This window comes from Tachyglossus aculeatus, chromosome 2 (genome assembly GCF_015852505.1).
Source record: "Tachyglossus aculeatus isolate mTacAcu1 chromosome 2, mTacAcu1.pri, whole genome shotgun sequence".
Classification (NCBI taxonomy): Eukaryota; Metazoa; Chordata; class Mammalia; order Monotremata; family Tachyglossidae; genus Tachyglossus; species Tachyglossus aculeatus.
The window spans coordinates 114,026,803-114,170,981 of NC_052067.1; positions in this window are offsets into that span (position 1 = coordinate 114,026,803).

The window sequence follows — 144,179 nt, forward strand, 5'->3', positions numbered from 1 at the left end:
GCTGTCCCTCTCCTACCTAACCTCGCTGATTTCCTACTACAATCCAGCCCAAACATTTGACTCCTCTAATACCACTGTACTAAATGATCCCTGATCTTGTTTGTGTCACCACTAACCCCTTGCTCATATCCTCCCTCTGACCTGGAACTTCCTTCCCATCCATATCTGACAGACCAACTCTCTACCCACTTTCAAATCCTTACTAAAATCACACCTCATTTTCCTTATTCACCTATGAGATTTGATTTTCATCACTACCCCCAGTCCTACAGCATATTAAGAGAAGCAGTGTGGCACAGTGGAAAGAGCACGGGCTTTGGAGTCAGAGGTTATGGGTTCAAATCCCAGCTCTGCCAATTGTCAGCTATGTGACTTGGGGCAAATTACTTAACTTCTCTGTGCCTCAGTTACCTCATCTGTAAAATGGGGATTAAGACTGTGAGCCCATGGGACAACCTGATCACCTTGTAACCTCCCCAGTGCTTAGAACAGTGCTTTGCACATAGTAAGTGCTTAATAAATGCCATCATCATTATTACTATTATATGCAGTTTCCATATCTGTTTTCTTCAAGCAGTGTTTGGTGCATAGAAAATTTATAACCACCTTCACCTCTCTGTGGTGATGATGAGGCCTAAAAAATATATCTCTAATGCTTCACTGCTGATTTTTTCCCAGAACGAAGACTGTGTCCCACCTGATTAACTTGTATCTACCCCAGCACTTAGAATAGTACTTGGCACATTAGTAAGTACTTAATATAATAAACATTTGAACAATTCCCCCTACAAGATTTTTAAATAGCATATTTGGCCTTGCATCAAATTATACTTAATTAGTATTTTTTCCTGATTATTGCTGGTGAAGTTCATTTTCAGTTGAATCAAGGTTGGACAAAGCAGACCCTTTGTAACACTCCCTAATAACTTAAATGAATATGTCTCATGGGTGGGCTAGACCACAAAATTAGTGCAGTATATTAAAAACCACTAATAACCCAACCTAAAAGGAAAGCATGCCAGAATGAATCATAATATTCTTTAAATAATCCCTACATTTATAGGCTACAAAAAGGTCTCTATCTATAGAGCTGCATATCGGTCTCTATAGGTGGAAGAAATAAGCTTACGCTGCTATTTTTACTATGCAATATTTAAACTTTAGAGAATTCTGATATCCTAAGAGTATGCAGTGTCTAACGATGTAGCTTCGCATGATTTGTACTTCCCAAGCGCTTAGTACAGTGTCCTGCACACAGTAAGCGCTCAATAAATACGATTGAGTGAATGAATGAAAGAAGTAAGTGCTCAATAAGTATGATTGAATGAATGAATGAATTTACTCATGTTTTTATTATAATACCTTACAGCATTTTACAAACATATCATAATATTAAGAACAATAAAATTCTACCAGCAGCATTATTCACTGTGGGCAGGGAATGGGCCTACTAAACCCTTGTTGCTTTTTAAATGGTATTTGTTCAGTACTTACTACACGCCAGGCACTGTTCTAAGCACTGTGATAGATACAAGATAGGTTGGACACAGTCCCTGTCTCACATAGGGCTCACCCTCTTAATCCCCATTTTACAGATGAGGTAACTGAGGCCCAAGGAAGTGAAGTGACTTGTCTAAGATCACACAGCAGACATGTGGCAGAGCCAGGATTAAAATGCATGACCTTCTGATGCCCAGGCCCATGTTCTATCCACTAAGCCACACTGCTTCTCTTATACTCTCCAAGCACTTAATACAGTGCTTTCCACACAGTAAGCACTCAGTAAATATGACTGATTGTTAACTGATTCGACATTAGCTGGGATACAGATTTTTCCTATTTTCTGAATTTTGGAAAATATTCATCTTCCATACTCAGAGTGAAATGCTAACAAATCTCCTGAAACAATATATAACAAAGAAAAATTAAATCAGTTAGCATAGTAAAATAATGAAATTGTCAATTGCCTAGGGCTCTGAAAGGCTTCAGGAAACTATCTCCAGGGGTGTGGGTCTACAGCCTGACAAACCAGAAATGTAGAAATTTTGCAATAGTGCTATAAACAAAAAGTACATTTATTTTATTATAGCAACCAATTACTAGTTATCATGCTTACTTTCTCTGGACCAAGGCAAGCCCCGGTACTATCATAAAGCAGGGTTTACGTAGCATCCCCCAAGATCAAAATAGATCTCTTTCTCAAATTCCTTCAGGCTTTCTCCATTCCTACATTTGTCCTTGGGGGCTTCAATATCCATGTGGATGTTCCCAACAACCCTGTTTGTTCTTACTCTTCAACTCCACTGATTTCTTGCTCCACCCTAAATCACTCACACCAACTCGGACACACACTCGATTTCATCTTCTCCAGTCATTCTAGAACCTCTAAGCAGCGTGGCTTAGTGGAAAGAGCACGGGCTTTGGAGTCAGAGGTCAGGTGTTCAAATCCCAGCTCCGCCAATTGTCAGCTGTGTGACTTTGGGCAAGTCACTTAACTTCTCTGTGCCTCAGTTACCCCATCTGTAAAATGGGGATTAAGACTGTGAGCCCCCCGTGGGACAACCTGATCACCTTGTAACCTCCCCAGCACTTAGAACAGTGCTTTGCACATAGTAAGCGCTTAATAAATGCCATCATCATTCACCTGACTTTTTTTAAATCGCTTACTGTGTGCAGAGCACTGTACTAAGTGCTTGGAGAGTGCAATAAAACAGAGAGAGTGCATGTAAAGTGAAAGGAGAACAGTGTCTTGGGAATTCCAAGGAGATGATAGACTGAAAAGCCAGTTAACAGCAGAGAACAGCAAGAACAGTCAGAGAGGTAGCTGAAGAACCTGGATAGTACTGTGTCAGCGAAACCTAGTCCTGACAGGTTTTCAAGAGGGAGCCGTTGGTGATATCAAAAACAGCGGGGGGGTTCAAGGACGATCAGAAAGAAGAATAGCTCTTCGGATTTGGCCCTAAGGCAGTCATTAGTGACTTCTGGGAGGACAATGGTGAGGTTAGAGATGAGCCATTATTTGGATATGATTGAATCAAGGACATGTTCACAAGAATAATTTTGGTATCAAGTACTTATTTGATGCCAAGAACTGTACTAGTAAGCACTAGGAGAGGTAATCAGGTTGGTCTGTATTAAGCACTAAGGGAGGTAATTAGGTCGTCACTGTTCTGTCGCATTAGAGGATTGGAACCAAAGGGAGAGAAAGGACAGGTATTTAATCCCCATTTTACAAATCAGGAAACTGAGATACAGCAGTTATGTACCTCTGACCTCACTATGACCCCTCAATCCCCATCCTCCAGTCAGCCCATCCCACTCACAGTACCACCTCCCCACCCTTTGCGACATCCCCCTCCCTCATCCCCTCCCTAATCCCCTCCCTATTATCCAGTCCCAGAACCATCCTTCATCCCCCTCCACCGGTGTTGGCCCCCAACAGCTCACTTCCATCTAACCCCTCAGGCTGTTCCCTCCCCCAGAACCTCCCACAGCCTTAGCCAAGGCAGCCTGTGGAACTCCCATTACATTAAGGGAAACATTCCTTTCATCCTTGACCTGCTGCTGATCCAGTCACTGCTCCTCCTCACCATCACTGAAACTAGCTCTCCCCAAATGACCATTTCCCAGTCTCCCCTGCCGCTCTCTCTAAAGGGACCCTCAACTTCACCCACTTCCAGAGATTCAATGGGAAAGGGGGAGGGATCAGTTTCCTTCTTGCTCCCCAATGTTGCTTTCAGTTCCCCAATGCTGCTTTTGCACCATTCCACCTCCCCCCTCCCTCTCTTTCTCTTCCTTCGAAGGCCATATCAATCACCTCTACCACTCACTCTAGATTCTAGTGGCAGTCATCTTCAAAAGGGCCCATCTTCAAAAATCATTTTGATCCCTCTCTCACATTCCTTCTCTCTTTCTCCAAAACCGTTCAGTACATGTTTTTCTACTCCTCAAGAACTTCCAGTGGTTGCCCATCCACTTCTGCATCAAATAGAAACTTCTTATCATTGGCCTCAAAGCACTCAATCACCTTGTGCCCTCCTTCCTCACCTCACTGCTCTCCTACTGCAACCCAGCCCACACACATTACTTCTCTATTGCTAACTTACTCATTGTATCTCGATCTCATCTACCTCATCTTCAACTTCTCACCCAAATCCTGTTACCCATAGCCTCTCCCTCTTCATATCTAAAAATATCTCCCCACCTTCAAAGGCTACATCTTAGAGGCACATCTTCTTCAAGAGGCCTTCCCTGACTAATGACCTTCTGATTTCCAGGCCCATCACCTATCCACTAAGACATACTCTGTGCCAAGCACTGTTCTAAGCACTGGTGTAGATGCAAGTAGTCATGTTGGACACCGTCACTGTCCCACATAGGATTCACACTCTTGATCCCCATTTTACAGATGAGATAACTGAGGCCCAGAGAAGTGAAGTCACTTGCCCAAAGTCACACAGCAGATGCGTGGTGGAGCTGGGATTAGAACCATGACCTTCTGACCCCTAGGCCTTCATTTCATCTTCTCCCTCTCCCTTTTGCATCACCCAGATTTACTCTATTCACCTGCCCCTCAGCCCCACAGAACTTATGCACATACCTGTGATTCATTTATTTATATTACTGTCTGTCTCTCCCTCTAAACTGTGACCTCATTGTGGAAGGGAATGTGTCTACCAACTCTGTTGTACTATACTCTCCCAAGCACTTAGTATGGTGCTCTGCACACAATACATGCTCAATTACTCCATCTACTTCATCCTAATCTTCCTCTACCTCTCAGCTGTCTTTGACATTGTGGACCACCCCCTTTTCTGGAAACGTCATCCAACCTTGGCTTCACTGACTCTGTCCTCTCCTGGTTCCTCTTATCTCTCTGGCCATTCACTCTCAGTCTCCTTCATGGGCCCTTCCTCTTCCTTCCTCTGACCTTCCTCTGTCTCCCACCCCCTCCTCAAAAATCTCCCGTGGTTGCCTGTCCACCTCCATATCAAACAAAAACTCCTCACCATTGGTTTTAAAGCACTCCATCACCTTACTCCCTCCTACCTCACCTAGCTTCTCTCCTTCTACAACCCAGCACACTTACTTCACTCCTCTGGTGCTAACCTTCTCACATGCCTCGATCTCACCTGTCTCGCCACTGACCACTGGTCGATGTACTACCTCTGGCCTGGAACACCCTCCCGCCTCAAATCTTCCAAACACTTATTCTCCCCCACTTCAAAGCCTTACTGAAAATGTATCTACTCCAGGGGCCTTTCAAGACTAAGCCCCACTTTCCTCATCTCCCACTCCCTTTGCATCATCCTGACTTGCTCCCTTTGCTCTTCCCCCCTTTCCCAGCCCCACAGCACATACATATCTGTAATTTTAGTTATTTGTATTGATGTCTGTCTCACCCCTCTAGACTGTGAGCTCATTGTGGACAGAGATTGTTACTCTTCATTCTTGTATTGTACTTTCCCAAGAGCTTAGTTCAGTGCTCTGCACACAGTCAGCACTTAAATATGATTGAATGAATGAAAATGAATTAATAAGATTAATTGATTGATTGATGTGACTTTCCTCAGGTCTCACAACAGAAAAGTGGCCAATCTGGCATTAGAACCCAGGCCCCTTGTCTCCCAGACCCAAGCATTTTCTAATATGGTGCACCTGTTTCTCTGTAAATCAGCAATATCACAACGTATGTGCATCTGAGTCTAACATCACTTTCAAATTAACATTTCCATATTCAGTCAATCTGCCCAAATATTCAGATGCTTTTTAGATCCTTCCTTAGTGATATAATAAATTACAAGAATGATTTGGGTCATATATTGCTGGCACGTTTGAGGGTGGCTGGAATCAATTGTGTAAATGGGTTTACAAGCACAAATACATAGATAAAGAGATTGATTTAGATATAAGTATAGATAGATAGATGATAGATGATATAAAATTAATTCTCCTGACTGAGATTTAGCAGTGTGGCTAATAAGACTTGTCAGTGTTTGAATGGCTACATAAAGATTATTCCTAATTACTACTGCTAATGTTTATTAACTGTTTAAAACATATAAAGCACTATACTAAGTCCAGGAATAATAATTATGATCATTATGCATGTATAATTTCCAGGTTCTATACTAGCTCTAATTCCCAAACTCCATCCACTACACCATCCACTCTGAATGAGTAGGTTTTAAGCAAAAACTCTTAACTTGCCAATTTAGCCACGTTACTCTCCCTGTACCTTTTCTTTCAGTTCTTAGTTCCCCTAACACTCCTCTCCATCTTAGAAGCAAAAGCCTACATCTTCAGCATTGGTCTCTCCACTAAAGTAAATCCCCTTGCTACTCGTCCTTCCATAGCTCTTTCACTACCACCCCTAAGCCATGCATCTTCTGTTCTTGTCCTGAACTGCAATTCAGCTGTGTTAATGGAAATCCCAAGAAGTCATTCAGTCATACCTATTGAGCACTTAATGTGTGCAGAGCACTTGACTAATCTGTGCCACTTTAAATTTAGCTTCACCTACTGGAATTCTGCCATTTCATCTGCTCAACAACACTACTGTACTCCACACACGCATAACCTGGTCTTCAAAAGGTTCTAGAAATTCCTATGTCCCTCTTTTACTTGGTAATTTCAATGGGGAAGCAGCATGGTGTAGTGGATAGAGAACAGGCCTCGGAGTCAGAAGGTCATGGGATTTAATCCAGCCTCTGCCACTTGTCTGCTGTGTTTGGGTAAGTCATTTCACTTCTCTATGTCTGTTACCTCATCTGTAAAATGGAGATTAAGACTGGAGCCCCATGCAGGACAGGGACTGTGTCCAACCTGATTTGCTGGTATCCATTCCAGCACTTAGTACAATGCTTGGCACACAATAAGCACTTAATAAATACCACAATTGCTATTACTAAGTCAAGTAAGAGTCTGCCATCCTAAAACATGGATTGGACCAGACAGAGCCAGGCCCGTCAGTTTCAAATTAACCTCTACAGGTCTCTAAAGTAATTGTCCAAGGAAAGCTTCAAGTGGCTAAAGTGTTTTCTTTGAGATTTTATTGGATTAATATATAGCATGCTTTGAGATCCATAGCTGCCACTTTCTGACAAAAAGAAATACATTTCAGTTAGGAAATGACAGGATATAATGAAATATAAGTTATAGGGTAAATTTGAGCTTTAGGAGGAAAGTAGCATTTTACTGTACTCTGAGTAGAGTACAGTACTGTACAGTACTCTGAGTTTAATGGTAAAATTTGGCAGTTTCTTTACATATGCTAATAATGATTTTTAAAGAGTTTCTTTAACCAGGATAACTGTTTCATTAAACTATATTCTACATTTCAGTTAGTGTCCAGCTCCGTTGATTTGGGATGAAGTGCATATTACAATCTTCTTGGTAAGCGTTATTAGGTCCTTCAGCACCGAATCTTCCATCCAAAGTTTTGGGATCATATACATATTGATAAAAAAAAAACGATGAATGTCACTTATCCAGATCAGGTCAGAACCCTGTAGAGGCAGCATGTTGAGCATACAGGCTGAACCTTTGAAATTATTATATACTGTAGGATCACTTAAGCAGCTTCACAGAGAGAAATTTCATATGCTCATCACACTAGTCTGAGCTGCATTTAGGACAAGGCAGGGCAAGTAATAAAAATGTCTGTTGAATGTCATGAATCTTGCTAAATTAATTAGTGGCTAAGATGTCACAAGATTGTCTGTGCCCTTGTCCCCACTTTCACTCCTCCATGGGCCTCAGGGTTATCTAGAAGCAGCCCTTTTTCAGCATTCCCCCTCTCTATAGGAGGCCTTTAAATGGAAGAGTACTCTGATTGTGACAGTGCAGTTTCAGATAGTGAGCCATTATCAAGGACATCAAACTACTCAGCTGCAGAGAACAAGAGAGTCTGAAGTTTCACTCAATCCAAAATCCTCAACTGATTTTCTGATCCATGCCCATTAAAAAAATCTGTATCAAAAAAATACCACTCAGAAACAGTAGGTCAAGAATGGGGATCCTGATTCTGATCTCTATCTTACCTTTCTTTCCCTTGGCTGTCTTTTTGATGGGCAGCATTTTAATTGCCCCTTCTCTGCCAAACATGAAAATCTGTTTTTAATGTTTACCTTCTGTTTTTGTGCCCTCACAGATTCCATTCTTATTTCATTTAGAAAACACAAATCTCTACAAGTATATGTAGAGGTACATAGTTAAGGTGGCAGCCAGATATTCTCCATTGTGACTAATGGCTGGTGGCATCGATATTCATTTAATTGTATTTTTTGAGTGCTTACTGTGTGCACAGCAGTGTACTAAGCACTTAACAAGTGGCAGAGCTGGAATTAGAACCCACGACCTCAACTTCCAAGCCTGTGCTCTTTGTATTAAGCCACACTACAAGAAAGAGACATGCAAGATATGAGTTTAATCTGATGCGTGAGGGATTTAGGTTTTATATGAGAGAATTTCTTCACAGCAAGAACTGTAAAACTGGAATACATTAATAATAATGGCATTTAAGCTCTTACTATGTGCAAAGCACTGTTCTAAGCACTGGGGAGGTTACAGTGTGATCAGATCAACCCCCGGGGGGCTCACAGTCTTCATCCCCATTTTACAGATGAAGTCACTGAGGCACAGAGAAGTTAAGTGACTTGCTTAAGTGACATCATACAGCTGACAAGTGGTGGACCGGGATTTGAACCCATGACCTCTGATTTCACTGCCCATGCTCATTCCACTGAGCCACGCTGCTTCTCTACTTTTGAGGGTTATAAAACATTCTTCTGTGTGTGTTTTATAACAGAAGAGGTCCTCATTTCTCTGTGATATCTCAGGCACAGATTTACTTGATCAAAATGATCACAGAAGTCCCTTCTGTGATTTATGTATAGACACAATTGGAATTAACAGATTGAGTAAAAGCACTCCTGCTAGGAAAATTCATATTCAATTACATATTTTATTTTCTTCCCTAACTGCTGAATAGTGATGTACTCTGAAACAGAGGCTGCTGTTCGAGCAATAGGTGACTGGAAAATAGGATGTGAAGAGTTAGATTAGATTTGTAAAGCTTTTGGTGATTCTTAATATCAGAATGAAAGATGCTATAAGACTACCCGGATATTGTCCCGTAGCTGTGATGTTACCAGATAACTGGATTTCATGTCTTTGTGGTTGTTTATCATGAAAAATGACAATTTGAGAATGAAACTGTAGTCACTTGTCTCATCATGGTAATCTGAAAATTCCACAGGTGAAAAGGGATTATCTGGAGAAATAAACTGGGAAATGAAGCAATTCTTTCAAAAATATATTCATAATGAAAATTGGCATCTCTGCATTTATTGTTGGAGAAAGAGATGCTCCTTAAAGGAATTGTTTATTTTGTAAATTTTTTCTCTCTAAAAGTAGAATTCCGAATAATCCAAAATCTGGTTATGAACCTCGTCTGGTTTAATGAATTTTCTCCCAGAACCCAAATCCTGGATATCCAGCCAAATTTCTGTCTGGAAACTGGCCTACAATATGTTTATGGTTTGCTAATTGCTTATCTAGGACTCCAACCACAAATGAAAGGGTTATGAGCTACCTTTCCTTCCCCGTCTTCTGATTAGTTCCCTCAAGGCCATATCTGATTAAAAACCCTATGCAATCCCCTCTGAACATGGGAGGATGAAAAGATAGGCACTCCATACCCAATGTATCTTATCACTGATGACACCAGCACTCTATTTCCCATATCTCCTGACTGTAAGCTCTCCTCTACACTGTAAATTCATTATGGGCAGGGAATATGTCTCTTTATTGCCATATTGTACTCTCAATACAGTCTTCTGCACTCATTAAGTGCTCAATAAATATGACTGACTGGGAAAAGATAACAGACACTGAGGAAGTGGGGTGGGGTTGTTGGGGTTTGCTCTTGGGAAAGCAATCTGGATGAGCTCATTGGTGTTTGAGGTGGAAGAGAGAGAGTTGTTTTTACCTCCTTCAAGCATGGTGGTGCTTCAATACCTTTTGAAGACAATCAAGTGCAAACAAGTGTGAGAGAAGGTAGAAAATAATATTTTCTCCTGCAGTTTTCTCCCATTTCTCAGCAAATGCCCACCAAAAACTTGTGGCTTTTTTCCTTGTTGGGAGTAAGGTTGGGAAGGAGATGGGAGTGGTGAGTCATCATGAACCAGACTTCCTGCTCCAGGAAAACTAGGGATAAATAGGTGAACTCTTTTCCCACAAAAGCTGGGTATGACTGAGTGGTCTCTTAGAATAATAATAATAATGACATTTATTAAGCACTTACTATGTGCAAAGCACTGTTCTAAGCACTGGGGAAGTTACAAGGTGATCAGGTTGTCCCATGGGGGGCTCACAGTTTTAATCCCCATTTTACAGATGAGGTACTGAGGTGCAGAGAAGTTAAGGGACTTGCCCAAAATCACACAGCTGACAATTGGCAGAGCCGGGTTTGAACCTATGACCTCTGACTCCAAAGCCTGTGCTCTTTCCACTGAACCACGCTGCTTCTCCAGTTGCTTCTCCAGCAGCGTGGATGGAAGAAGGAGTTCCATCCTGCCTTCTCCTCCGACCACACTCTCTTTGCTAGAAATGCCAAAATAAAAAAATAACGGCTTTGTATACCTGCCTCTAAAACCATGAATCTTGAGGAATTCACCAAACTGTTGGATTAACTTCTGGAAAGTTCATGAACCTAGCTAGTGTAGGTTCCTGCTACAAAAGTTTCCCACAGTGATAACCATAAACATGCAGCCACTGTTGATTTTTCCTCTGATCATATCAAGCATGAGAAGAAAAAATAACAGGGAAAATGAACACTCTGCCTTGAACAAACAGAAAAATAAAAGAACCAGTAAAAAAAAAACCCAGAAACAAAAAAAGCAGAAACAGTATTTCAGATATCATCCATTTAAGAAATGAAATAATTCAGACTTCTGGGAAGAAATGTCACAGGATGCTAAAAATCTCAATGAAAATAATATAATTAGGGAGAAAGAGAAGCGTAAAATTTTAACACAAATCTTCACCATTCCATACAAATGAAATAAACCTATTCAGTAGCCAGGAGCAATCGCCACTCTAGATATCCAGAATTACAAATTCAGTAAATGCATAATGGTTGACAATATTTTGATTTAAAATCCCGTACAAATCCCAGCTCTTAATGTAGCCAATTCAAGATTTTCTCTAGCTGATGTATAAGAACGGGGAAAGAAATGAGTCTAACAAGAACACTCATTTTTCCATCCTTATCTAACTTCTTTTTAAAGAAGCTAAAGAAGACTTAAAGCATTTGCTTTTAATCTTAGAGTTGAAGCACCAACACAAAAACAGTAGATACCCTACTGGGTAAGAGTCACAGTCCCCAATATAGTATTAGGACTCCATAGCGAAAAGAAAGGAATATTGAAGAACCGTGTGATTGCTGTTTGCCTTACATAAGTGCTAAATACAGTGCTCTGCACACAACTAGCTTTCAATAAATACCATTAATTGGTAAATTCTTCCTAGTAATAACAATAACAATTATAGTATTTGTTAAGCACTTACTATGTGCCAAGCATTGTTCTAAGTGCTGGGGGAAAATCAAGGTAATCAGGTTGTCCCACATGGGGCTCACAGTCTTAATCCCCATTTTACAGATGAGATAACTGAGGCACAGAGAAGTTAAGTGGTTTGCCCAAGGTCACCCAGCGGACAAGTAGGGGAGCTGGGATTAGAACCCACGTCCTGTGACTCTCAAATCTGTGCTTTTTCCACTAAGCCACAATGCTCCTCTTGAATCAATCGTCATGTTAAATAATGTTTTAGACACCAGTGATCTATCACTGAAGAGAAATTGGAGTGCTTTGTTGTACATGTGAACCAAAATTAGCCATTTTATATTTAGTTCTACTAACAGAAGGTATGTAATTAGGAACTTATTTCAGGATCCAACGGAAATTTCTGGAGTAGGCCCTAGTGACCAAGACTGAACCCAAGCTACCAAACAGGACAATATCAAAGTCATAACTGAGACTACTAAAGACAAAGTTTGCAGAGGGATGTTTGCAGCGACTAGAGCTTGCAGCCAATGAGATTTAAGACTGTGAATCTATCAGTTATATTTATTGAGTGCTGTGTTCAGTGCACTGGATTCAGCATTTGGGACAGTACACTGCAGACAGAGTTGGTAGACATGTTTCAATCAATCGTATTTATTGAGCGCTAACTGTGTGCAGAGCACTGTACTAAGCGCTTGGGAAGTACAAGTTGGCAACATATAGAGACGGTCCCTACCCAACAGTGGGCTCACAGTCTAGAAGGGGGAGACAGAGAACAAAACAAAACAAAACATATTAACAAAATAAAATAGCATAGATATGTACAAGTAAAATAGAGTAATAAATATACATACAAACATAATAAATACGTACAAACATATACATATATATAGGGGCTGTGGGGAAGGGAAGGAGGTAAGGCGGGGTGGGGGGAGGATGGAGAGGGGGAGGAGGGGGAGAGGAAGGAGGGGGCTCAATCTGGGAAGGCCTTCCTGTGGGTTTCCTGCCCACAAAGATCTTACAGTCTATAAAGGGAGAGAGACATTACAATAAATTACAGATATTCACATAACAGCACGGGGCTGTGGGTGGGATGAATAAGGATACAAATCCAAGTGCAAGGGCAATGCAGAAGGGAGAGAGAGTAGGGAAAATGAGGGATTAGTCAAGAAGGCTTCTTGGAGGAGTTGTGATTTTAATAAGACTTTGAATGTGGTGAAAGTGATCATCTGTCAAATATGAAGGGGAAGGCAGTTCAAGGCCGGAGGCAGGATTTGGGCAAAGGGTCAGCAGGGGCTGAGGAATAGTGAATATGTTGGAATTAGAGCCAAACTGAGGATCTAATTAACAAGCCATGTGCTGCCTAAGAGCTTTGCTTTGGGAAAAGCTGGGAAATATGGTTCAGTCTAAAACATCCCTCAAATTAGGATAATTAGGATAATTAACCCACTCTATGTTCCTTTCTACCCCAGGTCAAAATTAGTCAAAGTGAAGTATTTAGATTACTTCTGATTGGTTTCAGAGTAGCGGACAATCCACGATTCACAGCCAACAGCCAGCTTCAACAATCTCACTTCCCCTTACTCTGTTCCCAGGAGAGCTCGTCTCTGCCCTCAGGGGCTGGAACTTCCCTCCTATTGGCAGAGAAGCCAATTTCCTCCCAGAATTTTCCAAACAACCCTAGGGGAGGGACATGGGAGTTGTCCCTGTGACCTTGCTAACAGACTATATCTTCAAAAAACTCAAATTCCCCTTCTAATTAAACTTCTGGAACCTGTCATCAACAAACAGATTTAATATATCTAATTGTTCTCTCATACATGTTCAAATTTACCTGTTATGGACTGCTCAACAATGAGTTTATCCACAGACTACTGGAACCCATTGATATTTCCTGCCTGCATAATGTCTTATGGCGAAAAACTTTTATTTTTTCCTTTTTCAAAAAAAAAAAACCCTTGCAGAATCAATTGCTACTCCCTAGTACACATAAAGAACAGAGGTGCTAATTGCCTAAAGCATGTTGGATTGGATTACAGACATGCCTAGGTGTACCTATTTGACTATCCACCATCCCATTGAAGAGGTTGATTTATAACCTGCTAATGCATTGCATCCTCTGTTTTGTTCAAAATGGGGCTACTCTTTCATGGTAAAATGATGCTCTCTAAAGATTGGGTCGTAATAATAATAATAATGGCATTTGTTAAGCACTTACTATGTCCAAAGCACTGTTCTAAGCACTTGGGGGGATACAAGGTGATCAGGTTGTCCCACGTGGGGCTCACAGTCTTAATCCCCATGAGGTAAGTGAGGCACAGAGAAGTTAAATGACTTGCCACACAGCTGAAAAGCGGCGGAGTCAGGATTAGAACCCATGACCTCTGATTCCCAAGCCCGTGCTCTTTCCACTCAGCCACACTGCTTCTCTAAGTGAAAATATGTCCTATGGCTGATTGATTTTTGAGCTCTTGGAATATGTTCTTGTGCTGGTTTTTATGGCAGTCATAAGGATAAATTAAATATATGAGATTAGTTCAACTCAGAAAACAGATGACTGATGTTACTTGAAACACAATAATATTATTTTTTTACTCTACAGAGAATTAAGCGTAGGTCTAGCAAAGTTCTCATCTAGGTATTAAAATTATTCTATTTTTTGAGTTTGAGATAATCCCAATCAGACCCCTCATTAAATTTACACTGAAGGGAGGTGTTTATGGGTTAATTAGGAAAAGCTTCACTAAATAATGCTTATTTACAATCACAGAAGGAGGAAACAAGGAGGAATTCTGAATTCTTCAAAAAACAAAACATTATCATCTGAAACATTAGGCTTAGATGGTATTAATAAAATCCTTAGTCATTGTAAGGAATAGCAGGCAAGTAGGTTCTTGGCTGTGTCTTCTTAGCAAAGCTATTTCAATCAAGGCCAGCAGCGAGTCTTCAGGGAGGAACTTGTATGGGAGAAAAAACTCGAAGATTAAAATTCCTATGTTTGGCATGATATTGAAAGTCTAGCAGATCAATGTAGTATAATTATTATCTGTACACTTCTACATGGGTGGTCTCAGCTCCGCAACATTGCCAAGATCTGCCCTTTCCTCTCCATCCAAACCGCTACCCTGCTCGTTCAAGCTCTCATCCTATCGCGTCTGGACTACTGTATCAGCCTCCTCTCTCATGTCCCATCCTCTTGTCTCTCCCCACTTCAATCCATACTTCATGCCGCCGCCCGGATTGTCTTTGTCCAGAAACGCTCTGGGCACGTTACTCCCCTCCTCAAAAATCTCCAGTGGCTACCAATCAACCTACGCATCAGGCAGAAACTCCTCACCCTCGGCTTCAATCAATCAATCATATTTATTGAGCGCTTACTGTGTGCAGAGCACTGTACTAAGCGCTTGGGAAGTACAAGTTGGCTACATATAGAGACAGTCCCTACCCAACAGTGGGCTAAGGCTGTCCATCACCTTGCCCCCTCCTACCTCACCTCCCTTTTCTCCTTCTACAGCACAGCCCACTAATCTCCTCACCGTGCCTCATTCTCACCTGTCCCGCCATTGACCCCCGGCCCACGTCATCCCCCTGGCCTGGAATGCCCTCCCTCTGCCCATCCACCAAGCTAGCTCTCTTCCTCCCTTCAAAGCCCTACTGAGAGCTCACCTCCTCCAGGAGGCCTTCCCAGACTGAGCCTCCTCCTTCCTCTCCCCCTCCTCCCCCTATCCCCCCCGCCTTACCTCCTTCCCTTCCCCACAGCACCTGTATACATGTACATATGTTTGTACGGATTTATTACTCTATTTATTTATTTATTTTACTTGTACATATCTATTCTATTTATTTTATTTTGTTAATATCTTTTGTTTTGTTGTCTGTCTCCCCCTTCTAGACTGTAAGCCCACTGTTGGGTAGGGACCATCGCTATGTGTTGCCAACTTGTACTTCCCAAGCGCTTAGTACAGTGCTCTGCACACAGTAAGTGCTCAATAAATATGATTGACTGATTGATTGGTAGGCAAAAAAGGCAAAAAAAAATAGAACCACAAGGAAAACAAGCCCTTAGGAGGGAGCAGGTGGTGGGGTTCCTAAAGTCAATGTATTTAATGGGAAAATTCCCCAAAGATTTCACTGTTTATAAGGTAGTTTATCAAAGTGGGTATTCCCTTTCTCAAGTCTACTATGATTTTGTTTCTCTATTGCTAGACAAGATGGTCTTGGGATGGGAGAGGTGGTCCTTTTGGGGTTTTTGCAGAGATTCACTGCAAAGTGGGAGAAAATGTGCAGGAGAAAATAGTATTTTCTGCTTCCTTTCCACTTGTTGGCAGTTTATTATAAGACCTAAAGTGTGCCACGTTTGTAAAAGGAGAAAAACAGTGGGTGCTGAGTTCCCACCTTAGCCACTCTCCCACATTGAAATTCAGAGTGGATTGTGTCACTGTTGTGGATTATTCAACAGGCAGATTTGTCCCCCAGTCAACTCCTGCCTGGGGGAGGCAGTCAGAAAAGGGAGCAGAAGGGATAAATCGTAAAACTATGTTTTAAGTGGAAGAATCCAAACAAAGGTATCCAGAAAGCCTGTCATTTGTCTTGGGAATTGTATCAGTTATATTCTCAGTGGTGGCCTATTAGTAACGTTTTAGCCCAATCTTCCTGAAAGTTTTTATCCCAATATGCATGACATTTAAACACCCAGAAAATTTTAGCGTACCCTGAAAACTTGGAGATACTTCCTCTTCTGGATCACTTTATGAAGATGTTAAAGAAAGCCTGCACTTTCTCCTTCCCCAAAAGTGACCGATTATTTTTGCCCTTTCTTTTCTATCTTTAAAACAGTTTTCCAACCATGATTATTTTTCTCTGTCAGGGATTTATGACAGTAGGAAAGTGAAGGGGCACTTCAGATGAAATCTTTCGACCGCAGTGGTATAGTTTCTTTTAAAAAGGTTGAAAACCCTATGACAAATAAATTATCTACCTGATAAAATTCTGACTTTAGGGGAAGAACAGTCCTGTACTTTTACCTGAAAAATTCCAGTGTCGGCAACCTACGAACTAACATTTAAAACCACATTTGTATTATACCTCTAACAGAACGGTCTCAAGTAACAGCCCCAGTTCAAGGTTTTAGTCTCATTAATAAGGCCAAATAAAGGTAATATAAACTGAAGTTTAAACATTGGCAAGCAATCGTCCAATGTCTTGGAGCAATGGAAATCGAATCTAAATCATGTAATGAAGACAAATTATACTTTGAAGCTTAACTGTTCCAGATTGCTGTCTACACAGCCCACACTGACCAGATAATTATTAAATGGCCCTTTTTGGATGACCTGACCTTATTCATATCCTAAGAAAGAGTTCTTGAACTCCATTTTATTCAGTCAACGTCTAGGTTTTGAATCTGGGTTTTCAGGGTGTCTACTCTGGTGTCTACAGACACTTGTAATGCCCCAATTAGTATTTTTAATTGGTTCCATTTAAAAGAAGAAAACTAGTGTTAAGCAAAGTATTGTTTCCCATAGGAAAAATGTATAGAATATAATTGCATTCCTAAGTTTTAAAAAAATTAGCAAAACAATGGAATATTAAAATCACAGTGAATATAGTTACATGATCAAACAGCAAAGTAGCTACCAAAAATAAAAGATATTTTGAATCAGATAGCTTTTATGCATACACATGTACGTACTTAATTTCCAAAGTATCATTTTTCACATGTTGTTCGGTGTCTTGTGTTAACCAACAAGCATCTGTCCTTATGCTAAATAGACCTAATGCTAATAGACCTAATGATAATAGACCATTATCTAATGCTAAACTAAAATAATAATAATGATAGTTTTTAAGTACTTATTATGTACCTAGCACTGTACTAAGTGCTGAGGCAGATAAAAGATAATCAGATCAGCTATAGTCCCTCTTGTGTATCAGGTTCACTATCTAAAGGGAAAGAAGAAGACCATTGTTGGGTAGGGACTGTCTCTATATGTTGCCAACTTGTACTTCCCAAGCACTTAGTACAGTGCTCTGCACACAGTAAGCACTCAATAAATATGATTGAATGAATGAATTTAATCCCCTTCTATAGATTAGGAAATTGAGACCCAGAGAAGTTAAGTGATTTGACAAGGTAACACAGCAGGCAAGTGGTAGAGGCAGGTCTAAAACCCAGCTCCTCTAACTCCCAGTCCCATACTCTGATCATTAGATTGTACTGATTTAATCACTCTATTTGAATCAGTCAAAAAATCTTCAATATTTGGAGGAAGGAAAGGCCCTAAAACCAACTGAACTAGTAGTAGTAGTAGTTATATTATTTATTAAATGCTTCGAAGCCCTGTAGTAAGTGCTGGCAGAGACAAATGGGAATTAGACATTGTCCCTGTCCTTTGTTGGGGGGTGGGGGGTAACAATCCAAAAGACTTTAAAACTTTGTACTAGGAGAGTACAATGAATCTGGTAAACATGATCCTTGCTAAAAGTAGTTTATAATCTAGTGGTGGAGATGGACACCAAATAAATTACAAATAAGAGGGAAACTAGAGTACATAAATATGTACTCTCCAGTGGTTGCCTATCAACCTTCGAATCAAGCAAAAACTTCTCACTCTCGACTTCAAGGCTCTCCATCACCTCCCTCCTCTCCTTCTAAAGCCCAGCCCGCACACTCCGTTCCTCTCCCACTAACCTCCTCACTGTGCCTCATTCTTGCCTGTCCCACCGTCAACCCCTGACCCATGTCCTACCTCTGGCCTGGAATGCCCTCCCTCCACATATTGGCCAAACTAGCTCTCTTCCTCCCTTCAAAGCCCTTCTGAGAGCTCACCTCTTCCAGGAGCCCTTCCCAGACTGAGCTCCCCTTTTTCCTCTCCTCCTTCTCCTCCCCTCCCCTTCACGCCCCCTCCCTCTGCCCTACCCCCTTCCCCTTTCCCACAGTACTTGTATATATTTGTACATATTTATTACTCTATTTTATTATTATTTTTGTACATATTTATTATTCTATTTTATTAATGATGTGCATATAGCTATAATTCTATTTATTCTGATGGTATTGATGCCTGTCTACCTGTTTTATTTTGTTGTCTGTCTCCCCCTTCTAGACTGTGTGCCCATTTCTGGGTACGGACCATCTCTATATGTTGCCAATTTGTACTTCCCAAGTGCTTAGTACAGTGCTACAGTACTAAGCTACAGTAGTTGCTCAATAAATACGACTGAATGAATGAGTGAATATACCTTATGCAGTGAGGGGGAGGGTTGAATACTATAGTGCTTAGCTGACACAGACTGCTGAAGTGGCAGTTGGTGGAACATTGGATTTGGAGATGAAAGACTAGTCAGGGAAGACCTCCTGGAGGGGATTGGCTTTCACAAAGACTTTGAAGATTAGAAGATAAGTGACATACCAGATTTGAAGAAACCAGGAGGGATCCAGGTAGGAGGGAGGCATGAGAAAGAGGTCAGCATCAGGAGTGATGAGAAGGTAGAGTAGGTTGGCTTGAGAGGATCCAAGAGTAAGAAGTGGGGTAAGAAGTAAGAGCTGGGAGAAAACAGTGGGTAAGGGGATATGAGAGGGCTGGTTTATAGCCCAATGTCAAGAGTTTCTATTTCAGGCAGAAGGCAGTAGATAGCCACTTGAGGTCTTTGATGAGTAGGAGATACAGGTGTAGACATTTTAGAAAAACGATCTGGGCCACAGAGTGAAGTAAGGATTGGACAATGAAGAGAAAGGAGGGAGGGAGATAAGCGAGAAGGTTGATGCAGTGCCCAAACCAGTATATAACAAGAGCTAGGACCAGCATGGTGTCCCTCTACAAAATAATAATAATAATTGGCATTTGTTAAGCGCTTACTATGTGCAAAGCACTGTTCTAAGGGCTGGGGAGGATACAGGGTGATCAGGTTGTCCCATGTGGGGCTCACAGTCTTAATCCCCATTTTACAGATGAGGTAACTGAGGCCCAGAGAAGTTAAGTGATTTGCCCAAGATCACACAGCAGACATGTGGTGGAGCAGGATTCGAACCCATGACCTCTGACTCCAAAGCCCATGCTCTTTCCACTGAGCCAAAGGAGTAAATTATGGAAATGCTGTGAAAGAAAAACTGGCAGGATTTGATGACAGATCAGATATGAAGGTGAGTGATAAATCAAAGAAAACACCACAAAGTTATGGGCTTAAAAGATACAAAAAATGGCAGTGCTAACTGTAATGGGCAAGTCAGTGTTTCAAGTCCCATCCTTAGACATGCTTATGATCACCCTTATAGGTATATATTTTGGTGCACTAAGATTCTATAACCAAAGACCACTTCAATTTAGGTTAGGTTAAAGTATATCCCTGATATTGGAAGCCTAATTTCTAATTTTTTAATTAGATAATTCCCTTTACCAAACACTAAATACTAAATGCTCTCACTTTACCTTTTCTGTTAATCAGCTCTGAAATATAGATTTTTTCAATGGTCATATATTTCACCTTTTCTATACCCAAAATTAGAACATTTAGAGTATCTGTCCAAAATTATTTTTCTCAAGATTGTTCTCAGTGCTTCTGAATATAAACTTCCTTTTAATTTGAAAATCAATGGTAGCTATTGAGCGCTTATTGTGTGCAGAGCACTGTACTAAGTGCTTGGAAGAGTTCAATACAACAGAATTGCTAGGCAATTTCCCTGCCCACAAGGAGTTTAAGTTTAGAGGGGAATAATATGCACATAAGTGCTATAGGGCTCAGGATGCATAGATATCAAGTGTTTAAAGGATACAGATGTTACTAGTGGAGAAATCCTATCCAGATCTGCAGGAGTGGTTAAAAAAATTTGAAATTGCAAAACAACTTCACATCCAAAGAACAAGAAGTACTTTTTCAGGAAGTGAAAAGCTTTTAAAGAACTACAATAAGGTTCAGGCTTAGGGAGAAGGAAGTGCATCTTCTTTTTCACTCTTCATTCCCAACCTAAGCTTTTCAATTGCTGGTGTCAAAAAGGTAAAGCAATAAAACATAGTTTAAACTTCAAATCCCTCAAACCTAGGCATTGGAGACAAAGAGGTCATAAGATGACATACCACATCAAAGAAAGATGATATTGATAGAGGAAAGGGCAATTTGTCCCTGAATGACTATGAGCTTGGCAGGGATGGTAGAAAGCCACAATAAGGTCATTCCCGTACTATTGTTACCAAAGTGAGAGATGGATGATCTCTGGGAGATGAGTCTTTTATAGAAGCAGCCTGACCAAGTGAGCTGAGTATTAACCTGGGTGTCAGGAGCTATGTCACGTTACAATGTCTCATTTTCTTGACTCTTAAATTCCTCCCAAATGGGACTATAGTTTGGTGCAAAACTAGCCTGGCATTCTTCCACGTCCTTAGTAGGTAAGTGATTGCTTGCTTACTGTATGGATATCCCTAACGACTCCTCTGCCGCCCGCCTTCTATCTCTCCTTGACGCTGCCAACCTCTTCCTCCACCCCACCTCACCCACTCACCAACTTGGTCATACCCTCGACCTCATCATCTCCTACCGCTGCACTGTGTCCACCCTCACCAACTCTGTGATCCCTCTCTCTGATCATAATCTTCTCACCTGCCTCCTCACTCACACTCCTTTCCCCTGTAAATCCGTATTACTCCCTCACAGAGATCCCCGCTCTCTGGACCCCACCCATCTTTCGGAACGCCTCACACCCCACCTCGCCGCCCTCTCCTCTCTACCCAGTCTTGATGATCAGATTACTGCTCTCAACTCTACCCTTTCTACTCAGCTAGACTCGCTCGCTCCCCTTTCCCTTCGCCGCTCTCGCACCACTAACCCACAGCCCTGGATCACTGCCACTGTCCGCTTCCTTCGCTCTTATGCTCGAGCTGCCGAACGCTGCTGGCGAAAGTCTAAACACCATGCCAACCTCATTCACTTCAAGTTTATCCTTTCCTGCCTTAACTCAGCCCTCTCTTCTGCCAGACAAAACTATTTCTCCTCCCTTATTGACACCCATGCCCATCACCCCCGCCAGCTCTTCCGTACATTCAACTCCCTTCTCAGGCCCCCGGTTCCTCCCGCTCCTCCTTCCCTCACCCCCAACGATCTGGCCTCCTACTTCATTAACAAAATTAAATCCATCAGGTCCGACCTCCCCAAAGTCTCTTCCCCCCTTTCTCCAACCCCCCGGCTATCAACATTCTCTGCTACTCTCCCATCCTTCCCAGTGGTATCCTCAGAGGAACTCTCCTCCCTCCTCTCAAGTGCTACTCCGGCCACCTGTGCTTCTGACCCCATTCCCTCTCATCTTATGAAATCTCTCGCTCCATCCCTTCTCCCCTCCTTAACTTCCATCTTCAACCGCTCACTCTCCACTGGTTCCTTCCCCTCTGCCTTCAAACATGCCCATGTCTCTCCCATCCTAAAAAAACCCTCTCTTGACCCCACCTCACCTTCTAGTTATCGTCCCATATCCCTCCTACCATTCCTTTCCAAACTCCTTGAACGAGTTGTCTACACGCGCTGCCTAGAATTCCTCAACAACAACTCTCTCCTCGACCCCCTCCAGTCTGGCTTCCGTCCCCTTCATTCCACGGAAACTGCGCTCTCAAAGGTCACCAATGACCTCCTGCTTGCCAAATCCAACGGCTCATACTCTGTCCTAATCCTCCTCGACCTCTCAGCTGCCTTTGACACTGTGGACCACCCCCTTCTCCTCAACACGTTATCTGACCTTGGCTTCACAGACTCCGTCCTCTCCTGGTTCTCCTCTTATCTCTCCGGTCGTTCTTTCTCAGTCTCTTTTGCAGGCTCCTCCTCCCCCTCCCATCCTCTTACTGTGGGAGTTCCCCAAGGTTCAGTGCTTGGTCCCCTTCTGTTCTCAATCTACACTCACTCCCTTGGTGACCTCATTCGCTCCCACGGCTTCAACTATCACCTCTACGCTGATGACACCCAGATCTACATCTCTGCCCCTGCTCTCTCCCCCTCCCTCCAGGCTCGCATCTCCTCCTGCCTTCAGGACATCTCCATCTGGATGTCCGCCCGCCACCTAAAGCTCAACATGTCGAAGACTGAGCTCCTTGTCTTCCCTCCCAAACCTTGTCCTCTCCCTGACTTTCCCATCTCTGTTGACGGCACTACCATCCTTCCCGTCTCACAAGCCCGCAACCTTGGTGTCATCCTCGACTCCGCTCTCTCATTCACCCCTCACATCCAAGCCGTCACCAAAACCTGCCGGTCTCAGCTCCGCAACATTGCCAAGATCCGCCCTTTCCTCTCCATCCAAACCGCTACCCTGCTCATTCAAGCTCTCATCCTATCCCGTCTGGACTACTGCACTAGCCTTCTCTCTGATCTCCCATCCTCGTGTCTCTCTCCACTTCAATCCATACTTCATGCTGCTGCCCGGATTATCTTTGTCCAGAAACGCTCTGGACATATCACTCCCCTCCTCAAAAACCTCCAATGGCTACCGATCAATCTGCGCATCAGGCAGAAACTCCTCACCCTGGGCTTCAAGGCTCTCCATCACCTCGCCCCCTCCTACCTCACCTCCCTTCTCTCCTTCTACTGCCCAGCCCGCACCCTCCGCTCCTCCACCACTAATCTCCTCACTGTACCTCGCTCTCGCCTGTCCCGCCATCGACCCCCGGCCCACGTCATCCCCCGGGCCTGGAATGCCCTCCCTCTGCCCATCCGCCAAGCTAGCTCTCTTCCTCCCTTCAAGGCCCTGCTGAGAGCTCACCTCCTCCAGGAGGCCTTCCCAGATTGAGCCCCTTCTTTCCTCTCCCCCTCGTCCCCCCTCCATCCCCCCGCCTTACCGCCTTCCCCTCCCCACAGCACCTGTATATATGTATATATGGTTGTACATATTTATTACTCTGTTTATTTATTTATTTATTTATTTTACTTGTACTTTTCTATCCTACTTATTTTATTTTGTTGGTATGTTTGGTTCTGTTCTCTGTCTCCCCCTTTTAGACTGTGAGCCCACTATCGGGTAGGGACTGTCTCTATGTGATGCCAATTTGTACTTTCCAAGCGCTTAGTACAGTGCTCTGCACATAGTAAGCGCTCAATAAATACGATTGATTGATTGATTGATTGTTTGCTTGTGGAACTCCATCTTAGTACAGGACTACCTCAGCACACTGGCCTACAAATGAGGAACAACACAAATCAGTCTATTCAAAAATTTTGGATAAGAACACAATTGGGCAAGCAGAAGAAACTGAGGAGAGAAAGGGATGGTGGGCCCAAGGGAAGATCTTCTTCAGTACAAGACAGCCTTGGGCACATGTGAAGCCCAAAAAAGGGGACAGAAGAGAAGGATATATTTGAGATTGAGAGACCAGTGAGAGGGTGAAGGAGGGAGGGAATGGAGATTTTCAAACAGCGGGATGGAACATACAAATAAAGAGATTAATTTTCTAAGGGCAGAATGGTTCAGAGAGTAGCTGGGAAGGAGGACAAAGTAGATGCAAGTAGATTAGGAAATTGAATTGGGGAAGATGATGAACTCTATCATACTCATGAAATTATTTGTTAAATCATCATGAGGTGGGAGGAAATAGAAGCATTGGAGGCTTGAGGAGGAAATTGAAGAGCTTAGGACAGTGCTTGGCACATAGAGCTTAAAAATACCATTATTATTATTAATAAATCCTGTAACCAGTAGTGAGAACTAAAGAGGGAGGAAAAGCGGCTTTGTTTTGCAGGTGAATGGATGGAGTTAAGAAAGTTCAAAAATTTGTAGTGTCAAAGGCTAACCTGTTTGCAGAAAGCATTATTAAGCATGAGTAAAGGGGGATGGTCATATCCAGCTAGTCTTAAAATAAGGTTAATTTGTGTTAAGCTGTCAAAGAGCCTGTCACATCTAGTTACTCTTCCCATAACAAGTGATTTTTTTTCAAGAGTAAAGTAAATGAATAAACGGAGGAAAATCTTGAGGTTTGTGTGATAGCTGATCTTATGAGGCGATTTTGTGACTAAATTATTTAAAGGAGAAAAATATTGCTGCATCAAAGGGTTTATTTTCTCTCTGAAGCCACTACAGAGCAATACCTACAATATAAATTCAAGGGCAAATGTTTTGTACCTTTATAAATTTGTAAGCTGATCTTCTTCACCCAGCATGTTTTTAATGAACTCAGAGATAAAATTTGATAAGTTCAGGAAACAATTATATTAGCACAATGAGCAAAAGGTGTTAATATACTCAAGCTTCTAAAATGTATGCAATAAATGAAAACACAATGAAATTGTTTAAGAAAGCCTCTATTGTAGTATGTTAACCACCTTAATATGGTTATTGATATTATATTTTCAAATTTGAAGACTTTTCATCTATTAGTAGAATAGATCCTACTGATAAACATGATAATAAGAAAATACTTTCTGAAAATAATCTGGCTAAATAACCTTATTCCTAAGAAATTGAAGTCAGGGGTCAGTTACCTGTAATGATAACAGGTTTGAGAGTAGAAAATAAGTTTTTAAAAAATAAATTAAATCCCATTGGGGGGACATCGACTCAATATTTTACATATAGACACATTCTGGATTGAAATGCCATACTGTCAAAGCTGAAATGAACTAATGGGTGCTTTTATTTAAAATTTATACAGCACTCCATCCTTTAAAAGTTTCTAATAGTCATTAGCTTCTCAAAAGTGTCTTTGAATTATCTGACTTTGAGGGATTAAATGAATCCCTATCCCAGATTAGAAAACAGAGGTCAAGTAACTTGCTCAAACTCAAACAAAAATTTGAGATTGGAAAAGGATGAATGATGGGGCTCTGAAGTAGTTGGGCCATGCCATGTTCTAACGAGCACTTGTTGCGATAAATACTTTCATCGTTCACATTTGGAGATGTACAAAACATACAGAGGGGAGAAACAAGAATGAACTGAGCATTGACTCAATGCTGGTGAAGAAAGCACATTCCAGGACCTCAATAATGGTGGGCCCATCTTGCCATTTAATGATGATGGAAATGTACTCTTCCACTGAGAATAACAGATGGGCCTCAGACCAGGAACATGAGGGAAGCTGGTGGATAGATTTGCACCAGTGGCATTTCTCTGTGTAGGTACAAGAATATAGGAAGCAGTACATGGGGGTTGACCCATTGTTGTGTGGTGGTATCATGACAGCAATGAAGATAAAGGGAAGTAAGGGAGTTGGAATAGGGGGAGAGTGCAGAGAGGTCATGAGAGGTCACGAGAAGTTGTGAGGAGTGAATTTGAAGGGCAAGGAGTATGGGTGAGGTGACAGGTTAGAAGCTGTGTTAGTAAGTGGTAAGAGTTGGTAAAGCTAGTGTGGTGCAGTATTTGAGATGAGTTTCTACATCACGTGACTGAGGTAGAATGAAATGTGAGGTGATTTTTCCCCTGCTGGACTGTAAGTTCCTAGAGAGCAGAGATTGTATCTACTAATCTACTGTACTCTCCCAATTGCTTAGTACAGTGCTATGCACAGAATAAGCATTCAATAATTAGGATTGATGGATTGATTAAGGTGAGCAGAATTAAGAGGTGAAGGTAAATGGATGGCTGGAAAGTTGGAGGGATAATCAACATGGAGGTTGAAATCCCATAGGATCAGAGTGGCAGAAGGGAGTGAGAGTAGAAAGGGTAGAAGGGATTAAAATCAGTCAGAAAAGCAGTTGTGGGATCTGGATGATGGGAGATAACAATGACTAGCAGTTACAGAGGAAATTAAATAGTAATTATATGGGATTCAAAGGAAGAATAAGAAAAAAAAAGAATGACGAGGTGAGTGAAAGTGCCACTGAAAGCCCTGAAGCAGGCCAACACTTCTCCCATTCTGGAAGAGTGGAAGAAGATGAGGTTCCCACAAAAGAGAGCAGTAAATTAGACAGTTATCAGATGAGAGTCAATGGTGAAAAAGAGTGAGCCAGAGACAGGTCAAGGATGAAGAAAATTTGTCCTTAATGGAGTAAGAGTTCCACAGACCTCGGGAAAATGTATTTAAGACAGGGCAGGGTGGCAGGGGAGGAATATGGGGATACAAGGTGTGAGGTGCCAGATGGTGTTTTTTGAGGTGAGAGTTTTAGCAGGGATAGTGGGGGAGTGAAGCGCAGGCAGGTGGAGAAAGGAGGGAGAGGACGGTGAATAGACCATCCAGTACACGATGATCTTTCACTGCCACCTCCTGCAGCCACCTCAATGCTAGCTTCCTACTGCTTCTGTTCCTTTAGGGGAGGGAGGGTCAGGAGTGACAATCTCCAAATGGTGCTGAGTAGTGAGCTCAGAACACTATTACAGCTTTACAGACCTTCAGGTTGTTGGTTCATTGGATTTGCACTTGACTCTGTGCCCTTTGGACACTCGGTATTTACATTACCCTCAGCCCTAGAGCATATATATCCGTAATATATTTGTGTATATTAAACATCTGTCTCCCCCTCTAGACTGTGCATTTGCTGTGGTCAGGTAAAGGGCTTACTGTGTTAAACTGTACTGTCCCAAGCACTTAGTAAAATACTCTGCACGCAGTGCTTAATAGATACTGATTGATTCATTCATTTATTCCTTCACTTGAGCACTGTGGTAATCTATTTAGCTCTCACATGGAGATGACAGGCAGGAAACACTGCAGCTTTTGGGTACCACAGGGGCAGGCTATATGACACACCAAGGCATATGGAAAAGCCAGGTGCATGACCTATCAGTCACCTTCAGAGGTGCCTAATCACCTGGGGTCCGGGCAATGCAAAAGCCAATGCTTAAATACCATTGATTAATTGATTGATTAGCCAATTCCAAGCAAGCACTGAAATGATAGGAGGAAGAAGAGTATTTAAAGGAAGAGGCAGTGGACACAGTTGTTCCTCTTGTCCTCTGCTTGTCCTTGAAGCTGAAGGGACTGCTGTGACCTTACAGGAGCCATGCTGAAATGCCTCCATCAGGATAAGATAAATGGATTCTACTAAACTTTTGGAGAACTCAGGTCAAGTTCTAGACCATATGCTCACTGTGGGCAGAGAACATGTCTACCATGTTGTATTGTGCTCTCCCAAGTGCTTAGTATAGTGCTCTGCACACATTAAGCAATCAGTACCATTGACTAAGTTGAAATCTATTACTAGGCTAAGATTGGAATGTGGTTAAATCTGCAATGTATTTCTATAGTGCTTTATACTTAATTTTTGTTTCTGCTGGGTTTACAGACTCCGAGCTGAGGGAGCCCTATGATTGTGTCTTCAATATTTCTGTACCTAAAGTAAATATTTCTATGTCTTTTTCTAAAAAGCAAAGAGCCTATACTCCAGATAATCCACATAACTCCACTGAGGAGGGAGTGGAGGCTTTTGGCTTTCTTTTCTAGCTGAATTCCACAGGACTCAAACCTCCCAAAGTAACTGGTGCCCCTTCAAGATTCAATTTCACTAAGAAGTGGGTTTCTTCTTCTTCAAATTCCATCAAATCATTTCCAACCCATAGCAACTCCATGGACACATCCACTTCAGAAAGTCCCATCTTCTGTCATAAATTTGTTCTGGTATGCAAATCCATAATGTTTTCTTCATAAAGATACGGAAGTGGTTTACCATTGCCTGCTTCCATATAGTAAAAACTTGAGTCTGCTGTTGTCTTTGATCAACATTTTGATCGCTTGATCACCTGGCTTTGATCTTCCCCCATGCTGCTGCTACCCAGCACAGGTGATGTGGGCTACTGACTGCTAATTTCATAGAGAATTTCAGCTATTGAAAACTAGGGAAGGTGAGACAGCTCTTCTCTGGTATGGATCTGATCAGGGAGGGTGCTTCTGATCAGGGAGGGTGCTTCAGCTAAGGGCTGTAGCAGAGCCCAGTATTTTTGGAATGTTAAGCCTCTGCTATTCTCCTGATCAAGCCTCACAGAGCTAGGAGCATCTTTGCTTCAACTCCCTCCCCACTGCCCCGGTAGCAGCTGTAAAACACTGCTAAAGGGCCTCAGAGCTAGACCGGGAGCAAATTAATCATTTAAAATGATAGGATTAATCATTTAATGGATTTATTGAGTACTTACTGTGTGCAGAGCCCTGTGTTAAGTACATGGTACAGTACAGTACAACTGAGTTGGAATACTTCACGAATACCAAATATCTCAGGTGCAGCGCTCTGTAGTAGGCAACTGGTGGAGTACAAGGTTCTGCTCTCAAGAACCTTACAATCCAACGGAGGAAATGGGCAAGCAAAATCATATTTATGGGAACAGGAGAAAAGATATAGAAATGATTCATAGTAGAAAAAGAACAGGCATATTAAATTGTTATGTAACATGAATTAATATGTATATGTGTTAAGTGTTACTGTTGGGGTATTATGATGAGGATTGACGGGATTAATCAGGGAATGCCTGCTAGATAAGAAGGGATTTGAGCAGGGCTTTGAAGATGGGAAGAACTATGATCTGGTTAATTTCAAAGAGGGGGTTCCAGGGAAAAGCAAGAAAGATCAGAGGGAGGAGAGTTAAGAAGGAGTTATAGGAAGAAGGTTACCTCGTGGTGACTGAAGAGTCGGGGCTGGGATGTAGCAGGTGAAGAGACTGGAATGATAGAGTTGGTAGAGGACTTTTATTAAAGCTGAACAATCCACCAATTCATCAGTAACTACAATTTATTTATTGGGTGTTTTCAGTGTGCAAGCACTGTACTAAGCACTTGAGAAAGTACAATATTGATGTTGGACATGATCCCTGCCCACAAGGACCTTACAGTCTATAGAGGAGACAGACATTAAAATAAGTTGCAGGTAGGAGAAATAGTAGAGCCCTCTAGACTGTAAGCTCCTTGTGTGCAGAGAACATCTCTACCAACTTTGTTATACTGTAGCTTCCCAAATGGTTATTACAGTGCTCCACACACAGTAAGCACTCAATGAGTATGAATTGATTGATTGATAGGTACATAAGTGCTGTGGGGCTGGGGTATCAAAATACTTAAGGAGCATCCAGTCAGGCACATAGGCAACACAGGGGGAGAGCAAAGGGGAGGGAAGAGTCAGGGCTGAAGAAGTAGATTTGGAATTATTTTCAATGTAGAGGTGATAGTTGAAGCCATAGGTGTGAATAAGTCCAAGGACACACAGCAAACAAGAGGAGGGGTGGGGTTTAGAACTCAGGTCTGAACTCTTTCCATTAGATCACACTGCTTCTATAATCTCCCTACTGTCCTTCTTGAATCAAATCCACCCTCTTCTTCTGCGCACTAATGGAGAGTCCTCTTCCCTGGCATGCCGTTCAGTAAGTTATACAGTTCATATGTCAGTCAAGTAACTAAAAAAATAGCTAACGGAGAGTAGAAGTGTGGCCTGCCAAGCTTCTCTGCCCCACCTATTACTACTAGAGAGTAAAAATAGGATCCATCATCATCATCATCATCAATCGTATTTATTGAGCGCTTACTGTGTGCAGAGCACTGTACTAAGCGCTTGAGAAGTACAAGTTGGCAACATATAGAGACAGTCCCTACCCAACAGTGGGCTCACAGTCTAAAAGTAGTTGTAGCCATCATCCTTGTGGATGATCTTCAGATAATGGTTAAGGCTGTTCAGTGAAAAATTTAAATGAGACACAGTCTTTCCTTGTTCCTCCCACTGCTCTATGGCCCCAGCAGCTCAGCAGCAATGTCACACTTATTGAGCGCCTACTATGTGCAGAGCACTCTACTAAGCGCTTGGGAGAGTACAACAAAATTAGTAGATATGGTTCCTGCCCATAATGAATTTACAGTCTAGAGGGGGAAACGGACATTAATATGAATAAATAGGTAATTTGTAATTATAACAGCAATTACAAGACAACAGGCTGCCAGACTCCCTTAGTTTGCATACAACAATATTGTCTAAGGGAGCCAAACATCTCACCTAGGCAAGAAAGTCCCAATGTTTCAGGGTTTGTCCAATCTTCCACTGCACTAGCTTCATGTAATAATATAGTACTTGTTAAACACTTACTGTGTTCCAAGCACTATTCGAAGCATTGGGGTAGATCCAAGTCAATCAGGTTGAACAAAGTCCTTGTCCCACTTGGGGCTCACACTTTTAACCCCCACTTTACAGATGAGGTAACTAAGGCCCAGAGAAGTGAAGTCACTTGCCCAAGGTCACATAGAAGACATGTGGTGGAGTTGAGATTAGAACCCAAGTCCTTTGGACTCCCAGGCCTGTGCTCTATCCATTAATAATAATGATGATATTCGTTAAGTGCTTACTATGTGCCAAGCACTGTTCTAACCACTGGAGTAGATACAAGGTAATCAAGTTGTCCCAAGTGGGGCTCACAGTCTCAATCCCCCTTTTACAGATGAGGTAATGAGGCACAGAGAAGTGAAGTGACTTGGCCAAGGTCACACAGCAGACAAGTGGCAGAATAGGGATTAGAACCCACGACCTCTGACTCCCAAGCTCAGGCTCTTTCCAGTTAGCCACACTGCTGCTTCATTGCTGCTTCTCTGGTATTGCCTTGACTATGGGCCATGGCTACCCCAGCCACGCCTGCCCAAGCAAGGATGCCTCGCTCAACCCCAGGCCTCCTCTGGATCCGACCCTGGAGCTTGGATGGTGGGTGCCTCAGGGAGTCCCTCCCCCACCAGCGCATGGTGAGATGGGGAGTCCTCCTGGAAGCCCCTCCCTCATATTCTAAAGCATGTCTTAAGGAACCTAAAGAAAAATAAGTTGTTCATTGAAATGTACACACATCTCAGCTGGGGAAAGTCAGATAGGGGAGCGAGAAGCTTGCCCACATCAGCACATTCCTCCTTCTCTTTTCAGTGGAGAAGGAAGTTGGTCAAGGGATTGTAGGAAGGCCTCTACTCATCTGTCTAGGTACAAGGGTGTATTTCAGGCACTTGTAACCAGAGCTCTGGCCACTTAGCCCACTTCATCTTCACCCCTTTGTAATTGGTAGATGTTAAAAATGATTTCCCTATTTTAAAACTAGGGAAACTGAGTCCCTGAAAGTCTTGACACAAAAGAGTAGGATTGAGGAATAACTTCCAGTTATCCTCAGGCTCAATCAGGGCTTGCTTTAGTAAATCTCATGGGCTTCAATTTTCATACAAAAGCTGTGTTACAGTGGAAAAACTGTCCCATAATTCCCAAACTCCACAGACAGTAGTGGAATGCTGGTTAGTCAATGTGCAGATTGTCATTCAGCCGATGCTTACAATCTCAATAAGGGGGTATGTTTCCTCCAAAGCAGCTGTGATTTTGCTTCACACTACTTAATTTCCAAATAACACCAGGCACTTCACTAAATATTTTGCTGTGATACTTAATCATAACTATTTCCTTAATGCAATTGCAGCTGTTCTCTGTGTTCATTTGAATAAATCCTATAGAAATAAATCCTACTGTAGCCTTGTTTGGTGCATTAATTAAAAACATATTCGAAATCAACTCTTTCCTTCTCCTAATAACTTGGAGTGCCACTGTGAACACCAATTCAGACAGCCTTTACCAGACCTCCTGCTCGATTATGCATACATTTGAGTCTTCTCTCAAATAAAATTAGCATTGTGACAGGTAGATGTGTGAATTCTCCACACCTGGAGAATGCAGTCTGTATATGTAAGAAAGCTCTGTGTACCTGGAGTCAGAGCAGTATATCTCAAAAGTGGTTACATTTATATTCGACAGGTGGTCATCAAATAAAACCAGAATGTTGGGTAGTTTGAATATCCCCTTTAAAGGATGAGTTTCTCTGATAATGTTTCTAATAATAATAATAATAACCCTTGTATTTGTTAGGTGCTTACTGTGTGCCAGGAACTGTACAAAGCACCGGGGTGGATACAAGTGAATCAGATTGGACATAGTCCCTGCTCCATGTGGGGCTCACAGTCTCAATCCCCATTTTACAGATAAAGAAACAGGCACAGAGAAGTGAAGTGACTTACTCATGGTCACAGCAGATAAGTGGCAGAGCTGGGATTAGAATTTACAAACTTCTGATTTTCTGTTCCCATCACCAAGAACAGCACGCACAAATGCACTTCCTACTCATCAAAAATGAGTGTTTATTGAGTGCTTACTATGTACAGAGCATTGTACTAAGTGCTTGGGAGAGTGTAATACAGAGTTCATTCATTCATTCAATCGTATTTATTGAGTGCTTACTGTGTGCAGAGCACCGTACTAAGCACTTGGGAAGCACAAGTTGTCAACATATAGAGACGGTACCTACCCAACAGTGGGCTCACAGTCTAGAAGGGGGAGACAGAGAACAAAACAAAACATATTAACAAAATAAAATGAATAGAATAAATATGTACAAATAAAATAGAGTAATAAATGCATACAAACATATGCACATATATACAGGTGCTGTGGGGAGGGGAAGGAGGTAAGGCGGCGGGGATGGAGAGGGGGAGGAGAGGGAGAGGAAGGAGGGGACTCAGTCTGGGAAGGCCTCCTGGAGGAGGTGAGCTCTCAGTAGGGCCTTGAAGGGAGGAAGAGAGCTAGCTTGGTGGATGTGCGGAAGGAGGGCATTCCAGGCCAGGGGGATGACTTGGGCTGGTGGTCGACGGCAGGACAGGCGAGAACGAGGCATAGTGAGGAGATTAGTGGCAGAGGAGCGGAGGGTGTGGGCTGGGCTGTAGAAGGGGAGAAGGGAGGTGAGGTAGGAGGGGGCGAAATGATGGACAGCCTTGCAGCCCAGGGTGAGGAATTTCTGCCTGATGCGTAGGTTGATTGGTAGCCACTGGAGATTTTTGAGGAGGGGAGTAACATGCCCAGAGCGTTTCTGGACAAATACAATCCGCGCAGCGGCGTGAAGTATGGATTGAAGAGCGGAGAGACAGGAGGGTGGGAGATCGGAGAGGAGGCTGATACAGACGGGATAGGATGAGAGCTTGAACAAGCAGGGTAGCAGTTTGGATGGAGAGGAAAGGGCAGATCTTGGCAATGTTGCGGAGCTGAGACCGGCAGGTTTTGGTGACGGCTTGGATGTGAGGGGTGAACGAGAGAGTGGAGTCGAGGATGACACCAAGGTTGTGGGCTTGTGAGACGGGAAGGATGGTAGAGCTGTCAACAGTGATGGGAAAGTCAGGGAGAGGGCAGGGTTTGGGAGGGCAAGGAGTTCAGTCTTGGACATGTTGAGTTTAAGGTGGCGGGGAGACATCCAGAGTTGGCAGATATCTTCCCTGTCTACAATGAGCTTGTAGGCAATAATGTCCTGCCTTTTCCTTGGAAATTAATTATTTCTAGCTATGTCTGGAACATGAATGCAATATCCTGTCCCAACCTCTCTCTTAAAGGCACCAAAGATTGTAGCTCTTTCACCTTCAACACATTATATATCATTGAAGCCTGTCATTTCATCATTAAAATCTAGGTAGAAATTTCAAATCTTGTTTTTCTTCATTAGTGAATCCTAAACTGCTAATTAGAAAATGTTTTTCCCTTGCCAAATGATCAATTCTTTCATCTGTTTTAACACTTGAAAGGTTACAGCTACTGGAAAAGAGGAAGGAAACTTAATTAAAGAATGAATTATTGAATACTCAGTTTTAACTGGGGTTGACGTGCTATTATTTTGCATGTTTATAGGATATTTTATGTAAGTCTATAATCAAGAAAATCAAAAAAGGACATCTACTACTCAAGCTAAAACAAGGAAGACTGAATCTGATCAAATTCAGCCATTTAAGTTCAAGAATCATGTGAAGTGTGGTTTCCATGACAACAAGTCACTAATTGCTAACATAAAATAAAGTAAAAATCAACCTTGACTGAATCTGGCAGCTACATTGCAACAATAAGAACAAAAATGCCTGAAGAAAATGTAATTTAATGGCATTTTCCTGCAAAATGGAGAAATCACTACGGGGAACTCTCCAGTCACTTTCCAAGGAATGGAAAAAGTGCCCCGATTCAAGGTTAATTCAGACCTTGCAGAAATGTAAATCTAAAGCTGTCAGTATTTGTAAGACTTCGACTGTAAACACCTACCCTTTACAAAAGATAAGGTAAAAGATTGTGGTGTGGTGCTAAAGGATTTTTGCATCCTTTGACTGCAGAACAGCAAAAGGAACTTCTAAAGCAAATGAAGGAGCTACAGGGAAACTACTGATACAGGATTAAAACCTGAATTCATCAGAGAAGAAAAGGAAGACAAATTAAGGGAGAGAGGTGAGTTTAAACCACCCACTTTCATGGGGTTGGTCTTCAGTGATAGCTCACCCACAAAGGGTTTTTGGGTCCTTGGCTGGGCAGGGTTAAAAAAAAAAGAAGAAGAAAAACCAGATAACAAAAAAAGACCTTTGTGACTAGGGGAACCTGTTCAAGACACAATGGTACCATTCAAAATTCACTGATTTATGAATTGCAGCATATCATTTGTAAAAATTGCTTCAGCCTGAGTTACCTTTCACAAGCTCTGTAACTCTACTCACTGGGTCACTAGGAGCGAATGAGAACATTTTGATAAATTCAGTTTCCATGACAATGAATTAACCAGTGAGAAGGGGGAGGTGTTGAAAGATCTCTGTTCTGTAGAATACTCTTCAAATGTTTGCCTGTTTTCATTTTTAGCCATTTAGTTCTCATGGCTCCATTCCAGGACTCTTTAATTTGCCAGTAGCTGTTTTTTCCTGCACAGACTACAGGAGTAATTCATCAGTGAATGTTTCACTCAGTGGTACCATCTAAAATAAGAGAACATAAAAACAAATTTTTCCAATTATGCTTTTTTGTTTTTTTAGAAAGAATGTAGTGAGCTTTTTTCTTTTGTTCCTCTATAGCCCAGCTTCAGTGTTCTTAATCTCCCTTATTTATCATCCATTCCATTATTCTAAATACAACTGCAACTTCAAGATGCTAGGATTTGCTTTTAAATACCAATATCTCTCAAAAGGCAATGTTTTTCAAACTGAGTGGACCGAAATACCAGAGGGACAAGTAGAAGGGAAAAGAACCACATTAAGTTGTATATCATGTAAATTGTTTAGAAAAAAATTCGTGAGGAGGAAACTCCTTCAGAACTGCTTAGCATCTGCTAATTTGTACACATCAAAACTTGTTTATATCATTTCCACCTTGTACTCAGTTCCTGAGTTTTAATGCTTGGTTTTTCACACTCTCTCCAGGTCTAGGGACCCACACTACTTCCCTCTTAGCTACGAGTCAAAGCCTAATCAGGCAGTCCCTGGGATACGGCAGAAATCAACATGAACTTGGAAGAATAATGATAATTATCATTATATTAATAACTACAACAAAATGTATCAGGTTCCTACTATGTGCCAAGCACTAGGAGTAGATACAGGGTAACCAGAATGGACACAGGCTCTGTTCCACATGGAGCTGGGCTCACAGCCTAGCAGGGAGGGAGAACAAGTATTTAATCCCCATTTTACAGAAGAGGAAAATGAGGCACAAAAAAATTCAAGTGATTTTTGCCCAAGATCATAAAGCCAGTAAATAGCAGAGCCAGGGTTAGAACCTAGGGTTCCTGACTCCCAGGCTAGTGTCCTGGGTTTTTCACGTGGTTAGTTGCTGCAGTTTTTTTCAAAGCAGATTTTGAACATGGACTTATTTTCTCTGTATATCATTCCACTGTCCTTCAATCAATCAATCATTGGTATTCATTGAACACTTTGTGTATGAAGAGCACTGTACTAAGTGCTTAGGAAAGTTCAATGAAATAGAATTGATATAATCCCTGCCCACCAGAGTTTACAGTCTATTTGAAGAGAGAGACATCAAAATAAATGAGAAGGGAAATAGTAGAGCACAAGATTCATACCTAAGAGCTTTAGGGCTGGGGTTAATGAATATCAAAGTGCTTAAGGGATACAGATCCAGGTGCATAGATGTCAGAGGGGAGGGATTAAGACTGTGAGCCCCACATGGGACAATCTGGTTACCTTGTATCTACCCCAGTGCTTAGAACAGTGCTTGGCACTTAATAAGCACTTAACAAAAGCCATTATTATTATTATTATTATTATTATAAAAAATGAGGGCTTAGGGAAGATCTCTTGGAGATGTAACTTTAGTAAGGTTTTGAAAGTGGGGATAAAGGTGGTCTGTCAGATATGATGGGAGGTGGAAGAAACGAGATCAAGGTACAGAGAGTAAAATGGCATTAGAGGAGTGGAATCTGCAGGCTGGGTAAGAGCTCGGAGAAGGCCTGCTGCTATTACAAGGGCTAGGTCACTTTTATGTGCATGAGAAGACATGGCTTCTAATTGAGGTTCTGCCTACTGGGGCTATGCCATCATTGGCAAAGGTTTCTGACCACCTAGAGTAGTTCCAATGAAGTGGACAGACCCAGCGGGAATCATGAAAGTAGATGGTCGATATGACCACAGCAGCTACCAAGCCATCTTCCTTCTGCCTTAGAGTGGCATGGCTTTGGCACTATAGCACAGCATTGGCACAGTGAAATGGGTTTTTCACATAAAAAGCTTTGTCTTGAACTTGCCAATGTGGTTTCCTCTTGCTTCCCTACTCAGTTGTTCTGTGTGCCAGAAAACCACAACTGGCAGGGATCAGAGCGTGAAAGTGATGCTGTACATGCCACTAGCACTAAAATCAGATACTAAAGTATCCTGTCATTCTGGATAGGAATTAACATCAAACTCTGTGCTTAGTACAAGGTTCTTTATGTGATGATACTTTAATAAGTCCTGGTTGGCGGTGATGAGGGTGATATTTTCTGTTGCCCTGAAGAATACAAACATTTTCTATTCACTACTTTGAAAATGACAGAAGTAGTAAACAAATTAATCTGAACAAGAAATTATCATTACCCATGATTGTGGTAGTAGTAATAGTAGTAATAGTATTTATTAATCATTTTACTGTGAGAAAAGTACTGTACTAAACACTGGGAAAGAATACACTGAGTGAGAATTTGACAGGGTCCCTGGCCCTCCTGTGGCTTGCAGTTTAAGAAAAAGGGACGAAAGGGGGCTGATGACTGAAACATAAAGAAAAAATAAAACAAGCAGAACACAAAACAACATAAAAGACCAGGATAGGGATAAATACAGTAATAAAATAGAAGCCATTGAGTCCTGTGGCTTTAAGAGCAGAGTTTGGGGCTTCTCTCAGCTCAGCTGGATAGTCACAGTAACTGCCACAGCTGTAGCTGACCAATTATTCTTTATTTTGTGGAGGCAGCATGCTCAATCCCTCTGCAGAAATGGAGAAAGACAAGTCAGGATGTAGGCACTGGGATAATGCAGTAGGGGTGACACAAAGCACTGGCAAAATGGCCTGGCCCTCTGATTGATTGGGAGGTCACTGCTTCCACAAGTCCAACAAGGCCAGTAGTGAGGGAGACCTGTAGAGGCAGTCTAAATTGGTATAGGCTGCAGATTGCCACTGATTATAATAATAATAATAATGATGGCATTTAACCTCCGCAGCCCCTCATGGAAGCCCTTAATGTCACAATGGGAAGACAGCAAGGTTCCCAATAGTTTTCCTTAGCAGAATGATGGGAAGAGAGATTGAGAAGGGCAATCAGTTAGTCAATCAATCGTATTCATTAAGCACTTACTGTGTGCAGAACACTGTACTAAGCACTTGGGAAAGTACAATACAGCAATAATGAGTGACAACCCCTGCCCACAATGAGCTCACAGTCTATGGGGGGAGGAGGAGACAGACATCAACACAAATAGACAATATAAACAAATAAAATTGCAGATTTGTACGTAAGTGCTGTGGGGTGAGGAGAGGGAGGAAGAACAAAAGGAGCAAGTCAGAGTGATGCAGAAGGGAATGGGAGATGAGGAAAAGTGGGGCTTAGTCTGCGAAGGCCTCTTGGAGGAAATGTGCCTTAAGAAAGGCTTTGAAGGCAGGGAGAGTAATTGGCAGATTCGAGGAGCGAGGGCGTTTCAGATATTGAGCGCTTACTGTGAGCAGAGCACTGTATTAAGTGCTTGGGAGAGTACAATATTTTAATAAAAACAGACACATTCCCTGCCCTATTCTATTTCACTGGGTGAAGAGAAGGAGGTTCAGTGGGCAGGCTGCACAACCTACCTGAAGTATGGAAACATTGTTATACCAAAGAGAATGGGAGGCCTGGGAAGAGAGGAAAAGTGGCAACAGTTCACAACTTCTGAAAATTCTTTGGAATTTTCTTTTTGTCCTCAATTTCATCTAGGGGACAGGAGATGAGTTTCTTTTGGGTAGTTCTGTCCCCAAGAAGACTCACAGCTAAGTGGCACTACAGTGCTCTGTTCACACAGGTAGAAGACTGACTGGAGGTTTTCCTGATTTAAAGGAAAAATATTACAAGAGAATACCCCTCGGTTCATGGAATATGATAAGGATTAAAACAAAAGAAAAGTTTTAGATCTATTCTTTTCAAGCAGCCAGGCTGAACTATACTTTCTGAATTTCAATAAATAATAATGAAAGGGGTATTTTTCTGATAAATGCTAAGATTACACTTTCTCTGAGAGCTTAATTTCCCTTTCAAGCACCTAGAAAATGTTCAGTTTGAAAAGAATATGGTAATCTGCTTTTTATCCCTCAATCACACACACACATGCACACACATATGCAAGATATTATTAATATTGGTAGATTCCAGAGAATGCAAATGATTGAAAATCAAAGTAATTGTTTTAATGAATAAGACCCAGTTCTTTCTGAAACAGAATCTCACAAAAGAGGAAGAAAGAAAATAAAGGAAAGCCACGTTGTTCCATACTCAGTAAATCTGAGCCTTGAGTCTTTCCATCTCAATTTAAAATAGCAGGACAGGGCTGTCATGGATGTATATAAGCAGACACCTAATGCCTTCTTTTGTTCATCTGCCTGATGAAACTACTTCAACATCTTATCTTGAGACATGAATGAGGTAGGTGGGCTAATGGCAGCAAGTTTCCAACTCCTGCACCTGAGATTCTAGCAGATAGTGGGCACTCAGATCCCATCGATAAAAATCAACCTGCTGCTGTCAATAAAATGGGAGTTTGCATTTGTCACAACCTTGAGGCCTGGACACTACCAGAAACCTTTGTTCAGTTAGCACTACCCATTGCTGCTTTGTTATCGCTTGTTATTTCCACAGGTGATCCGTTCAACAGTTTGCTCAGACCTGTAGATTGTCAATAAGTGTCAGAAAATACATAGAGGAGCTCAGGTGCAGATCATTAAATAGGGGCAAGAATGAGAGTAATAATGGCATGTAAAGTCAAGCTTGACATCCTCAAGATCCAAGTTAGCACTAAGCAGAGGGAGCTTGTTCTCTGCACAATTACAATGTGATTAGGACTACAACTCTGAAACTTCCTTACTAGTATCCTGGTTAATCATGAATGGACATTACATTAAAGAAAAGACAAAAATTCAAACAGTTTTTCTGTTAATACAGCTAAAATGATCTAATCAACCACTATGAATGTAAGCTAAGAGTTCATGTTATGGTAATTATACTTACTACTTGAGTTGATTTTCTGCCTTGACAGCATAAGATGTGCGTATACAGGCCTCTGACATTTTAATGACTTGTGATTTGGAAAGTACTCTACACACTATTTTATGTGGCTTAAAAATACATAGCATAGATGTGTATACAGAAGCATTACACATTTATAAATAGCGTACTTATTCAGTGATGTACTGAATATGCATCCTTACACAACTCAACTACTTATCTATGTATGTCTCAACAAGGGATTAAAGGAGTGAGACAAGTTTGATTAAATGTTTACAAGCACTTTCTCCTCCTATTGAGGCTTCCCATCAAACAGTGCTATAACAGTGTTACTCTCCCCACCTTCAAAGCCTCAGTGAAAGCAAATCTCCTTCAAGTGCCCTTATTTCCTCTTCTCTCACTCCCTTCTGCGTCTCCCTGACTTGCTGCCCTTATTCACCCCATCGTCAGCCCCACAGTACTTAAGTACATAACCAGAATTTATTCCTCTTTATATCTGTCTAGACTGTAAGCTCGCTGTGGTCACGAAATGTGTCTACCAAAACATTTGTTGTTATAGTGTTATAATGTAATAATAATAATGGCATTTGTTAAGTGCTTACTATGTGCAGAGCACTGTTCTAAGCGCTGGGGGGGGGGATACAAGGTGATCAAGTTGTCCCACATGGGGCTCACAATCTTAATCCCCATTTTACAAATGTGGAAACTGAGGCTCAGAGAAGTTAAGTGACATGCCCAAGGTCACACAACAGACATATGGTGGAGTCAGGATTCAAACCCATGACCTCTGACTCCAAAGCCCATGCTCTTTCCACTGAGCCACGCTGCTTTTCAATGTACTTTCCCACATGCTTAGTACAGTGCTCTGCACACAGTAAGTGCTCTATAAATACATTGATTACAAGTTACGCTTGCTTAGACCACTTCATTATTGTATTGTACTCTCCCAGGCACTTAGTCCAGTCCTCTGCACACAGCAAGCACTCATTGAACACTACTGATTGCATGCAAAACTTGAACAACAGAACAACCAGTAGTATTTAGTTGAACACCTGTGAGCCCTAAAATATGACCTCCTCCAAGAGCCTATCCTCAATTAATTTTTCTTCTCTCTAGTCGTGTCCACCCAACGTAGTACTTTTGCACCTGCTCAGAACTTATACACTTCATAAACACCCACACTACTTTTGCTTATATTAAAAATGTACTGTAAGCTCATTATGGTCAGGGAACGTGTATGCTGATTCTGTTGTACTGTACTCTTCCAAATTCTTAGTACAGTGCTCTGCTCATAGTTAGTGCTCAATTCAATTGATAGACTGATTGTGGACAGGCAACATGCCTGTTAATTCTGTTGTACTGCACACTCCCTTGCACTTAGTACAGAGCTCTGCACACAGTAAGCACTCCATAAATACCATTAATTGATCAACTTAAAGCACTTCTATAAACATTAGCTGTGTCTGCCCAGACCAAGACTTTTCTAAGTCCCTGTATAGATTCTAGGCTCCTTTTGGTCAGGGAACAGATCTACCAACTCTTTTATATTGTATTCCCCCAAGTGCTTAGAACAGTGGTTTGCACAAAATTAGCAGTCACTGAATATGATTGGTTGATTGATTTTTCTGAAAGGGTTTATTTTTACCACTCCTAATGAGAATTGGCCAGACTAAATTGAATTGGAATTGTCCTATTTGGCAATACAGCATAGGTTGTCATGAAAGATTTATTCCCTCCTTCCAACCTGTCTGAGGAACTCTAATATCATGTTTGTGTCATTGACCGGTTACCTTTCAACTCTTTCTTTTCACTGATGCTGTTTCTAACTCTATGGTTACCCCACCACACTTCAGATCAAGCCTGAGAATGCAGGTAGCCTGATGGCAGCATCATGGGTAGAGCTCAACCAACACAGAATAGCACTTATAGATGGACGCATATCCAAGTCTACTGGAAAGCAAATGTAAGTTCTGCTTGGAAGAAAAACAACCCTGCTGGCAATGCCTCAACCTAATGGATTATATGCTGAATTATACCAAAATGTTCGTAGGAGGGCAAGAAATATTTTAAGGACATGATTCACAAAGTATCAGTGAGGTAACCCAGCTGAAAACTGACACACAACTGATGACCAGTAAGATACACTGCTAGCAAGAAAGGGGCTGTTTTCTTTGAATGAAACTTACATAAGGAATGAGGGACAAGGAGGCAAAAGAGAAAATAATCAATCATCATAATTATTGATCACTTACTGTGTGCAGAACACTAAGAACTTCATTGGTAAAGGGTTCTTGGAGGAGATGTGATTTTAATAAAGCTTTGAAGGTGGGGAGAGTGGTGGTCTGTCAGATATGAAGGAGAAGGGAGTTCCAGGCCCAAGGCAGTGACACTGTGTTACCGTGAGAAGATTGGCATTAGAGGAGCAAATTTAGTAAGCTGGGTTGCAGTAGGAGTGAGATATAGATAGGAGGCAAGGTGACTAAGTGCTTTGAAGACAATGGTAAGGAATTTCTTTTTGATGCACAGGTGGATGGGCAACCACTGGATGTTCTTGTGGAGGGAGATACATAGACTGACTTTTTTTAGAAAATGATCTGATCTGAAGTATGGATTGCAGGCAGGGATATCAGCAAGGAGACTGATGCAGTAGTCAAGGCAGAATAGGATAATAACAATAATAATAATAATTATGGCATTTGTTAAGCACTTACTAGCAATCAATCAATCAATTGCATTTATTGAGCACTTACTGTGTGCAGAGCATTGTACTAAGCGCTTGGGAAGTACAAGTCGGCAACACATAGAGACAGTCCCTACCCAACAGCGGGCTCACAGTCTAGAAGAGAGTGAGTACTCTCACTCTACTATGTACATAGAGAGTACTATGTGCCAAGCACTGTTCTAAGCACTGGGGTAGATACAAGGTAATCAGGTTGGATATATTCCCTATCCCACAAGGGGCTCAAAGTCTTAATCCCAATTTTACAGATGAGGTAACTGAGGAACAGAGAAGTTGAGTGACTTGCCCAAGGTCACAGAGCAGACAAGTGGCAGAGCTGGCATTAGAGCCCATGCCCTTCTGACTCCCAGCCCTGTGTTCTATCCACTACACCATGCTGCTTTTCTATTGTTTGGAAAAGTGCTTGGGATCTGCATGGTAGCAGCTGGGATGGAGAGGAAAGGATATATTTTAGTGATGTTATGAAGGTAGAACCGACAGGATTTAGTGACAAATTGAATATGTGGTTTAATGATAGAGATGTTTCGAGGACAATGCCAAGGTTGTGAGCTTTGCAAATATCAAGGGTAACACAACAAAGTACAGCTTTTTTGTGAGAACAATGTGGCCAGAAGTATGGATCCCACTTTGGCCTTTGCAGCCACATTTGCACTCACAGAGGAATTTCATCAACAGTAGTATCTTCTTTGAATATGAAGGGCAACTATGATAAATCCAAGAAAAAATAGTATTAGCAAGTTTGCCCGTCAGCAGGGCCAGGCAAATTAGGTTCAGTAAATATTTTTCACTCTGACATTCCACATTTCCCTTCAATTATGTTTGCATTAGTGGGGTTATGAGCAATTGCTGTTAAGCTGCCAAGGGGAGGGAGAGGTGACATGGTCCAGCAAAAATACTTGTAAAGAAGACAACTGCAGGGCTGGTTTTACAGAAATCTTATCTGTTGTAAAAATCAGTAAAACCTAGCTTCGACAACTGGCATTTGGTCTACCATAATGCCGAAGTCAATATCTCCTCTTGTAATGGAGTTACAGTTTAAGCACTGCTTGGGGCCTATGCTAAACCTGGACATGGTATCAAAGTGATAAAAGCAATGTGGCTGTATTGTTTTCATTCTCTTTTCTGACACCTTGAGGATTTCTGCACACATTTGATTCCAGGGATTGTTTTTAATGAACCGTCTCCACCAATATGCTCTGCTATTTTTCCTTTCAGGATGTCTGTCAAGGAAATTGGCATGTAAATTGATTAAGCGTGTGCATTTGCTTGTGTGTGTGTGTGTGTGTGTGTGTGTGTGTGTGTGTGTGTGTGTGTAAAAATATTAATACGTTTGGCACTTAGGAGAACTTACTACTGGCACCTTCATTTATAATTCATCCTCAACAGTCACAACAAAGTACCACTCACAATCAGCAATGCACAGTATATTTCGCTGGCTGGCAGCAAACTGGCATGTGGAGACCAGGATTACTTGGTCATTTTCTAAATTCAAAGTGAATTGTTTTAGATTTCCCCGGCTCTAACAGGGTACCTTTTTTTTCTTGATAATGACTTTGTGAGTGAGCAGGAACTGACCAAAACCCAGGAGTGTTGAAGGTTCATCACTGCCCCTCTCACCTATCTTCCAACCTGTGTGTAGAGACTGCAACCCCCAAATTCCCAAAACCAACAGCCTCTACTCCATCTTAATTGTCCTTGACCTCTCAGCTGCCTTCAACACTGTGGGTCACCTCTTCTGCTGGAAACATTATATAACCTTAGTTTCACTGACACTGTTCTCCCTGGTTCTCCTCCCATCTCTCTGGCCCCTCATTCTCAGTTTCTTTCATGATAAAATTAATTGTGGTATTCACAGACTCTTCCTCTGCCTCCCACCCTCTAACTATGGGAGTCCTACAGGGCTCAGTTCTATTCTTCACCTACACTCATTCTCTCAAACAATTCATTAATCCCATGGCTTCAAGTAAAATCTCTACATGAATGATTAGCCAATTTACATTTTCAGCCCAGCTCTCTGTCTTCCGCCGTTTTGGATTTCCTCCTGCTTTTCTGACATCTCCACTCATTCACTCAATCGTATTTATTGAGCGCTTACTGTGTATAGAGCACTGTACAAAGCGCTTGGGATCTGAATGTCCCACTGACACCTCGATTCAGTATGTCCAAAACAGGACTCCTCATCTTCCCACCCAAACCCTGTCCACCTGCTGACTTTCCTACCATTGTAGCCAGCACCACTATCTTCCCTATCTCACAAGCCCTATCTTGGCATTTATCCTCAATTCATCTTTCTGGACTCTGTCCAACCTGATTAGCTTGCATCTACCCCAGCAATGAATAGAGTGCCCAGCATATTGTACACACTTAACAGATACCATAAAAATAAAATTAAAAAATAAAAAAACAGTCGCCATTCAATCAATCAATTAATCACATTTATCAAGTGCTTACTGTGTCCACTCTACTAAGTGCTGGGGAAAGTACAATACAGTGATAAATAGTGACAATCCCTGCCCACACTGAGCTCACAGTCTAGAGCGGGGGAGACAGACATCAATACAAATAGACACCAATATAAAGAAATAAAATTGCAGATATACGTAAGTGCTGTGGGATGAGGAGATGGGGAAGGAGCAAAGGGGCAAGTCCGGGTGACATAGAGGGAGTGGGAAATGAGGAAATGTGGGACAGTCTGGGAAGGACTCTTGGAGGAGATATGCCTTCAGTAAGGCTTTGAAGGTGGGGAGAGTAATTGTCTAATCAATTTGATGAAGGGGGGCTTTACAGCCCAGAGGTAGGACATGGACCAGGGGACGGAAACAAGACAGGTGTAATCGAGGCATAGTGAGAAGGTCAGCACCAGAGGAGTGAAGTGTGCAGGCTGGGTAGTAGAAGGAGAAAAGCAGGTGAGGTAGGAGGTGTCAAGGATTGGTTCCACCTTCAGGAAATTACTAAAATCCAACCTTTCTTCTCCATTCCAAACTGCTTATATGCTGATCCAAGCACTTATCAAATCCTGACTTGACTACTGCATCTGCCTTCTCATTGACCTCCCTGGCTGCAGTCTATACTTCACTCTGCTGCACAGATCATTTTTCTACGATATTGTTCAGTCCACAACTACCCACTCCGCAAGAACTGCAGGTGGTTGCCTATTCACCTTCACATCAAATAGAAACTCCTTACCAACCGCTTTAAAGTACACAATCAGATTTTCTCTTCCTACCTCCCTGATTTCCAACTATAGCTCAGCATGCACAAGTCGCTCCTCTAGCACTAGGCTTGCTCACTGTGTCTGAGTCACATCTGTCATCTTTATGCTGACCTCTTCCCCACATCCTCCCAATGGCCTGGAACTTCCTCCCTGCCCATTTTCCTCAGACCACCATACTACCCACCTTCAAAGGCTTATTATAGTCATATCTCAGTAACATCTCCAAGAGGCTTTCCAAATTAAGCCCTTTTCCCCTGTTCCCTTTCTCTTTGCATCACTTGGCTCTATACCCTCTGAGCATTTGAGCTTCACCCCACCCTCAGCCCCACAGCATATGAGTATATATCCATAATTTATTTATTCATATAAATGTCTTTCTCCCACTCTAGACTGTAAGCTTTTTGTGGGTAGGGAATATGTCTACCAACTCTGTGATTACTCTTTCAAGTGATTAGTTCAGTGTTCTGCATTCAGTAAGGGCTCAATAAATACAACTGATTCACACTGATGCTTGGATCACTTTTCTAAAACAAACTTCAATCTATTTTTCCCTACTTCTCAAGAACCTCCAGAGATTACCCACCACATCTGCATCAAACAGAAACTCCTTGCCATTGGCTTTGAAGTACTCAATCACCTAGGCCCTTCCTGCCTTACTTAGCTAATTTCTTTACTACAATCCAACTTGTTCACTGTGCCACTCTAACGCCAACCTACCCACTGTAACTTGCTCTAGCTCATCCCTGACTTTGTGCTCCTATCCTGTTTCTGTCCTGAAACTCCCTTCATATCCAACAGGTCACCACTCTCCCTACCTTCAAAGTTTTATTTAAAGTCACATCTCCTCCAAGAAGCCTTCCCCAAGTAAGTCATCATTTTCCCTACTCCCTCTCCCTTTTGGGTCAGCCTTGCACTTGGATTTGTACCCTTTAAGCACTTGGTAGTCTCTCTACCCACAACCCCACATCACTTGTCTGAAACATTTAAATGTCAGTCTCCCCCCTAGACTATAAACTCCTTGTGGGAAAGGAACATGTCTACCAACACTTGTTATATTATACTCTCCCAAGTGCCTAGAACGATGCTCTGATTAATATGACTAATATTGATTAATCTGATTAATAATTAATATGATTTAATGATTGATGTCTCGACACTATGATTTGCCATAAATGATGGGAAATAACACAAAACTACCTGGCACAGTTGGTGAGAAGAGTAAGGTGAAAAGAATGAGAGAGACTCCATCACAGCCTATTATGGACCTCCAAACCTAGAAGAAAAGATGGATGGGGCTTTCTTTGAACAATTCATCAAAATGGTTTGGGGTCATTATCTGGTGATGATCGGAGTCCTGGGCTATCAAGATATGTGCTGGAAAAGCAATTTGGGAGATCACAAATTGTCAAACTGTTTTTTGATTGCACAGGAGACAACCTCCTAGTACTAAAAGTAGAAAAAAAAAACATATAAGGCCCTTCTTGACTTAAATCTTACTATTACGAAAGTATTATTGACTATATAAAAGTGGAGATGGTCACAGGTTGATTGCATTTTCCAAAAAGGAGAAAGTATGTTAAAAGTTTTTAGACAATCTTTAGTAATACTTGCTTCAACAACCTTAGGCAACGATCTCAGAAACACTTTTCTAAAAGGCAAAGTCCAAGTTTTTTTTTTCCAAAAATGGTTCTGTAAGCCCAGGACAAATCACACCAATTCCTCAACAGGACAAAAATGCTAACTCAGCTAAACCAGAACACCTGAAAAATCAAATGGTAAACTTTAAAAAGTTCAAGTTAAACCTGACCATAGAGTCAAGTTAAATTATCCTAATTCCTGCTATCTTCTTTTTCTTACTCCTGATTTCACTGTTTGTAAATCATTTATGTCTGTCTCCCACATTAATTGTAATCGCCAAGTTCTAGGTACAGTACTTAGCACTCAGGCTTTCAATATAAACCATTTGACTGATTAGCTGACAATATAAAATACCACATTTTCTCACAAAATTGCCTTCACTAGGTCAAGGTAGGGTAGGAGGAGCAGAAGAAAGAGAATGACGATCAGTATGTCCTAGTAGAAAGAGCTTGGACCTGTAAGTCAGAGGACCTGTGTTCTAATCCAGGTTCTGCCACTTGTCTGCTGTGTTACCTTGGGAAAGTTACTTAACTTTTCTGTGCCTCGATTTCACTGTCGATAAAATGGGGATTAAGACTGTGAGCCCCACATGAGACTTGGACTGACTGTATTCAACCTAATTATCTTGTATCTACCCCAGCACTTAGTACAGAGTCTGACAGCTAGTAAATCCTTATTAAATACCATTAAGGAAAACAAACAAACAAAAAAAACCCAACATGGGTGTGGAGGCTATTTCATGAATGCCTATTGTAGTCACCACTCAAGAGGACAATAGGTGTTATGTAAGTATTAACAGGTGTCCTCTTACCTTCCTTTTCCTTCTTCTCTCATTTCTCTTCTCTTTTTTCCCCTGTCACTCTTATGGCTAGACTTTATTTCCTACATAATAGCCCTTCCCTTGTATTGGGTTTCCCAAAACTATGTAAAATAGGAGGGAGTGGTAATTATACAAGTCCTACCAGCTCCACTCCTTGCCTGTGGGACTTAAATCTGATTTGGGGCAGTCACTTAACTTCTTTCGCCTCAGTTTCTAATTGTAAAGTGGGGTTTAAATACTTGTTTTCCCTCCTATGCAAATTGTATACCCTGATTATTTTGTACCTGTCCAGCAATTAAAACACTATTTGGTGCATAGTAAAAGTAGCTTAACAAATACTGCAATTATAATAATTATCATTATCAGTATTAACAATATTATATAATTATGTTATAATTACAAATAATTATTGTTACCATAACTAAATACGGTAATAGCAAAACTGACTAGAAGCATGTTTACAAAAGCTAAAGCGGGAAAGGAGATTCAACTAACATGAGATAATATAGGTATCCCAGTATTTTAAAATTATATTATTTCATAGTTGTCCTTCAAATCAGATTACATAAGGACACCACTGACAGTCAAATTTAACTAAGCATGGGTTTATGTTTGTGTGTGTGGCTGGAAAAGCCAATGAGGAATCCACAATCCCTACTACTCTGGGCCCCCAGAAAGCTGCTCTTTGCTTTTATTTTTTGTGCTGCACACTCTATTCTCTTTTGCTTCATTGCGTCTTCATACTAAGCTTCTGCTGGAAGATAGCAACTGCCTTTTTGAATAGCAGTGTGTCATGCAAGGCTGTCCTCTATAGTTGGCTCTCAGCTTTACTATGTCCTTAAAATGCTTCCTCTGCACTCCTTGCTTTAGGATTCAAAAATTCAGTTATTTAAAGGCAATAGAGGAGGGCCAATCTCTTAAAGGAAGGAAATATCTCATAATTAATCAATAGTATTTATTATCTACTCTGTACAATCAATCAACAGTATTTGATGAGTGCTTACTATGTGCAGAGCACTGTAATAAATGCTTTGGAGAGCACCACAAAGTAGACATAATCTCTGCCCTCCAGGAGCTTACAATCTTATAGAACACTGAATTTACTATGTGCATGGGAAAGCACAACAGAAGATGACATTATCACTGCTCTCAGGGAGCTTAAAATACAGTTTGGAGAGATAAACAAATAGAAGGAAGTGGTCAAACATATTATGTAAAATGATATTTACAGAAGTATAACTAGACATAGTGAGTGCAATAGTGCTAAGGTGATGCAAAAGTGCTGAGACGATAGGAGGGAGGATGTAATTTGGGGAGAAGAAAAATGAGTTAGGGAAAGCCTTCTGGAGGAATTGGCCTTTTAGATATGTTTTGATGAGGAGAAGAGCTGTGATCTGAAGGATTTGAGAGAAGAGGGCACTCCAGACAGCAGTAACAGCACCACCATAATAATAACAATAATAATAATAATGATAGTATTTGTTAAGCACTTACTGTGTGCCAAGCACTCTTCTAAGCACTGGGGTAGATACAAGGTAATCAGGTTGTCCCACATGGGACTCACAGTCTTAATCCCCATTTTACAGATGAGGTAACTGAGGCACAGTAAAGTGACTTGCCCAAAGTCACACAGCTAAGTGGCCGAGCCAGAATTAGAGCCCATGACCTCTGACTCCCAAGCCTGTGCTCTCTCCACTAAGCCACACTGCTTCTTCCACCATGGTGGAAGGGTCAAGAATAGGGCTCAGTTAGAAGATAAGCTTGGGAAGAATGGAGACTGAGTTTAAGTGAACTCCTTCTTCCCATTTCCAATGGCCTCTACTTCATCATAATCCTCCTTGACCTTTTAGCTGCCTTGGACACTTTAGACCACCCTCTTCTCCTGGAAACGTTATCCAACTTTGGCTTCATTGACTCAGTCTTCTCCTGGTTCTCCTCATATATCTGGCCATTCATTCTCAATCTCCTTCACAGGCTCCTCCTCTGCCTCCCACCCCCTAACAATGGGGGTCCCTCAAGGTTCAGTTCTGGGTCCCCTTCTATCTTCATCTATACTCACTCGCTTGGAGAACTCATTCACTCCCATGGCTTCAAATACCATCTCTATGAAGATGATACCCAAACCTACATCTCCTCCCCGATCTCTATCCCTCTCTCCAGGTTTGCAACTCCTCCTGCCTTCAAGACATCTCTACTTGGATATCCTCCAGTTACCTCAAACTTAACATGTGTAAAACAGAGCTTCTTATCTTTCCACTCAAACCCTGTCCTCTACCTAACTTTCCCATGACTGTAGATGGCACTACCATGTTTCCCTTCTCATAAGCCCGTAACCTTGGCATTATCTTTGATTTCTCTCTCTCATTCAATCCACATATTCAATCTGTTACCAAATCCTGTTGGTCCCACATTCACAACATCGCTAAAATCTGTCCTTCCTCTCCATCCAAACTGCTACCACGTTAATACAGTCATGCATCCTATCCCGCCTGGATTACTGCCTCAGTCTCCTTGCTGACTCCCAACCTCCTGTCTCTCCCAACTCCAGTCCATACTTCACTCCACTGCCCAAACCATCTTTCTACAAAAACATTCAGGACATGTCACCCCCCCTCTGCAAAAATCTCCAGTGGTTGCTATTCCCATCCATATCAAACTCCTCACCATTGGCTTTAAAGCACTCCATCACCTTGCCCCCTCCTACCTCATCTCTTCTTTTACAATCCAGCCCACCAACTTCATTCCTCTAGGGCTAGCCTTCTCACTGTGCCCCAATCTTGCCTGTCTCACTGCCGACCCCTGACCCATGTCCTACCTCTGGCCTGGAATGCCCTGCCTCCTCAAATCTGACAGACAATTACTATCCCTCTCTTTAAAGCCTTATTGAAGACCCATCCAAAAGGCATTTCCAGACTAAGCCCCTCTTTTCCTCATCTCCCACTCCCTTCTGCATCATCCTGATTTGCTCCCTTGGCCATTCCCTCCTCTCCCAGCCACAAAGCACTTATGTATATATCTTTAATTTTAGTTATTTGTATTGACGTCTGTCTCCCCCCTCTAGACTGTGAGCTCATTGTAGGCAGGGAATGTAACTGTTTATTGTTGTAGTGCACTTTCCCAACTGCTTAGTACAGTGCTCTACACATAGTAAGCACTTAATAAATATGATTGAATGAATGAATAAAAGGGAGTGGATAAATAGATGAAGATGATGAGAATGTAAATGGGGAAACTTTGTAAATTATGTGGACTAGAAAGGGGAAAGGTTGAAGGGAGGGTGACCAGTGAGGACATTGACAGGGTAGACAAGATACTCTGAAAAGAACATAATAACAACAATAATGGTACTTGTTAAGTGCTTACTATGTGCCAGGCACTGCACTAAGCACTGGGGTGGATACAAGCAAATCAGGTTGGACACAGTCTCTGTCCCACTTTGCAGATTAGATAACTGAGAAGTAAAGTAACATGCCCAAGGTCAAACAGCAGACAAGTGGCAGAGGTGGGATTAAGAATCCATGATTTTATGACTCTCAGGCCCGTGCTCTATCCACTATGCCATGCTGCTTCTCAAGAAATGTCGTTACTGACCCAGAGCAATAATGTACCCAACCAGCCCATTAGCCTTATTATCCACAGTGGCAACAGGATTCTTTCATTCATTCATTCACTTTTATTTATTGAACGCTTACTGAGTGCAGAGCACTGTACTAAGTATTTGAGAAGTACAAGTTGGCAACATACAGAGACAACATATAGAGACATTGTTAGGTCACGACCTAACAATGGGCTCACAGCCTTCCTTGACATTCATTTTAGTGATTAGGGATATACCTTCTAAATTCCCTAATCTAATCCAAAACTCTTCCATTAGCAATCCCATTTTGGGTTACTCATCCATGAATGTATACAAATCCTTCTTGAATCTGCTGATATTTTTAACCTGCACAGCTTCCTACTAATGATAATGATAATTGTGCTATTTGTTAAGTGCTTACTATGTGCCAAGCACTGTACTAAGCACTGAGATAGACACAAGGTAATTAGGTCCCACATGAGGCTCACATCTAAGTTTAATAAATTGATTACATACATTTGAAAAAAAGTGTTTTCTATTTTTGTTTGGAATTTACCATCTGCAAGCTTCCAGGGGTGTCCACTCCCCCTGTTGTCATGGGCTTTTGTGAAAAACAATTCTGTTTGTCCTGTACATAATCTTCATGATTCTGTAGGCTTCAATCATATGGCTTCTCGGTGGTTACATTTCTAGGCCAAAGAGTCCTATCCTTTTCCGTTTCTCATAATAATGATGGCATTTTATTAAGCGCTTACTATGTGCCAAGCACTGTTCTAAGTGCTGGGGAGGTTACAAGGTGATCAGGTTGTCCCACGGAGGGCTCACAGTCTTAATCCCCATTTTACAGATGAGGTAACTGAGGCCCAGAGAAGTTAAGTGACTTCCCAAAGTCACACAGCTGACAGTTGTCAGAGCAGGATTTGAACCCACGACCTCTGACTCCAAAGCTCGGGCTCTTTCCAGTGAGCCATGCTGCTTCCCCAAGAGAACAACACGAGAAGGGTATCTAAAAAGCTACTACATGGTAAAGTGAAATTGGGAAACTAAAAGCAAGGAGGGCAGAGGATATATTTTAAGGATACAGTAAAATAAAAATTCCAACAATATTTCATCTTAGCTGAAAACTGAGTGACAACTACCACAGGCAGACAAGTCGGGTGCACTGCAATTGAGAACAGTAGCTCTTTTGGAACAAGGGATTTAAGAGAATCATGAAACAGAGGAAAAAATGTAAATAGCACTACAAAGGACAGCCTATTTATGCACAGTGTGATCAGAATTGTGGGTCCCCTATTGGTTTTATGCTACAAAAGACCATATGTGAACATTACTATCAGTGGCGTCTTCTTTACAGATGACAAAAATGTCCCATAGACTTTAAAGAATTCAATCACCTTACCTCCTGATTTCCTACTACAATCCAGCCTGCACACTTTACTTCTCTAATGCCAACCTACTCACTGTACCTCAATCTCATCTATCTCACCACTGGCCCCTCACTCACATCCTCCCTCTGGCTTAGGAAACTCTCCCTCTTAATATTCAATGAATGATCACTCTCCCCACCTTCAAAGCCTTATTAAAAGCATATCTCCACCAAGAGGCCTTCCCCAACAAAGTCTTCATTTTCTCTACTCCCACTCCTTTCTTCTTCCCCCTTGTCCCGTTTCTCCTCCTCTCTCCCAGCCCCACAGCACTTATGTACATATACATAATTTATTTATATTCATATCTGTGAGCCCCATGTGGGACAAAGACTGTATCCAACATGATTTGCTTATGTCTACCCCAGTGCTTAGTATTGTGCCTGAAACATAGTAAGCGCTTAACAAAGACCATCTACCAAAATGCTAGTACATTGCTCTCTACACAGTAAGTGCTCAGTATATACAATTGATTGAATGATGTTTGAATTCCTCTTTCGGTCTCTGTATCTCTCCTGCTGTCTCATCAATTTAGCCTAAAACATCCTGTACAGTTTGATTTTCTACGAAAACAATTTGGACAAAAAACAATTTCCCTGTAAAGACAGAGAAAAAGAATTCACTGAACTCCTCAATTACCTCCTTTCCATCCCTATGTGTAACTATTACACCAATATTATCAAATACTATTACTGATTCCCAAATCGGCTTCCGACGTTTGCTCAATTTGGAGATTCCTTTATCAGTTTTTCGGCATCCCTTGCAAAGTGCATTTCAAACCCCTTTTGGGCCTGTTTAATTTCCTGTTTGCACTTGATCTGCCACTCTTTATGGATAGTCCTGTTCTCACTCCAGAGAGCTTTCCATTTTTAAAAAATGTCTTTTCCTCTATATCTCATTTAATTTTGCAAGCTAATTACACAGGGTAAATGCCTGAAAACTTGGGGGTTTTTTTGTTGTTCAATATCAGGCATTTTATTGGGGTTCCCAAGAGGGTTCTTCTAATGATCTTTATGCTTCTAGTAGGGGAAGTCAAAAAAGAATGTTAAGTTGTGGTCACCAGTGCACAATGACTCTTTCATATATAATTCCTGCACCAGGTTCTGTCCACTATCCAAAAATGAATACAGTAAATTATCTTTTCTTGCGTTTTCTAGGACAAGTTGTTCCAGAAAAGAACAACAGTATCTCCATTTCCCCCCCAATCTCTGCAGGGATAATTGAAGAGTACCAATATCACATTCTGAATAGTTTTTCAGCATCCACTCTCATCTTACAGTTTCAGCTTACTTCCTTTATCCTGGTCATTTGGTCTACAGAACAATTCCACTACACTATTTTTGTTGTGTAATTATGGGGTTTCTATCCAAAGAGTTGCCTTAGTGACTTCTTTTCTGGTAAGGTCTTAGGTTATTATTGTTTATTGCCTTTTGCATTCAGAACCATTCCCCTGGCTGTGTACCATCCCTGTTCTTCCTACCAACCTTTAGCCTGGAAACACTTATCTACCTAGTTGCCTTCCCCACACCAAATCTCAGAGATACCAATTATACCTCAGGCCTCACTAGCTGTCAAGCATACAAGTGTGCAAATGTCATTGTTTGGGTATTTAGCAGATGTGTTGAAGCTCTTACATATTTTAGCTTTGGGTTTTTTGGGGGGTTTTTTGCCTACTTCCAAATATGTCAGCTTCCTCAATTGATGGGCACAGGCAGCCACTGGAGATTTTTGAGGAGGAGAGTAACATGCCCAGAGAGTTTCTGCACACAGATGATGAAGTGGTTCATTTGGGTCACTGGAATTATTGTAAGCTACCTGCCTTGCAGATGTGTTTGTTTCCACCATTACAGGATGTCATTTAATTTCTGTGTGCCTCAGCTTCCTCGTCTATGAACAAAGGCTCAAATAAAAACCTGTTCTCCCTCCCACTTAGAATGTGAGCCCGATCTGGGACTGGGACTGTGTCTGAGCTGATTGTCTTGTATCTATCCCAGTGCTTAGTTCAGTGCTTGGCACAAATGAGTGCTTAACAAATAATACAATTATTATTACCATGTACCACAATCATCAACTTCTTCCCCATCCCCTTGAATAGCCTATTGACATGCTGTATGAGGTCTGCCTATGAGTATGGGCCTGGGAATCAGAAGGTCATGGGTTCTAATGTTCCACACACTTGTCCGCTGTGTGGCCTTGGGCAAGTTACTTTACTCTGCGCCTCAGTTACCTCATCTGCAAAATGGGCATTGAGACAGGGACTGTGTCCAACCCCATTTGCTTTTATCTACCTCAGCACTTAGTACACTTAATAGTAAGCAATTAAATACCACAACTATTATTATGATTAGGTCCCCTTAGGTGTGAAAAGCCCAGCTGCCTACCTGTCTAATGATCAAAATACCCTCTTCACCACTTGCTTCTGTCTGTCCTGAGAAAATGCCTCTTTAGATCATATCAGCTGGATGGCGGCTCCCCTTCCAGTTACATAGTCTCCTTTTCCGGTGCTTTTTAAGAGCAATCTGAAGGCCACAATCTGAAGGGATAATGGAACTGCTCTAAAGTGACCTTGAAATCTCATCAATAAACCCCTTTCTTTTCCTCCTCAGGTCCTCTGATTTAGTCCCCTCCCCTGCTGAAAGTATGCTTAGTTAGTCTCTAAAAGCTCCATGCACCTGGACCATATAAAAGAGATGTGTTTCAGAGATAATATTAATGCATGTTGTACTTGATCCAATCAATTCATAACCACAACTACTGCTGGGTTTTTACTCCATCATTTAGTTAGCCCCCTAGACTACTTAGGGGGAAGGCCTAACCACGTTAGGACCCTGGATAATAATAATAATGGCATTTATTAAGTGCTTACTATGCGCAAAGTACTGTTCCAAATGCTGGGGAGGTTACAAGGTGATCAGATGATCCCACATGGGGCTCACAGTCTTAATCCCCATTTTACAGATGAGGTAACAGGTACAGAGAAGTTAAGTGACTTGCCCAAAGTCACACAGCTGACAATTGGTGGAGCCGGAATTTGAACCCAAGACCTATGACTCCAAAGCCCATGCTCTTTCTGCTGAGCCACGTTCCTTCTCTGGATACAAGTCAAGTTTAAGTTTTATGACTTAGTTTCCCTTATGAATAAATTTGATATTTAATTAATCAACCACCCAATCCACAAACACCGTCCCCCTAGCCCCAACTCCTCTCTGCCTGCTACTCTTTGAATGATGGAGTATAAGTTCCTTGTAGCGGGGAGTTGGTCTCATGCCTTTATTGTAATTCCCTGTGCTCAGTACAGTGCACTGCACTCAATCATATATACTGAGTGCTTATTGTGTAAAGCACTGTACTAAGCGCTTGGGAAAGTACAGTACAAAAATAAACATATACATCCTATGCCCACATGGAGCTTACAGTCTATTCATTCATTCAATTGTATTTATTGAGCACTTACTGTGTGCAGAGCACTGTACTAAGTGCTTGGGAAGTACAAGTTGGCAACATATAGAGATGGTCCCTACCCAACAGTGGGCTCACAGTCTAGAAGGGGGAAGACAGAGAACAAAACATATTAACAAAATAAAATGAGTAGAATAAATATGTACAAGTAAAATAGTGTAATAAATACGTACAAACATATACATATATACAGGTGCTGTGGGGAAGGGAAGGAGGTAAGGCTGGGGGGATGGAGAGGGAGAGGAGAGGGAGAGGAAGGAGGGGGAGTCTAGAGGGGAGAAGCAGCGTGGCTCAGTGGAAAGAGCCTGGGCTTTGGAGTCAGAGGTCATGGGTTCAAACCCCGGCTCCGCCAACTGCCAGCTGTGTGACTTTGGGCAAATCACTTAACTTCTCTGGGCCTCAGTTACCTCATCTGTAAAATGGGGATTAAAACTGTGAGCCCCCTGTGGGACAACCTGATCACCTTGTGACCTCCCCAGCGCTTAGAACAGTGCTTTGCACATAGTAAGCGCTTAACAAATACTATCATTATTATTATTATTAGACAGACATTAATATAAATAAATTACAGATAGGTACATAAGTGCTGTGGAGCTGCACTGAATGAGTATCATGGCCTAGTGGCTAGAACATGGACCTGGAAGTCAGAGGACCTGTGTTCTAATCCTGCCTCCCCCACTTGTCTAGCAGTATGGCTCAGTGGCAAGAGCATGGGCTAGGGAGTCAGGGGTCATGGGTTCTAATCCCAGCTCTGCCACTTGTCAGCTGTGGGACTTTGGGCAAGTCACTTCACTTCTCTGGGCCTCAGTTACCTCATCTGTAAAATGGGGATGAAGACTGTGAGCCCCATGTGGGACAACCTGTTTACCTTGTAAAAACCCAGCACTTAGAACAGTGCTAGGCCCATAGTAAGCACTTATGAGTACCAAAATTATTATTATTATTTGTGACCTTGGGCAAGTCACTTAAATTCTCTGTGACTCAGTTCCCTCATCTGCAAAATGGGGATTCAATATCTGTTCTCCCTCCTACTTGCACTGTGATCAAGGTGAAGGGGGAAACTGTGATTAGCAAATTTGAGGAAGAAGGGCATTCCAGGCCAGAGGTAGGACTTGGGCCAGGGGTCGACAGTGGGACAGGCGAGAATGCGGCACAGAGAAGGTAGCACCAGAGAAACGAAGTGTGTAGGCTGGGATGTAGCAGGAGAGAAGGGAGGTGAGGTAAGAGGGGGCAAGGTGATGGAGAGCTTGGAAGCCAATAGTGTGAAGTTTTTGCTTGATACGAAGGTTGATAGGCAAACACTGGAGATTTTTGAGAAGGGGGGGGGGGTGACATGCCCAGAACGTTTCTATAGAAAGATAATTCGAGCACCACAGTGAAGTATGGCAAAAGACTTTTGCTGGTGAAAGTCTAAACACCATGCCAACCTAGTTCACTTCAAGTTTATCCTTTCCTGCCTTAACTCTTCCCTCTCCTCTGCCACACAAAACTATTTCTCCTCCCTTACTGACACCCATGCCCATCATCCCTGTCAGCTCATCCGTACATTTAACTCCCTTCTCAGGCCCCCTGTTCCTCCCCTTCCTCCTTCCCTCACCCCCAAAGATCTGGCCCCCTACTTCATTAATAAAATTAAATTCATCAGGTCTGAGCTCCCCAAAGTCACTACCCAACTTCTCCAACCCCCCGGCTCTCAACCCTCACCGCTACTCTCCCATCCTTCCCAGCAGTATCCCCAGATGAGATCTCCTTCCTCCTCTCAAGCACTACTCCGGCCACCTGACCCCATTCCATCTCATCTTATGAAATCTCTTGCTTCGTCCCTTCTCCCCTCCTTAACTTCCATCTTCAACTGCTCACTCTCCACTGGTTCCTTCCCCTCTGCCTTCAAACATGCCCACGTCTCTCCCATCCTAAAAAAAAAACCCTCTCTTGACCCCACCTCACCTTCTAGTTTTCACCCTATCTCCCTCCTACCATTCCTTTCCAAACTCCTTGAATGGGTCATCCACACGCGCTGCCTCGAATTCCTCAATGCCAACTCTCTCCTTGACACCCTCCAATCTGGCTTCCGTCCCCTACATTCCACTGAAACTGCCCTCTCAAAGGTCACCAATGACCTCCTGCTTGACAAATCCAATGGCTCCTACTCTATCTTAATCCTCCTCAATGTCTCAGCTGCCTTCAACACTGTGGATCACACCCTTCTCCTTAACACACTACCCAACCTTGGCTTCACAGACTCTGTCCTCTCCTGGTTCTCCTCATCTCTCTGGCCTTCATTCTCAGTCTCTTTTGCTGGTTCCTCCTCCCCCTCCCGTCCCCTTACTGTAGGGGTTCTTCAAGGGTCAGTTCTTGGTCCCCTCCTGTTCTCAATCTATACTCACTCCTCACCCTCAGCTTCAAGGCTGTCCATCACCTCGCCCCCTCCTACCTCACCTCCCTTCTCTCCTTATCCAGCCCAGCCCACACCCTCCGCTCCTCTGTCGCTAATCTCCTCACCTTGCCTCATTCTCGCCTGTCCCACCATCGACCCCCATCCCACGTCATCCCCCTGGCCTGGAATGCCCTCCCTCGGCACATCCGTCAAGCTAGCTATCTTCCTCCCTTCAAAGCCCTACTGAGAGCTCACCTCCTCCAGGAGGCCTTCCCAGACTGAGCCCCCTCCTTCCTCTCCCCTTCCTCCCCCTCCCCCCGCCTTACCTCCTTCCCCTCCCCACAGCACCTGTATATATGCATATATGTTTGTACATGTTTATTACTCTATTTTATTTGTACATATTTATTCTATTTATTTTATTTTGTTAATATGTTTTGTTTTGTTCTCTGTCTCCCCCTTCTAGACTGTGAGCCCACTGTTGGGTAGGGACCATCTCTATATGTTGCCAACTTGTACTTCCCAAGCACTTAGTACTTTGCTCTGCACACAGTAAGCGCTCAATAAATACAATTGAATGAATGACTGAAGTGGGGAGAGACAGGAGGTTGGGAGGTAAGAAAGGAGGCTGATGCAGTGATTCAGTTGGGATAGGATGAGTGATTGTACTAACATGGTAGAGGTTTGGATGGAAAAGAAAGGGCAGATCTTGGCAATGTTGTGAAGATGAGCCTGGCAGGCTTTGGTGATGTACTGGATGTGTGGGGTGAATGAGAGAGTGGAGTCAAGGATGACGCCAAGGTTACGGGCTTTTGAGACAGGAAGGATGGTTGTGCTGTCCACAGTGTTGGGAAAGTCAAGGAGAGGTCAGGGTTTGGGAGGGAAAATAAGGAGCTCTGTCTTGGACATGTTGAGTTTTAGATGGCGGAAGGACATCCAAGTAGAGATGTACTGAAGGCAGAAGGAGATGGGAGCCTGGAGGAAGGAAGAGAGAACAGGAGAGGAGAAATAGATTTGAGTGTCATCTGCATAGGGATGATAGTTGAAGCCATGAGAGCAAATGAGTTCACCAAGAGAGTGCCTAGTACAATACTTGGCACACAGTAAGCACTTAACAAATACTACAATAATTATTATTGCTGTTATTATCATTAAGTTCATTCATTTAATCATATTTATTGAGCACTTACTGTGTGCAGAGCACTGTACTAAGCACTTGGAAAGTACAAAGAGAGAAATTGTCCCTGTCCACACTGAGATTACAGTACATTAATATTAACTTGTCTTCCTTACTATTTCTTCTCTATCTTCAAAACCTGTTTGCTTGCTCTTAGACCTATTATTGGTCAATACCCAGAACCTGGAAGGCCCCCTACCTGTAGGCAGTCTATATTAGAGCCTATAAAAAGCTCTTGGCTTCTACCATCCTAGCATCAGGTACAGCCTGCCAAGGTAACCTATGGAGATTAGGCTTTGGCTTTTCCCTGTTTTCCAGTTCTGATTTCTACTTGTTGACCTTCCCATCTCATTCATCACCTGCCCCTAACTCTCCCTGGTAATAACCCTCTTAATCTTTCAGGTGCTCTGACTTTAGTGTGGAACAAGTTCACTTTTATGCAGAATACTCAGACCTCTACCACTTGTCTGCTGTGTGACCCTGGGCAAGTCAATTCAATTCTCTGGTCCTCAGTTTTCTTATCTGTAAAATGGGGATGCAAGATCTGTTCCCCTTTCCATCTTAGATTTTTAGCCCCTTGTGGGACAGGGACTATGTCCAATCTGATTAATTTATATCTAACCCAGTGCTTAGAACAGTGGGTAACACATTGTACATGCTTTACAGATGCCATTATTATTACTGCTGCCTTTCTGACTCTGACTGTGCAGTCCAACCAGGCAGCTTTGCTCCACTTCCTGGACTTGGCCGCTATTTATGTCCCCTGCCTGGGTCAGTTTAAATGTTTTTGTTGCTTATTTCCCTTCTGCCAGTCAAAATAGATTAACGGTGAATTACTGACTGGGATAAATCCCATTTAAGATGAAACAGAATGTCAAAATAGGATGGGGAAGGAAATGGTTAAAGAGGATGAAGGATGTGTTTACTTAGAAGGGCCTGATATTATGCATCCTGAGATCCTTGAGGAATTAGAAGTTGTTATTACAGAGCCACTAGTCATTGTTTTTGAAGTCCCTGAGGATGTAATGGGTAAATGTGGAGACCATCTTAAACAAAGGAAAACAGGAGGACAAGGTCATTACAGACTGGTCATCAATATCTGGAAGGATATTAGATCATCATCAATCAGTTATCCTAAAAGAGCATATGATCCAAAGGAGCAACCATCATGACTTTATGACTATCAAATCATACAAAAGCATTTTAATCTCCATCTGTAAAAAGGGATAGCTCTGCAACACAAGGAGTAAATCAATAGATATAATCTATCAATTAGTACGGCTTTTTATTCCATCTCATGACATTCCATAACTTCTCACTGACAAGTTGGGAAGTTATTGCCTTGTTCGTATTACTGCTACAGTTCTGATGAATTGGCTACTGAAAAACATGAGCTCCCAGAATCAGAGTGGTTTTATATCACAAAGGGTATGAGGACTAGGGAAATAATAAGGATAATAATGATATTTGTTTAGCACTTACTATGTGTCATGCACTGTTCTAAGCCCTGGAATAGACAGAAACTAGTCACGTTGGACACAGTCCCTGCCCCACATAGGCCTCAGAGTCTTAACACCCATTTTATAGATGAGGTAACTGACACACTGAAAAGTAAAGTGACTTGCCCAATGTCACACAGCAGACAAGTCATGGAGTCAGGATTAGAACACAGGTCCTTCTCACTCCCAGGACAGTGCTCTATCCACTAGGCCATGGAAACAAATACAGGACTTCTAGAAGATATTTCACAGACCTTACAAAGTTTCAGCTTCCAGTTAAATCCCTTCCACATTACATCTGCTCTCTCATCCTTTCCCACCATCTTGCAAAAGGGGATTTCCTGCTTGCTTCCAGAATCTACCCTCACTACCCCCATCACTCTGACTCCATACTCTCTCACTTCCTAAACACACTTGCCCGTGCCTTTCTTCCCTCCACTGACCTCCACATTCAACCATTCACTCACTGATGGCTCCATCTCTTCTGCTTTCACATGCTTTTGTCTATCCTAAACTAAAAAAAACAAAAACAAAAAACTACTCTGCATTCCATTGCCCCCTAATACCATATCCCTGGCTTCCATTTCTGTCCAAATTCCTCAAAAGAGTTGTATACACTCTGTACCTCCATTTCCTGTCTTTCAACTTTACATTCCACCTGGGCTCAGTCCTCTTCATTCCATCAATAATGAACCTTACCTCTCTGACCACTCCTCTGTTCATTCATTCAATAGTATTTACTGAGCACTTACTGTGGGTAAAGTACTGTACTAAGTGTTTGGGAACATACAAACAGGCACATTCCCTGCCCACAACAAGCTCACAGTCTAGAGGTGAGACAGACATTAATACATATGAATAAATAAATTACAGATATATACGTAAGTGCTGTTGGTCTGGGAGGGAGGATGAATGAAGGGAGCAAATCAGGCTGATGCAGAAGGGAGTAGGAGAAGAGGAGAGGAGGGTTTAGTCAAGGAAGTCTCCTCCACTAGCTCTTTCTTCACTTCAACTACACGGTGTCACTGCTCTAGGTCCTCTTTATTGTGAGCACCTGGCTCATAGCAACCAGGACTTTCCTGGACCAGGGTAGCTTCAGTGACATATAGTAGAATCAAACCATACTACCAACCACCAAGGTTACTGTGGAAAGGTTTTTTACTTAGTTTGACAAACATGCAAGGGAATGACATACACACTCACTCACGCCACTCACCAAGGGTCCACTACCAATATGCTGACCAATATGCTGCTCAAGGGAGCCTGTTCTGCCAAATGCTTCTTCTTTCTTGAATCCTGCTCTTGCTGCTCCTGTGTGCTTCTGCTCCAGGTGCTTGCTCCTGCTTCCTAAATGCTTGCTTCTGTGTGCTTCTTCCTCAGTGCTTGCTTCTCCTATGCATGCTTCTGTTCCATGTTCTTCTTCGTGATTCAAATTGACGGCCTTTTATCTGACATAGGCATCACAGATGTAGCTCTACGTGGCAGTCACTGATCGTTCCAGACCCATTACCAGGTAGAGTAAGGAGAGAAGGCCATGCTTTCCTCCATGCTCCACCCCCACAGGCTCACAACCACCTGTCCTCATGTAGATCCCATTGCCACTCTCTTCCGTGTTTTTGTTTGCGGGATCACAGTCACCAGTAAGGCATGTTGCTGTGGGCTCACAACACCCTTCCTTTCTCACTTTGCAGTCACTCCCCTGGGAAGCTCAATCAATCTCACTGTCTTGACTAGAATACATTATAGAGAAAGGTTGCTTAGTGTCTCTGCTATCAACAGTAGTCAGGGCCAGATTACCACAGGAGCTCATGTGGTTTAAGCTCCAGGCCCCAAGCTCAAGCCTGCCTGTGGAGATTCAGAAGCCCCACCTCCTGCTGTAATATAAAGGCTTTAAGGAAGTCCTGCTAAAACACTGATGGGGTGGTGCCACTATTATTCAAGCTTCCACTACATCCTCCTCCCATTTCACTTCCCATGCCCCACTGCCACCATCATCTCCCACTCCCACTGAGCCTATATAGGTATCTCCCAGCTTTCTTCAATCATGAGTACTCGCTGGCATGGGGTTTCAAACTGCTGCTGAATATTTCCACAGGTGCCTGGGCTGTGGCTGGTACCATGACCACTAAGAACTCTTGTACAACTACCTCGGTGGAGGCCTTGACAGAACAGGCCAGTGCTGCTGCCACTACTGCCAGCCAGGATCTCCCAGTCCCCTGCAGTTTGGAGTCTCCTATAGAGCACCGCCTCCAGCCCCCACCCTTAACCCACCAAAAGCTACTGGTGCTGACTCCACCACTAAAGTATCTGCAGCCACGTGAGGGGGAGAAAGAAGGATGGGGGGGGGGGGGGGGAAGAGAGAGAGAGAGAGAGAGAGAGAGAGAGAGAGAGAGAGAGAGAGAGAGAGAGAGAGAGAGAGAGAGAGAGAGAGAGGAAAGCAGAGAAAGAGAGAGAAAGAGAGAATGTGTTGTATGAGACAATATTTTCCTTTTTTCACATGGGTTTGATGCTAGGTAGAACTACAGAAGCAATGTGGCCTAGTGAATAAGCCACAGGCCTGGGAGCCATAGGACCTGGATTCTAATCAGGGCTCCATCACTTTTCTGCTGTGTGACCTTGAGCAAGTCACTTAACTTCTCTGTGCCTCAGTTACTTCTCCCCTCTTCTAGATGTAAGCCTGGTGAGGGCAGGGATTATCTCTCTTTGTTGCTGAATTGTAGTTTCCAAGCACTTAGTGCAGTGCACACAGTAAGTGCTCAATAAAAACGATTGAATGAATGATTGAAGACTATGAGCCCCATGTCGGACAGGGACTGTAATCCAACCTGATTGCATCTCCAGTGCTTAGAACAGTGACTGGCAAATAGTAAATGCTTAACAAATACGACAAAACAGAGAGATGTGGTCTAGGGGATCTATCAGTCAACTATTCATATTTACTGAGTGCTTTTTGTATGCAGAACACTGTATTAAGGGCTTCAGAGAGTACAATAAAAAAGTTGTTAGACATGCTCCTTGCCTACAGTGAATTTAACATCTAGACGGGGGAGAGATGTAAATATGACTAAGTAAATTACAGATATGTACTTAAGTGCTGTGGGGCTGAGGGATGGTGAATAAAAGGTGCAAGGGTGACACAGAATGGAGTGGGAGAAGAGGAAATGAGAGTTTAGTCAGGGAAAAGACTCTTGGATGAGATGTGCTGTTAAGGATTTGACGGTAGTACGTGTTACAGTCTGGGTGGAAAGATATGTTGGAATGGGATGAAACAATTGGGCCACACGGCTTATGACATCAAAATTGTTATTATTTCTCAAGTCACTGAATATCCTCTTTTTTGTGGGTCATCAGCAGTGGCCCCCACTTTTGGTTTACAGACATCCTGGCACCAGCCGCAGCCAGGGAGTCAGGGACCTCTAAGGAGCAGGGACAGCCAAGATGGCCTCATGTCTCTTGTACAGCAAAACATTAACAGAGTAGAGGAATGATTTAAGGGTGGAACTTGATGATGATGATGAATTATGATGATGATGAGGGCATTTATTAAGTATTTACTATGTGCCAAGCACTATGCTAATTACTGGGGTAGTTGTAGGATAATCATATTGGATGCAGTCCCTGTCCCACAGTCTAAGAGAGGAAGAACAGGTATCTTATGCCCATTTTACAGATGAAACTGAAGTCCAGAAAGATAATTTGCTCAAAGTCTTATAGAAGGGGGACATTGGCAGTGGTCACATCAGCCTTAAGATATGTTGGAATATTGCAGGTCATTGCGGAAATTTCTTTTTTAAATTTCCAAAAACACTGATCCAGGCTATCTTGGCCCTAGTTTGCCTAAGCAGTGAATTTCCCTAAAGGTCAACAAAACTTTGCCTTATGGCAAACAAATGTAGAGGAAGCACATTTTGCCACCATCATGCTGAACAGCCATTGTCGCTTCTGGAGACTTGCCTTCCCAAACCTAATCCAAACTGCCTTTCTGTTTCACAAAGAGGCCACTGCAGGAGCCAGAGGCATGGTGATGATATCAGCTTATAAAAGCACTTCCATCTCTGCAAGGATATCTGCCAAGACAGGACCTCAGGCTCAGAAACTGCTATTGATGCACATGGTGAGTACAGTTTATTATGTTTCCAATAATCAATGGCTAACTGCCAGGCCTAGCCCCTGTCCTTTTCAGGCCTTTAAGGCACTGGTCCTCTGAGATCTGCATAGCCTCAACACCTTGATGATTTTATTGGTATCTGTAAAAGGGATTCTGCCTCACAAGAATAGGTGGAGGGAAAGAGTTATTCACTGTGTCATGTGCCCTTCCCTTAATCCAGCCAGAAACATTTACATTTCTTCAATATGCACAGTCTGCATCTTTGATCCCAGATGGGGCTCCCACTCCGGGAAAAACACAGCTTAATGTCCCCATTCAAATGTCACATATCAACAGGAGGCTATATATTCCAGGTACCTTTTACAGGAAGAAGTCTGCAACCTGTGATGCCCATCTGTCTACATGGTGTGTACATTTTTATAACAGTGATTCACAAACCTGCTGCCCTATAGAAAAAAGCCAAATAAAAATGGAAAATGAGACTTGATCCACTGGTCTGGTCTGAGTGAGGGTCCACCTAAAAAAAGATTTCCTGCCCTCCACACAAGTCTTTCTCCCCTTCAAATTATGCCGTTTTCTGCAGACTTACTCACTGCTGCCTAGTTATGTAGTCTCAGTGAAACGTTTCTGATTCTGAACCCTGAAAAACAAAGATTAGCATTCATGAAAAGATCTGCTTATTAAGCTTTAACTTGAATTTTTTCTTTTCTTTTCCCAAGTGTTTGTTTTCTGTTCCTATGTGCTGCATATTTGTGTACCTTTCTGGAACGCAATTATTTACCCAACACACACTCCATACAAAATACAGGCAAGACTTACTTGTGCTCTGCCGGATCTCAGTGTTGGGCTAACCCCATCAATTCACTTATTTTGGTTACACGATTTCAGGAAATGTCCAGGAAAATAACCGCCCTGCAGCAGGCCCTGCTGGCCAAGAACCGGAGCTCAATTACAGGTCTTTGCAAAACTGTGCCACTCGGACCTGCTGCTTACACACAGACCATCAAAGAATCAGCTTTCCTAGGAACAGCTTGCTAAGAACACAAAACCTGGAAATAATGTTCTTGCCATCTGCAAGGAGGCAACTGTGCCTTCTGATTGCAGTGGGCACAGTAAGCCAGGGTAATTCATAAGGTTTGTAAGCCTTTATTCTCCTTATTCATCATCATCATCAATCATATTTATTGAGCGCTTACTGTGTGTAGAGCACTGTACTAAGCGCTTGGGAAGTACAAGTTGGTAACATATAGAGACAGTCCCTACCCAGCAGTGGGCTCACAGTCTAAAAAGGGGAGACAGAGAACAAAACCAAACATACTAACAAAATAAAATAAGTAGAATAGATATGTACAAGTAAAATAAATAGAGTAATAAATATGTACAAACATATATACATATATACAGGTATATACACCTGTACATATATAGAACAGTGTATATACATATGTATATATGTATATACATATATACACCTTATTCGGTGCATGACTGGGAAGAAAGGTACTGGGAAATATTTGTGGTTTAAATGATAAAAGGAAATCAACGCAGCAGAACATATATATACCACCCCAAAATCTTCAGTTGGAGTATGAGTCAGGACACAGTGTCAAAAAGACATTTATCTCCCAGAGAAAGCATAATAAATTATGCTACTCTGGCCTGTTCTTGCATGTCGTGATTGATGGATGGTTAAGAGAGAAAAATCTTCCTTTCTGGTTGACCTTAAAATCTGTCCCATTCAGAGTCTTTGCAGTGTTTAAATGTGAACATAAATTATTTCATCCATCTCAGAATGAATGTTTGCAATAATTTCCTTTTGGGTATTGTTTACCACCCATCTATGCATACAGAAAGCAATATAAAAAGGAAAGCATTCTGAGAAAAAAAGAGATACGTTTATCATTCAGAATGACAGAACTAGAACGGAAAACACCCAAGTGATTGGAATTTATTTTGTCAGGCACCCAGGAAAACTCCCTGTATTGGAAATAAAATATAATGGGCAGGTTATAATAATGGAACACTCCTATTTTCTCACATTTATCATTGCATTTAGGTCCATCTTCCCAAACTCTAAGGAATATACATTTGTAATAAGAGCAGTATACCCCCTTCAGGCTAAGTTGAGTGAGAAGGGGCAGGACTCATTTACAGAATGTGAATCACATAATGGAAAAATCTGAAGGCACTGCTTGGGGGAAAAGATGGGACAAAAACAATGAAAGACAGGAAACAGGACACAGCAGACAAATCAATTTAAAGATTTGGAATGTCTAGTTATTTTTGTACCAGGAAAACTGTTCTAAAGATAAAGAGGAAGAGCGATTGACAGAAACAATGACAAATATGTTTTTTTAATAATCTAAACAGGAAAAGAATCCCTGCACAGGCACTGAGGATCTCTGTATTGTCTCAGTCCAAAGTTGATGAAGTCAAGACTTATGTCGTGTGCATTTATCCAGATACTGCCAGAGTGATAGAATCTACTGGAAAGATGGGCCTTGGTAAGTATCCCCCCCAGGAAGATTACATAATGGCCAACCGGCCTAGTTTATCGGAGGGTCCATAATTAGTGTGGTTACTACCTCACAAAGTAGAATCCTCACACAGAGTTTTCCCCCAAACAGAAAACTAAATCAGTAACACAGGGACATCCTAGTGAAGAAAAACAGTGTGTTTCAGCCATATATAAACTGCTAGCCTTTAAAGATAAAAGTCAAATTCTTTCCAAAAAAGCCTAAGGGGGCATAAGTCCCCCAAAATACATTCTTCCTCCCTTTGTCTGGCTATGTAACTGGTTGTGATAAGAGATTTGGATTTTGGCAGCTTGGATTTAAATGAATTGAGATACAGATGAGGCACTGGAAGCCACTAGTGTTCAGCTGGCTTTCCATTTGGCAGCTGCTTGCTGCACCTCAGTACAGAAAATATTCCAGCCATACAGTGATTCTTAAAAAGTCACTAATGTATTGTCATATTCAGCCAGAAGAACTCTAGAATTGATTCATTGTTATTAATAATAATAATGGTATTTGTTAAATGCTTTCTATGTGCCAGGCACTGTTCTAAGTGCTGGGGTAGATACAAAGTTATCAGATTGTCCCACGTGGGGCTCACAGTCTTAATCCCCATTTTACAGATAAGGTAACTGGGGCACAGAGAAGTTAAGTGACTTGCCCAAAGTCACACAGCTGACAAGTGGCGGCACCGGGATTAGAATCCACGACCTCTGACACCCAAGCCTGTGCTCTTTCCACTAAGCCACACTGCTTCTCTAATGAATTAACAATAGTCAGGGCTTATTTAAATGCTTTTGCACAAAAAAGAGGGTTTCGATATACCAATAGGTTTCTGCTTCTCTGACAACTTTCTTGGCAGCTATTATAAAACCAGGTTGTTGAAAAGAGTCATGAGAAGCTAGCTTATTAAATTTTGTAAATCATAAATCTTGCCTACAAACGCAGAGTTCCACAGCTGATTTAGTTGTTAGCTGTTATGACTATTAAATGGGTCCAAAAGTTTAAGTAGCAGAGTAAATTATATACAAAAGAAACAGACTTAGAATCTTGTTTTATGTTTCCCATTTAAAAGCTACAGAGCAAATGCCCTGCAGCATCCCTCAAAATACAGGCTCAGAACCCTGATGCTGCTAGGTTTGTGACTCGAAAACAATAAATCAAGTTCCTGGTATAAATTATGCTAACAGGAGCAGATTACTAATTCCTTTAGTATATTTCAATACCCAGAATAAAGGTAAAATCCAAATTCTTCCTGTTGGAAAACTGCAGACAAAAATCTAACATATACCCATATAGTTTCAACTTGGCTTTCCACAGGAGCCACCATAAGAAAGTGAAAACTAGCAGTCCACTGGCTGTCTGAAAGTAAAAAGTTACCATTAGAAGTGATAGTAGCCATTGTTAGACTCAGACATCAAATAAGAATCTAACAATGGAGAAGCAGCAAATTCCAAACTTAAGCACCTGATTACCAGTTACCATGTGCTTGGCCAAATGCTTATGTGATGGTATTGCTTGGGGAAATGGCTGGAAAAGGGTTTTGGCCAAAAATAACCCCAAATTAGCTCACCCTAGTTTTTCTTTTTCCCCAGGCACAGGTATATATCATGTGGAATTATTCCACATTATCACGTAGAATTGCAACTACACACAACAGCACAATAGGCTAAAAACCAAACATCCTCTCCAAGTAGTAGCTTTAATATTAAGTCCCCACTTGGAGCAGTGCACTGTACTAGGCACTTATAAAATACAGAATAAAGAGGTAACACTCCAATGGGAGACACAAACATAGAAATATTTACAAGCACGGGCAAAATTTTAAAAAAGAATGTAAAAACTGAATAGACATATGCATGAGTGCCAAGAAGTAAATATAAATTCATAAATCCTAGATTAATTGATGATTGAAGGTGCTGGGAAATGAATCAAGAACATTGGAGATGGGATTTCAAGAGGGCTTTGAATGGGATGGGATGGGCAGAGCTATGATCTGTCTCATTTCAGAAGAGAGGTGTTCCAAGTCTGGGAAACAGTGTGAATGAGGGGTTGGAAGTGAGCAAACCAGAAGTCAGGAACAATGAGAAGGTTGGCATGGGAGGAGCGAAGAAAGGAGTTGGGGAAGAGCAGATAAAGAAAACAAATAAGATGAGGTAATAATATTAATAACTAATAATTATGGTATTTGTTAAGTGCTGAATATGTGCCACGCACTGCACTAAGCGCTGAGGTGGATACAAGCAAATCAGGTTGGACACAGTCCCTATCTCACGTCAAGCTCCCAGTCTCAATCCCCATTTTACAGATGAGGTAACTGAGTCAGAAAAGTGAAGTGACTTGCCCAAGGTCACATAGCAGGAAAGTGGAGGAGGCAGAATTAGAACCCATGATCCCAGGCCCATGCTCTAACCATTACACCATGCTGCTTCTTGAGAGATGAAGTGAGCTGGGAAGAGTCCTGAAGACAATCCTGAGAAGCTGTTGCTTATGCAAAGAGATACAGGGAGCCAGTGATGGTTTTGAGGAGCCGAAAGAGGTAGGAGGAGTGATGTTTCAGGAAGATGATCCAGGCAGTAGCACGTAATATATTTGGAGAAGGGGAGAGTCTGGAGGCAAAGAATACAGCAAGGAGACTGATGCAATAGTCTTAGCCCCAGTAAGACCAACGTTTGTTCCAGGGTGGTGGCAGTTTTGGTGAAGTTGAAGGTGATAAATGGGAGATGGTATTTATTGAGCACTTATGGTGTGGAGAAAACTGTAACTAAGCAGTTGGGAGAGTACAATACAATAAATTGGTAGGCATGATCCCTATCCACAAGGAGCTTACAGACTAGACAGGGAGAAGAATTGGGGGAAGACTAGATAGGATTGGGGTAGAAAGAATGTGTGAGTTGAAAGACAGCTATGAGTTGAGGATGACATTGAGGTTGCAAGCATCTGGTTCAAGGAGAACTGGAACTTTCCCAAAATTGGCAGAGGAACCAGATTCCTTCCAGAATATTCCAATAGCTACTAGGAAGTATAAACCAAAGTAGTCTTGTAGTTCTGGACTTCTGCTTCCTTCTCTGCAGTTACAGGGCCAGACTGGTTTAAAAAGAGTTTTAAAGCACACTGCTCTTGATGTGACATTGCTAACAGTTATCCTAGCAGAAAGTTTTAGTTTGCTTTATTTTCTCTTATCAAGTTGGGTACTATAGCATTTTAACCATACTTACTTTTGGATTACATTGATTAAAAATTCAGCAGTTAGAACAGTGCTTTGCACATAGTAAGCTAATACTATCTACTAATCTACTATCTAAATAGTAAGCTAATACTAATACATAGTAATACTATCATTATTATTAAAAATAAAAACAACTATTTCTACTAAAGACAGTCACAAGGCCCTATCTAAGTTGAAAAGTATTTTTTTAAATCCTACAAGGATATTACTTCTGAAAATAGGAGGACGAAATTTATAGCTTTCATTTAACTTAATTTTTTTATGCAACCTCACCCCCTTTCAGAGTATTATACACCTAAAATTCCAGTCTTTTTATGTTGAAAATAACTATCAAATCTCCTCTCTGGATCCAAGGGAAAAAGATGTATATCTGAGGTACTGACTCATCACAACCATTAAAAATTACCTAAATGCTGAAATTTGGTTTCACTTAAAACCAACCACAGTTGTCTGGCGATCTGAGTGATTAAAATGAATAATGATTATAATCAATCATCTTTACTGAGCACTTACTGTGTACAAAGCACTGTACTCAGCACATATTTAAGAGTACAACACTACAATATAACACATTTCCTGCCCACAATGAGCTTACAGTGTAGAGGGGGCAAAAAAATAAATGATAGTATTTGTTAAATGCTTACCATGTGCCAGACACTGTTCTAAGTGCTGGGGTAGATATGAGATAATTGGGTTAGAGATGGTCCCTGTCCCAAATAGGGCTCACAGTCTTAATCCCCATTTTACAGACAAGGGAACTGAGGCACAGTTAAGTGGCTTGCTCAAGGTTACACAGTAGACAAGTGGCAGAGCTGGGATTAAAATCCATGACCCTCTCACTCCCAGGCCCATTCTCAATCAATCAATCAATCGTATTTATTGAGCGCTTACTATGTGCAGAGCACTGTACTAAGCGCTTGGGAAGTACAAATTGGCATCACATAGAGACAGTCCCTACCCGATAGTGGGCTCACAGTCTAAAAGGGGGAGACAGAGAACAGAACCAAACATACCAACAAAATAAAATAAGTAGGATAGAAATGTACAAGTAAAATAAATAAATAAATAAGTAAACAGAGTAATAAATATGTACAACCATATATACATATATACAGGTGCTGTGGGGAGGGGAAGGCGGTAAGGCGGGGGGATGGAGAGGGGGACGAGGGGGAGAGGAAAGAAGGGGCTCAATCTGGGAAGGCCTCCTGGAGGAGGTGAGCTCTCAGCAGGGCCTTGAAGGGAGGAAGAGAGCTAGCTTGGCGGATGGGCAGAGGGAGGGCATTCCAGGCCCGGGGGATGACGTGGGCCGGGGGTCGACGGCGGGACAGGCGAGAGCGAGGCACAGTGAGGAGATTAGTGGTGGAGGAGCGGAGGGTGCGGGCTGGGCAGTAGAAGGAGAGAAGGGAGGTGAGGTAGGAGGGGGCGAGGTGATGGAGAGCCTTGAAGCCCAGGGTGAGGAGTTTCTTGCTGTTTATGGGTATATACATAAATGCTGTGGGGCTTCAGGGAGTGTGATGATGGTGAATAAAAGGAGAAAGTCAGCGCAACGTAGAAGGGAGTGGGAAAAGAGGAAATGAAGACTTAGACAGGGAAGCCCTCTTGGAACAGATGTGCTTTCAATAAGGTTTTGAAGGTAGGGAGAGTAATTAGAGAAGCAGTGTGGCTCAGTGGAAAGAGCACGGGCTTGCGAGTCAGAGGTCATGGGCTTGAATGCCAGCTCTGCCACTTGTCAGCTGTATGACCTTGGGCAAGCCACCTAACTTCTCTGTGCCTCAGTTACCTCATCTGTAAAATGGGGATTAAGACTGTGAGCCCCACGTGGGAAAACCTGATCACCTTGTCACCTTGTTCCCCCCCCCCCGCCAGCTCCTAGAGCAATGCTTTGCACATAGTAAGCGCTTAACAAATACCATCATTATTATTATTAATTGTCTATCAGATATGAAAAGGGAGGGTGCTCCAGCCAGAGGTAGGAGGAGGGCGAGAAGTTGGCGGCAAGATAGATGAGACTGAGGTACAGTAAGTAGGTTGGCATAGAGGAATGAAGTGTGCTTACTATTATAAATTATTATTATACTCATTATTGTAATAATTATGATTGAATGTTATCATAATTATTATAAATTAGTGTGCATAATTTAGTAAACCAAAATACAAAATATAGTAGATTTACCTCCAGTATCAATGCGAAACGTAGCAGTAAAAAGATTCTGATTTCAATTTATAAAGAATTTTAAACTGGAAAGAAGATCTCCATTTAGACATAAGGACCAAGTTTTGGTGATATGATTAAAAATACAGGCTGATATTGATAAGAGTAAAGGCTGAAGTCACTAAGAGAGATTGATATTTTATGGCTCATTAGGGAAGTACTAATAAAATACACAAAAATAGATTGGGAGGGGGGATGTGACAGGAAGGGAATAAAGCCACAGGAAAGGATCTGGGAGTTCAGTGGATGAAAAATGGTATATGATTCTGCAGTGTCATACTGTCGCCAAAATGTACTGTTATACTTGATTTAAATTAGCTGATGAAGCATGTAAAACAAGCAAGGAAATTAGTGTGTGCGTGTGTGTGTGCTTGCACATTGACATGATGACAGTATGTTTTTATGTATATGTGAGTTGTAGGGAAGCAGTAGGAAAGAACATGAGCCTTGAAGTCAGAGGACCCGGGTTCTAATTTTGGCTCTACCACTTGCCAGCTGTGTTACCTTGGCCAAGTCATTTAACTTCTCTGTGGCTCAGTTTCCTCATCTGTAAAATGGGAATTCTTCTTACATGGTGAGCCCCATGTTGTACAGGGACTGTGTCCTACCTGAAAACTTCTATTTTCCCCAGAGCTTAGAGTGCTTGGCACATAGTAAGCATTTAACAAATACCATTAAAATTTAAAAAAATGCAATTACCTTCATTCTTCTGTCCATGTGCTAAGAGTCTGTCTCATGGGAGCAGAGGAGAAGCAGAAGGCTACCTCTAGAACATTTAGAACATTGGTAAGGTCATAGCAGTTTTTGATCCTGGGGAACTGAGGACTGAAATATTTCCTACAGCCAGTAATGAGCAGTTATTTTTCCACTGTCATTTTTTATTTCTTTCTCTAACATGTTCTGTTGTCCATCTCCCTCTTTGTCTCTTCATTCTGTCAATCAATGGTATTTATGGAGCATCTGTGTGCAGAGCCCTATACTAGTCACTTGTGGACATGGACTGTCTCTATTACTGTATTGTTCTTTCCAAGTGCTTAGTACAGTGCTCATTACACAGTAAGCGCTCAATATATACAACTGAATTGAATGAATAGAACTGGTCCATGTGATCCCTGCCCTCACAGAGTTTACAACATAGTGGTAAAGGCACACTAAGGTAAAGAAAGTAGAGATGGGAATGAGTAATAGAGTATATAAGATACATAAATAAGTGCTTCAGGAGGTGTGGTGACAGAGTACTTAATTGCTTGGGTGGCCCAAAATTGTGGCAGTTTGGAGGTTAAAAAATGGAAAGGTTAGAGATTAACTAGGGAACACCTCCTCCAGGAGGCCTTCCCAAACTGAGCCCCCTTTTTCTTCTCCTCCTCCCATCCCCCCCGCCCTACCTCCTTCCCCTCCCCACAGCACCTGTATATGTTTGTACAGATTTATTACTCTATTTTACTTGTACATATTTACTATTCTATTTATTTTGTTAATGATGTGCATCTAGCTTTACTTCTATTTATTCTGATGACTTGACACCTGTCCACGTTTTGTTTTGTTGTCTGTCTCCCCCTTCTACACTGTGAGCCCGTTGTTGGGTGGGGACCGTCTCTATACGTTGCCAACTTAAACTACCCAAGCACTTAGTACAGTGCTCTGCACAGAGTAAGCGCTCAGTAGATACAATTGAATGAATGAATGAATGAATGAAAGTGTCCAGGAGAAGATGAGATTTCAGAAGGGCTTTGAAGATGGGAAGATCTGTAAAGAAGGAAGAGGGACCTCCATGGAGGAAGAAGGGTGCAAAAAAGTGGTTGATGGCAGAGGAGTTGAGTGGAGCAGAGTGACCAGGTTAGCTTAAAAAAAAAAAGGAGTTAAAAGCAGTGTCATGGGGGAAGATGAGAAGCAGCGTGGCTCAGTGGAAAGAGCATGGGCTTTGGAGTCAGAGGACATGGGTTCAAATCCCAGCTTTTCCAATTGTCAGCTGTGTGACTTTGGGCAAGTCACTTAACTTCTCTGTGCCTCAGTTACCTCACCTGCAAAATGGGAATTAAGACTGTGAGCCCCCTGTGGGACACCCTGATCACCTTGTAAACTCCCCAGCGCTTAGAACAGTGCTTTGCACATAGTAAGTGCTTAATAAATGCCACTATTATTACTATTATTACTATTATTAGAAGAATTGATGGAGTGCCTTGAAGTCAAACAACCAAGTCTCCCACATCCTAAAAAAAACTCTCCCTTGACACCACAGCCCTTCCAGTTATCACCCCATCTCCCACCTACTCTTCCTTTCCAAAATCCTAGAGCGAGTTGTCTACACTGCTGCCTCAAATTTCTCTCCTCCAGCTCTCTCCTGAACCCCCTCCAATTGGGCTTCTGTCCCATCCACTCCACTGAAACCTCCCTCTCAAAGGTCATCAATGACCTCGTTCTTGCCAAATCCAATGGCTCCTACTCCATCCTAATCCTCCTCAAACTCTCAGCTGCCTCCGACACTGTCAACCATCCCCTTCTCCTCAACACGATATCCAAGCTTGGCTTTATTGACTCCATCCTCTCCTGGTTCTCCTCATTTCTCTGGCCGGTCATTCTCAATCTCCTTTGCAGGCTTCTCCCCTGCCTCCCATCCTCTAACTGTAGGAGTCCCCTTTTATTCTCCATTTATACTCACTCATTCATTTATTCATTCATTCAATCATATTTATTGAGCGCTTACTATGTGCAGAGCACTGTACTAAGTGCTTGGGAAGTACAAGTTGGCAACATATAGAGACTGTCCCTACCCAACAGCGGGCTCACAGTTTAGAAGGGGGAGACAGAAAACAAAACATATTAACAAAATAAAATAAATAGAATAATTGTGTACAAATAAAATATATAAACAAGTAAAATATATAGAGTAATAAATATGTAAAAACACATATACATATATACAGGCACTGTGGGGAGGGGAAAGAGATAAGGTGGGGGAATGGGGAGGGGGAGGAGGGGGAGAGAAAGAGGGGGCTCAGTCTGGGAAGCCCTCCTGGAGGAGGTGAGCTCTCACTAAGGCTTTGAAGGGAGGAAGAGAGCTAGCTTGGCGGATGTGCAGAGGGAGGGCATTCCAGGCCAGGGGGAGGACGTGGGCCGGGGTTCGACAGTGGGACAGGTAAGAATGAGGCACAGTGAGGAGATTAGAGGCAGACGAGTGGAGGGTGTGGGCTGGGCTGTAGGAGAGAAGGGAGGTAAGGTAAGAGGGGGCGAGGAGATGGACAGCCTTGAAGCGAAGAGTGAGGAGTTTTTGCCTGATGCGTAGGTTGATTTGTAGCCACTGGAGATTTTTGAGGAGGGGAGTAACATGCCCAGAGCGTTTCTGCACAAAGATGATCCGGGCAGCGGTGTGAAGTATGGATTGAAGTGGAGAGAGACAGGAGGATGGGAGATCGGAGAGGAGGCTGATGCAGTAATACAGTCGGGATAGGATGAGAGATTGAATGAGCAGGGTAGCAGTTTGGATGGAGAGGAAAGGGCGGATCTTGGTGATGTTGCGGAAGTGAGACCAGCAGGTTTTGGTGATGGATTGGATGTGAGGGGTGAACGAGAGAGCGGAGTCGAGGATGACACCATGGTTGTGGGCTTGTGAGATGGGGAAGGATGGTAGTGCCATCAACAGTGATGGGAATGTCAGGGAGAGGGCAGGGTTTGGGAGGGAAGGTAAGGAGTTCAGTCTTGGACATGTTGAGTTTTAGATGGTGGGCAGACATCCAGGTGGAGATGTCCTGAATCAATCGTATTTATTGAGCACTTACTGTGTGCAGAGCACTGTACCAAGCACTTGGGAAGTACAAGTTGGCAACATATAGAGACAGTCCCTACCCAACAGTGGGCTCAAAGTCTAAAAGGGGGAGACAGAGAACAAAACCAAACATACTAACAAAATAAAATAAATAGAATAGATATGTACAGGTAAAATAGAGTAATAAATATGTACAAATATATACATATGTCCTCCTGAAGGCAGGAGGAGATATGAGCCTGGAGGGAGGGAGAGAGAGCAGGGGCAGAGATGTAGATTTGGGTGTCATCATCATAGAGATGATAGTTGAAGCTGTGGCAGCGAATGAGTTCACCAAGGAAGTGAGTGTAGATAGAGAACAGAAGGGGACCAAGAACTGACCCTTGAGGAACTCCAGGAGCCCACAAAAGAGACTAAGAAGAGACTCGCTTGGTGAATTCATTCACTCCCAAGGCTTCAACTATCATCTCTATGTGGATGATACCTAAATCTATATCTCCTCCCCTGTTCTCTCTCCCTCCCTCCAGGCTTGCATTTCTTCCTACCTTTAGGACATCTCTACTTGGATGTCCTCCTGCCACCTAAAACTCAACATGTCCAAGACTGAGCTCCTTATCTTCCCTCCCAAACCCTGTCCTCTCCCTGGCAGTCGCATCACTCTGGATGGCCCTATCATACTTCCCTCATCACAAGCCTGCAACCTTGGTGTCATCCTTGACTCCAGTTTCTCATTCTCCTCACATATCCAACCCATCACCAAACCTGCTAGTTTCACCTTCACAACATCACCAAGACCCACCCTTTCCTCTCCATCCAAACCGCTACCACATTAGTGCAATTACTCATCCTATCCCGACTGGCTTACTGCATCAGCATCCTTTCTGATCTCCCAACCTCCTGTATCTCCCCATTTCAGTCTATACTTCACTCTGCTGCCCGGATTATCTTTCTACAGAAACATTCTGAGCATGTCACTCCCCATCCTCAAAACTCTCCAGTGTTTACCTATCAACCTCCCTGTCAAGCAAAAACTCCTAATTATTGGCTTCAAATCTCTCCATCATCTTGCCCCCTCCTATCTCACCTCCCTTCTCTCCCTCTACATCCCAGCTCGCACACTCCCTTCCTCTGGTGCTAAGCTTCTCACTGTGCCTTGTTCTCACCTGTCCCACCACTGACCCCTGGCCCATGCCCTACCTCCGGCCTGAAATGCCCTTCCTCCTCAAATGCCCTGAACAATCACACTTCCCCCCGTCAAAGCCCTACTGAAGACTCACATCCTCCAGGAGGCCTTCCCAGACTAATCCCCCCCTTTCTTCAGCTCCCTCTCCCCTCCCCATAACCCCGACTTGCTCCCTTTTCTCTAACTCCCCTCCCTCGCCGCTGCCCAACAGCACTTGTGTGAAGCAGTGTGGCTTAGTGGAAAAAGCACGGGCATGTGAGCCAGAGGTCATAGGTTCTAATTCCAGCTCTGCTACCTGTCAGCTGTGTGACTTTGGGAAAGTCACTTAACTTCTCTGTGCCTCAGTTACCTCATCTGTAAAATGGGGATTAAGACTGTGAGCCCCACATGGGACGACCTGAATACCTTGTACCTACTCCAGCACTTAGAACAGTGCTTGGCACATAGTAAGTGCTTAATACCATTACTATCTTCTAGACTGTGAGCCCATTGTTGGGTAGGGATTGTCTCTATCTGTTGCTGAATTGTACTTTTCAAGCACTTAGTACAGTGTTCTGCACACAGTAAGTGCTCAAAAAATACAACTGAATGAATAAATGAATGAATTTATTGAGCACTTAACTGTGTGCAGAGCACTGCATTACGTGCTTGGTAGGGCTTAGGCATGTTTTCTGACCACAACAAAGTTTCTGCCTGATAAGGAGAAGAATTAGTAACTATTGGAGGTTTTTGAGGTGTGGGAAGACACATGCAGTATAATGTCGCAGGAAACTGATCTGAGCAACAAAGTGAATCATGGTCTGTTGAGGGGAGAGAGTGGAGGCAGGAGACCAGTGAGGAAGCTGATACGTGCTAAGGATGAAAATGTCACCATTTTTTTCCAAGTATTGGCACTCCTCAGTAGTGGTTTGAATGAACCGTTGGTCTGACAGTCATGACATTCCTTATATTCTTATGATTTATTTAATGCAGTTTATTTAGATGCTGTTGAAATTTTGAAAACCATGTATTAATTAGCTAATGTTATTCTTGAAGTGACTGTGGGTACGAGATACTTAAATATTAAGTCTACATATGTTTCAGTTTGTCAACCATTTTTGATTTTGATCCATCACTTTTACATACAAAATAGTTATAAAAACAAAATCTAAAATCTAAAATACTTCATGCCCATTAGCTCTTAGCTTACCATCTGAATAAGGTCGCTCCACACTGTCCCCAGAAGTCCCTATAAGCCTACTTCCATAAATACATCTATGTGATATATATAGATAGATAAACAAATATCTTTCAAATTATATCAGAAAACAGAAATATGAAGTAGGCATCTAAATAGCTACGGATGAGCACACAACATAGTCCCAGGCTATATGCCTGTAGATGCATGGACACTTTCCATATATACAGGTTCATTTAAGGACAAGCTAGATGCAAATCAAGTAAAATGGGAGATTTAATGAATAACACACACAACTACCTCTAAGTCCCTTACAGATACCTCCCAAATGGATGACCTTAGTTCTGCCAAGGTGTCTGCAAAACTAAGGTCATCCACTTTGAAGCCACATTTTGGGGTTTTTTTGATATATCACAAGGACCTATTTCCCTGGAGATCTATTTTATTTGAAACATAAAATAAACATATTTCTGGCCAAAAGATAACAACGAACTTCGAGGTTGATAGTAAAGGGCTTTCCCTCTGCTCAACTCTCCTCTCTGCACTCCCTCCTCATCAGTGCTCTTCATATGCCAAAGGCCTTAATGAGGAACTTTATGCTATTGGCCTCTAGGGATGCTTGCCAACCTTCTCTATCAATCCCCTCTTCTACACTGCTTAAGGCCAATAAGGATATTTGGAACAACAACTATATTCTTTTCTAATGGGTTCATTTTTCTCCCTCTTGGGGAAGCAATTACATAGATAAATGATCCCCCTTCTGCTAAAGGGATTGTTTCATTAAAACTCCTTCTGAGTTTGAGATAAAACCCTTGTTCAATAGAATTCTTAACACTGACATAAAGTACTGTTGAATTTATTAATTAACACCACAGAGTCAAAAGGAAAAATGCTCTTTTTGGAGTCTACATTCTGAGAATTACACTAAAATTAACAAAAATTTAGGATACATGCTTGAATAAAATGCAAACACAGGCTCTACAATGAGTACCCATTAAATTGCCCCACCAAGTCTAAAGTTGATGCCAGTATATTTATTTAAAATACAAAATGATGATGCAAAGAGTGGAATTTTAAGAAAAAAAACAGCAACAACAGTCCAAATATCCCCTATCATGAACCAGAAGGATCAAATAGGAAGGACCAGGGTTTCTTGAACTCTTTAAGATGAAGGAAACAAGACGAAACAGAAACAACCTTGAAAATATTCGCTAATGTAAACACTCAAACGAAAGTCCTCACTTTTATTAAAAGATGAAGGAACTACTGGTAATTGTGGTATTTGGTAAGGCTTACCCTGTGCTAATCACTGTGCTAACTGCCAAGAAATACAAAATATAGGCACATCGAGGATGCATAGGGCAGCCTTCAGTTCAAAAGCCACTTGGAAAATCACATCATCAAACGGTGCAATCTCAATGTATTCACTGGATGTATACTTGATGTATACTTGACTACTTCCACTGGCTTAGGTGACTTAAGCAGCACATTTTCTATTAGTCCATCAATCAATAGTATTTATTGAATGCTTACCCAATAAGGTCTTGGAAGAGTAAAATGGAGTTAATAGGCATACATAGCTGCCTTCAAGGAAATTACAGTTAGTGGAGTATACAGATGGGGAAGTAGCAGAGTTTTAAAGATATTAAAGATACTTTATACAAATGCTATTGGGCTGGAGTGGGGAAGGAAGCACTTACATAAGGGACTAAATGAAACAGGAGTGCTGAGGTGACAGTAGGGAGAGAAATAGGGTAGAGAAATGAGTTGAATGAGGGTAATCCTCCATGAGGAAGTGCGATTTCAGAAGGGCTTTGAAGATGGGGAGAGCAGTGGTCTTCTGGACGTGAAGGAGGAGGGAGTTCCAGGCAGAAGGGATAATATTTCCATGTTTTAGCATCTATACCCTCTCCCTTGGAGAACTCATTTGCTCCCATGACTTCAACAACCATCTCTTTTCAGATGATTCCCAAATCTATATCCAACTCTGACCACTCTCTTTCTCTGCAATCTTGCATTTCCTCCTGCCTTCAGGACATCTCTACTTGTATGTCCCACCAACACGTTAAATTTAACATGTCCAAAACAGAAATCCCCATCTCCCACCCAAACCCTATCCTCCCCATGACTTTCCCATCACTGTAGATAGTGCCACCAACCTTCCTGTCTGACAAGCCCTTACACTTGGCATTATCCTCGACTCATCTCTCTCATTCAGTCAATCATACATACTGATTAAGCACTTACTGTATGCAGAGCAATATGCTAAGTATTTGTAAGAGTACAAACCACCACAATTAGCAGACATATTCCCTGCCCATAATGAACACAAGTCTAGAGGGGGAGACAGACATTAATATGAATAAATAATTTATAATATATAAAAATATGAATGTGTTATGGGGTTAAAGGTGGGGAAAATATCAAATGTCCAAAGGTCACAGAACCTAGTGCACAGATGACACAGAAGGGAGAGAGAGCTGAGGAAAAGAGGGTTTAATCAAGGAACACCTCAGAGGACATGTGACATTAATTTTTTGAAGGTGGAGAGGGTGGTGGTACTGGCATATATGGATGGGGAGGAAGATCTATGCTAGGGGGGAGGGAAGACACATGCAGTATAATGTCTTAGGAAACTGATCTGAGCAACAAAATGAAGCATGGTCTGTTGAGGGGAGAGAGTGGAGGGAGACCACCAGTGAGGAAGCTGATACATGCCAAGGATGAAAATGTCACTATTTTTTTCAAGTATTGGCACTCCTCAGTAGTGGTTTGAATGAACCGTTGGTCTGACAGTCATAACATTCCTTATATTCTTATGATTTATTTAATGTAGCTTATTTAGATGCTGTTGAAATTTTGAAAACCATGAAAACCATGTGGGAAAGAGGTCAAAGGATAGATGAGACCAGGGCCCAATGAATAAGCTGGCACTGGAGGACTGCAGTGTGTAGGCTGGGCTGTAGTAGGAGACTGATGAAGTGAGATAGGATAGGATGAGCTGACTGAATGCTTTAAAGCCACTAGTAAGGAGTTTGATGTGTAGGTGGATGGACAGCCACTGGAGGTTGAGGAGTGAGACATGGACTGTACATTGTTGATGAATGATCTGTGTAACAGAGTGAAGTATGAATTACAGTGGAAGAGACAGAAAACCAGGAGTTCAGAAAGGAAGATGCAGTAGTCAAGGGGGAGTATGATAAGTGCTTGGATCAGCATGGTAGCAGTTTGGATGGAGAGGAAAGGGCTGATTTGAGCAATGTTGTGAAGGTAGAACCAATTTGGTGGATTTGGTGACAGCTTGAATATGTGGGTGAAATGAAAGAGATGAGTCAAGGACTATGCCAAGGTTACAGGCTTGTGAGATAGGGAGGATAGTGGTGTTGTCCAGAGTGATGGAAAAGACCAGTGGAGACAAGGTTCAGGTGGAAAAGACAAAGAATTCCGTTTTGGACATGTTTTATTTGAGGTATTGGCAGGACATCCAGGTAGATATGTCCTGAGGGCAGGAAGAGATACAAGATTGTAGGCAAGGAAAGAAGTCAGGGTTAGAGATGTAGATTAGGGAAGCATCTGCCTAGAAATGGGAATTGGGTCATGGGAATGAATGAGTTCTCCAAGGGAGTGGGTGTAGAGGGAGAATAGATGGGGATGTAGACCTGTGCCTTGAGGGACCCCTACTGTCAGAGGGGTAGGAAGCAGAGAAGGAACCAGCAAAAGAGAATGAGAAAGAGCAATCAAAGAGATAGGAGGAGAACCAAGAGAGAACAGTATCAGTGAATCCAAGGTTGGATAAGGTTTCAAGGATCTCCTGTAGTTTCTGGTAGCCAAGAGACCTTGGAATCAGGGTGCCTGCTGCAGTGACAAGCAAATTACAGTGCGTACTCAGCGCCCACCATACTCATAATAATAATAATAATGATGGCATTTATTAAGCACTTACTATGTGCAAAGCACTGTCCTAAGTGCTGGGGAGGCTACAAGGTGATCAGGTTGCCCCACGGGAGGGTCACAGTCTTCATCCCCATTTTACAGATGAGGTAACAGGCACAGAGAAGTTAAGTGACTTGCCCAAAGTCACACAGCTGACAATTGGCAATGCTAGGATTTGAACCCGTGACATCTGACTCCAAAAGCCCATGCTCTTTCCACTGAGCCACGCCACTTCTCTTGACTGAACAGGCAGATTTTCTCTCCTATCAGGTGCTTTCTTGGGAAACCAACTACAGGAGTAAGTGGGAAGGGCAGATCCTAAACCAATGATTTAATCAGAGGAATACAAATCACAAAAGTTTCCCAAAAGCATTTCATTTGTCTTGGGAGTCAGATTAGCAAGCAGCAAACCTATGGTGTTCCCCAATAAAGTATATACAATCCCTACCCTATAGGAGATTACAATCTAATCAGTAAATGATGGCAGTGAAAAAGTCATCCAAAAGTTACCCAAAAGATCCTGTTGAAAGTTGGCATAGGAGTTATAAGGAAGGAAAGGATAATTTACATGAAACAATGGTGCTGACTCATGATATCTTTCCACTGCAGTAGTGGGTGGTCCTGCCTGGTCTTGGTGGGGAAGGATTTCTGACGTCTCTTTGATCTTCTGACAGTGGTCAGTGAGGAGCCTCTTCATATCTGGCCCCTCTTGGGTACATCCATATATTAATAATGATGGCATTTGTTAAGCACTTACTGTGTGCCAATCACTGATCTAAGCGCCGGGGAGGTATAAGTTGATCAAGTTGTCCCACGAGGGGCTCACAGTCTTAATCCTCATTTTACAGATGAGGAAACTGAGGCACAGAGCAGTTAGGTGATTTGTCCAAAGTCACACAGCTGACAATCAGTGGAGCCAGGATTTGAACTCATAACCTCTGACTCCAAAGCCCAGGCTTTGTCCACTGAGCCACGCTGCTTCTCCATATCCCTTAAGCTGAGGGGAAGATATTTTGGAGTTTTTCTAGTCTGAATCTTAGTTTGCGATTTTGAATTACTGTTTGAATTTATGTTCTTGCATTCTTTTTGATTGTATCAATCAAAAAATCATTTTTATTGGGCACTGTACTAAGCTCTTATGAAAATACAATATAACAGGGCTGGTAGACTTGTTCTCTGCCCACAAGGGGGCTAGAAAGAGTGGGAGTCAGACATTAATAGGAATAAATTATGGATATGCACATAAGTGCCATGGTGCCAAGGGCGGGGCGAATAAAAGGGTACAAATCCAAGTACAAGAGTAATGCAAAAAGGAAATGGGAGAAGAGGAAATGAGGGCTAGATCAGGGTAGACCTCTTAGAGGAGATGTGCTTTTAAAAATGTTTTGAAGGTGATGAGAAGGGGGGAGTTCCTGGCCAGAGGCTGGATATGGGAGAGAGTTCAGGGTAAGACAGAGGAGATTGAGGTACAGTGAGTAGAAGAGCATAGTGTAGGGACTAAGTTGTAGTAGGAAGTCATTAAGGTAGGAGTGACCAAGGTGCTTGAGTACTCTAAAGCTAATGGTAAAGAGTTTCTGTTTGATGCAGGGGAGAATTGGCAACCACTGGAGGCTCCTGAGGAGTGGGGAGATGTGGACTGTATTTTTTTTAGAAAAATGATCCGAGATTCAGAGTGAAATATGTACTGAAGTGGGAAGATACAGGAAGCTGGGGGTCAGCAAGAAGACTGATTCAGTAATCAAGGTGAGACAGGATACATGCTTGGATGAACATGACAGTTTCAATGGAGAGGAAAGAGCAGATTTTAACGATGCTGGGAAGGTAGAACCAACTGGATTTGGTAACAGATTGAATATGTGGGTTGAATGAGAGAGATGAGTTGAGGACAATGCCAAGGTTATAGGCTTGTGAGACAGGGAGGATAGTAGTGTTATATTGTTATATTTTACTCTCCCAGGTGCTTATTATAGTGCTGTGCACACAATTCATTCTCTCTCTCTCTCTCTCTCTCTCTCTATATATATATATATATAATTGACTGACTGGTGCTGTCAATAGTAATGGGAAAGTCAGGGGGAAGACAGAGTTTAGGAGGGAAGATTTGTATTCTATTCAAACAAGTTTTATTTGTATCTCCAATTCACATACTGTTTGTGAGCAGAGTGCTTAGTACCTAGTAACTAGCACCTAGTAAGCACTCAGTAAATATGATTGGTTGATTGAATAATCCAATTTTTATAGGTCTTCAAAATTCATAGGCAGAAGTATTTTATGGATTCTGGCCAGAGTGTATCTCTCGTGCTTCTTTTGAATGCCTTGTCTTGCAGAAGGACAATTATTAATGGTTGTTTTCCTAGATTTTAGTAATGTGTGACTTAGCGATCACTTTCAAAGAAGAAAAAGTTTATACACTAACCCATACAAGGGAATTCTATGGAAAAACTACGGTTTTAATTGATAATGCAAAGCAATGCTGTCAGAGAATTCTGCTGCATAAGCAATAACCCAAAGACGCATTTTGGGGAAAGAAGTAAAAAAATAAAAATGAAAAACACTAGCGTATCCTTCCAAAATTGATAGACTGAATTTATTAGCAATGAGCCCCCTTCATGGCAAACTGAAGGTCTACAAAGTGGTAGTGGTATCTAACCTTCTTTATGGCTGTGTTACCCGAGTCTTCTAAAGGAGGCTAATTCAGCTTCATCAACGTCACCTGGGAACCATATTACACTTCAAATGGCAAAACACAATCACCAATAATGAGGATTGGAATGTAGCACTCTCCCTCCTACCTTACTTGGCTGATCTTCAGCAAGGGGTAAGTGTTTTTAAAAAGATATGAAGAGATGGGGTCAGAAGCATAGCTGGAGGGGGCAGATTTAGAGAGTTGGAGAGAGATTTCACCTTGAGTTACTTCAGGGAATATAGGAAGAGTTGAAGAGGGTGGAGGAGGAGGGAGGGATAGGAGAAGAATGGAGGAAATTTTAGGGAGCTCAAGCCTGATGGTTTCAATTTTGATGATGAAGTATGTAGCCAGGTCATTAGGGGAAAGAGATGTTATGGGTGGTGAGGGATGAGGTTTGAGGAGGGAGTTAAATATCTGCAACGTCTGGAGCGGGCAGTGGGTATGGGAGTAAATTAGAAAGGACAAGTATTGTTGTCTGGAAGTGGAGAGGGCTGAAGTTAACAAGAATGAATTTAAGGTGGACAAAGTCAGAGTGATGTCTGGATTTTTGCCAACAGCACTCCACAGCTCTGGAACAGGAGAGGAGGAAGCATACTGTGGAGGGGATTCAGGGTTGTGGGTTAGTGGTACAGGACTCCACCCTCCTCAAGACTGTAAGCTTGTTTTGTGCAGGGAATGTGCCTGTTTATTGTTATATTGTACTCTCCCAAGTACCTATTACAGTGCTAGGCACACAGTAAATGCTACTAAATGCAATTGACTGATTGACAGACTGGTGGAGGGACGGGGAGCAAGGGAATTCAGTTCAGTGGAGAGGATGGTCTTGGGTGTGTCAATCTGTGGGTCAGGACATGAGTCAAACATACAGTCAATCTTTCACTAAATCCTGTCATTTCGACCTTCATAACTACTAAAATCTGCCCTTTCCTCTCCATCCAAACTGCTACCATGTAAATCTAAGCATGCATTTCCCATTTTAATTACTTAATCAGCCTCCTTGCTGACCTCCCTGCCTCTCACACTTCAGTCTGCTGCCTGGATCATTTCTCTACAAAAAACTTTCAGGCCATTTTTCACCATCCCTCAAGAATCCCCAGTGGTTGCCCATCCACCTCTGCATGAAACAGAAACTCCTTACCATAGACTTTAAAATCACCTTGCTCCCTCCTACCTCACCTAGCTACTTTCTTGCTACAACCTAGACTGTACACTTCACTCTTGTAATGTCAACCTACTAACTGTACCTCAGTCTCATCTATCTCACATGAGCTTCTCACCCATGTCCTGTCTCTGGCCTGGAATGCTCTCTCTTCATAATAATAATGGCATTTATTAAGTGCTTACTATGTAAAAAGCACTGTTATAAGTGCTTCAGGGAGATACAAGGTGATAAGGTTGTCCCACTGGAGGCTCACAGTTTTAATCCCCATTTTACAGATGAGGTAAATGAGGCACAGAGAATTTAAGTGACTTGTCCAAAGTCACACAGCTGACAAGTGGTGGAGCTGGGATTTGAACCCATGACCTCTAACTCCAAAGCCCATGCTCTTTCTACTGAGCCACACTGCTTCTCCTGGAAATGTAATGAATACAAGCAATGTATGTACAGTTAAAACCTCAGCAATGAACACCACTACCTATCAGTTCTGTAGCAATGTCATATGCCAAATTTCTAATATAGCCCAGGACCCAAAGATGCCTCCTAAAGTCATGTCCAATCAGTTGCCTTCCTGCCCTGCCTTCTCTTGCCCAACCTCACTCTTCAACTTTCCAATCAGTGATTTGAAGACCCCTGCCTATCCTTGAAATCTCTGTACCCACACTTAGGTAGAAACTCTAGGGGTAGGTAGGCTCAGGAAACAATTTGCAAAGAAACAAAGGAGAGAGACAGACAGAGAGACAGAGGGCTGCATGCAGGCCATGCTTAGAGAAGACAACAATAAAACAGAGTAGGCAGTCATAATCCCTGACCAAAAGACTTTTTAGTCTAGAGCTGAAGCAGAGATTAACCCTTCTCCTTCCTTCTCTGCTCCTCCTTCCATCTTCCTGCGATATTATTTTTTTAGCAGTTAGAGGCCCTGAGTCACAGTCACAGTACTATATGTCCATTGCCATCACCACCATCACTCCTGTCCCTGTCAAAAGCCACCTACAAATGCAGCTTGATTGAGTCTGTGCTCCTCCAGACCTTTGCCAGGAATAGTGCTGGTCCCTTCTCACTGCTATCATGCCTGGCAAAAAATCTCCAACCAGAACCCCTTTGTAGCCTTGCCTCTCCTTCCAAGCTCCAGCCGCAGGGATGGAGACAGAAGCAGATCAAGGCAAGATGGGAGCTACAGATGAAACAGCTAGTGCCTTGGTTCTGCTCCTCCTTTTTCTCTTTCACTTCCTGACTGATGATGGCACTGAGGCTAGTGCTGAGAGGTGGGGAGGGGCATGCATGCTAGAGTATGTGGGTGAAGAGGCAGAGAAGGAAGGACTGAGTTCAGGGTTCAGGCTGGCTAAGAAATCCCTTAGGAACAGAGAAGGAGAATAAACAAGGAGAGGAAAATGGAGAGTAGGAAATTACCATGTAATTTTGTGTGTATGAGAAAGTGTTCTCTGTAATACAACAGTTAATTTTTTTTTAATGAATATGTCATGCCATATCATGGGATATAGCACTGTGTATCACTTGCACAAGATTTTATATCTAAGAAAAACCAAGTTCTTTCTTTATGTAATGTCATAGTAGGAGTCTCAGAGGTTTCTTTGTAAGACCCCTTAATGGCATGGAGCACTAAAGAGCAAATGACAAACTAAAGGTCACTGGAGATGAAAAATTTCAAGGATGGAATAAATTCCAGAGAGGAAGGTCTCCTGCCTACCAAATAGAAAGAAAATGAATCAAGCATAAAGATAAACTTGGAATTCAAGGAAGAAAAGGAATAGGATTTAAACTGGGCACCAGAAATCTCACAAATGGAGATAGATATTTGTGCAATACCTTTATTAACGTGTCCAGTCAATAAGCACTATTTGGTGTTGTAAAACTGTGGCTATTCATTACTTGGGTATCTACTTGCTCTCACTCCTAGTTAACTAGAGAGTCTACTAGACTAGTCTACTCCTGTCTCTTGCCACTTCAGTCTATACCTCACTTTGCTGGCCAGATTATCTTTCTACAGAAATGCTCTGGTCATGTCATTCCCCTCCTCAAAAATCTCCAGGGGTTGCCTATCAACCTTCAAATGAAGCAGACTCCTCACTCTTGGTTTCAAAGCTCCCATCACCTCACCCACTCCTGCCTCACCTCCCTTCTCTCCTGCTATAGCCCAGACTGCACACTCCACTTCTCTGCCACTAACCTCCTCACTGTGCCTCGTTCTCGCCTATCCTGGCCCACCCCTGGCCCACATCCTACCTCTGGCCTGGAATGCCCTCCCGCCACACATCCGCCAAACTAGCTCTCTTCTCCCTTCAAAGCCCTACTGAGAGCTCACCTCCTCCAGGAGGCCTTCCCAGACTGAGCCTCCCCCTTTTTCCTCTCCTCCTCCCCATCGCCCCACCTCTGCCCTACCCTTTCCCCTCCCCACAGAACTTGTGTATATCTGTACATAATTATTACTCTATTATTTTATTAATGTTGTGTATATAGCTATAATTTTATTTATTCTGATGGTATTGACACCTTTCTACTTGTTTTGTTTTCTGTCTCCCTCTTCTAGGCTGTGAGCCCGTTGTTGAGTAGGGTAGCCTGTCTCTACATGTTGCCGATTTGTACTTCCCAAGTGTTTAGTACAGTGCTCTGCACACAGTAAGCACTCAATAAATATGATTGACTTATGTTATTTATGCAACGGTAGTCTAGCACATTTTTAAGGGAGAATAGGGATGGTGCTAGGTTAAACAGAGATAAAATTTAAAAAGGAAGAGGAAAGAGCAGTAATGAACATCACTTAAAGAGCAGCTAATGTTAAGTCTAGTTTCTCATGAGCCTTAAGAAAGAAAACCACAAATGTGGGTTTCAGAACCCCCCCCCCCCCACACACACACACCTTTAAAACACCTTATAGGAAAGCAGAAAAGAGGCTACTTTTCCTACAGAATACTTTGTAAATTCTCACTAACATGCCCAAGATGACCTGATCTTCTGTACCAAGACAACAGGAATCCATTACATCTACCTGAGATTCTTGAGTTCAGGACTCCTTGAGATTCAGCTTAAGCAAAATAGGTGATGCAAGTTTATCATTGAGTTTAGCAGACTTTTACAAAACACAAAAAATCCACACACTTGAGAGTTAAGCATCTAGAAATTTTCCCAGCCTCAGTTAGGAAGAAATTTAACATGTGAGGAATTGGAGCAGTCACATCAGTGGCCAATGTGCTCGAGTCCTGAGAACAAAGAGCCCTAGCTCTGGCTGTGTAGTAACAGGCACTAGAGGAACCGACACCATCTTTCTGTTTGAGCTATTTATTTTAATTTCACGTTTCTAAGGCACTTTAATAAAACTGATATAAATTATTCCTTTTTACACCAGAAACAGAATAAAGGTGTTCTTCAATGAATGGGTAAAGAACGAAGAAAAGAGGAAAAAAAGAAATGTTACAAAATTTCTGAGTAATAGAAAAATGTTTAATATAACCTAATTGGAAATAGGGTACAGCATTCAGAATAAATTTCCCCCAGACTACCACATACTAAAAAATGTACCTTTCTAAATTATTAAATGGGTTTTGGTCTGGAAAAAAATCATGAAGAAAAAAAATCTGCTTAAACTAGTCATGTAATTCCCAAATATCCCATTTTAATATTAGCAGGAGGCATTAGAAGAAAGAGACAGATCTGACAGCGCACTCTATTAGAAAACTAAAAAAGGAGAAAAGTAATTTACTGCAAACTTCATGGCCCTCCACCAGCAAAATCATCTCTTTATTAAGGTTTAATTTTAGCTAAGAATTTGTCTATTCATCGGCCCTGCTTCTTAATACAGAGCTGGCATAAGTCCAACTCAAATATCAGCATCAACACAGCAACTTTGACCTAGTCTTCATAGGCTCGGGTGTAGAAAGAGCAAGCTTTTTTGGTTACCAGACTGAAAAAATACCTTATGAAAATGATATTTAAGAAAAAATATATATTCATATTGAGAACAGGATAATATATGTGGGTCAACAGAACTTTTAGAACTAGAGTGTCACTGTCATCCCAAAACATTAAATTAAATATCCCCCTCATTTTATTTTAATGGCATTTAAGCATTTACTATGTGCCAGGTGCTGTACTAAATGCTGGGATAGATACCAGGTAATCAGGTTGGAACAGTCCATGTCTCACATGGGGCTCACAGTCTTAGTCCCCATTTTATAGAGGAAGTGATTGAGCCCAAAGAAGTTAAGTGATTTTCATTCATTCAATCGTATTTATTGAGCACTTAGTGTGCAGAGCACTGTACTAAGCACTTGGGAAGTACAAGTTGGCAACACATAAAGACGGTACCTACCCAAAAACGGGGTCACAGTCTAGAATGGGAAGACACACAACAAGACAAAACATGTGGACAGGTATCAAGTCATCAGAATAAATAGAAATAAAGCTAGATGCACATCATTAACACAATAGAATAGTAAATATGTACAAGTAAAATAGAGTAATAAATCTGTACAAACATATGCAGGTGCTATGGGGAGGGGAAAGAGGTAGGGCAGGGGGGATGGGGAGGAGGAGAGGAAAAAGGGGGCTCAGTCTGGGAAGGCCTCCCGGAGGAGGTGAGCTCTCAGTAGGGCTTTGAAGGGAGGGAGAGAGCTAGCTTGGCAGATGTGCAGAGGGAAGGCATTTCAGGCCAGGGGGAGGACGTGGGCCGGGGGTTGACGATGGGACAGGTGAGAATGAGGTACAGTAAGGAGGTTAGTGGCAGAGGAGCAGAGGGTGCAGGCTGGGCTTTAGAAGGAGAGGAAGGAGGTGAGGTAGGAGGGGGCAAGGTGATGGAGAGCCTTGAAGCCGAGAGTGAGGAGTTTTTGCTTGATGCGTAAGTTGACTGGTAACCACTGGAGATTTTTGAGGAGGGGAGTAACATGCCCAGAGCATTTCTGCACAAAGATGATCCAGGCAGCAGCGTGAAGTATAGACTGAAGTGGGGAGAGACAGGAGGATGGGAGATCAGAGAGGAGGCTGATGCAGTAATCCAGTCGGGATAGGATGAGAGATTGAAACAGCAAGGTAGTGGTTTGGATGGAGGGGAAAGCGCGGATCTCAGCAATGTTGTGGAGGTGAGACCGGCAGGTTTTGGTGACGGATTGTATGTGAGGGGTGAATGAGAGAGCGGAGTCGAGGATGACACCAAGTTGGTGGGTTTGTGAGACAGGATGGATGGTAGTACCATTTACAGTGACGGGAAAGTCAGGGAGAGGGCAGGGTTTGGGAGGGGAGATAAGGAGTTCGGTCTTGGACATAATGAGTTTTAGATGGCAGGCAGACATCCAGATGGAGATGTCCTGAAGGCAGGAGGAGACCCTAGCCTGAATGGAGGGAGAGAGAGCGGGGCAGAGATGTAGATTTGGATGTCATCACTGTAGAGATGATAGTTGAAGCCGTGGGAGTGACTGAGTTCACCAAGGGAGTGAGTGTAGATAGAGAACAAAAGGGGACCAAGAACTGACCCTTGAGGAACCCCTACAGTAAGGGGATGGGAGGGGGAGGAGGAGCCCGCAAAGGAGACTGAGAATGAACGGCCAGAGAGATGAGGAGAACCAGGAGAGGACGGAGTCTGTGAAGCCAAGGTTGGATAGCATGTTGAGGAGAAGGGGGTGGTCCACAGTGTCGAAGGCAGCTGAGTTCACACGGCAGACAAGTGGCAGAGCTTGTATTAGAACCCAGATCCTTCTGACTCTCAGGCCTATGCTCTATTCCATAGGCAACACTGTATCCAGCCTCTCCCTACTTGAGTTTGTCTTAAAGACAACTGCACAAATCATCTTTCTAAAATGTCAACTGGACCACAGTTTGGAAGAGATTCTCTCTCAGTGAGCTACATCACTACATTCAGCATCACCCGCAAATTTAAGTACAGCTTTCCTAGGTGCCTAGTACTGTACTAAGTGTTTGAGGGCATATGATAAATTTAAAGCACAGTTCCTACCTTTAAGGAAGTTATGCTTCAATGGAGCACATTCATTCAATTGTATTTATTGAGTGCTTACAGTATGCAGAGCACTGTACTATTTAACCATTCAATAGTTTAATAGAAGCAGCTTGGCTCAGTGGAAAGAGCATGGGAATTGGAATCAGAGGTCATGGGTTCAAATCCTGCCTCTGCCAATTGTCAACTGTGTGACTTTGGGCAAGTTACTTAACTTCTCTGGGCCTCAGTTACCACATCTGTAAAGTGTGGATTAAGACTGTGAGCCCCCCATGGGACAACCTGATCACCTTGTAACCTCCCCAGTGCTTTGCACATAGTAAGCACTTAATAAATGCCATCATCATTATTAATAATTGTGCTATTTCTTGGGCTTTTGTTATATGTCAAGCACTGTATCAGGTGCTGGGGGAGATACTAAATAATCAGATCAGACAAAGTCCCTGTCCCCTATGGGGCCTACAGTGTAAAGGGGAGGGAGTAAGTGTATTTAACAGACACAGAGAAGTTAAGTGGCTTGCCCAGATCACACAGCAAGAAAGGACTAGAGCTGGGAATAGAACCAGGTCATCTGACTCCCAAACTCAAGCTCTTCCACTATGCCACACTGTTTCTACTACTGTTCTCTAGTGTGTTGTAAAGCTATGTATTACAAAACTGGGGAAAATTCAGAAGTCTGAAATATGACCCCTGGCCTGGAAGTTTATAAGCTAATGGGAAAGATGAAGAGAAATAAACTGATGAATAAACATTAGTTAGAAGAGCATGAGAGTAGATATAGTCAATAAACACAGAAAGATAAATACATTAGCAGCAAGCAAATTAATCGATTAGTACAGAGAGCTGAAGTAGCTGAGGAGGTGGCACTAGAAGTATTTGGGGAAATTATGCTTTCATAATTTACAATCTAAGTAAAATCAGAGCACTGTTTACTCTTACTGTTTAATTTGCTTGAACATGAGACACCAGGGAAGAGGCACTGGATGCCATGTTAAAAGATTAATGCAGAAACTTTAAAACTAGTGAGTTCCAATTCCCCCTTTGTAAGGAAGGAAAAGTGGCTGGTCCTAGGGCCTTAAAGATAAACTTGAAATAATAATAACAATAATAATAACAATAATAATAATGACATTTCTTAAGCACTTACTATTTGCCAAGCACTGTTCTAAGCGCTGGGGTAGGTTGTCCCACACGGGGCTCACAGTCTTCATCCCCATTTTACAGATGAGGGAACTGAGGTCCAGAGAAGTGAAGGGACTTTTCCAAGGTCTCACAGCTGATCAGTGGCAGAGCCGGGATTAGAACCCTCGACCTCTGACTCCCAAGCTTGGGCTCTTTCCACTGAGCCACACTGCTTCTCTAATTAGAGAGGCAGCATGGCCTAGTGGATAGAGTACAGGCCTGGAGCAGACAGACCTGGGTTCTCCAGTTCCACAACTTGTCTAATGTGTGACCTTGGGCAAGTCACTTAACTTCTCTGGGCCTCAGTTACCTCATCTGCAAAGTGGGGATTAAGATTGAGCCCCTTGCGGCACCTGGACTATTCCAACCTGATCATCTTATATCTATCCCAGCATTTAGTACAGCACCTGGCACATAGTAAATACTTAACAAACACCATTAAAAAAAACAAAAACAAAACAAACAAGCAAAAAAACCTTTCATGCCTCCTCTTTCCCCTCCCACTACCCTGAGCTGGGAGAGATGGATAGTATGAATAGGACCAAAGCAGACTATGAAGTTCAAGGGGTAAGAGTTAGAGCTAGAGAAAAGTGAAGCTCCTAGCAGAATAGAATGGAAAACAACTTAAATGTACGCAAGGTCTGCTACTATAATTTGTTTTTACCATTATTAGCAAACTGAGCTATAACAAGAAATGACTTGCCTAAGGTTAGTGAGAGGCTCAGGATTAAAACTCAGTGTTTCTGACTCCTAGTCTTGGTTCATTAGGCCACACTGCTTCCTAATCTATTTGCTATTTTTGTGGGCTGACAGCAATTGCAGTGCTCTACAAGACACACAAGAAGCCAGGGCCCCTGCCCCAGAGGCTTTACAATCCAAGTTTTACAGACAAATAAACTCAGACATAAAATACAATAGGTTACCACCATAAAAACAAGACTGATACTAGAGAGCAGGAATTGAAATTATTTAAAGAAAAAATGCAGTGTGTCTGGATCCCTGTTCTCCAGCAGGGTTCCACAATAGCCCAGCAGAAAGCTCTCACTGCTTGAATTTCCTTCTTGAAAATTTGTCAGGGAAATCGTTGCACCTCTTCATTCTCTTGGCAAGACTTCTTAGGTTCCCTAAGCTCTTGGCCTTCCTACCCTTGACTCATCCCTCCCTCCCTCCCCCACCATATTCTTTTCACTGATGTATTTTTTCTATAGCTGCTATGCTACTTGATCCCAACTTCCCCAGCTGGTTCCATAGCCAGCAGATCCCACCTTCAGGGGCTACAAAGACGGTGAGGGGAGCAGAACTGGACTGAAGCAGGATGCAGGGAGGACAGGTGAGAGAGATGGAAAAGAAGGTCAGAGAGATGAATGAAAATGTCCAGTGCTCCCCCAAACCCCCCTCTTCCTTTTTTTCCCCATCAATACCACCTGCTCTCCCTTCTTCTACCCCAGTCTGGCTCCAGCCCCCAATTCCGAAGCACCAGAATACAGGGACAAGAGTCTCAGAGGAGCCTGAGGTGACAGTGGGGGCAGGAAAGGGTAAGGGCCCAATTGGGCCCCATAGCACTGAGATATTGAGAAAATGGAAGGAATTTTCATGGGGATTGGGGAGGTAGGAAGGTCTGGGTAAACTGGAATGGAATTAGGCTTCAGTACAAATGGTTTTTGTATATCATCATATTATGTTTCATGCCAGTATAACTGGTATGATGTGCATGCCAGTACAGAAGCAGCACAGAGCCCAGGCCTGGGAGACAGAGGGACCTGGGTTCTAATCCCAGCTCTGCCACTTGTCTGTTTGCGTGACTTTAGATAGCTCACTTCACTGGGCCTCAGTTACCTCATTTATAGAATGGGGATTAAGACTGTGAGCCCAAAGTGGGAGAGAGACTGTGTTCAAACTGATTACCTTGTAACTACTTCAGTGGATAGAACAGTGCTTGGCACTTAGTAAGTGCTTAACAAATACCATCATTATCATTATCATATCATGTTGGGGAAGCAGCGGTGGAAAGAGCCCGGGCTTTGGAGTCAGAGGTCAGGGGTTCAAATCCCAGCTCCAAAGGTTGTCAGCTGTGTGACTTTGGGCAAGTCACTTAACTTCTCTGTGCCTCAGTTACCCCATCTGTAAAATGGGGATTAAGACTGTGAGCTCCCCATGGGACCTGATCACCTTGTAACTTCCCCAGCGCTTAGAACAGTGCTTTGCACATAGTAAGCGCTTAATAAATGCCATTATTATTATTATTATCATCATGTGCTTCTCGGTGTCCATTATTTTTAAAGTGCTGTTGCTGGTCATTTTATTTGAACTTCATGCACCTGTGAATAGCTATAGGTTTCAGGAACAGGTAGTAGTCGCACATGAGAATATTTCCCAGGATTCTGAGTACCCTGGACAGCAAACATGTGAGCAGCCTATTGATCAATCAATCGATAAATCAATCAGTGGTGTTTACTGAGCACTAAGTTTGTGCAGACAACTATACTAAGCACTTGGGAAAGTACAATAATAATAATGATAATAATGATGGTATTCATTAAGCGCTTACTATGTGCCAAGCACTGTTCTAAGCGCTGGGGTAGATACAAGGTAATCAGAGTGTCCCCCATGGGACTCACAGTCTTTAATCCTCATTTTACAGATGAGGGAACTGAGACAGAGAAGTTAAGTGACTTGCCCAAGATCACACAGCAGACAAATGGCGGAGCCGGGATTAGAACCCACATTCTCTGACTCCCAAGCCCAGGCTCTTTCCTCTGAGCCATGCTGCTCCAGTACAATTCAATTCAATTGGTAGACATGATCCCTGCCCTCTAGTAGCTTGTCTTTTTTCTTTTTTTTTTTTAATAGTTATCCGTTAAGTGCTTACTTGAGCCCCAGAACTGTACTATTTACTGGGGTATATACAAGCTAGTCAGTTTGGACACAACCCATGTCCCATATGGGCCTCAGTCATAATCCCCATTTTACAGATGAGGCAAATGAGGCACAGAGAAGTGAAGAGATTTGCCCTAGGTCACACAGAAGACATGTAGCAGAACTGGAATTACAACGTAGGTCTTGTGCTTGCAAGCTCATGCTCTTTCCATTAGGATGTACTGCTTCCTCCTCTTGGTTTATTTAGAGCCAAACTATCTGGTGCTATGAGAACTCACTTGTTTCACCTACCTGCCAGTGTGAGCTCTTTTGACTTCTAAAACCTGGCCATCCCATTAGCCAAAAGGGATCACTGCTGAAAATACATCATGGCACATATTTGTCCCTGCTTTCAGCAGTGCTACTAAAAATCTATTTGCCACGTGGATTTATCACCAAACATGGGTAAAACCCAGAATATATAATAATAATGATGGCATTTGTTAAGCGCTAAGTGCGAAGCACTGTTCTAAGCGCTGGGGGGGATACAAGGTGATCAGGTTATCCCAGGATGGGCTCACGGTCTTAATCCCCATTTTACAGATGAGGTAACTGAGGCCCAGAGAAGTTAAGTGACTTGCCCAAAGTCACACAGCTGATAAGTGGTGGAGCCGGGATTCGAACCCATGAACTCTGGCTCCCAAGCCCAGGGTCTTTCCACTGAGCCACGCTGCTTCTCTAAGTCTTTTACATAAGTAAAAGACTCTGGTTCTTTAATTAAAAGGGAGTCATGGCAAACTATACGAATATGGAGCAAAGAAGAAGAGGAGAATCTGTACAAGGGATAAATACGCAGTTCCAACTTTGATCCTTGTCATGTCCCACACTGTAATCAAGTGAATAGTCAGCAAGCCACAAACAAATACCAGAGAAGCAAGTGAAAATGAGATTATGAGGGGTGTGATAAGTCAATACCCAAAACACTTTCACATCTCAAAGTACTCCTGTGCATCAGATGTGTGTGCTAGCAGCTTCCCTGCTTCCAAGCAACAATCTCTCAGCAATCTCAATACAGTAAAAATGGAAATAGTAATATGGTATATTTTTGATAATGATATAACAAGGTTGGGATAGTACTGTTCAGCATGCAGAAGAAATACCTGTAGGGGTTTTGAAATGTCAGTGTCTGTCATAGTCTCAAACAATTGACTCCAATCAACTTTTTTAGCCAGTAGGATTTCTTTTCTTTCACATTTAAAAAAAGAAAATGCCTATACTCTGTGTCTCTCTCTCTCTCTCCCTTATCACTTTCAAATCGCAAACAAGGGATATTAGCTCAGTTCCTGCTGAAATGACATGGATGAACTATTTTCATCTTCAAATGCTGAGCGATAGGGGAAAATAGGATTCTGAAATGTGTTTCCTGGTGGTATCTAGCACTAAATCATTATGCATGTTATCCCATTGCCAGAGTTCCACATTTTACTAACTTTGGGTATTTATTTACATTTCCTCTTGAGTTTTGCTGCTTGAATGATGCCAGTAATGAGGGAAAACATGTTTGTCTTCTCTGACTGTCACCAATGACAGACAAGCACAGTGAAGCTGGGGAATGCTGTTTAGTTTCTAACTAATGAAGGTTTTCAAATATTTGTGTTCCAAAAATAAGTTAAAATTCCAAATGTTGGAATCTATTGCCCCAGCCTCATTTTTCTTTAGAAATCAGAAACTTCTCTGAAGAAAATACAGTGTCTGTAATACAACAGAAAGCCACAATAAAAGTGAAACGTTTAACTATCCTGATTCTTTAAAGCAGTTTGCAGCTAAAGTCACCTATGTCACCTCTATGTATTAACACTTCAAGGGCTTTCAATCAGTCATATTTATTGAGTGCTTACTATGTGCAGAGTGCTGTATAAAGCGCTGAGTAGAGCACAATACAACAGAATTAGCAGGCATGTTCCCTGCCCATAATAAGTTTACAATTTAGGGAACTGTAAGCTAGAGGACCCCTCTCAGGGTCACACCTGGAGAGTTTCCAATACTTTACCAGTCTCGGCTATGGGAAGGAGAGTCAAGCAGAGACATACCCATTCCATTCCTAGCTTGGGCAGTGGCTACCAAGCGGAAGGCAATCTGCTACAAGTCAAAACTCACCTGTGCTGGGCAGCAGTGGCACGGGAGAGAGTCACGGGCAGAGACTCAATTTACTGCACAGAAGGAGGCAATGGTAAACCCTTCCATATTTTTACCAAGAAAACTCTATCATTCACTACCAGAATGATTGCAGATGGAGAGCGGGGCATTCTGCGAGAGATGCTCCCGGGGTGTCACTATGAGTCGGAAACGACTTGACAGCATAAGATAGGACAAGAAACTAGAGGACTGTAAGGATTTTGACCAGGTACCAAAAACCCCTGCATCTGTATCAGGAGTTTTTGTCTCATTAACATTCAGACTGCCATTTCTTGAGGGGTGGAAGGATTGTACCTAGTACAGCTTCAGGAAAAGCCAGCAAGAGAGCTGTGGAAAAGGGTCACCCCAATTTTTCCCACCTTGCTCCGCTTGGCTAACCTAGGCTTTCTCCAGAGCCTCTCCAACAACTCCACCCATGCTCCCCAACACAAGCGCACACACACACACACACAAGCACACACTATAGCTCCCATGTTCCTTGTCTCTTAGCCACTGCTCCTAACTCTGACAGGGCCCTCAGAAGAGCCGTTTTATATTATACTTGCTCATTTTGATTCACTACTAATATACAAGATGAATCACAGAAGCTTAATATATAGTAATGACCACAGTCAGAAGCCAAATCAAGAAAAACATGAATTCTAAAAATAGAATGTTTTTAAGAAATATGTCATGTCAACATCCAGTGCTTGAGGTGTGAAAGGAATCCTGCAGTGGGGAGCTATTCATAAAAGCAATTCTGAATTGATGGAAAGAAATCTAACTAAGGGCTTGGTTTTTGCACTTTTCCTTGTGTTCCTTGGAAATGTTTTGTGCATTTGTGAACACTGAGACTCACTATCTATTCCTTAGTCCTGGATGGTGATATGCCGCCTTTGGCCTGAGACTAAAGCTGCTCTGGGAGCACTTTTTAAGATTCCCTACAGAATTCATCACAGGAATGCCTTGTGGTCATCAGTCTAGAACATTATGCCATCTATTTCATTAGCACATATTTACCATATATGAACTTGAAAATTTCCACCTTGGACCAAAGGGTAGGTACTTCTGGAACAGAATGCGTTAGTCCTTTACATATAAGTAGAACTTTATGAAAAAGAATAGATGAAGGAATCAATCACATTTGAGTGCTACTGTGTTCAGCACACTGTACTATGTGCTTGAGAGAACAAGCACATAGCATGGCTCAGCGGAAAGAGCACAGGCTTGGGAGTCAGAAGTCATGGGTTCTAATCCCAGCACTGCCACTTGTCAGCTGTGTGACTTTGGGTAAGTCACAACTTCTCTGTGCCTCAGTTACCTCATCTGTCAAATGGGAATTAAAAAACTGTGAGCCCCACGTGGGACAAACTGATTACCTTGTATCCCTCCCAGTGCTTAGAACAGTGCTTGGCACATGGTAAGAGCTTAACAAATACCATCATTAGAGAAACAACATGCTCAGTGGAAAGAGCAAGGACTTGGGAGTCAGAGGTCATGTGTTCTAATCCTGGTTCTGCCACTTGTCAGCTGTGTGACTTTGGCCAAGTCACTTAACTTCTCTGTGCCTCAGTTACCTCATCTGTAAAAGGGGACTAGGACTGTGAACCCTATGTGGGACAACCTGATCACATTGTATCCCCCCCACCTCTGGAACTTAGAACAGTGCTTTGCACATAGTAAGCACTTAAATACCATCATTATTATTATTATTGGGACAGTAAAATATGAGTTGGTAGACATGTTTCCTGCCCACAACAAGCCTACAGTCTAGAATGCTAACATACAGCCTAAAGGAATAGAGACTACATGTGCACTAGGCCTCACTGGCATAAGCTACAAATGGGGCTGAAGACTGTGAGCCCCTGTGGGACAACCTGATCACCTTGTAACTTCCCCAGTGCTTGGAACAGGGCTTTGCACATAGTAAGCACTTAATAAATGCCATTATTATTACTACACTATCCAGAGAAGTATACCTTGTGTACAGAACATCACACAACACTATGGGACAGTGTCATTTTTATTTCTATCACTGTTCCTTTGTCCTGCCTGGAACTCCCTCCACCTTCAATTCACCAGACCAAAGTTCTGCATATCTTCAAAGCCTTTCTGAAATCGCATTTCCTCCAGGAGGCTTCCCCTGATTAATCTTCTCATCTCTCCAAGACTTAACTTCCTCAACCACTGTGCAGCATCTTAGCCCCACTTCTGCACTTACTCAACCAAATATCTATTTTTCCACTCTCTTTCCTTCAGTTTTCAGTGATTTTCCACATCTGCCCCAACAAAATTGTAAGCATTTTGAGAGCAGGGAATCACGTCTTCTAGCTCTACTGCAATTCCCCAGGTGTTTAGCATAGTGCTATGCACACAGTAGGCCTCAATGAATACAATTAACTGATTCATTAGGGAGATACTTCAGGTCTTAGGACCTCTACTCAGTAGCTCCTAAGTACCCCAAAAGTCATCACAGAGGCCAGGGAAAGTTTCTGGCACCCAACAGGGATCCAGTGAAACAGAAGCAGCTACAGTTCACTTGAGCATCTGCAGGTCCTTTACCACTCCTGTACTGTCTGGTAATGGCACTGCAGGCTCCTAGAAGTGATCCAGTACCTCTTGATCCCCTGACATTCCAAATTTACTGAAATTGATTTCCCCTGAGGCAGAAGTCAGGAAATGTCAGGGCCCTCCCTCAGTGCCACAGTGTCATTAGCTAGTGCTTCCTGGAACTAAGGTTTCTTCTCACTACAGTAGCAGTAATGGCATTTATTAATACCTACTGAGTGCAATGCCCTGAACTAAGTTCTGGAGAGTGCCCACAAGGAGAAGCAGCTAGTCATTCAGTCAGTGTTATTTACTGTGAGCTTACTGTTTGCAGAGTAATAATAATAATAATGGTATTTGTTAAGCGCTTACTATGTGCAAAGCACTGTTCTAAGCGCTGGGGAGTTACAAGGTGATCAAGTTGTCCCGCCGGGGGCTCACAGTTTTAATCCCCATTTTATAGATGAGGTAACAAGCACAGAGAAGTTAAAAGACTTGCCCAAAGTCACACATCTGACAGTTGGCAGAGCCAGGATTTGAACCCATGACCTCTGACTCCAAAGCCCATGCTCTTTCCACTGAGCCATGCCTGCTTCTCTGTACTGTACTAAGCACTTGGGAGAGTACAATATAACAATATAACAGAAATATTCCCTGCCCAAAATGAGCTCTCAGTCTAGAGGGGAAGACATACATTAATATAAATAAATAGAAGTACAGATAGACCATAAGTGCTGGAGGCTGGGAGAGGGAATGAATAAAGGGAGCAACAATAAAGAAGGAAAAGGAAGTAAAGGAAAAGAGGGTTTAGTCAGAGAAGGCCTTTTGGAGAACAGATGCCTTCAACAAGGCTTTGAAGCAGGGGAGAGTCATTGTCTGTTCCTTATGAAGAGGGAGGGTGTTCCAGGCCAGAGGCAGGGTTGAGAGATCAGAGGCAAGACAGACAAGATAGCGGTACAATGAGAAGGTTAGTATTAGAGGAATGAAGTGTGCAGACTGGGTTGTAATAGGAGAGTTACGATGTTATATTGTACTCTCCCAAGTGCTTAGTATAGTGTTTTGCATGCAGTAAGTGCTCAATAAATACAATTAACAATAATAATAATAGGAGAGTAATGAGGTGAGGTAGGAAAGGCAAGATGATTAAGTGCTTTGAAGCGGATGGTGAGGAGGTTCTGTTTGATGAGGAGGTGGATAGGTAACCACTGGAGGTTCTTGAGGAGTGGGGAAACATAGCCTGAACCTTTATGTAGAAAAATTATCCAGGCAGCGGAGTTAAGTATGAATTAGAAGTGGGAAGGGCAGGAGGCAGGGAGGTCAGCAAGGAGGCTGATACAGTAATCAAGATGAGCTAGAGTAGGCACTTGGATTGCTTTGGTAGCAATCTGGATAGAGAGGAAAGAGTGGATTTTAGTGATGTTGTGAAGGTCAAACTGGGAGGCTTTAGTGCTGGATTGAGTATGTGTGTTGAATAAGAGTCAAGGATAATGCCAAGGTTACAGGCTTGTGAGACAGGAAGGATGGTTGTACTGTCTACAATGATGGGAAAGTCAGTGGGAGGATGGGATGATGAGTTCTATGGGACACCCAAGTAAAGATGTCTTGAAGGCAGGCCAAACAATCACTCTTCCTCCCCCTTCAAAGCCCTACTGAAGGCTTACCTCCTCCAAGAAGCCTTCCCAGAGTAAGTCCCCCTTTTCCTCAGCTCCCCTTCCCTTCCGTGTCACCACAACTGGCTCCCTTTGCTCTTCCCTCCACTCCACAGCACTTAGGTATTTATGTATATATCTATAATTCTATTTATTTATATTGATGCCTGTTTACTTGTTTTGATGTCTGTCTTCCCCCTTCTAGACTGTAAATCTGGTGTGGTCAGGGATTGTCTCTATTGCTGAATTTTACTTTCCAAGCACTTAGTACAGTGCTCTGCACAAAGATAGCACTCAATAAATATGATTGAATGAATGAAACTGCAGAAAGGAGTGGGTGTAGACGGAGAACAGAAAGGGCTTCAACTACCATCCCAATGCAGATGATTCACAAATCTACATATCCAGCCCTGATCTCTCTACCTTTCTGCAGTTTCATTCCCCCTTCTAGACTGTAAATCTGGTGTGGTCAGGGATTGTCTCTATTGCTGAATTTTACTTTCCAAGCACTTAGTACAGTGCTCTGCACAAAGATAGCACTCAATAAATATGACAATGAATGAAACTGCACCCGAGGGAGTGGGTGTAGACAGAGAACAGAAAGGAACCCAGAACTGAATCTTCTGGGACACCCACATTTAGGAGGTGGGAAGCAAAGGAGGAGCCTGTGAAAGAGACTGAGAATCAGTGGCCAGAGAGAGGAGGAAAACCAGTAGAGGAAAATCAATCAATCAATCGTATTTATTGAGCGCTTACTATGTGCAGAGCACTGTACTAAGCGCTTGGGAAGTACAAATTGGCATCACATAGAGACAGTCCCTACCCGATAGTGGGCTCACAGTCTAAAAGGGGGAGACAGAGAACAGAACCAAACATACCAACAAAATAAAATAAGTAGGATAGAAATGTACAAGTAAAATAAATAAATAAATAAACAGAGTAATAAATATGTACAACCATATATACATATATACAGGTGCTGTGGGGAAGGGAAGGAGGTAAGACGGGGATGGAGAGGGGGACGAGGGGGAGAGGAAAGAAGGGGCTCAGTCTGGGAAGGCCTCCTGGAGGAGGTGAGCTCTCAGCAGGGCCTTGAAGGGAGGAAGAGAGCTAGCTTGGCGGATGGGCAGAGGGAGGGCATTCCAGGCCCAGGGGATGACGTGGGCCGGGGGTCGATGGCGGGACAGGCGAGAGCGAGGTACAGTGAGGAGATTAGTGGTGGAGGAGCGGAGGGTGCGGGCTGGGCAGTAGAAGGAGAGAAGGGAGGTGAGGTAGAAGGGGGCGAGGTGATGGAGAGCCTTGAAGCCCAGGGTGAGGAGTTTCTGCCTGATGCGCAGATTGATCGGTAGCCATTGGAGGTTTTTGAGGAGGGGAGTGATATGTCCAGAGCGTTTCTGGACAAAGATAATCCGGGCAGCAGCATGAAGTATGGATTGAAGTGGAGAGAGACACGAGGATGGGAGATCAGAGAGAAGGCTAGTGCAGTAGTCCAGACGGGATAGGATGAGAGCTTGAATTAGCAGGGTAGCGGTTTGGATGGAGAGGAAAGGGCGGATCTTGGCAATGTTGCGGAGCTGAGACCGGCAGGTTTTGGTGACGGCTTGGATGTGAGGGGTGAATGAGAGAGCGGAGTCGAGGATGACACCAAGGTTGCGGGCTTGTGAGACGGGAAGGATGGTAGTGCCGTCAACAGAGATGGGAAAGTCAGGGAGAGGACAAGGTTTGGGAGGGAAGACAAGGAGCTCAGTCTTTGACATGTTGAGCTTTAGGTGGCGGGCGGACATCCAGATGGAGATGTCCTGAAGGCAGGAGGAGATGCGAGCCTGGAGGGAGGGGGAGAGAGCAGGAAAACATCAGTGAAGCCAAGGTTAGATGTTTCCAGGAGAAGGAGGTGGTTGACAGTGTAGAATTCAGCTGAGAGGTTGAGGAGGATTAGGATGACACAGATGTCATTGGATTTGGCAAGAAGGAGATCAATTGTGACCTCATAGAGGGCAGCTTATTTGGGGTGAAGGGGACGGAAGCCAGATTGGAGGGGGTCAAGGAGAGAATTGGAGGAGAGGAACTTGAGATAGTGGGTACAGACAAATTGTTCAAGGAATTTGGAGAGGAATGGTAAGGAAGTAGATGGGGTGATAACTGGAGGGAGCCAGGTGTCAAGGGAGGGTTGTTTTCTTTAGGATACGGGAGGCATGCACATGTTTCAAAGCAGTGGGGAAGAAACCACTGGAGAACAAACAGTTGAAAATGGCACTTAGGGAGGGAAGAAGATAGAGGGCAAGTGTTTTAATAAGTGCCAAGGGATGGGATTGGATATGCAGGTGGAGGGGTGGATTTTGAGAGAAGGCAGGAAATCTTTTCTTGCGATACTACTGGGAAAGGTGGGAGATTTGAAGAAGGGGCAAGAACAGGAAAGCACTGGGGAAGGACAGAGGAGATTTTAGGGAGATCACATCTAAAGCAGCAGGGCCTAGTGGAAAAAGTACATGCCTCGAGTCAGAAGACCTGGGTTCTAATTCTGAATCTGCCAAATGCTTGCTTTGTGTCCTTGGGGAAGTCACTTAACTTCTCTGTGCCTTAGTTCTCCTGCTCTCCCTCCTACTTAAACAGTGAGCCCCACATGGGACAGGGACTATATTTAACCTAATTCACTTGTACCTACCCCAGTGTTTAGAACAGTGTTTGACATATAGTAAGCGCTTAACAAATACCATAAAAAGTTTGTCTACAAGGAGTTTACAATCTTAAGAAGAGTTTACAGTGACGGAGCATGCAGACAGAAGGAAATCCCTGAAGAGAGCTGTGGTATTTAAGACATCATTCCCTGTTGAAATGCACAACCCCAAGGGCTCAGACATCCAGATGTCTGCTTTGAGCCTTTCCATTGGCACCATCCTCTCTCCAGGTTCACAGTCTCAGAGCTGCCCTTCTAATTCGTGACCCCTGATCTCTTAATTTGTCACTCCCCAAACCACACTGCCTCTTGGGTTTGACTTTTATGCCAAATTATCCTAAACTATGAGGCCCAGCCATGGGTACATCATTTAGCTTCATATCAAGGACCAAGACAGCAAATAGTAAGCCAAAAGGAAAAATACGAGTTTGTTAATGATGGGAGGAAAAGCAAGTCCACCCATCTTGTGTTGTTCCTCAGAACAAAGTACAAATAATGGTTTTGAGGAGATGTTATGGCTATGCATTTATTTACATTTGCCTTACAAATCAAAATAAAATATACTGTTTTCATTCTTTGCAATTGTAAATGAATAATGCCAAGGCTTCTTAAATTTTTTTCTAAAGTACTGGCAGGGCAAAGAAAAGCTTACAGAGTAGCTAGAATGGGTTGGGTGGGGATTGAATATGACATAATGTTTCTTTCCCCAACGTGCCTTTTTCCAACATACCAGGTTTTTCAAACATGATACATTTGAAACATTTCAGCAGTATCAATCTTCTGGCTTTCTTTCAATAGAAGAGTTCTAGCTTGCAGTCATAAAATACTACACCCAAGGTGCTCTTATTTATGAACTGATTCTATGGGATAAATATTAGTATAGCTTAATGTGTTAGGCAGAAGCTCAAAAAACATAATTTAACCTGGTGCCTTATTACTCATATTAAAGAGACATAATGAATAATAAACATCTGCGTATGAATATCTCTGTGATAGGAGGCAAGGTAAATTTACCTATAGTGTGCCAGAAGCCACATACTCATATGCATATAGGTGATTAAACCTTTACTGCGGCAAAGTAAGTTTCTTTGACCATCCAAGAACTGAAACTAGTCATATCAATGTCAAGCCTAATAAAAATAGTCTCCTTTAGGACACTAATTTATAAACAATAATATTTATTTATAAACAATGATATTTGCCAAACTCTGAGCTATTGTTTCTGCAGGAAGTTCTCAAGGTTCTCCTGTGTCCTGGTATCAATCAATGGTATGCAAAGCACTATACTAAGAGCTTGGAAGAGTACAGTGCAGTAGAGTTGTTAGATGTGTTCCCTGGCCACAAGGTACTTACAGTCTGGTGGGGAGATGAATGAGTATGTACGTAAGTGCTATAAGGCTGAGGATAGTGTTCACATAAAGCACTTAAAGGGTACAGATCCAAGTGCACAGTCAATGGAAAAGGGAAAGGGAGTGATTTTTTTTTATGGTTTATGTAAAGTGCCAGGCACTGTGCTAAGCACTGGGGTGGAGACAAGCTAATGAGGTCTATGACCCACATGGGGCTCACAGTCTTAAGCTCCATCTTACCAATGAAGTAACTGAGGCACAGAGAAGTTAAGTGATTTGTCCAAGGTAATATAGCAAACAAGTAGTTGAGCCGGAATTAGAACTCAGTTCCTCTGACTCCCAAGCCCGTGTTCTTTCCACTAGGCCATGCTGCTTCCCATATTAATATCCATCTCATCCCTTTTAGTGGTGTTCATTTGAAATTTACAAAAGAGTTCAAGAAAATTATTCCAGAGATGGCTTATATCATCCCACAAGCCCAAATAACTGCCTTTGCTGGGGAGAGACAAGCACTCTGGAATTATTGATTAGTCCTTTCTTTCAACTTATCATCAGCACCACCAAGCAGTGCAGAAGATTCACTTTTTGTTCACTCTCCCCTTCCCAGAGCTCCCAAATCCAGTGGTTGGAACACAGAATGAACAAATTCAATAATCAGGGAACTTGTTTCCATAAATAAGAGCTTCAGGTTTCTGGAATAATTTGGGTATTCCTACCTTGTGCTTCCAGTTTTTTGTATTTGAGCTGGAAGAATAGGAAATACACTGCAGATTAATAACTTTAGGGTGCAGACAAATAACCTGCCTCCTCCCTTCCCCTCTTTGACTGCCATCTTCAACTTTCACTTTCCAACTGCTTCTTCCCCACTGTTTCCAAATATGCTCATGTACCCCTATCCTAAAGAAACCCTCCCTTGACACCACAGATCCCTCCAGTTATCACCCCAAATCCCTCCTTGCTTGGCACATAGTAAGTGCTTAACAGATACCAAAATTATTATCATTATTATTTCTGTCCAAATGTATTGACAGAGTTGTTTACACCTGCTGTCTCTACTTCCTGTCTTCCAATTCTCTCCTTGATTTATGGCTTCTGCCCCTTCATGCCACAGGAACAGCCCTCTGTAAGGTAAACAAAGACTTTCTTTTCACCAAATCTGACAGCCTCTACTCCACCCTAATCCTCTCATATCTTTCAATTGCTTTTGACACTGCAGACCACACCCTTCTCCTTGAAACTTTATCTAACTTGAATGCACTGACACTGGCTTCTCATGGTTCATTCATTCAATCATATTTATTGAGCGCTTACCGTGTGCAGAGCACTGTCTCCTCCTATCTCTCTGATCACTCCTTATTCTACTGTTTATCCTTACTTACCATGCTTATCCACACTTACGTGCAAACCCTATGACACTTCGCTTCCACTACCTGTAATTTATCTTAAAGTCTGTCTTTCCTGTTACATGCTTGCTGTTCAGGAACATGACTTCTAAAGCTACAGTATTCTCCTAAGTACAGTGCTTTGCACACAGTAAGCACTCAAAAATATCACTGATTAACTTTTTAATCTTAAGCTTCTTCAGTTACCCAACTGCCAAATTCTGAATACACTAACACCTTAAGAGTCACTCACATTTGCCCAAAAGTTATGGGTTTAATTCAAAATCCTCTAGGTAAATGGCCTCAGAGCCACTTAGTCTCATCTCTTCATTTAAGACTGAGCTGTTTGTGTTTTCCAGGTTAGTAACTAATCAATTCCCTTAGAAATGCTCCCTGTGGTGACTTCAGCCCTCTGGGCACTCAAGTATTCTAGAGTAATTATCACAAATCTTCACTGGGCTGAAAAGGGCACACGGTCATTGGCAGACTGCAAAACAGATAGTATGGTGACAATGGAGCACAAAGCTCCTTATCAGGTTTTAGGCATGGGAGTCAGAGGTCATAGGTTCTAATCCTGCCTCTGCTACTTGTCAGCTGTGTGATTTTGGGCAAGTCATTTAATTTCTCTGTGCCTCAGTTATCTCATCTGGAAAATGGGAATTAAGACTGTGAGCCCCATGTGGGACAACCTGATAAACTTATATCTCCCCCAGTGCTTAGAACAGTGCTTGGTACATAGTAAGTGCTTAACAAATACCATCATCATTATTATTCCTATTATTATTACAATATGGGTGGGGATACAGCCTTCAGATTCAGCATTGTCCATTTGATGACTCTCTACTCACGATTGTTTCACATTGTGATTCACTAGTTTGTCGTAGAAAATTACTACTATTTGATAGGTCATTTATTGAGAGAATTGCAAAATCTCAGGGAAAATATGCAGAGGTATACCATCCCCTAGACTGTAAGCTTGCTGTGGGTACGGAACAGGTTAATAACTATGTTGTATGTATTCTCCCAAGTGCTTAGTCCAGTGTTCTGCACATAGTAAGAGGTCAATAAATACCACTGATTAAGGGAAGCAGCATGGCTTAGTGGAAAGAGCACAGGCTTGGGAGTCAGAGGTCATGGGTTCTAATACCAGCTGTGTGACTCTGGGCAAGTCACTTCACTTCTCTGTGCCTCAGTTACCTCTTCTGTAAAATGGGGATTAAGACTATGAGCCCCATATGGGACAACCTGATTACCTCGCATCTACCCTAGTGCTTAGGAAAGTGCTTGGCACATAGTGCTTAACGAATACCATTATTAGAGAAGCCGCATGGCTCAGTGGAAAGAACACAGGCTTGGGAGTCAGAGGTCATGGGTTCTAATCTTGGCTCCACCATTTATGGGCTGTGTGACTTTGGGCAAGTCATTTAACTTTTCTGTGCCTGAGTTACCTCATCTGTAAAATGGGGATGAAGATTGAGAGCCCCATTTGGGACAATCTGATCACCTTGTATCCCCCCAGTGCTTAGAACAGTACTTTGCACATAGTAAGCGCTTAAGAAATACCATCATTATTATTAGTACAACTGAGAAGAGTAGCAGTATTAGAATGCTGAAAGTCAGCACCTGTATTACAGGAACTTCTGCCTTAACTAGTGCAGTTTGTGAGGTAGAAGGTGAGCTCATCTCTAGACTGTGAGCTCTTTGTGGGCAGGGAATGTGTCCATTTATAGATCTAAAGCACTTAGTTCAGTGCTTTGCACATAGTAAGTGCTCTATAAATACAGCTGTCTACTTGTTTTGTTGTCTGTCTCCCTCTTCTACACTGTGAGCCTGTTGTTGGGTAGGGACCGTCTCTATATGTTGCTGATTTGTACTTCCCAAGTGCTTAGTACAGTGCTCTGCACACAGTAAGTGCTCAATAAATACAATTGAATGAATGAACAATAGAACAAATTGCAGTCCCAGATTCCAAAAATGTTTCATAATAAAGATGTCCTTTGAAGCAAATTCTGCATTGCATTATGGATTAACTCAACCCTGACCATTTCTCAAATTGAGCTAGATAACTTCCCCTGGGGAAGCAGTGTGGCTTGGTGGAAAGAGCCCGGGCTTGGGAGTCAGAGGACATGGGTTCTAATCCCGGCTCCACCACTTGTCTGCTGTGTGATGTTGGGCAAACTGTTTAACTTCTCTGTGCCTCAGTTACCTCATCTGTAAAATGGGGATTAAAACTGTGAGCTCCCCCCCGCCCCTTGGGACAACCTGATTACCTTGTATCTATCCCAGCACTTAGAACAGATCTCAGCACACAGTAAGTGCTTAAATACCATTATTATTATCATCATTATTATTATTATTATTCACTTTTCACTCTTTGAGAGGGCCATTATCTCATACTATGGATGTTTGTAGGGCCAGCCTGGCAATTCATCTCCTAACACCATTTGAAATTAAAACAGGTGATCAGACAGGTTTCCATTTCACAGTCACTTCTGCTATAACACAATAGGTATTTTCTTAAAGTACTCTACATTATGGGAAAATCAGGTAACATTAAAAAACTGATTCAAAAAAAGATTTAGGTAGGGAAATAAATGGTTCAAAGACAACTGACATTCTTTGAGGCAAATGTCTATATTATTGTATGTCTTCCATTAACAGAATGCTTTACACCCTTGCCACTCATGTTTTAACCATATTAGATACTGCAAAGTTGCAAAAACACAAAGAAACACCAATGCTGTATGGTACAGAATGGTAAGACTGAGGCAGAGGCTGGGAAGTACAGCAGCATCACTCCTTGACCTTCACTCATGAACAAACACACAAATGTTTCTAACTCCACTGAATCTATGTGTGCGAACTTGTGAATCATTCTATAACCCAAACAGACTTGTGTTGTGGGAAAAACAATCCCTAATATTTCCATCACGTTATAGCGCAATGTGTTATAACAGAATTGACTAGACTATGCTATCTCCTTTCCTTCCTTACCAGTCATATTTATTTTTTCTTCTCCCCATATTACTAATTAAAGCATGGCCTAGCAGAAAGAGCATAGGCCTGAGAGTCAGAGGACCTGGGTTCCAATCCCAGCAACATCACTTGCCTGCTTTGTGACCTTAAGCAAGTCACTTAACTTTTCTGTGCCTCAGTCTCCTCATCTGTGTGTATTCAATATCTGTTCTTCCTTCTACTTAGACTGCGAGCACTCTTTTGGGCAACTGCTGCTCCAACCTCCTGATCTTGTATCTATCCCAGCTCTTGGTACAGTGCTTGGCATAGAGCAAGCACTTAGTGTGGCTCAGTGGAAAAAGCCCAGGCTTGGTAGTCAGAGGTCATGGGTTCTAATCCCTGCTCTGCCACTTAACAGCTGTGGACAAGTCACTTAACTTCTGTGTCAAATTTACCCCATCTGCAAAGTGAGGATTTAAGACTGTGAGCCCTGTGTGGGACAACCTGATTACCCTGTATCTACCCCAGCACTTAGAACAGTGCTTGGCACATAGTAAGTGCTTAACATATACCATCATCATTATTATTATTATCATTATTACAATGCTCTGCACACAATAAATGCTCAAATACAATTGACTGATTGACATGGTCACATTTAAAACATATTCACCTATTGATATAATGGCTAAATTTATACAATATGGAGCTATTATGGATCCATTCAAGTAACATTTCCACCCCTAAAAATGGACTCTAAGTCCCATAATGATTTTGAGGGAGCCAAATACAGAATTACTTGACAAGTAAAGCTCCATGTCATGGTTTACCACATCTAGTATGCAATACACATTCCATAAATGAGGCCCACAAATACTTGTGTACTAAATGGCAAATCCTCCACATAATAAATATCTATGTAGGCACTTTTGAAAACTGATAATAGGAGAAACTAGTTTATCTTCCTTTCCTCACTCCTTACCTTTTTAATAACAAAGGCAATCAAATATGTGTTTATAAACATACTCAAATGAAATACATTCTAATAACATAAATCTTAACCAAAGCAGGAAGATATCAGAGTTCAGAAATTGCACCTGGTGTTCTTGTCCTCCTAGCTTGGTATTGAAGCTGATATGGGATCCTGTCAGGCAGGGTAAGCTTAGAACAATACCAGTTGGTTTAATGCTTTAATAGTATATTTGCAGCAATAACTAGCTAGCAGCTTCCAGGAGCAGAAATGATTTCAACCTTAATAACTCCTGTGGCATTTTTCAATTTTCCAGTCTGCCAATCAAACGAATGCAGGACAGGAAAAAGAGGAGAAAGAAGACGATTGAAGGAGATTAACCACTGAGATCGGGGAACAAATGCCATTGGTTAACACTTAGGTGATGGGAAATAAGCTCACTGCTTGGCTCTCAACAAAAAAGCAAGCATAAATGTTGGAAGGACAATGTATGCGTCTGTTATAGACAGTGTACGGACCAGGACCAACAGTAACAGAAAACTGTCATTGAGCTGTGAAAATCTTTTACTTTCTACCACTCATGTCTTCTCACTTGAAAACCTCAGAGTAATCCTAGTTTGGAAAGAAATCAATCAGCCAAAGAAACTGCTCTCCAGAATTAATAAAGCAAACTGAGGATTTCAGGGGCACAAGCCACAGAACCAGCTCCTGCCACAAATTGCTGCACTCCCCTGGGACTGGCCCCTATCTTCGTTCCGCTGGCAGCTGTGCCGACTGTAGAGAGCCTTGACCTGTAGCTATGAGGGGAGCTCCTGACCTGTGGCTGGCTGCCTACCAGGGATGGAAAACTAGCCATTTATTCATCAGCTTGGACCTTGCTGGGACTTAGCCCTGCCTGGATACACAGCTGAAAACTCAGCCTAGGAAGACAGTCCTACACAGGAGTGACCACTGACTGTTTCCATGACAATACAGCCACTAAATTAGAAGTCATCACTCGCCTATTCACTCTGAAAGATCCCTGGGGTGGGAAGCTTGGGTGTGTTCCTTTCCAACTCCTTGAAGAACCTGCAGTTAAGCTCCACACTCACTTGCCAGAAACTCTAGATTAAGAAGCTACCACTCAGAACATTCTCTCAAACCCTTCTGACATCCCCATGACCCCTAATACCTTTCTAAGCACCCATCCCTGTCCTTTTCCAATGCCACCCCTTATGTCCCCCAGACACTGTCCTGTCAGCCTACTCCCTTCAACCCCATCTCCCAGGCTCAACCAAGTGGCACCTGTGGAATCCCCACTCCATCATGGGAGAGCTTCCCTAGATCATTGATCTATTCTTGACACAGTCACTGCCCTTCTTCCCTGAAGTGTGGCTCTCCCTTGGTAACATTCTCTCTGAGGGAGAGGCCTCATCTCCCTGTCCACTAGACTCCCTGGGAAAGGGGGAAGAGTCTGCTTCCTTCTTGGCCCACAGTGCTGCTCTCATGCCACCTCTCCCCCATATCCCTCTCTTTCCCTTCCTTTGAAGCTCATATCAGCCGCCTCTGCCATCCACTACAATTACTACTCTCTGCCATCTAGTTCCCCAAAGCTCATCCTCTAGCTTCCCGAACTACTTTGATCCCTTTCTCACATCCTCTTTCCCATCAAAACACTGATCATTAGGGACTTCAATATCCACCTTGATAGTCCTGACACTCCCTCTTACTCCTTACCTACATCAACTTCCTACTCTACCCTATCTCACCCAGTCTATCAATAATATCCATTGAGTGCTTCCTGTGTGCAGAGCACTCTACTAAGTGCCTGGGAGAGTACAACAGAATTAGCACTAACAATGAAATTATATTTCCAACTTAAATGTCTCATGAATCAATCTTATTTATTGAATGCTTATTGTGGGCAGAACACTGTACTAAGCACTTGGATGAGTACAATAGAAAAGCAACATGGTCTAGTGGACTTGTGAGACAAAAGAACCTGGGTTTTAATCCCAGCTCTGCCACTTACCAGCTATGAGACCTTGGACAAGTCACTTAACTTCTCTGTGCCTCAATAACCTCATCAATAAAATGGGACTTAAGGCTGAGAGCCCCATGTGAGACATGGACTATGTCCATTCTGATTAGCTTGTAACTACCCTAGCACTTAGATCAGTGCTGGCACAGAGTAAGCTCTTAACAAATATCATTAAAAACTGCAATAAGGTTTGTGTAGATACAATTATGCTGACAAGAAGCTTGTATTCTAGAGCGGGAGACACATTAAAACGGATTATAGAGAGGGGAAATGGCAGAGTACAGAGATATGTACTTTCATTCAATTCATTCATTCAATAGTATTTGAGCATTTACTGTGTGCAGAGCACTGTACTTGGGAAGTACAAGTTGGCAACATAAGATACTTAAGTGCTCCCCTCTCAGGGTCGCACCTGGAGAGTTTCCAGTACTTTACCAGTCTCAGCTATGGGAGGGAGAGTCAAGCAGAGGCATAACCATTCCATCCCTAGATTGGCCAGTGGCTAGTGAGTACAAGGCAATCCGCTACCAGTCAAATCTCACCCACACTGGGCAGCAGCAGCATGGAAGAGAGTAGAGGGCAGGGACTCAAATTTACTGTACAGAAGGAAGCAATGGTAACACTTGCATATTTTTACCAAGAAAACTCTATGGATACACTACCAGAACAATTACAGGTGGAGAGCGGTGCATTCTAGGAGAGATGTGTCTGTGGTGTTGCTATGGGTTGGAAATGACTCAACAGCATAAGACAAGACAAAGGTGCTATGGGGTTCAGGGTCTGCTGACTGTCAAGTGCTTAAAGTATATAGATCCAAGTACATAAGCAATGCCAGAAGGGAAGGCAAACTGGAAAAATGAGGGCTTAGTAGGGGATGGTCTCTTAGAAGAGATGGGATTTAAGTAGAACTTTGAAGATGGGAATAGTAGTGGTCTGTCAGATAAGCATGGGAAGGGGAGTTCCATGCCAGAGAGTGGACATTGGCAAGGAGTTGGCAGTAGACGAGATCAAGCATACAGTAGTAGGTTGGTATTAAAGGAGCAAAGGGTTCAGGTTGGGTTGAGGTAGGAGATCAGCAAAGTAGGAAGAAAAGAGTTGATTATAAGTCCTTTAAAAATGACAGTAAGGAGTTTCTGTTTGTTGCAGAGATGGATGGGCAACTATTGAAAGTTTTTGAGGAGTGGCAAGTTGTGGACTGAACTTTTTTTGGACAAATGATCTGAGCTGCAGAGTGAAATATGGATTGGAGAGGCAAGAGATAGGAGGCAGGGAGTCAGTGAAGAGGCTAATGCAGTATTCAGTAAGAGATAGGATAAGTGCTTGGATCATAGTAGCAGTTTGGATGGAGAGGAAATGGTGAATTTTAGCACTGTTGTAAGATAGACTGATGGGATTTAATGATAGATTGAATATTCAAGTTGAATGAGAGGTGAATTGAAAATAATGCCTAGGTTAAGGGCTTGTAAAACAAAGACAATGGTGTGTTATCGACAGTAGTGAGAAAGTCTGTTGTAGGACAGGTTTGGGTGGGAACACGAGGGATTCTTCCTATAAAATGACCTTGTTAAGACCCAGAGTCATTCATTCATTCAATCGTATTTACTGAGTGCTTACTGTGTCCAGAGCACTGTACTAAGCACTTGGGAAGTACAAGTTGGCAACATATAGAGACGGTCCCTACCCAACAGCGGGCTCACAGTCTAGAAGGGGGAGACAGACAACAAAACATTAACAAAATAAAATAGAATAAATATGTACAAGTAAAATAGAGTAATAAATACATACAAACATATATACAGGTGCTGTGGGGAGGGGAAGGAGGTAAGGTGGGGGGGATAGGGAGGGGGAGGAGGGGGAGAGGAAGGAAGGGATGAAGGGGATGCAGAGTCCTCATATCTCTTGACTCCCTCCAATTTTCTGAAGTCATCATGCCCCCTTGGCTCTCCAGATCAATTCACCTTCTCTAAGTGCACAAATCCACACCCTCAACTCCACCCTCTCCACTGAATTCCCTCGCTCACCAGTCTCTTTATCAGTCTTGAACCACCAACCTGCAGTCCTGAATCATCTCCACAGTATGGTTCCTCCACTCTTGTGGTCAAGCTATGGAGTGCTGCTGGCAAAAATCAAGACTCAACAACTTCGTCCTCACCTGCTTTAATTATGCCTTATTCATCCAGCAACAACACTTCTCCATCCTTATTCACTCCTGTGCCCACTGCCTATTATAGCTGTTTCAGACTTTAAATTCCCAGATCAAAACCTCTGGTCTCCTGCCTCTTCCATCTTGTTCCTAATAATCTCACCATTTTTTTCAGTGATAAAATTGAAACTATCAGGTTTGTTCTCCCTAAACTTCCAGTCCTACCCTCCTCCTGCCCCATCTTTGACTCTCACATCCTTCTCAGGAGTATCTCAAGAGGCAACATCTCACCTTCTCTTGAAATCTACCACATCCACCTGCATCTCTGGCCCCTTCCCTTTTCACCAATTAAAACACCTTCTCCCTCTTTTTCCCCTCCTTGCCCATCATCTTCACTCACTCTATAATGGCTCTCCCCACTGCTTTCAAACACATCCAATTATCCTAAAAAAGACTCCCTCCCTCAACTTCTCCAGTTATCATCCCAACTCCCTCCTACAATTTCTTTTCAAACTCCCCTAGGAAATTGTTTACATACATCACCTCCACCTCCTCTCACCTTGACCAAACAATTAATCAATCAGTGATATTCATTGAGCACTTACTGTGTGCAGAGCATTGTATTAAGCATTTGAGTACAACATAACCGAGTTAGTAGACATATTCCCTGCCACAATGAGCTGCCCTCAGCCCTTCCACTCCATGGAAACTACCACCTCTGCGGTCACCATCTATCTCCACATCAAACAGAAACTCCTTAACATTTACTTTAGGTATTCAATCAGCTGTCATTCTCCTACCTTACCTTGCTGATACACTACAACCTAACCTGTACATTGAGAAGAGAGTAATGGCAGGGTGTGGGCTAGTATTGTATGTGATACAATTCTAGCCATAGTATCCTACATATTTTGGTTTTTGTTATACTCATCCATGTCTGTAAGTTGTCTTATTGTTTTCTTTCATGTTCTCCTTAAGTGTCTGTAGTCAATCAGTCCGTGGTATTTATTCTAATCCTTAGGTATTAGAAGAGCCAGTTACCTCTCTCCACTTATATTTTTAGATTATGAGCTTCCTGAGAGACAAAGCCCATGCTTAATTCTGTACTCTTTCATAGTGCATACTAGAGTGCTCTTAATAAATAATACTAATGATAATGGTATTTGCTGAGAGCATATTCTGTGCCAAGTACTGGGGTAGATAGAAGATAATCAGGTTGGACACAGTTCTACTTCCACATAGAGAGCACAGTCTAAGGCAGAGAGAGAACAGGTATTAAATCCCCATTTTACAGATGAGAAAACTGGGGAAGAGGCATGAATAGCCTCAAACATGCCCTGGAGTGAACACTGGTATATGCAAAGGGAAGTGTCTTCTTTAAGAGCCAAACATACCATCATGGGCTGCCTTGTCAAAGCCATTTTGAGAGAAACACCATTAATCAATGGTACTTATTGCATGCAAAGCACTGTACAAAGCACTTGGGAGAGTACAACAAAGTTGGTTGACACGTTCCCTGCCATTAAGGAGTTTTAAGTAAATAAATTACAGATATGCATATTAATTCTGTGGGGCTGAGGGCGGAGTGAATATCAGTGCTTGAAGGGTACATATCCAAGTGCATGAGTTACAAAGAAGGGAGAGGGAATAGGGGAAAAGAGGGCTTAACTTGGGAAGGCCTAATGGAGGACATGTGATTTTAATGGTGGGGAGAGTGGTGATTTGTCAGATATGGTGGGGGTCGGAGTGCCAGCTAGGGGGAGGATATGGGAAAGGGGTTGGCAGCAAGACAGACAAGACTGAGGCACAGTGAGTAAGGTGGCACTAGAAGAGCAAACTTTATAGGTTGGGCTGTAGTAGGAAATTGGTAAGGTGAGCTAATTGAGCCCTCTCAGGATTGCACCTGGACTCCAGTACTCTACTTGTCTCAGTTATGGGAGGGAGAGTCAAGCAGAGAAATACTCATTCCATTCCTAGTTTGTGCAGTGTCTAGTGAGTGGAAGGCAATCTGCTACAAGTCAAAACACACCTGTGCTGGACAGCAGTGTCATGGGAGAGAGTTGAGGGTGGAGACTCGTATTTACCACCCAGAAGGAGGAAATGGTAAACCACTTCCACATTTTTACCAAGAAAAGTCTCTGGATACACTACCAGAATGATCGCAGATGGAGGTGAGGTGTTCTGGGAGAGATATGTCCATGACATCGCTGTGGGTCAGAGATAACTTGACAGCATAAGACAAGACAAGAGCTGATTCCAGTGGCTTTAAAGCACTCAAAGGTGTTTTTGTTTGATGCAGAAGTGGATGGGCAATGCCAGGAGGTTCTTGAGTAATGGACAAATGTGGACTGAATATTTTTAGATGATCCAAGCAAGAGTGAAGTATGAACTGGAGTGTGGAGAATTAAAGAGGTCAGTGAGAAGACTGATGGATTAATCTAGGCAGGATATGATAGGTGCCTGGATCAGTGTAATAGCAGTTTAGATAGAGAGGACAGGCCAAATTTAGTGGTGTTATGAAGGTTGAACTGACAGTATTTGGTGACAGTTTGAATATGTTCTAGACTGTAGGCCCATTGTTGAGTAGGGACCATCTCTATATGTTGCAAACTTGCACTTTCGAAGTGCTTAATACAGTGCTTTTCACACAAAGCCCTCAATAAATACAATTGAATGAATATGCGCCTTGAATGAGGGCAATGAGTCGAGTTGAGGATAATGCCAAGGTTTTGGGCTTGTGAGACAGAGATTTCTTTACAATTCCCCAAACAGCAATTATGTTGCTAGGGACAAGAGGGAGCATGATTTTGGAGATCAGCAGAGGTCCCATAAATCCAAAGCCCTGGTCTTAAACCCTGTTGATCCCTGAGCTAATCTGGCACTGGAAAGGTAGAGGGTTGGAGGTACAAGCTTGAGAAGGGATAGGGGTTGCTGACAGCAGCAGTGGCTGCTAAATGAAAGACAAAATGTAACCAAAGTAAAAATCCTTCAAACTTGGCAGGAGGAATGAGATGGCTGCAGTGGTAGTAACACTAAATTAAAAGGAAGACAGAAAAAAAGCACAGCCAGTTAAGTGGACTGAGTCAGTCAGGGGTGTTGGAGGGAAGCAAAGGGGAGCATCAGGACAAGTTTGGGTTGTGAAAAAGAGAGTAAGAAAAGCCACACTGAAAGAACAGAGGGGATAGGGCAAGGGAAAGCAAAGGTTAACGAGGGTTAAGTAATAACTTAATAACTTAATATTAAGTTAATAACTTAAAGGTTAAGTAATAACTACAGACATCATATCAATGGAAAACTTTCTTTGACAAAACACAGTTAAGTTCTTGTACACTTTAGGTAATTTTCCACAGGAAGCAACAGACCCTGAGAAAGTAAAGGCAATTTGAAATGATGAAAAAGTCCATCTATCAGCAGAAGAGCAATAAGAAATCACTTCTTTATTCCACCATTCTTCTTGAACACTATCCTGTAAATTAATGAATTAGTTTTAATAGATACGAGAAGAGGGGAAGGTGATTCTAAAGGAAAATATAAGCTTTGTTCCTCATGAATGTCTGATTTTAGCATATGCACACCTGATGAATCTCTATCTTCCACATATGGTGTAGCAGATCTGGCATTCAATCATTAGTATTTATTTAGTATTCACTGTATGCAGGGCATTGTACAAAGCATTGCAAGCATTGATAGACTACTACAACACTGTAGTTGGCACTATTTAGCAAACATTGATTAGTGAATTTTAGAATTCTTTCTGCCCCTGCAAGTTGTCCCAGTCCTTTTAAAAAGAGAAAATCCCTTTGGGTAATGAAAGAGAACTCCTAGAGAGGGAACTGTTAATAATAATGATAGTGATGGCGTTTATTAAGCACTTCCTATGGGCCAAGCACTGTGCTAAAATGCTGGGGTAGAAAAAGGGTCATGAAATTGGACAAAGTCGTTTTCCAAAATGGAGCTCACAGTTTCTTATCCCCATTTTACAGATGAGAAAATTGAATCCCAGAGAATTAAGTGATTTATCCAAGGTCACACATGGCAGGGAAGTGGTAAATCTGGGATTTTAATCTAGTTCTCCTGACTCCCAGTCCTGAGATTTAGATTCTGGCAGAGCTATAAATCATTAAAGCCTCACCCTGGCCTGATCAAGAGTCTCTTAAATATTCTCAGTTGCCAATCTGTTTTCCAGCTCTCCATTGGTGTTGCAAAACTTCCGTCCAAGAGTCCATCATACTCTGAATAAAGAGAACAGCAGGCAATTGATACCAAACCGACAACTTCAATGTTTTCTTGACAAGATCATAGCAGAGAAAATACATTAAATAGGTCTATTCTCAAATTAATCAATCGTATTTATTGAGCACTTACTGTGTGCAGAGCACTGTACTAAGTGCTTGGGAAGTACAAGTTGGCAACATAGAGACAGTCCCTACCCAACAGTGGGCTCAAATTAACTCAATTTGATTTAATTAATTCAAATTAACTCAGATAAGGGTTACTATCTCAGAATAATATTTTCAGATGACCTGCTTCAGATGTTTAACACTCTACAAAACAGCCTTAAATATAGAATGAATTGAGCAGCCTAATTAGTTAATGAAAAATTATCTTATTATTTTATTTTGTCCTTTATTCAATCCTCTACTAAACAGTTACACAAGATGGTGGTTTTTTAGCATGTGAATTGACTTATGTGGCTATGGAAGCAGACTTGTATGGAATTGTGTACATGGGAATGAGATCAAAAAGTGTTTCAGTCAATATGTTTTTCTTTCCATTTTCCTACTCTTCTGTCAGAGGTTTCTGCACACAAATTGTGTCAAGTTTTAATAAACATTTGTGAAGATAAGATAAACTCACAAAAGGAATATAACTGGAGGAGTCATGAGGAATTCCAGAGCACTTTCTTAAAGGCATAATATAAACCATTGTAAAATAGTTCCACCTCAAATATCCCTTTTCTAACTGCTCTATCCCAGATTCCTACATTCACCTGTTAGTTTATCAGCCACTCTGTTCATAGGTGCTAGAAACATGTAAGTATGTCATTTTAGGATACTCTAGTCTCACAATTATTTATTAAATAGGCTCAAGTAGTTTCTAGAGGTGTGTTTTCATTCAGAAGGGCATGATCTCTAATTTGTGCATTAATGACACAATGCAGTCATCAATTGTTAGAAACTACTGTCTCAAATATCCCACCTTATCAATGTTATCTGCTGCAAACCGAAGACACATAAGGTACTAAAAATCTCTGAGAGATTATTCTTTATGGGTACCATTTAACACTTAATTGGGAAACAGCATGGCCTAGTGTCAAGAGCACAGGCCTAGGAGTCAGGGGTCCTGGGTCCTAATCCCAGTTCCACCACTTACCTGCAGTGTGACCTTGGTCAAGTCACTTAACTTCTCTGTGCCTCAATTTCCTCAACCCCAAACTGGGGATTCAACACCTATTCTCACTCCTATTCAGTCTGTCAGCTCCATGTGGAACCTGATTATCCTGTGTCTACCCCCGTTCTCAGTACAGTGCCTGACATATATTAAGAATAAAATAGATACCACAGTTATATTATATCATTATATAATTACTATATAGTGTCATCTCTCCCTTTGGATGTAATTCATTATTTTCTTCATCAAAACTCTGAGTTTGAGTGGCCAAAGCACAAATGTTCAAAAACATGAGAAAAAAATGCTGAATTCTCAGAATACAAAAAAGTCATGGAAACAACAAGAAATTGATACTTCTCAGGAATAAGATTAATTTCACTTATTAAATATACATGAGCCTAGGATCAGAGAAATTGTGTATTAGACAACTGACTGGCAGGCAGAAGAGAAGTAATTTAGTGCTTGTCACAGCCACCAGTTCATACCAACCAGGACCTTCCTGGCCCAAGGGAACCTGGGTGACACGTAGTAGAAGTCAAACCACACCACTGATTACCAAGGTTACTGTGAAAAGTTTTTTACTTAGTTTTACCAGCATGCAAGGGAGTGACACATACATACACACACTCCCCTCCACCAATGGCCCAATACCAGTCTATGTGGTCAAAGGAGCCTGTTCTGCCAATGCTTCTTCTTTCTACTTCCAAGTGCTGCTCTCCTGCTGCAGGCGCTTCCTTCCCTCTGTGTCTCCTGCAAGAGACCTCTGTACTATCTCCAAGTTTCCTCTTTGCAATACAAAATGACTGCCTTTTATGTGTCTCAGTCGTTGCAGCTGGAGTTTTAAATGGCAGTCATTGATTAGTCCAGGCCCGTCGGGTAGAAAAGGGAGAGAAAGCCACTCCTCCCTCCATGCTCCACCCCCACAAGCCTGCAATCACCTGCCTCGAGTAAACCTATCAGTACTTTTGCCAGTCTCTTCCTTCTTCTTGTCCGTGGGATAACAATCATTCCCTAATAAGTCAGCTTGTTGGGGGCTCACCATAGTACTCACTCCCTGTTCATCTTGGACAGATCACCACTCTTCCCATTTTCAAAGCTCTTATAAAATTGTATCTTCTCCAAGCAGCCTTTTCTGTCTAAGCCCTCATTTCCCCTATCTGTCCTCTCCTGGCATCCAACTCCCATTCACTTGGATCTATGCCCTGTGAACAGTTGATAGTCAACACAATCTCAGTACTATAGCACTCATGTACATATCCCTAACTCTCACTGCTTGTAATGGTAATTTATTAATCTCTGTCTCCCCTTTAGACTATAAACTCCTGGTGGGCTGAGATCATGTCTACTAACTTTATTGTATTGTACTCTCCCAGACACTTAGTTCAGTGCTCTTCACAGAGTAAGTGCTCAACACATACCAATGACTGATTAATCGACTATCCTGATTGCTGAAGACTAAATTAATCTCTCTGCTGCACTTCTTTCCCAGCAGTCAGTTGCTACACTACATTGAATTTATACATTGAATTGAATTTATACTTCATTATGGCAGTGATATAATTTCAGATTTCAGTCTTCTAGACTGTGAGCCCACTGTTGGGTAGGGACTGTCTCTATATGTTGCCAACTTGTACTTCCCAAGCGCTTAGTACAGTGCTCTGCACACAGTAATCGCTCAATAAATATGATTGACTGATTGATTTGAAGGACAACTCTAGATACATAGATATGTGTGTGTTGTGGGGAGGAGGGGGAGAGATAGGGCTATCAGTTCAGAGATATTGATGGATCTACACAAACCATCAACACTCCTGGAAAAACAAGTCAAGGCCATGTCTTGCTATTAATGAGTTACTCACTTTTCCACCTTTCAGAGAAGCCCTTCACAAATTGGCATTTCTGGATATTAGTAATTCAATGACTGAGGCAGCTTTGGAGTTTGGTAACTCTGGATGTCTGAGCAGCCCCATTCAGAAATGCACTGCTAACACTGAACAGGGAAGGAACAAGAAAATATTTAGTAAGCGTTGCCTGCATCATCGCACTACAGGCCTCAGGTGGAATAAATCTACTAGCACAGCAAGGATCATTTACAAATATCCAGGTTACTGGCATTACTGTTCCACTTTAGTAGATAATTTTTGCAATCCCTGTTGGGTAGGGACCATCTCTATATGTTGCCTACTTGTACTTCCCAAGCGCTTAGTAGAGTGCTCTGCACACAGTAAGTGCTCAATAAATACGATTGAATGAATGAATGAATCTACTCTACTGTTTTTATTCTCTCACACACATTTAGTCTAGTGCTCTGCACACAGCAAGCACTTAATACCAGTGATTGCTTGACAATACAATAGAATTGGTAAACGCAATCCTCACCCTCAAGTAATTTAAATCTAGTAGCAAAGCTTACAAATGTTATGACTATTACTACTACTTCTCTTACTTAAAACTCTGAAAGGAAGAGCTTTCAATCTTTTTCCTGAACATTCCCTCTACAAAAACTAGCAATTGGATTTTTAATCATAGAATTAATCAGTGATATTTATTGAGCACTTACTTTAGGAGGGCACTGTACTAAGTGCTCGAAGCTCTTTGTGATTATCTGATGAAAGACATTGTGAAAGCATATATTATAATTTTACACAGCAGTAAAGCCTATGTACCTAATTAAAGATTAATACAATTATAACGGGAAACTGAAAAAATAGGGTTTTGTACTGCAAGTCAAAAGAACAAGAGCAGTTTTAATGGCATGCCATTGACGTAACTTTGCCTACCAAGGAAAATATTCTGGTTCCTATATATGCACACTTGTACTACAGATGGATGCAGTTGAGCTGAGGCACATTCTGTACTTCAGCTGTTTACTTAGGAAGCACCAGGGTTTTAAGGAATAGTTGCTATGCCAACCTACCATAGTGCTGTAGATTCATTCATGGCTTGCTCTCTGGGCTTTGTTACCTGTATTTCAAAAGTTTGAATATCTTATTGCCAGGTGACTAGCCTTCACATATTAAGGCCTGCGAAGAGTGGGCAGGACCCTTTTCGAGCCAGTGAAAAAACCCACAGGGAGATTTCTAACCTAGCACAGTGAAAGCTTTCAACGTTACAGTTTTACAATCATGGATCAGGCTGTTCTATTGCCACCAGGCTTTAAAGATTTAGTGTTTGAATGATAAAGGGCACTGCTTTTCGTAATCTATTATTAATTGTCATACGTGTGTATTACCCACAGGAGCTCTCGGAACAGAAAGCAGAGCATGCTTTTGAGGTGAAGTGATTAATACTTAGTTGGCCTTTTGATTTTCTTGCCGTATTTGCCAGGGGACATTTGGTCATAAGCAATTCCACCCAGATATTTCCCCATAATGAACAAATTTGGCTAGCCAATCCATCTCTTGTCTTTTATTGGCGTTGCATTTAAATTACTTCCGAAGTTAAAAACAAAAAAAAAGAAAGCTCTTTAATTACCTTTTCTTCTGTTTATGTTACTTTAATAGGCTTTGTTCAAATTCATCAGAATTTTCAGTCTGTTAATGTTATAATTATTGGATGTCTACATGCTGCACTGCAGTTTCAATTAGATTTTGATGGCTGATAAAACTACTGTTGACAGAACGCACACAAATGAATTTAAGGAAACCAGATTAGTGATGTTTGTGCTGTTGCATTTAAATAAAACTAAATGTCCTGGCAGTGATGTGATCAAATCCGAATGCTTTAAGTAGAGAAAGAAAAGAAAAATCCAAGACACTGAGAAATCAGGTTTTCAACAGCAAAGCTGTTTCCTGTTGCAACCTCAAGTGTATAGGCACTACTCTTCAAATGGATTATAAAAGCAAAAAAAGTCATATAATCTCTTCTTACAAGAGGTTTGCAGCTAGGCAGATTGTTTGAAATGAGAGATAAGCAGGAAGAAGGGGAGATCTAAACACAGAATTTTGAATTCCTAAGGAACAGAAAGCCAAGGTGATAAAGCTCAAGTGGTTAGGATTTTCTGTTCCACCAAAAGATCAATGCTTAGAGAAGGAAAAACTAAATAACACTTACCATCTCCAATTAACAGTGGACATCTATGCACGGCATATTCATTCATTCATTCAATTGTATTAATTGAGCGCTTACTATGTGCAGAGCACTGTACTAAGCACTTGGGAAGTACAAGTCGGCAACATTATAGAAATGGTCCCAACCCGACAATGGGCTCACAGTCTAGAAGTATATAAAACAGCAGATAAACAGCATATAGCTGCTCCTGGCTCCGCCATTTGTCAGCTGTGTGACCTTGGGTGAGTCACTTAACTTCTCTGTGCCTCAGTTCCCTCATCTGTAAAATGGGGGTTAAGACTGTGAGCCCCTCGTGGGACAACTTGATCACCTTGAAACCTCCCCAGCGCTTAGAACAGTGCTTTGCACATAGTAAGCGCTTAATAAATGCCATTATTATTATTATTATATAGAACAGCCCTTGGATTTCAAGGCGGAGCAGAATATTACTGAAGAATCACTGTACTTGATGAGTTACCATATGTAGAAACTATGTGAGCAACTGTGTTTGAGTGCTAAATATTTAAGGAAATATTGAATAATAATAATGATGGCATTTATTAAGCACTTACTATGTGCAAAGCACTATTCTAAGCTCTAGAAAGGTTACAAGGTGATCAGGTTGTCCCACGGGGGGCTCACAGTCAATCCCCATTCTACAGATGAGGGAACTGAGGCCCAGAGAAGCGAAGTGACATGCCCAGAGTCACACAGCTGACAACTAGAGGAGTTGGAATTCGAACCCATGACCATTAAATCAGGTTTGCCATTAATAGGTCATTTTTCTCCATTATCTGGCTTTAGTTAAAAAAAAGTTCAAAACCAGAAAAACAAAAACACCAAAACATACATATATTCATTCTTATTCATATTCTCTATTTCTCCCCCCAGGCAAAGTGTCATTAGGAGATGTCCAGCTGATTCCTTTACTAGTTATGGTTGAAGGAAGTTATACTCATCCCAGTTGTACAGCATGGTTTAAGGCAGCATTTCTGAATGGCAGGAGCCTAGCTGATAGGGCAGAGAATATTCCATCTGATCTGGTGAAATTTAGAAGCACAAAGTAGAAAGCCAGTATGGGTGAATAGGTGGGAATCCTGAATGCCCTGAGAAATTAATGAATGATTCCAACATTTGTGTTTTGGCCTTCTCCCTATTTTGAAACCTGGATCCCCCTTAAGTGCCATTTCAGGACTTCTTGGAGACTGTCTATGGACATATTTTTCCAAAATACAGCATGAGTTTATTTCAAAGCTACATAAATTGACACAACTCCTACCCCGAGAGGGTAAACACCTAGGAGGCTCTCTCAAAGATCCCAACCATCATGGGATATTGTCTTCCTGTCCGCAGCTATCATATTCTAATGAAGGACAACTCTACTACCTAGACCACATTTAGTAGAGAATTGAGTCATTATCAGGTGATTTTGCTTCCTGAAAACAATCCAACTGGATAATTCAGCTTCCAATGTGGTGTTTTTGGTCTGAACTTTCTAGTTGGACTGCCTATCTTAAACAAATCACAAATATTTTTTTTTGATCCTCCACTTTATTTGGTTATGAGAGCCCAGTCAGGACCTGCATAATCAAGGACATTATAGTCTGTCAGATTCTCTAATTCTGCATATCTGAAGGCACTAGCTGAAAGCCCTCTTAGGCATGATGATACCTTACAAATCTTTCTTCTCACACAATTGTCCCACCCACTCCAGCAGTGCTTGGCTTGACACACTGCCTGACTAGAGGGGAAAATTATGGCAGACTAGCAGCAGTATTACACTGGCTATACAATGGAAAAGAAGAAAGAAAATGAGGCTGATTTGGCTGTGGATTACATTTTTCTTCCTGGTAGATGCTCTGAGCCACAAAAGTGGAGAAAATTGACAGTGACCTTCTCAATCCTGGTACAGCCACAACCTCTTTTGTGGGAAGTCAGTCAATCAATCACATTTATTGAGCACTTACTGCATGCAGAGTACTGTACTAATAGCTTGGGAGAGTATACACAAATGGGGGGCAGCAAGTCTTACATTGTTATACTGTACTAATAGCTTGGGAGAGTGCAATGTAACAGACTTGCTGTCCCCCCATTTATGTGAAACAGGCAGGTCAGACATAGAACTAGCAGGCCCCTTGAGTCCCAAACAGAACAGCTGGGAAAAGAGACATGAATGAAAATCAGCCTCTTTCCTGCCCCTGATTGCAACCTGCCTCCTTGACTGGGCTGATGGGGCTGCTACTGCTGACAGAGGGCTAACCTCTGGTATCCATGCTTCTAGGAAAATCTCTCTGCTTGGTGGGGTACCCCAGCCACAAACCTCAAGTAATGTCTGTCGCGAGCCCCAGGTTCATATCGGGTTCAGATTGAGCCCCCCATTTTCCTCTGCTCCTCTTCCCCTCATCATTAATTCATTCATTCCTTCAATCAATCATATTTATTGAGCACTTCCTGTGTGCAGAGCACTGTACTAAGCACTTGGGAAAAACAAATCAGCAACATCGCCCCCACTCCCTCCTTCTGTTCTACCCCCTTCCCCTCTTCACAGCACTTGTGTATATTTGTACATATTTATTACACTGTTTATTTTATTAATGATGTCTATATAGCTGTAATTCTATATATTCTGATGGTATTGACACCTGTCTACCTGTTTTGTTGTCTGTCTCCTCCTTCTAGACTGTGAGCCCATTGTTGGGTAGGGACCATATCTATATGTTGCCAATTTTTACTTCCCTAGCACATAGTACAGTGCTCTGCACACAGTAATAATAATAATAATAATGATGATGGTATTTGTTAAGCACTTACTATGTGCCAAGCACTGTTCTAAGCGCTGGGGAAGTTGCAAGGTGATCAGGTTGTCCCACGGGGGGCTTACAGCTTTAATCCCCATTTGACAGATGAGGTAACTGAGGCCCAGAGAAGTTAAGTGATTTGCCCAAAGTCACACAGCTGACAGTTGGTGGAGCTGGAATTTGAACCCATGACCCCTGACTCCAAAGCCCGGGCTCTTTCCACTGAACCACGCTGCTTCTCCGCTGAATAAATACAAATGAATGAATGAATATCAACCAGGACCTTCCTGGACCAGGGGAGCCTCCGTGACATGTAGTAGAAGTAAAATCACACCTCTGACCACCAAGGTTACTGTGGAAAGTGTTTTTACTTAGTTTTACCAACATGTAATGGAGTGACACACACACACACACACACACTCACTCCACACAGGGTCCAATATCAGTTTGGGGTCAAAGAAGCTCATTCTGCCAATGCTTCTTCTTTCTGCTTCCAACTGCTGCTCTCCTGCTGCAGGTGCTTCCCTCTATGCCTCCTGCTAGAGACCACCGTGCTGCTTCTAGTTGCCCCCCTGTGCTGTCTCCAAGTGTCCCCTGCGCAAGGCAAAGCGACCACCTTTTATCTGCCTTTCAGCGTAGCAGCTGGTGCTTGGTTTACCTGGTAGAAAAGGGAGGGAAAGCTGCCTCCCTCGGTGCTCTGCCCCCACAGGCCCACAATCACCTGCACTCAAGTAAAGCCCATCAGTGCCTTCGCCAGTCTTTCTTCCTTGTTGTTCGTGGGATCACAGTCACTAGAAAGGCGACTTGTTGGGGGCTCAGGACAATGTTCCCTAGTACCATAAGCAGCAGTGACGGCAGTACCTCTAGTGTTGTGGCCATCATTAAGCACACAGAACATTGCTAGATGCTTGGAAATTCAAAGTGCTTACCATCTAATGATTCAAGCCTAAAGCAGAACTGTGGTCCTATTCGAAAAACACTTAATCTACCTCCCTCCCTTTCTCCCTCCCTCATACTACAGAGAGAATGGGAAAGAGAAAGGATAATAATAATGACAATAATTATAATAGCAATAATAGTTCATTCATTCAATCGTATTTATTGAGTGCTGTGTGCAGAGCACTGTACTAAGCGCTTTGGGAAGTACAAATTGGCAACATGTAGAGACGGTCCCTACCCAACAGCGGGCTCACAGTCTAGAAGGGGGAGACAGATGACAAAACAAAACATATTAACAAAATAAATAGAATAAATATGTACAAGTAAAATAGAGTAATAAATACGTACAAACATATATACATATATACAGGTGCTGTGGGGAGGGGAAGGAGGTAAGGCGGGGGGATGGGGAGAGGGAGGAGGGGGAAAGGAAGGAGGGGGCTCAGTCTGGGAAGGCCTCCTGGAGAAGGTGAGCTCTCAGTAGGGCTTTGAAGGGAGGAAGAGAGCTAGCTTGGCGGATGTTGGGAGGGAGGGCATTCCAGGCCGGGGGGATGACGTGGGCCGGGGGTCGACAGCGGCACAGGCAAGAACGAGGCACAGTGAGGAGATTAGCAGCAGAAGAGCGGAGGGTGTGGGCTGGGCTGTAGAAGGAGAGAAGGGAGGTGAGGTAGGAGGGGGTGAGGTGATGGAGAGTCTTGAAGCCAAGTGTGAGGAGTTTTTGCCTGATGCGTAGGTTGACTGGTATTTAACTGTTTACTACACGCCAAACATTTTGCTAGGTGCTGGATTAGGATAATTGGGTTGGATACAGAGCCCCTGTCCCACAGCCCGTGTCCGACATCTTCTAAGCTTGTAAACTCATTTTGGGCAGGGATTGTGTTTACCAACTCTGTTTTATTGTACCCACCCAAGTGCTTAGTACAGTGCTCTGCACACAGTAAGTGCTCAATAAATACGATTGAATGAATGAATATTAAGCACTTGATAAATACCATTAATGATGCTGCTGCAGTTGAGGAAACTGAGGCACACAGATGTTAGGTGATTTGCCCGAGGTCACACACCAGGCAAGTGATGGAATTGAGATTAAAACCAAGGTCTCCTGATTCCCGTCCTCTCCCAGGAGTTCTCCCAAAATTAAGTCTAATAAGTCAAAGAGGACTGCAAGATTTCTTACTAGTAGGAGAAGGAGGAAGGAATGAATAATAGCACTGGCCCTCCTCCTTCTGAAATGAAAAAATGTGGAAGCAAGAAAAGTTTCAGGAAAGAATAGCAGGTCTGTCAATTTATCAGTCAGATATCTAATTCAAGATATGCTACAGGCAGAGGATGATGGGAGATTGGAGTGAGGGAAATACATAAAGGGTTCATGTCAGTATTTTAAAAGTACTCCAGGCTCATATAACTCACTTCACTCATATTGTTCTAACACTGTTTAAGGATACTCCATCAAGCAAACAATGCAAAATATTCAGAGAAAGATTTCTTAGTGATTAAATTATTAAATGTTTTGTTTCTATAAAGCTTTTTTTATCTTTTCAACATGATTTTCTTTTCAATTTTCAATTAAAGACCAGTGTACATTCTGTTCAATTTCCAGTCAATCTCATTTATTGAAACCTATGTTTCAATAAATGGCATGACGTCTGATATGACTGATAATATTGTGGGGAATTTAAAAATATTCCCTCTTTTTCTCAAATTCAGAATACACATATCTACAAAGTTTTTTAAAAAATCTGACAGTGAAGAGAAAATGGGTTTATAAATGTAAATCTCAAAGCAGTCTAAATTTGGAACATGGCCCCTCTTAGTAAAATGTTCTTCAGACCTTTTCCACCATGATTGCACAGACAATGATGCTTTTTTCCACTTCTCTGTAATTTTCCAGCCTTTCTCTGCCTTTTCTGTGATCTTCCTGCCCTCAGCTTCTCTTGGGTGACTGCCTTAGCCTTCTCTGCCTTCTCCAAGTTCCCTTTGCCCTCCTCTACTTCCCTATGATCCTTCTTTTGCTACTATCTTGGTGACCTCAGTGGAGTTCTCAGTGGAAAGAGCCCGGGCTTTGGAGTCAGAGATCATGGGTTCAAATCCCGGCTCTGCCAACTGTCAGCTGTGTGACTTTGGGCAAGTCACTTCACTTCTCAGGGCCTCAGTTCCCTCATCTGGAATATGGGGATTAAGACTGTGAGCCCCACATGGGACAGGCTGATTACCTTGTAACCTTCCCAGTGCTTAGAACAGTGCTTGGCACATAGTAAGCACTTAATAAATGCCATCATTATTATTATTCTCTGGACCTCAGTTCCCTCATCTGCAAAATGGGGAAGAAGACCATGAGCCCCCTGATCACCTTGTATCTACCCCAGGGCTTAGAACAGTGCTTTGCACGTAGTAAGCACTCAACAGATACCATCACTATTATTATTAATTCTGCCTCCGCCAGCTGTGTGGCTTTGGGCAAGCCACTTAACTTCTCTCACCTGTCTACATGTTTTGTTTTGTTGTCTGTCTCCCCCTTCTAGACTGTGAGCCCATTGTTGGGTAGGGACCGTCTTTATATGTTGCCGAATTGTACTTTCCAACCGCCTAGTACAGTACTCTGCACATAGTAAGCACTCGATACAATTGAATGAATGAAAGACCTCCTTTGTTCCCACTGTGATCTCTCTGCCCTCTTCAGCTTTTTCTGTGATCATACTCCTCTGTTTCCTATAACATCTGTCTGCCATCCTTGGCTTTCCCTAGTTTTTCTAGTGTCCAGGAAAGCTTAAGTGGTTCAAAGATTAATTTAAGTTCACATTAGCACCCAAACATGGCAAATGTTTAGCCAGTGCTTTACAGCTCTGAATTCTTCTTCTTCTTTATGGCATTTATTAAGCACTTACTATGTGCAAAGCACTGTTCTAAGCGCTGGGGAGGTTACAAGGTGATCAAGTTGTCCCATGGGGGGCTCACAGTCCCCATTTTACAGATGAGGTAACTGAGGCCCAGAGAAGTGCAGTAACTTGCCCAAAGTCACACAGCTGACAAGTGGTGGAGCTGGGACTTGAACCCATGACCTCTGACTCCAAAGCCCAGGCTCTTTCCACTGAGCCACGCTGCCAATCTCATTTGGATTTGAGGCTTTTCCAGTGTTTTGGAATTGAGTCTCTATCCTAAATATTAAAAAATAATTTGTCAGAAATAGTTTGACCTTCTGCACTTTGTGTGCCAGTCATTATCGACTAATATTTACTGAATGTTCATGCATTCAATTATAATTATTGAGCACTTACTGTAGTAACCACTTGGGAGAGTACTATGTAACAACCAAAAGACACATTCCTGCCCCCAACAAGGTCACAGTGTAGAGGGAGAGACAGACATTAAGATATTAATATAAATAAATAACACATACATACATATGTGCTGTGGGGATGGGAGGGAGGATGAATTGAATATCCCCAGGATGACTGGGGCCTCAAAAATGACTAGCTAGTTTTAAATGAATCCACAACAACTTGGTCGATCCAATCCATTTATTTCAAAATCCTCTTGAAGCTAGATCAGAAATGTTCTACTAGCATAATTATTGGTTAGCAATATTTTACTACATCTAATTTTACTTAAGAGCTGCCATTTATTTTGAATTTCTTCTTATATTATGTTTTTGTCCACCTCAAACAACTTTCATCACCATCATCTATATTACAGCATCATCTATTTTCAATAATTACAATAGAAGAATAAGGCACGATCGCTGCCATACATGAGTTTACAGTGTAAAAATGAAAGTTTTCTTTGATTTCACTCATTCACATTGATACCTGAGCTAAGCACCCGAGAGAAGATAGTAACAGCAGAAGTCATCATCCCTGACCTCAAGGAGTTTATCATCTAATAAGCAGCTAGGAATAGTGGCTAGAGCGTGGGCTTGGGAGTCAGAAGGTCATGGGTTCTAATTCTGGCTCTGCCACCTATCTGCTGTGTGACTTTGGGCAAGTCACCAAACTTCTCTGTGCCTCATACCTCACCTGTAAAGTGGGGATTGAGACTGTGAGCCCCACCTGGGACAAGGGACTGTGTCCAACCCTACTTGTTTGTATCCACCCCAGTGCTTAGTACAGTGCCTGGCACATGGTAAGCACTGCAAATAGTAAGCATTTAACAAAATACCATAATAAGGGAGACAGACAATAATTAAAAACAGACAACAGCTTGTAACTTGTGTGTTTTCATTTTCATATTGAGAATCATTTTTTGGTAATGCTATCCTTTCCACCACAAAAGAGAAATAACAGTTAAAGGTAGATGAGCTCTCCTTTTGATCCCAAGTTGTTATGCTTCTCTCCATGCAGTTTACCCAACTATCCTTGTCAGCAGTGCATGCCGTTCCTGTTTCCTGAATTTCATAACTCTCCATTTCTCATATTCCTCTTCAAAGGCTCTCTAAATAGATCATTCATTCATTCAATCATATTTATTGAGCGCTTACTGTGTGCAGAGCACTGTACTAAATGCCTGGAAAGTACAATTCAGCAATAGAGACAATCCCTGCCCACACCAGGTTTACAGTCTAGAATAGCAGAGACATTCATTCATTCAATCGTATTTATTGAGTGCTCACTGTGTGCAGAGCACTGTACTAAGCACTTGGGAAGTACAAGTTGGCAACATAAATCAAAGACAGAAAATAAAAACAAGTAAAACAGGCATAAATATAAATAAATAGAATTATAGATATATACAAATATACAATGGTGCTGTTGGGTGGGGAGAGTTGGGGAAGAACAAAAGGGAGCAAGCCAAGGTCACATGGAATGGAGGGGGAGCTGAGGAAAATGGGGGCTTAGTCTCACTGCTATGTCAGCGGGGTGAAAATATTAATTTAGCAACATCTGTGAGTAAAATAATTTACCAGAGAGGCACATGTACAAGAAATAAGAAAAGTCCAAATCACTTGCTTAAACCAAAGCCTGTTTTCACTTGTAAGAATTGCAGGGAGAAAACATTCAACTGGCTGACAGAAACTCTGGTGTGTGGAATTGTTAGGGTTGTGATTATGTGCCAACTTGAGAAAGTAACATAACACACTCTAATTGGAAAATCTAGGACTGGAACAATTTTGCCAAGAAAATAATGACATTCTGCGAAGATAGTGCAAAATCTAATTCAGAAAAACAGTAGGGTTTTTTTGTCTGTTTTTTAAAAATGAGTGCCAAGCCCATTCACTGTCCTGCTGTGGAGATCCAAGATACCACTGTTACCTATGCCACCTAATAAGCCCTTTTTCCTACTTCTAAAGCAGAATCACCTGGACATGATCACTACTGCATTTGCTCTAAAAATGACAAAGAACAACCAAGAAAAAAAAATGTCTATAGAGAGATCTATATAGGCTCATTCTAGCAGTTCCCGAATAGGACAAGCTGTTCATCTTGGGAAATTTCAGTGAATGGGTGGGTAGCGATGATGAACATGGAAAAAAAATCATTGCACTTCAGAGGATCAGAAAACCAAAGACAAATGGTTTAGTGTTAATCGGCAAATATGCTAAACAGTAGTTCCTACGTTGCCAACTTGTGTCCCAAGCACTCAGTACAGTGCTCTGCACACAGTAAGCACTCAATAAATACTATTGAATGAATGAATGAATACCATTTTTTCATCTAAACAAAGAGAAAGACATCACAGATGCACTGAAGGCTTAAACAATGGTAATAACTTGCCTGTTGTATGATCTCGGGTAAGTCACTTAGCTTCTTTATGCCTCGGTTTCCTTATCTGTAAAATGAGAATTTATTGTGAGCCCTTGGTTCGTACCAACCAGGACCTTCTTGGGTTGGGTGAGCCTCAGTGACACATAGCGGAGTTCAAACCACACTTCTGATCACCAAGATTACTGTGGAAAGTTTTTACTTAGTTTTACCGACGTGCAAGGCAATGACCCATACACACTTTCACTCATTCCACTTTACCAAGGGCCCAATACCAGTCTGTGGTCAAAGGAGCCCTTTCTGCCAGAGCTTCTTCTTTCTGCTTCCAAATGCTGCTGCCTTCTGTTGCTTCCGAATGCAGCTCTCCTGCTGCTACCACTGCTCTAAGCATGCTTCTTCCCCTTCTCTTACTGCTTCTCTGTGTGCCTTTGTGTGCTTCCATGATGCTTCTCTGCATGCCTCTGTTTGCATGCCCTTTGTATGCCTCTCGTGATTCAAAATGAGCACCTTTTATCTGCCTTAGGCATCAGAGCTGGGGCTCTACTTAAGTCATTGATTGGTCCAGGCCTGTTATCCAGTAGAACAGGAAGAGCAGGTCACACTTCCCCCCATGCTCCACCCCTACAGGGTAGTAATATCTTGTCCCAGGTACAGCCTATCAGTGCTTTTGTGAGTCTCTTCATTATTGTTGTTCGTGGGATCACGAACTCATACTCTGTCCTAATCCTCCTCGACCTCTCAGCTGCCTTTGACACTGTGGACCACCCCCTTCTCCTCCACACGTTATCTGACCTTGGCTTCACAGACTCCGTCCTCTCCTGGTTCTCCTCTTATCTCTCCGGTCGTTCTTTCTCAGTCTCTTTTGCAGGCTCCTCCTCCCCCTCCCATCCTCTTACGGTGGGGGTTCCCCAAGGTTCAGTGCTTGGTCCCCTTCTGTTCTCAATCTACACTCACTCCCTTGGTGACCTCATTCGCTCCCACGGCTTCAACTATCATCTCTACGCTGATGACACCCAGATCTACATCTCTGCCCCTGCTCTCTCCCCCTCTCTCCAGGCTCGCATCTCCTCCTGCCTTCAGGACATCTCCATCTGGATGTCTGCCCGCCACCTAAAGCTCAACATGTCGAAGACTGAGCTCCTTGTCTTCCCTCCCAAACCTTGTCCTCTCCCTGACTTTCCCATCTCCGTTGACGGCACTACCATCCTTCCCGTCTCACAAGCCCGCAACCTTGGTGTCATCCTTGACTCTGCTCTCTCATTCACCCCTCACATCCAAGCCGTCACCAAAACCTGCCGGTCTCAGCTCCGCAACATTGCCCACGTCATCCCCCGGGCCTGGAATGCCCTCCCTCTGCCCATCCGCCAAGCCAGCTCTCTTCCTCCCTTCAAGGCCCTGCTGAGAGCTCACCTCCTCCAGGAGGCCTTCCCAGATTGAGCCCCTTCTTTCCTCTCCCCCTCGTCCCCCTCTCCATCCCCCCGTCTTACCTCCTTCCCTTCCCCACAGCACCTGTATATATATATATATGGTTGTACATATTTATGACTCTATTTATTTATTTATTTATTTATTTTACTTGTACATTTCTATCCTACTTATTTTATTTTGTTGGTATGTTTGGTTCTGTTCTCTGTCTCCCCCTTTTAGACTGTGAGCCCACTGTTGGGTAGGGACTGTCTCTATGTGATGCCAATTTGTACTTCCCAAGCGCTTAGTACAGTGCTCTGCACATAGTAAGCGCTCAATAAATACGATTGATTGATTGATTGATTGATTGATCACAAACAGTCACTAATAAGGCAGCTTGTTGTGGGCTTACCACAGGATTCAATACCTTTTATCCCTCCTACATACCAATCAATCAATCAGTGGTGTTTATTGAGTGCTTACTGTGTGCAGAGCATTGTACTATGGGCCTAGTAGAGTACAATACAACATAGTTGACAGACATGTTCCCTTCCCACAACAAGCTTACTGTCTAGAGGGGGAGATGGACATTAATATAAATAAGTTTATACATATATATATATATATATATATATATACATATGTATTAAGTGCTTACTATGTGCAAAGCACTCTTCTAAGCGCTGGGGGGATACAAGGTGATTAGGTTGTCCCATGTGGGGCTCACAGTCTTAATCCCCATTTTACAGATGAGGGAACTGAGGCACAGAGAAGTTAAGTGACTTGCCCAAAGTCACACAGCTCACAAGTGGAGGAGCCGGAATTAGAACCCACAACCTCTGACTCCCAAGCCCAGGCTCTTTCCACTGAGCCATGCTGCTTCTTGTGCTTATATTTATAAGTAAGTGCTGTGGAGTTGTTAGCTGGGGTGCATATGCTTCAGACTCGAGCTATCAGTATAACCAATGCATCAAAAAGTAGCACATCTCCAAACCATTAAAAAAGCTAAATACCAAGTTTCTGGAGAATAAAGGCAGTTGCAGGACAATCTGACCATATCAGAGCAGGCCTACTGGAATAAGGATCTCCACTTACAATTTCAATGTGAATAGCAAATGGATGTTTCTCCAAAATACTATCAGGCAACCATGAAGAGTGTGGGAATGGCAAAACAGACACTACCAGCACTCGATTAATGAAAATCACTGAAACTTTAAAAATCTACTTTCAGCAAAGCAAGAAATGTAAAAATGACAACTTGTAGCTTCTTGTGATTATAATGAGTCCAACCAAAATTTACAAGAAATGTGCAGAAAAGAAATGTTTTAGCAGAAGAAGCTAACCATGCACGACCAGTTCCAACACCAAAGCTAAAGGGATCCAGGAATATCCTGACTTCCACCAAACTAAAGACTTATACTCATCAATATAAAATACATATGATTCTAACCATTATCCTATTGAAAAATGCATCACAAAGACAACTAATGTAGCTGGCAAGCACACTTCAGTGATCTTCTGGTGACAATTTCCACATTAGATGAGAGGTCCTCCAAGGGATAGAAAACCAGGCAACATTTGTCCAAGATGCTTAACTCCAACTTTTTGAGGAAGTAATTTCCAAACTCAAAGCCACAAATAATACTACACCACCTGAATTTGATGGCCTTTCTGATGAAATCTATCAGAAAAAAAGGGAACCCAATGCTCAAAAAGCAGACAAGCTCTTCCTCGGCCAGTAGAGCACTAAAGAAATTCTACAGAACTTCAAAAATGCTACTATAGTTACTACCTTCAAGGGAGAAAAGTGCTTAGTACAATGTCCTGTGCATAGTAAACACTCAAATATAGATTGATTGATTGAGAGAGCAAACTGAAAAAAATTCAATATACCTCACTGCTTTTTATTGCCAACAAGATTCTAGCTAGAATCCTACAGGATGACCATTGAGTAATATGGTCAACCACACACTACTTAAAATTGAAATATGGCTCCAGACCAAAATCAGCATGGCAGAAATGATCTTTCCAGCAAGACAGGTACAGAGTAAATGCAGGAATCCACACACACACTCTCTATCTTTCAATAAATATTAGGCGTGATCAACAAACCAAGATTCTTGTAACTGAAAAGCAAATTTTTCTTTAGCACCTCACCCAGGATCCTTTGGCCACTTCACAAAAGCAAGGCTGGTCCAGTTAGAGTTGAATATGTCCTGCCTGACTAATCCTCCATCACTGTTGAAGTAAAAAAGTGCTATGGGGTAGGGTCTAGTTCTGTTCAACCAAGCAGTGTGGCTTAGTGAAAAGCAGTATTGCTTAGTGGAAAGAGCCCAGGTTTGGAAGTCAGAGGAAGTGGCTTCTAATCCCGGCTCTGCCACTTGTCTGCTGTGTGACCTTGGGCAAGCCACTTAACTTCTCTGGGCCTCAGTTACCTCATCTGTTAAATGGGTATTGAGAATGTGAGCCCCACGTGGGATAACCTGATCACCTTGTATTTACCTTAGTGCTTAGAACAGTGCTTGGCACATCAATCGTATTTATTGAGCGCTTTACTGTGTGCAGAGCACTGTACTAAGCGCTTGGGAAGTACAAGTTGGCAACATATAGAGACAGTCCCTACCCAACAGTGGGCTCACAGTCTAAAAGGGGGAGACAGAGAACAAAACCAAGCATACTAACAAAATAAAATAAATAGAATAGATATGTACAAGTAAAATAAATAAATAATAGAGTAATAAATATGTACAAACATATATACATATATACAGGATATACATATATACATATATATACAGGGAACTGAGGCACAGAGAAGTGAAGTGACTTGCCCAAAGTCACACAGCAGACAAGTGGCACAAAGTAAGTGCTTAAAAACCACAATTATTATCGTTATTATTATTGATTTCTGCAGAGTTTGGGACGCCAGCTTTCGGCCTGCTTGGCTCCCCGGGAGCATCATTATTATTATTATTATCATTATTATTACCATCATGGAGGATGCAGTGAGGGATGAGAACTTTAGAATCAAAATATAATTTCTGGACCTACTACAACTTCTTGAGTAGTTTCACCACTCTCTTAAACATGCTATGTTCAGCAACAAATGACGATCAATGCTACTTATTGAGTTCTTACTACGACCAGAGAACTGTACTAAGCATCATACAATACAACTGGTAGATGTGACACCTGTCCACAAGGAGCTTACAGTCTACAGACATGATTACTAGCAGTGAGGTTCTGAAAAGCAATGAGCTCAGGAGCGTAGAGACAACATGGCCTTTCTGGGAGGGAAAACGTCCAGAGGGATGAGAGCAGAGAATCCATCCAGCTGCTGTTTGGTTAGAAGGAAGGAGAATTAATGATTTGACAATACACCCAAACACATTCAGAAGTGCAACAGTAAACCGCAGGCAGAGCACCATAGCAGAAAGGAAGCTTCCTTAAGAGGAAGCTTTGAAAAGATTAACCTACCAGAAGGCAGGCTTGAAAGAAGCAGTTCCTGTATCTGAATTCCTTAAGCAGTTGTTATTCACCCCACCACCAACCCTAAACTCCCTCATTTCCCACTCAGTAATTTATTTTATTTTCTGTCTCCCCTTTTAGACTGTACACTCCTTGAGGTCAGGGAGCATATCTATTCACTATACTGTTCTCTCGCAAATGCAATTGGAGGACTGATTATGTGCCTCAGTTTCTTCATCTGTGAAGTGAAGATTAAGTAGTAAACTCTATGTGGGACAGGGGCTGTGTCCACCCTGATTAGCTTGTATCTTCCCCAGCCCTTAATACAGTGTTTAGCACACAATAGGTGCAAAAATGCCACTATATTTTGTGTATATATATGTATATATCTATATATATATACATATATATATGAATATATATAAATATATATATATATATATATTAGAGAAGCAGTGTGGTTCAGTGGAAAGAGCACGGGCTTTGGAGTCAGAGGTCATGGGTTCAAATCCTGACTCCACCAATTGTCAGCTGTGTGACTTTGGGCAAGTCACTTAACTTCTCTGGGCCTCAGTTACCTCATCTGTAAAAAGGGGATGAAGACTGTGAGCCCCTCATGGGATAACCTGATCACCTTGTATCCCCCCAGTGCTTGGAACTGTGCTTCACACATAGTAAGTGATTAACAAATGCCATCATCATTATTATTATTATACATATATATATGTGTCCTTTATAATAACATATAATAATAAAATTCCACTATTACTGGTATACCACGGTGATATTATTATTGTTATTATATTTATCATAAGTGACTTGCCCAACATTACACAGCAGGCCAATGCCAGGCTGAGATTAGAACCCAGATCTCCTGACGCCCTGATTCATTTTCTTACACTTGTCCAAGCTGCATCTCATATCTTCATAGCAAGAAACTGTCTTTATGTGTCCCTAATGCAGAAAAGCCTATAGGAAGCAGCATGGCCTAGTGTCAGGAGCACGGGCTTGGATGTCAGAGGATATGGGTTCTAATCCCGGCTCCGCCACTTGTCTGCTATACCTTGGGCAAATCACTTATCTTCTCTGTGCCTCAGTTACCTCATCTGTAAAATGGGGATTAAGACTGTGAGCCTCATGTCAGACAACCTGATTACTTTGTATCTACCCCAGTGCTTAGAATGTGCTTGGCACACAGTAAGTGCTTAATAAATATTATAATTATAAAGGATTTTGAGTCTCAAATAGTCTTTTCAGCCACACATGCACCCAAGTAAGCTCCTTGTGGGCAGGGAACATGTCTACAAAATCTGTTCTATTGTAATCTCACAAGCACTTAGGGCAGTAATTGCTCAGTTAATATGATTGATTGATTAATAAAAGTTCACCAATTCATTCATTCATTCAATTGTATTTATTGAGAGCTTACTGTGTGCAAACCACTGGCATCACCTGAAAAAACAAAAGCTATTAATAATAATAATAATGGTATTTATTAAGCCCTTACTATGTGCAAAGCACTGTTCTAAGCGCTGGGGGGATACAAGGTAATCAGGTTGTCCCACAAGGGGCTCACAGTCTTAATCCCCATTTTACAGATGAGGGAACTGAGGCTCAGAGAAGTTAAGTGACTTGTCCAAAGTCACACAGCTGACAATTGGCAGAGCCGGGATTTGAACCCCTGACTTCTGACGCCAAAGTCCGTGCTCTTTCCACTGAGCCACGCTGCTTCCCACGCTGCATCTATTCACATATTACTGGAGATAGAGACGTTACAGAGAGCCAGTCACTATTAATGCACAATTAACTGGCATCATGGAACATTCACAACAGCCACGCATCACTAACACTATACCATGTTCACTATATAAGGGAATTTAGGTGGGTAAATCCTAATATTGTCTTTATATTTCTTCACTACAGTCAACCATGACTATTTCCTATTTCCTACAACAAGTTTTTAACCTTATAGACTTTGGCACTTTCAGACGATGTCTGTGGGTACTCAAATGGCAGATAAAATCTGAGTTACATGATGGCAGGATTTGTAAAAATCCATTGTAACAATAATTAATCAATCAACCATATTTATCGAGCACTTACTGTGGGTAGAGCATGCTACTAAGTACTTGGGAGGCTATAATACAACAGAAGTGGTAGACACATTCCCTGCCCACAGTGAGCTTAGTCTATATGGGTGTGGGGCTGAGGAAGGGGTGATGAATAAAGGGTGCAAATCCAAGTGCAAGGGAGATATAGAAGTGTGAGAAGAGGAAATTAGTACAGTGCTCTGCACACAGTAAGCGCTCAATAAATATGATTGATGATTATTGAAATGAGGGCCTTGTGGGAGAAGGTCTCTAGGAGGAAATATGCCTTAATAAGGTTTTGAAGGGCAGAAGAGTGATCATCTTTCAGATATGAAGAGAGAGGGTGTCCCAAGCCAGAAAAAGGAAGAGGGACAGAGGTCAGCACTGAGATAGACAAAGTCAAGATATAGTGAGTAGATTGGCATTAAAGGAGAGAAGTGTGCAGGATGGGTTGTAGTAGAGAATCAGGGAGGTAAGGTAAGAGGGTGCAAGGTGTCTAAGTGCTTTAAAGCCTATCTATGGTAATAAGTTTTTGTTTGATGTGGAGGTGGATGAGCAACCACTGGAGGTTCTTGAGGAGTGGAGAAATCTGGACTGGACTGAATGTTTTTGTAGA